This window comes from Amblyomma mixtum, chromosome 5, assembly GCF_055824585.1.
Source record: "Amblyomma mixtum isolate Tamu chromosome 5, ASM5582458v1, whole genome shotgun sequence".
Taxonomy (NCBI): domain Eukaryota; kingdom Metazoa; phylum Arthropoda; class Arachnida; order Ixodida; family Ixodidae; genus Amblyomma; species Amblyomma mixtum.
In genome coordinates, this window is record NC_143016.1 from 79,145,785 (window position 1) to 79,275,914 (window position 130,130).

A 130,130-nucleotide genomic window follows, 5' to 3' on the forward strand; every position below is an offset into this window, starting at 1 on the left:
CTTTCACCGAGAACTTCTCTTCCGAGCTGCAGCCGCTCGAGGGTAGAGAGAAAAACAGTACCGAGTAGATCGGCTTACGTGACCGATGGGCTCCGTGGCTACAATAGACATTTTTGCTGTCTGCAGCTTGACTGAGCGCGCGCGCGTGTTGGACTGTGCTGCGCATGCACAATACATGCCTGTATGAAATACGCAAATCATAACATTGGTGGCACAGCACTGTGGAAATATGGCTTCACCGAAGTAAGCAAACGTGAAAATGTCTATAGCGAGCGGAGGACGACCTCAATGCGTTCATCTCTTCTTTCAATCTCTGTGTCGGCAACAGCGCCTCTACATTTTCTCTCCCTAGTTTTTCTCTCCTATCTACCATCGCCACCCCTGCATTCATTACCTTATCTTTCTCTCCTGGACGCGTTGACCGATGACCTCGGACGGGCTTCATCCACGTGATGGCTCGAGGTGGGCTTTGTATAACAGCTCACGCCGTTAAAATTGCTGTTTCATTCTGTGGTACAGAATGTGGTACACTGGTACAATGGTACAGTGGTACAGCTTAACCGCCACCCAATGCACCAGGAGTAGTACGGGGACTCCCAGAGATGTATGAATATAAAGTAGGGAATTACCAATTATATGTGCATTAACCCATTAGCACAATCGCATCGTACCCTTGAGGCGGAGTTGAAGTGTCCCCTCCAATTTTTAGTTGAAGACAGAAAGGACCAAGGCGCTTAATCAAGGTTTGTCATATTAAGTGGCATGTAAGAGAACGCAGGAATGTGCTCTTTGGAACGCCTGATGAAATACTTGGCATATTAATCTTTCTTTAGTTTTATGAGGTTTTACGTCCCAAAGCGACTGAGGCTATGAGAGGCGCCGTAGTGGAGGGCTCCGGTAATTTCCACCATATGGGGTTCTTTAACGTGCACTGACATCGCACAGTACACGGACCTCTAGTGTTTCGCCTCCATCGAAATGCGACAGCCGCGGCTGAGATCTAATCCGCGTCTTTGGGGTGAGCAGCCGAACGCAATAACCACTGAGCCACCGCGGCAGTTTATATTAGTAATTGAGAAAAACTGTGCATTGGTGAGACTACTGATGTCACGCCATGGTTTCTGCGCGTACACTTTAAGCATTTCATGCGTACTCCTGCGTATTGTATTTCATGCGTATTGTTTGTCCTTGGTCCTCACACTTGCAGTTGTCATCGAGATATAGACAAAGTAATTTAAGGCAAGTTATCACGTGACCCATAGCAAGAACTCAATTAAGGATAGCTCACAACTTCCCGTTCTCCCGTCTTGTGTTGTGGCCCAACAAGTTTTCTTATCATGTGAGTTTAATGTTTTTTTGGTGTATGGAACAAATCCCTATTCAGAAGCATTTGTTTTACACAAAAAGTATAAACCGCATGGCCGCAAGCGGAAGTTATTAGTTTCCATTTCGCTATACTACCGTGAGCCCACCTGGCAGAGCAGAATTCCACTGACCAAGGATATCGGTCTTTCTCGTGGGCACTGAACGCTCTAGTTACCTGCCATAAAAATAGGTTTCTGAAAATTATTTAGCTGATCAAGCTGATTTCACGGGCACCTAGCCATCATAATACAGCTAACTGCCCATTCATTCTGTAGCAACTTTACCGAGCTTGGCCTAGATCCCAAGCTAATCTCGATGAACTAATTTCGCGCTGGTAATTTGACCGACTCTGCCTTTTTCGTCCATTTAATCGTGCACTGCAGATCTTGACGTCTGCTACTACGCCATCAGATCGTTCTTAGGCCGCACCAATCGTCAAAAAGCTGTGTACCCTCCTTCGGCCCAAGTACGCTCTTCGCCCGTGTTGTTTTTCGTTAGGAACAGGAAAATACGGGAACAACTTGCCTATCAACGTCGAGCTTCACTCCACCCTATTCTAGTTCAAGTACAACTAACCAAGTTGCTTTTTCGATAACCATCCCGCCCCTCATTATTCGTCGTTAACTCAACACGCCATATCAAACCTGAGAATATGTGAAGAATACATGTTTTAATAAATAAATATTCGAGAATAACTACGAGCGATGTCGCCTTGCTGTAACGCTCTTTGTCGAGGCGTGTGCGTCCTATAGAGCTCAAAAATAGACTTATTCCTGTCGTAAACATAATTTTCCTATTTTGATGCATGGTTTTGGTTTCCTTTGATGCATGGTTTGCTTTAAATGTTCTGCATACCATGCCTTTGAGTTAACCTTTTTCCGGCGTTCCTAGCGTGCCCTTTGCCATTCCATTTTCCTCATGCGATTACTGACTTTTGACTTTTGCCCACGCTGACATTTTTCAACCACATGCTCTCGGCCCGCTGCGCGCCGTCGGCAAGTGTTCATAACAATATCATAGACTGAGTGAGCCAATATACTGCTTGTTTAATTTTGATATTTAGCCACCCCTTTATCACAGCTCCTTTACGTGTCAACATCAATACCGCAACGGCGGCTTTTGTATGTACAAGGCTTTTGTGGAAAGATTTGGTAGGAAGCATGTCTTTTAATTAGAAGATATCGGGAAGTTCCTCGTATATTGAAATGATCTGTGGCCCTTAATCGAAGGTCTCCGGGGTGTGAACGCAAGTCCGGAAGAGGACGTAGGCAAAGATGCAGGCGACCATTATGATTCAACAAAATGCAGCACGAAATTCTTATGCCTTATCAGTGTGAAGGTATCTGCGGGCTTCGACAATAAATCATCATTATGAGAACTTGCGCAATATTCAAAAAGGGAAATACAATGTTTTTTTATGATCCCTTGAACATACTTTTTTTTTTGGAGACGACAAAAAATACACTATCTCTCTATTGTGGTCATAGTCTCCGCAATGCTCACCAACTTTTAGCAAATAATATGTACCCACAATCCACTTGTCACGCCGTAGACAGTGGTAAGAATTGCGGTAACAACTGTCTAATTTTCTGCTTGGACCTGAGCCGGTTGGAGAAGTTTCCAACATGGCCCGGGTGTCCAATTCAAACTGGCCATGCCCGGCTTGACGAGTGTCGTATACATAATGCACAAATGCACATAGCGTGCATGTTTTGTACAAGTCAGTAACTTTCCAGCGTGAAAAAATATTTCGAGTATCCGAGCGCATGTGAATCACACACGGTATTGCACAAACCGCAATCCCTAGCGCGCACTCCCAAGCAAGGACACAACGTCAGATGTCAGCGGTACAGAACGCCCTCTCATTGAGAACTCGCAGCAAACTCAACCCACGGACTTGCATCAAAGACTAACTCTGCCGGCAGAAAAACATTTCGACGAGCGTACTGCCGCTTAAGTTGGAGAAGCTATAATCTTAAATCTTGTTATTTATTCTATTTTTTATTTGTTATATTTGAGTATCTGCAAGCCATTCTGTTTTTCAAATACGTGTAAACATTCATGATATTGTCACATTGTAGTGGCGGCAGTCCAGCGGTCACGAAAACACGAACAAGACTTGGAAACGAAGCTGTTTATTTGGGCTGACTTGCGCCCGCAAAAGAACTGAATGACTCGGCGGCGGCGTAAGCAACAAATGTGCTCGTCAGTCGTCGAACTACGAATGCCCGCTTCTCACGGCATCGTTAAATTTAAAGCCGGCAAGGAAACTTCAAGATAACAGGTCGAGATCATCTAGAGTAATCTGGAAACACGTAGATGAAGCTGTTCATGGCTGCGAACAATCGAGATTAGACGGGTCGCTTCTCGCGTCACGAACAAAAATTATAACACCCCTTTTCTGCGGCCTTGCGCGAACGAACGGACGCTAGAAAGATACGTGGCATTACCCCCCTCCCAAAGAAGCATCGTCTCGATGCTTTAAAATGAAAATAAACACGGATAATGCAAACTTAGAGTCCTTTAGCGTTCATAATATGGCTTCAGGCGTACGACATGTACGACTTCCGGGCGTGTGCGGCGTCGCTGAGATGCTGTCGTGCTGTCGAGGATGACTTCATAGTCGAGGTCACCGATGCGACGGAGAACCCTGTACGGGCCAAAGTAGCGTCGCAGTAACTTTTCACTCAATCCACAGCGGCGAACTGGCTTCCATATCCAAACACGATCACCCGGCTTGTAATGCGTGTCTCGTCGGCGCAGATTCTAGCGTCGGGCGTCGGTGTGCTGCTGGTCTTGAATGCGAAGCCGCGCAAGTCTTCGGGCTTCCTCGGCGCGATGAAGGTAGGCGGCGACGTCGAGGTTGTCTTCGTCGGAAACGTGCAGGAGCATTGCGTCGAGTGTTGTCGTGGGCTTCCTGCCGTATACCAGCTGGAATGGGGTAAACCTGGTTGTCTCCTGGACGGCAGTATTATAGGCGAAGATCACGTAGGGCAGAATGGAGTCCCACGTCTTGTGTTCGGCGTCGATGTACATGGAGAGCATGTCTGCGATGGTCTTGTTCAGACGCTCTGTGAGTCCGTTGGTTTGTGGATGATAGGCAGTTGTCCTCCGATGGCTTGTCTGGCTGTAGTTTAAAATGGCTTGCGTCAGTTCCGCTGTAAATGCTGTTCCTCTGTCTGTGATGAGCACTTCGGGGGCGCCGTGTCGCAGGAGAATTTGTTCGACAAAAAATTACGAAACTTCTGTTGCGGTACCACTAGGCAACGCTTTTGCTTCAGCGTAGCGGGTCATGTAGTCGGTGGCCACGGTGATCCACTTGTTACCTGATGATGAAGTCGGAAAGAGGCCGAGGAGGTCCATCCCCATTTGCTGAAAGGGCGTAGTTGGCGGTGGTATGGGGTTCAGGAGTCCGGCTGGTCTAGTCGGAGGCGTTTTGCGTCTCTGACACTCACGGCACGTTTTCACATAATGGGAAACGTCGGTAGCTAGCCGCGGCCAATAGTACTTCTCCTGGATACGGTGCAACGTGCGAGCAATCCCGAGATGTCCTGCAGTCGGCTTATCATGATATGCCTGCATAATTTCTTGCCTGAGATTTTTGGGCACGACAAGAAGATGCACTGTCCTGTTGGGCGCGAAGTTCTTCTTCAGGAGGACATTATTGTGAAAGACGAAGGACGACAGTTGGTGCTTGAACCCTCGGGGAGGCGATGCGGTCTTGCCTTTCAGATAATCAACTAGGCTTTGCAACTCAGGATCCGAACGCTGCTGCTGCGCGAAACTGCTTGCGCCTAATGGTCCTAAGAAAGCGTCACCGTCTTCCTATTCCGGTGCTGCGTCGACGGGGGCTCGTGACAAGCAGTCTGCGTCGGAATGCTTGCGGCCAGATTTGTAGGCTACAGTTATGTCGAATTCTTGAAGGCGCAGGCTCCAACGAGCAAGGCGGCTGGAGGGATCTTTCAAATTGGCTAGCCAGCACAGAGCATGGTGATCGCTCACAACCTTGAATGGTCGTCCGTACAGGTAGGGGCGAAATTTCGATGTGGTCCAAATAATGGCGAGACATTCTTTCTCGGTGGTTGAATAGTTGGCTTCGGCTTTCGACAGTGAACGGCTAGCGTACGCGATAACTTTCTCCTGTCTTCCATTTTTCTGAACGAGGACCGCTCCTAAGCCCACACTGCTTGCGTCGGTATGGATTTCGGTTTCGGCGTTTTCATCAAAGTGCCCGAGCACAGGAGGGGACTGTAAGCGGCGCTTCAGCTCTTTGAAAGCTTCCGCTAGCGGCGTTTCCCATTTAAAAGGCACGTCAGCTTTGGTATGTTGGGTCAAAGGTTCAGCGATGCGCGAGAAGTTCTTCACGAATCGCCGGTAATAAGCGCACAATCCAAGGAATCTGCGTACAGCTTTCTTGTCATTAGGCTGTGGAAACTCTGCGATCGCAGCCGTCTTCTAAGGGTCTGGGCGAACTCCATCCTTGCTTACGACGTGACCAAGGAACAGCAGCTCCTCGTAGGCGAAGTGGCACTTCTCTGGTTTCAGTGTTAGTCCTGAAGACTTGATTGTTTCCAGCACTATCTGAAGCCTTCTGAGATGGTCTTCAAAGCTTGAGGAGAAGACAACAACGTCATCTAAGTAGACTAGACAAATCTGCCACTTCAAGCCTACGAGCACCGTATCCATTACTCGCTGGAACGTTGCTGGGGCAGAGCAGAGGCCGAATGGCATCACCTTGAACTCGAAGAGTCCGTCTGGTGTAATGAACGCAGTCTTCTCGCGATCTCTTTCGTCGACTTCAATTTGCCAGTAGCCGCTCTTCAGGTCCATCGATGAGAAGTATTTAGCATTACACAGCCGGTCCAATTTATCGTCGATGCGGGGGAGGGGGTAGACATCCTTCTTCGTAATGCTGTTCAGGCGGCTGTAATCGACGCAAAAGCGAAGGGTGCCGTCTTTCTTTTCCACTAGGACGACTGGTGCTGCCCAGGGGCTCCTCGATGGCTGGATGACGTCGTCACGAAGCATTTCCTCAACTTGCTTGCGGATAGCTTGGCGTTCTAGCGGCGATACGCGGTAGGGGCTCTGTCGCAGTGGTCGGGCGTGTTCGTCTGTGACAATGCGGTGCTTAGCAAGCCGGGTTCGTCGCACATTCGATGCTGATGAGAAGCAATCGCTGTACTTTTGAAGAAGACTGCGTATTTGGTCTTGTCTGCTCCGGGTTAATGCTGGGTTGATATCAAACGTGGGTTGATGGCCTTGGTCAGATGGTTCTACGGGTTGGTCGGGTAGGGCAAATATGTCTCTGATGTCGACCAGCTCGTCGAGAAAAGCAATCGTCGTACCTTTGTTTAGATGCCGGTATTTTTCAGTGAAGTTGGTTAGCAGCACCTGGGCTTGGCCATTTCGGATTTGGGCGACTCCCCTTGCGACGCCCATTCCTCGATCCAGGAGTAACTGGGTGTTCCCCTCGACGACGCCTTCGGCATTTTCGATGTCTTCAGTACCTATGAAGGCAAGGACACTTGATCGGGGCGGCACGCTCAATGCTTCGTCGAGGACGTTTAAGGCAACGTGATGAGTCGCGCTCGTCGCAACAGGTATGGCTTTGTCCGTGGAAAGCTTGATCGACTTAGATCGAAGGTCATTGATAGCCCGATGTTCATTCAGGAAGTCCATTCCCAAAATCACGTCTCGTGAGCATTGCTGTAGGATCAGGAAGGTTATAGAATAGGTTCTCCCATTTACAGTAACTCTCGCGGTGCAGCGTCCTGACGGCGTAATAAGGTTACCACCTGCGGTGCGGATCAGTGGGCCATCCCAAGTTGTTGTCACTTTCCTGAGTTGGACAGCGAGTGGCCCACTCATGACAGAGTAGTCAGCTCCGGTGTCCACCAAGGCGGTAACCGCGTGACCGTCGACCATAACTTCAAGGTCACTTGTTCGCGTTTTCGTATTGCACGTTGTCTTCGGCGTACGATCTCGGCTTCGTCGGGCAGTGAGACTGCGGTGGGCGTACTCCGACGTTACTTCTCTTGGCGGTGGTATAAGGTTCAAGTCTGGCCGCGTCGTCGTCGTCGGTGTAGTCGTCGTAGTTGAGGTATGGTCTTGCGTTTTCGTCGATGGAGGATATTTGTCCTTGCGCTTAGAAGCAACCTCACCTCCAGAGGCTGCTTTATTCAGTTTAACCTTCGGGGGCAGGGGGAGCGTCCACGCATCGCGGAACCTCGGCTAGGAGATACAAAGCGCGGTGAAGATGGCGACGGGGAACGTGATAGGCGGCTCGGCAATGAGCATCCTTCCCGACGCAAAAACTCCTCGATTTCGGCTGGTCGCTGGCCGGGTCGGGGTCGTGGAGCGTCGTAAGAGAACCCTCGGATGCCCAGTCTTCTGTATGGGCAGTGACGGAGGACGTGACCGGCTTCGGCACAGTGGAAGCATAGTGGGCGGCGCTGGTCGGGAGTTCTCCACTCGTCGCATTTCCTCGGCTGTGTGCGACGCTCGTAGGACGGGAGGGTTGGGGCGAGAGGGCGGCGGTCCAACGCAGCTGGCTGAGGGCGATAGGGGCTTGGGTCCCGTCGTCGAGGTGCAGGACGGCGCACAGCTGCGGCGTAAGTCATGGCTGTGGGCTGCAGAGGCTGCGTGGTTGTCGGCGTCACACCCAAAGACAGTTGAACCTCATCCCGGATGACGTCAGTGAGCGATGAAAGTTGCGGCTGCGTTGCCGTTGGCAGCATTCGTCGGAGCTCCTCTCGCACAACTTGACGTATAACCTCCCGCAGGTCATTGTTGTTAGCGGTGTCCAAGCAGCTTGCTGAGAAAACGCGCTGCTGGCGGTCATACTGGAGGGCTCGGGCATCAAGAGTTTTTTCCATCGTGGATGCCTCTTCTACAAATTCCGCGACAGTTTTCGGTGGGTTGCGGACGAGGCCGGCAAAGAGTTGCTCATTAACTCCTCGCATGAGCAGCTTTACTTTTTCTTCTTCTTTCATGTTTGCGTCGGCACGCCGGAAGAGACGCTTCATTTCCTCAGTGTACACTGAAGCGGTCTCGTTTGGGTGTTGTATGCAAGACTGTAGCAGCTGCTGGGCTCTCTCCTTTCGCACGACGTTCGTGAAGGTCTTTAGAAGCTGCTCCTTGAAGGTTTCCCAGTTCGTGAGGCTAGCTTCCTCATTCTCAAACCAGATCCTTGCTGGTCCCTCCAAGGCGAAGAAGACGTACCTAAGTTTCGTGGCATCGTCCCAGTTGTTGAAGGTAGCCGCACGGTCGAACTGTTCCAGCCATTCTTCGGGGTCGGCGCCAGGCGAAGCGTCGAAGGTCGGTGGCACCCGGGGCTGCTGAAGAATGATTGGAGTCATCGTCTGGGGCAAGCTCATGGTTGACGTTGCTGCTGGCTTTCGCTTTCGGGTAGGGTCCAGCAGAATCCCGAACTCAGGTGCGTCCCCTTGCAGGCGTCGGCTTGCGCGGTGTACTGGACTCAGGTCCTGCGGTAGATGACTCAGAGGGCTGGCGTCACGACTTGTAGGGGGTGTCCGGAACATGAGAGGCTACCCAGCACCTCCACCAGATGTCACGTTGTAGTGACGGCAGTCCAGCGGTCACGAAAACACCAACAAGACTTGGAAACGAAGCTCTTTATTTGGGCTGATTGCGCCCGCAAAAGAACTGAATCACTCGGCGGTGGCGTAAGCAACAAACGTGCTCGTCAGTCGTCGAACTACGAATGCCCGCTGCTCACGGCATCGTTCAATTTAAAGCCGGCAAGGAAACTTCGAGATAACAGGTCGAGATCATCTAGAGTAATCTGGAAACACGTAGATGCAGGTGTTCATGGCTGCGAACAATCGAGATTAGACCGGTCGCTTCTCGCGTCACGAACAAAAATGATAACACCCCTTTTCTGCGGCCTTGCGCGAACGAACGGATGCTAGAAAGATACGTGGCAATATGCTAATTTTAATTGTACTGTAATCGTCTCTTTCGTAACTAATTTACAAAATATTTATTGTCCGCAACGTAGAACTGCGAGGGACTGCTTGATGTTGATGACTTCCCTCGACATTGTTTTTGGCTCAGAATTAGAGGTTTAAGACGCCCTCTTGTAGTTCTCCGTGTGGCCGCTAGCGTGTAAACCGGGGCTGATACAGATGGGATCATGCTAAGCAAAACTGTACGCAGCTGGAGGAAACAAAGCCTCGTATATGTCCAGTTTACTGAAGGCTCATTCCTTCGTGTTCAATGCCATTTCTTGGTGCCAGTGACCTGTGTCTTTCTGACTTCTGCTATAATCAAATGATATGAAAGTACCTTTCCGAAACTACTGAGGGTGTCTGAATCCCGCCTTCTTGACCGAATACATTTTTCAGCGCTAAAGACCACTGTCCGTAAAACTGGCAGTGTAGTGTAGCTGTACACAGTTGCGGTTTAAAACCAGTTAAAACACGCTTGGTTTTTTTTTTTCGTTTGCCCGGATTGCTAAACTACAGCAAAGTGCTGTTTTTGTGAGCGCTTTCTAATGTGTCAAAACGGCGTGCACTTTCAGAAAAAAAAAAGAAACCATTCAGTGAATCTAGTGATGCATGGAATTGGCAAAGCAGTGTAGCTGTTCACATAATTACTGTTTACAATCGTTTCAAACGCGTTCGGTTGTCTTCCATTTGCTCTGACTCCGAAACTATAGCGAAGTGCTGTTTTTCGTCAAGTGTTGTTTTGTTGTACGTCAACGCACAAGACGAGACGAAGATAGCTGGTGTTAAAATCCCTATTGATTTGTTTCACTGAAAGAGAAATAAATTAATGTGTGTTTAAACTTTAGGGCTTCCGAATTTCATCTCCTCGAAGTCGCAGTTTTTACTGATTACATGATACTTTCATTTGTTTAGCATTTCCGGTGGCCGTGTAGAACTTGGGACAACGGCTGTGGAACTAATTCTGACGTGAATCAGTGAGATCCATTTAAAGCCCGTTTGTCAGCCAACATAAAGTGATCCGGCTAAAGCGATTCAGCGCGCTGGGGACTTTGAAGGCAAGCAAATCCCAATTATTGCAAAAGTATTGCACTTATTAAAAATTATTGCAAATTCGAGTTAGCTACCGGTTTCTAATGCTTATTCTTGAGGGATTCTCGTAATATATGCATGGAAGAAAGTGTTAGCATAGTAAATAGAGCCTGCTAAACCAATTAATGTTTCTATCCTGAATTTTTCATGGTAACATAAATGCTACGTAACGCCCTCGAAGGAATAGAGCAGAACTTTCATTGTTGTGACTACAGGAAGATGAAAAATAAGCAAGGCGGCTAAGGAATGCTGGCCTAGGCTCGCCTGGGTAGAAGGCAGAAAGCCTATAAAGAAAAACTGCTGTTTCACCGAAAAATGTTTGAATGCTTTAATCGCCAAACAGTCACCATAATCTGTGCAAAAATCACATAAATCGTCGGTCATGTGACAGAGTGGCCTATGTCGGAAAGTGTGAAGTCGACTTCCTTGGTTCTTATAGGAGTACCCACGGATGTTTTTTTTTTATAAACAATATTATAAAAGAAAGAAACGTGTTGCGGAAGTGAAGGAGCACTGCCGTGTCCTGGGCCTGAAAAATAAAACGATTCGTTCCAATTCTATTCGCCTGCAGATTCAACTTCAGGAGGCGCTGCGAAGTCTGTCTACATTGGTCAAGATGGCTAAACGGTGGAGGTCCGCGCACATCTCGTCGCTTATGAATGTATTGTCGTTTCTTGCTTGTGCTGAAATTCATTCTGTTCTCGTTTTTTTCTGGGAGTTGGGGGAGGGGGGGGGGGAGTTATCACTTCTTCGACGCTGATCACTTCACCTTGGCATGCTCTAAGGGCACCAGAGATTTTCTCACCGAAGTTGAGGCGCCGGCGTGGTATGCGATCCTCAAGAAATCGCGCTAGCTGACGAACGTCTTTACGGAATCTACCGTGGTGGAGGAACAAACTTCAATTTTTCACGTAGCAAAAGAGGGTAGAGGTAGGGGTTAGGGACCTCTTAAGTCTTAAAGGTGGCTCAAAGTCCTTGCTTCTTGGCAACCTCAAAGTCGAAGTGTTCCTGCGTTGGCGATATCTCTGACGAACGGAAGCATGTTGGCACTGTGTTTATGCATTACTACAGGTAAGGACCTTGGCGAGTTTGCCATTATTGAGCGTGAAAGCAGTGCCACGTTCGCCGGAGGTGCCTCCGGTCGTCGTGCTTTCTTATTTGTCGCGTTTGTTGCCGTTAACTTTTTAGTTGCAATCATCAACAGAACTAATTCTCGAGTCCACGGCCTGTTGTGTTCTTAGTAGAGAATATGTAGCTATGAAGGGGCAGCAAAATAAGTCGGGAAGCGAATATGTGCAACGCGACCACAGAAAAATAAATGTTCTTTCGAAGAGAGACTACGGCACCTCTTTCTCTCTCTTTTTTTTTCACTCCCACTCTCCTCCCTTCGCTTACGGCGTGGTTCAGGTGTCCATAGAGATGTGAGATAGATACTGCGCCATTTCCATTCCTCAATAACCAATTATTGTTATTTCAAAGAGATTCGGTCAATTGTTCTTGGATAGAGCGTTTTAATTCGCAGTGCATTTTCGCCGAAATAGTCGGGAAAATTTTTGTGCGAGCAGTCGTGTCGGTTATCTTTCTCGGTGTCCGGAGTTTGCGCGCGTTAACGCTAACGACTCTTCAGAGGAACACAAAGAAAGTGGAGGTGTCGGAGGTCAAAGCACATTGCATCGAGCATGTAAGTGGGCGCCTACCGTGAAAACGTGACCCTGATAAGTGATACTAAATGTCCACGTGCTGCGTAGCCCCCTTTTTAATTAGCGCGAAAGCGTTATGGCCTCCTAACCTGGCAAATTCCGGCCTGTGGTGAAGCCTCTGAAGTTAGTTAAATGATGCAGAAAATGGTCAGAAATAAATGACTCTTCGAATGAGGGCGACCTTGACCAACCTGGAGAAATAAAATAATTATTGCCGCGACTGGGTTTTGAACTTGCAGCGGCGGGAATAGATCAATTTTTCTGGCCACTACATGAGAACACTATTCTATCGCCATAGCTGATCACGCCGCATGTTAAACTACACCATGCCCTCGCCCTGTCCATTGCACGTAGTCGTCTTGATCAACTTCCATCTGTGCGCAAGTCACGAAAGATCGCTTTCAATCGAGCTTTCAGGTACGTGGCATTGGTGTGCACCTAAAAAAAACCTGCTTTCGCGCAATATTTCGCGGTTAGCAATGCTAAATCAACAACAATCCTCTTTATCTTCGAGTCCATCACACCACAAACTCGCTCCAGAGCGAAGCCCTCAGCCGGTGTCGCTTACGCAGCCATTCTGGTAAAAAACCGCGAAAAAACAGGAGTTCACCTGCAACTCAGCCCGCCTGGGCCGTCTTTAAATTTTGACGACATACGTCGAAACACATGCCGAGAAAACCTTAGAGAAGCAGACGTCAATTGTCTTCATCGTAGGCTTGAGTGCACATAGCCTGTTGGTTTACACTTCTGAAACGTCACATGTTTGGTGAAGAAACTGAAGTAATTCTCTCACTGATTCAACTTACCAACCCCTTTGTGCAGCTGTTGGATTTGTATGCACTTTTAATTTTTATTGACCATAAAAGCAGACAGGTTAGGCACCTTCATTCTTTGCTGGGGCTTTGTTCACCGATAATTTTTTAAAAGCAATTTCTGCGATTCCTAGCGCTTTTTCGTTCGCGACTAACAGTTTACACTGTTCTGATTTTTTTTCAACAATGCAGCAAAAACAGGCCTGCCATGCATGCCCACTTACTTCGCTTGGGAGGACTTGAGACATGCAAGACAGGCACCACTTCACTTGTGCGCTATGATGCTACTACATTCCAGGCACTCAAAGATGTGATTGCAGAAATTTTCAAGGCACAAGTAATGTCAGAGTTCCTTCAGAAAGTACGGTGTTGGCATTCCTAGTGGTATTGGCTTTCACAAAGGTAGTTGTAAACTATGAAATCGCCACTAACCTCTCTGCTGCTTAGCATAGTGTGTACCCCAACTAGTAAACACTACTTAAATTGTATATTAGGGCCACTCACCACGTAAGTGTTAAACCTGTACAACATACACATACACCACGTAAGTGTTAAACCTGTACAACATACACATACACTTCAGCCGCCGCGGTGGCTCAGCTGTTATGGTGCTCGGCTGCTGACCCAAAAGACGCGGGTTCGATCCCGGCCGCGGCGGCTAGAATTTCTTTGGAGGAGAAATTCTAGAGGCCCGTGTACTGTGCGATGTCAGTGCACGTTAAAGAACCCCAGGTGGTCGAAATTTCCGGAGCCCTCCACTACGGCGTCTCTCATAGCCTTAGTCGCTTTGGGACGTTAAACCCCATTAACCAAACCAAACCATACACATACACTTCAATACCATCAGAATGAAGAAGCGAAGCCACTACGCGAATGGCTGAAATGCACTCCACCCGTTAGTTTACCCTTCTTACCGTTTGCAGCAAGTTAAAAAAAAATTACGAGGAACTTTAGCGGCTAAAGTGGTGAAAGGCGAAAGCCTGAGTCCTGCATTCTGCTACCCGATTGTTCACTTCCCATTTTGTTGGTGCATTAATTAACTGCTCATTAATGACGCTTAAGCTTCGCCTTTAGGAGTGGAACGCGACAGCGTGTTGCAGCGCTGCTATAAACGTTGGCGCTGCCAGGGAGTCCACGGAACGCCACCATCCGTTCGGCGCGATGCCTTGCCCTTTGAACGCAACGCTTTTTGAGGAAAGGAAATGGCGCTGTAATTCCCTGTCATCTCGGTGGACACCTGAGCCGCACTGTACAGGAAGGGAGGAAGTGTGAGTGAAAGAAGAAAGAGGGGCCGTAGTGAAGAAAATGAAAATTGTATTTGAGGCAAGGAAATTACGCATTCACTGTCTCACATATCTCAGTAGACACTAGACGAAAATTGTATTTGAGGAAAGGAAGTTGCGGAGTAACTGTCTCACATATTTCGGTGGACACCCGTCAAAATTCGCGCATGGTGACGTCACGACAATTTGGACCAATCAGAAACGCGGACAAATACGACTTGCTCGTCGGTAAATTGGTTTTTGAGGAAAGGAAATGTGTCTCGCATATCTCGGTGGACACCTAAACCTCGCCGTAACGGGAAGGGAGGAAGATGGGAGTGAACGAAGATACCGTATTCACTAGACGCACCTTTGTTCATTCCAAACCATCGAGTTGGCATGGCGGAGTGGTAGCGTGCTCGACTCGCACTGCGGAGACCGGGGTTCGATTCCCAAGCTCGCCCAATTTCTTACTCAGTTTTATTTATTTATCTGGTCTGACTAGAAAGGTTAATTGGACTAATTGGTTAAGTAAGCAATTAACTAAACTCAGTCAAAGTTACTTGGAGCATCACTATACGATCCCTTTAATTGGTTGCATGGTTAGTAGCCGAAGTACAATTGGCCCCGTTTGAAATTCGCGCACTGTGTCGTCACGACCGTTTCGACCAACTGAAAAGCGTGACATTTTCTGTCGACAGCTCCTGCTTACAACGATGAGGCATTAAAGGCTTCCGCCTTAAAAAGTCTGGGAACGAGATGTTTAATTCAATTTAAATTACGGAAATCGGCCGCAAAGGACAATAATTCGAGATTTCTAAGAATGCTCGGAACGTATGGATCGATTTCCTGCCGTAAAAAGACAGTTCAGATTCCTCTTCAGTGTACCTTTAAGGACATCAAGTACAGGAGGCACATAAAAATAAAACAAAATAAAATATTAAGTTTGACATTTAGTCTGGCCAGATGGTAGGTTCCTGTCGAAAGAAAAAGGAACTCCGACTAAAGGTTGTTAAGGTTTGACGACACCTCTTCAGCTGGGGTAGAAGGTTCATGTCGAAAGAAAAAACCTCTGGCCGGCGTTCCCTTTTTCTTTCGACATGCATATAGAGAATAGTGCTTTTGCTAGCGGATTGGTACGTGCGTCTAAGTTTGTATTTAACAGCGAAAGAAAAGGGTTCAGCTTAAGTTAAGTACATCTCAGCTAGCTATGGAAAGAAAAATGATTGGTGTCAGGTTAAGAGATCGCAAGCGGGCGGAGTGGATGAGGGAACAAACGCGGGTTAATGACATCCTAGTCAAAATCAATAGTAAAAAATGGGCTTAGGCAGGGCATGTAGTGCGAAGGCAAGATAACCGCTGGTGAATACAAGGGGGGTACTGCGCACAAAAAGACAAGGACAAGAAGATAACACAACAAGGAACCTATTGCCTGCAGGGCGCCTTGTATAAGTCTTGCGCTCACCTGGTGCACGAGAGCCTCAATAATCAGGTAATTAGGATGACGAAGGCTGGTTTTCCTGCTTCAATCATTGTTGCAGTGGCAGAGAAGCTTCTGCGCAAACTGAAAAATAGGACGTGCCGGGATAGTGGCCGTTCTAAGGAAATGAGGCCAGCGGTTCTACCGTATATTCACAGAATTTCTCACAACTTGAAGAACGTGGCGAAACGGTACGGCGTGCCGGTAGTTTTTACCGCCCCATGCAAGTTGGCCTCATTGTGCCCTCAGGTCATGTCCGGAGGGAAGAGGAGAGCGGACTGCGAGAAGCGTCATGCCACTCGTTTTGTCAGGTGCCAGACGGGTGTCGTTTACCAGATTCCCCTCACCTGTGGCAGGGTATACATCGGTCAGACAGGCCGATGTCTGAATGAGCGCTTAAGAGAACACCAGCTTTCCATGAAATCAGGGACAGGGTCGAATTTACCCCTGCATTGTGGCGCATGCCCGGATGCTACGCGCAATAACCCTTGCCTGCCTTTGCTGACAGATACAAAAGTTTTGAGGAGGAGCCGTGACCAGGTGGCGCGTGAGTTGGCGGAGGCGTTTTGCATCAAACAGAAGGATAAAGATTGCGTAAGTGACCCTTCTATCAAACTGTATCACAATGAAGACAGGTTTTTGGTTTCATCATGTGTGTGATGTGACAGTTTTGAAACTACAAAAGGAGTGTCGTGTTTTCAAATAAAGTTAGCCGCGAGTCTGCGCTTGTTGTGTTATCTTCTTGTCCTTGTCTTTTTGTGCGCAGTACCCCCCTTGTATTCACCATGATTGACCGACTAGCCCAACAACGTACGCTTTTATAACCGCTGGTCCTTAAGGGTAATGGAGTGGATTTCAACTGAAGGCAAGCGTAGTAAGGGGCGGCGGAAAGTTAGGTGGGCGGAGGAGATTAAGGACTCCGCGGGATACGGTGGCCGCAGCTGGCAAAGGACAGGGTGGATTGAAGAGTCATGGGAGAGGCCTTTGCCCTGCAGTGGGCCTAGTCAGGCTAATGATGTTGATGATGACGCACATAAACAGCACTATCACACACTGGACATACCAAACAACTTGGACAAGGTACGGGTTTCATTAAAAGTAGCTCCTATGCAAAATGATATTGCCTTCAGTCATGTTCCGTGAAACACAATAAAACTGATGCATGTGTCGGATTTCTTGTGTAGCTGTTGGGCCTCGTCCATTCGACTCCATGTTACAGCTGTGTTCTGGTTCAATGGCATGTAGTGCAGCTGCAAATAATCCTTTACATTTGATTTCCAGATATCAAGGAAAGCGTGCACAACTGATTTCTGTGGTATGGTACACAAGGAAGGCCATGTGCATAAGTTTTCTATGACAGATCTGCCTGCTGTATCACTTCGCAGAGGTCTTCACGCTGCCATATGATGGCAGCTGACAGTGTATATATCCGCATATATATATCCGCAGTGTATATATCCATTCGCAGTGTATATATCCGCATAGTGCGTATCGCTAACATTCCCGCTACCTCTTACTGTGCCCGCCACTGGACATCCGCCGATTGGCCCCGACGCTGCAGACGGGCGCGCTTTGATGGACGGATGGAAGATAGAAGAGTCCTTTTGAAGCGGGGTGGTGGTAATTGCCACCATGCATGGCTTTATCCCTTTATTTTTGTTTAACTGTTTAATTCGTCATTTTGTTTCACTATGGTTTCCTACACTTTTAACCTTATGTCACGTCTCTGCTTTTCGGTCACCAGTCTTCCAATGGTTTTTTGCTAACTTCCAGCGCAGATTTCTTTACATGACCATTGTTATCTCTAAACTCCAGGGCCTCAGGAAGAGTGCCTGTGCCCATAGAGTTAATATAACCAACCCTAGAAGGAAAGGTACCCATTGAGCCCATGCATGATCCAACGCCATGATCCCGCCATGATCCAACGGTTTGTGTGTGTTGCCAGCTGTTTAGACACTTGCTAAATCTGGACAAAGAACGGAGTTGGAACCTGGCAATGTAGCCTCATGGGAAGATGGCGGTATGCAGATTAGCTCTCGATTGCTCTAAACTGCTGTAAACGACGCGAAAATCGTCGCGTTTGGATCATTTCCAATGGTATGCAGTGTCGCATACCGAATGTAATTTCATATAGGTGGCTTGTGTCTTCTGAATTGTTATTTGAAGGCAAGTACCGCGATTGTGAAGCGCTTGGAGTGTATTTCGTCCAAAGAGCGCGCGGGATTTTGCATGTCTTCTGTTGCCGAGTGCAAATACGCGTCAGAAATATGCATATGAAATATGCTCGAAGGAAACGAATGCTCAAGATAAATGGAGCAACTGCTCAGCCTCGTTTGTTGTGAATGTTCAGCGTTTTGTTATATTAAATGTCGAAGGTTTGTTAAACTACCACGAGTATCACATTTTTTATCTTTCTCCTTCGCCGAGGAAGACGGTGCCGTGCCCTTTCTGGCGCGGGATGAGCTCATAATGGGATTTTTCGTACGCAGAAACGCTCAGAGCTTCATCATGAACGACTGAGACAAAGTGGAGGCAGAAATGCATTAAAGAGCATGTACCGCTCGAGAAAACTTCGTTTTATGTCTAGCATTGTGCGCACTAAATTGTGGGTGCTTGGTTGGTTGTTTTTTTTCTTATTTGCTTTTGTGTTGGTTTTTTTTTAGGTTTCTGACTGATTTTGCTTCTAATCTATGACACTGCTGTTTCGCTGAGATTTTTTTTATTCCTCTATTTGGTTTCAAAACTCATTTATGAGAAGCTAGTACCGCTAGTACTTTATACGCAAGGGATAAAATGGGTCCTGCGATTACATGTGTGCTGTCTTGTTTTCATGCCGATTTCCTGTCACTGGCTGTGTTCGCAGCGATAATGTGCTGTCAAATGCTTGAGCTGAGTATCACAAGTGTGCCTCTTTTCCGTCTAATAAACAGTTGGTAGAGTGCGCATGTGTTGCTCTTTTTCTTGTGCCGTTGTTGTTGCGCGGCCGTTCATTTCAACAGCGTTGCCTTTAAGTACAGCATGCATTAGTGCTGAAAAACGTAATAAAACCCCATTTAAGCAAGAGGACCTACATCCTTTATAAGTAGCACCAATGTGTACTCTGTCAAGCAGATTGAGACAATGGCGCTCAGAAAGCCGAATTCCGTGAAAAAGTAAACGGCAGCAAGGTTCGATCGCTTGGTGTCATTCGCCCTTAAAGATATTTCTGAGAACGGGAGATTTTCGATAACACGCTTTGCAGTACATAGCTGTCGCGAAATGTGCATATTTATCACTTCCCACGTTTATTCACAAATGATGCGAAAGCCCGATCTTTTTGGAGCTTTTGCCATGCATCAACGAACGAAGGTGGCATCGCGGTGCACGAGAGCGCGAGTGACTCCTTGTCGTATGCAGCTCCTTGCATTGAGTGCCTTGATCCCAGAGCTTAAGCAACCTGAAATCAGGTTCGAAAGAAGAAGTTCAAAAATAAAACTCCGAGAGGGTTTACTCAGTTTACTCGTGAACATGTTCACAATCGTCCGATATTAAATGAAATGACCACATTCAGTATGCTAAAGATCACAAAATGTGTTCAAAAGATTGAAAATACGCGTAAGAGTTGCATATAATTATTTTCTCTGCCGCAGTTTTCCGAATTCAAGTTCAAACTTCACCCATCCTTGACTTTGCGAGAAAAAAGTGTGCTGGCCACTATAGTGTGTTGTTAGATGGCGTTCAAGATGGCGACTTACATGCGTGGACCGCTTTGCTAGCTCAGCTTTAGCCCCCTGCCTGTGCCTGCATCGTCATCCGGATGGATACCATCACATTTGAGTAGGAGGTGTTCAATTGTTTCTACAGATCTACCACTTTTCTTTTAACCTTTTGACGGGAACGTGGAGCCATCTGGCGCCTGCAAGGCGTTCTGCGCGTGCGCAGTAGCCGAGCGCTGTACGCTGTAAGCGGTAGCGGTAACGCACGGTAGCGGTACGAGCTATGCTAAATATATCTATATGATACCAGGAAAGAGGAAATCGTAAAACCGGAATTGGCGAAAATAGTATTGTCGGAGTCACTTTCATCCCGATCCGCTGAAATTCGACATGCATCAAATTTTCCGGCACCGATTATTTCAGCAGGAAGGAAATCAATGAAATGATTCGCCACTGTGTTGACATGCACTGCAGAACTCTGCAGAATTGGTTTCTTGTTCATTAACGGTTTTTCATTAGCTGGCGAGGGCCTCGTTTGTTACTTGGACTTCCGAACTATGTTTCTTGCTCTCGCCGCCAGGTACCACACGGACTGCTCAATTCACGAATTGTTTTCCGTCCTTCGCCACAGGCTGATGCACACACACCCAGTTTTCACTGGGCCAACAGTTTTCCATGGGTCAGCAACAGTTATGTTAAATTCAGAGATTTCCGCTTTCAGTTATTTTTTTATGTCTTAAATTGGGCCTGAAGGGAATATGCACGAGTTTGTAGGGTATTTTAAGAATTATAAAAGAAAATGAGAAATTGTTTCTGTTAAAGATGTTGTGAACTGGGCCGATCAATTGCGGCGTTAGCGTACGACATCGGTGACGCGGTGATATTTAGGATATATTCTGAAATATAGCGAAACAAATGTGATTCCTGCTCGCTCTTTGTCTCATCTTTGCACCGGGCGCAAATGCAGCGCTGTATCCGATGACGCATTTCAGTCCTCGCCGTTGCATTAGAGACATCTGTGCTATACTTTATCACACGTCATCGAGCGACCTATGAGGCATTCCTACTTCAACTTTGTGTTTTTTTGTTCGCTTCCAAAGTTCGGGCGTTGACCTATACGACTGATCAACTAGGGTAAATGTAGCAGCCATACTGAGCTGTAAATAGCCTCAGTTGTAAAATTCATGTACGTGATGCGAGTTCATGCTAGTCACTTGCGAGCTTGTTTCCTTTACTTCGATTGAAAAGCGTATTTTGATGAATTAAAGCTTGACACTGCATCCTTAATACTTTTCCTTTAACGCGAACACTCCAAGAACTGCTACTCTTTCTATAAGAGTAAAATAGCTGCTGTGCTTCTTCTAGCAGCTGTTTATTCCGCCTTAATTGCTTTCTTCGGCAGAGAGAACTGCCTGCGCTGCGGCTAAAAGGAGTTGGAGGATTGATGCTTTCGTCGCTTGTATAGAGCAGCAGAGCTATACGGTCCTCCTAGATCGCTCGCAAAATACGTGACTCGCTGATTACGCGGAACTTAAACAAAGAGATCTTCATTTTAGCGGTAGGAAGAAAGTGGTATACTCGAGTAAAAGCTTTCAATAAGTACCACTCAGAGAGGGCATGCGCTTGCGTACACAAGTATGGCAAGAAATTATCTTATGACTGTTGTAGGTATAAAACTATAACTCTGTGGTGAAGAAAAAATATTTTAAACCCTTCAATAGCGCCACTAACGTTATTGTACACATGTTTCAAATCAGCCACGTTCCGACGAAAAATACTTCGCAGAAATAGGGACGCTCCTGCTGAAGTAAAACACTTGTGCCAAAATCCCCGTAATTCGTCGCGATTCAGCGCGGAACATCAGTCCGCGGGCTTTATATCGTAGTGCTACTACGGTGTGAATGCTTGAAGTGAGTGTAAATGAACCTAAACTGACTTTTTAATGTAATGATTTGTGCCACAGGACGCGAGTTATCTATGTTCATGAAAGGGCAACCTTCAACATACCGCACTCCGCTCAGTAATTTTTCAGTAATGATTTACAGCGACGTGAAGCTATTGTCTAAAATGTTTCATCATTTACTTAGCTAAACTCGCTCTAACGTGCCAGCGATCTGTGAATTACTGGGGCAGTGGGAACACTGCAGTTCTCAAAATATGTGTAGGCGGAATCGGCGAGGTTCAGAGTGCAGCATATACATATGGGCTTAATAGTAAGGGGGTTTGTCCTAGTGTTGATGAAAGGCGCGCGTCCTGCTATCGGCTAAAAGTTTAGTGGTCCGATTCCTCGTTGGTTACAGCAACCCTCCCTCCCCAACGCGCCTAAACGTTTGCAGTAAACAGAGTATACTCACTCCTGCAGAGGGTGTGCGCTGCACTCTGAATACAAATGTGGAAATTCTGGGAACAGAAGTGAAATATTGAACAAGCGAACACTCCAATCGAAAGACGTTCTCTACTGTAGTTCACTTCCAAGGGTGGAGCCTAAGATGGGGATGATGGCCAACTTTTCTCACAGGTCACCGTTGCCTGAAAGAAGTGTCGGAGCTTGGAAAAGAAAACATGAACACGCCCAACGAGTAGTACTTGGCAAAGTACTACGCTTTAACCTTAATCTCGACAGACGGCGAGTAGCAATGAAATAAGTTGTATAAAATAACGAAGGAAAAAATATTGGTATTTTCGAAACTGGTTCAGGAAAAAGGAGCCCAAAATAGGAATTTAATGGGTCTAAGGAGGGGAATTTTCCTTTATGACATGAAACAGCACTAGTAAGCCACTTGGAGATGCGAAGAGAAATATTAGAACTGAATAACAAATAAGATCCCTTCTATTGTTGAACTAACATGGTTTATACCAAACCGTCAACAAGTAGACGCCTGTCCAGCTGCCCGTCCGCAAAGAGTATCACGCCCATGGCTTTGCATGTCACGTTTATCGTAAAATATAAATATGCGCAGGGATTAAGAGATTAAGTGTACTGGGCGAAAAAGATGATCTCATCATAGAAGAAAGTCAGCACTAAACAGAAGCGCGCACAAGAAAACTACAGAAAGAAAGCGCTGGAATCGAACTATTTCTGCGAGTTTTAACCGTTCTAATAAATATCCAGAATCCATCACACATCAGTCACCCAGACTATAGCAGCTGTCAACAAGTGGCGTAGACACAATGACAAGCCCAAGAAGGCTTTGAGGGCAAACCGTGTATTGGAAGAATGAGGCAGCTTCTGCCCTCTAACCGACGACAACTCGGCGGCGGAGATCGCAGGCAAATGCTCTCGCCGTGGTCGTCAGGTTAATGCCCATTTCTCTCGCGGGCACACAGAATTTAAACGTGACCCTGAACTTTCGAGACAACGGCACTGTAGATAACACCGAAAACCATTTGAAACTTCTTAGAAACAGCCGTGTATGATGACTGTTCCAGACCGCTCCTGGAGCAGCAAAATTAAAGGAATACGGGAACTTTGAAACTTAGCATGAGCGTAAAAGATGAGGACAGAAAAAAAAAAGCACACAGGACAACTGCTGGCAGCCTGTGTTGTGTGAATAAGGACGTGTCCTGGTGGCGCTAAACAATCGACATAGAAACACAAGTAAGGGTTGCAGTAGTGCTGCAGTAGTGTAGGCAGTTTCGATTGCAAGACCAAGACGGTAACAAGAAGTCGTTTTATTCCAGGTACCCGTCCGTCGTCTCAGGTTCCTCTTTATTGTCGTGATTTATTCCGTGCAGTACGACTCGCCCTTCAATTCCTGTTTTGATTGGAGACATCTGCTTCACGTAATCTACGAGGAGCTCGTACTCGACTGGACCTTTAAGAAAGAGAAAAGACGCGTAAAAGACTCAGCTTAGCCTGCTGGTTCCTCATAGCTGAGGGTGTAACATAGTCACCAATACAAGGACATCAGAAATGTCTTTTCTTCATTCGAGCATCATCCACATCTGCGTGCACTCTGGCGCGGTAAACACCTGTAGCCGTTAACCGAAACATGCCACTATTACGGATCACGTCTTAAGGGTAAACCTTATGTAGAAGAAGGACTTCGGGGACGGCGTCGAGGTCGGCGATGGAGCGGGGCGACCAAGACCAACACGATCTGCGCGATGGCAATCCCACAACCGCTTCTTCTTTATCGGCGTCCAGCTAAGGGGTCCATCTTCTTCTTCACAATGCCCCCCAGAGAAAACGGAGCCATCCTGGCGACTTAAGGGGACGAAGATACGATGGGGTCGTAGAACGGCTTAAGGCGCTGCACATGTACAGTTTCACGGCCACGGCGCCGAAGATCAGAAGGTGGTGTAAGAGGCTCAACAATGTAATTGACTGGCGAAGTGCGCTCGACGACACGGTAGGGCCCATGGTACTTGGAGAGCAGTTTTGTTGAGAGGCCGGGACTGCTGGATGGAACCCATAGCCACACGAGCGACCCGGGCTCGAAGTGTAGTGCATTCTTCTGAGTGGTGTCATGGTGATGTTTTTGGCGCCATTGAGAGTCGGTCGTGAACGATCGGGCAATCTGGCGGCATTCTTCGGCGTGCCGTGCAGCTTCGGTAACGGTGGTACATTCAGAGGCATCAGGTTTGTAGGGGAGCACTGTATCAAGGGGAGCAGATGGATGCCGACCGTAAAGCAAAAAGAACGGAGAGAAACCCGTGCTGGATTGCGTAGCAGTGTTGTATGCATAGGTGATATAAGGAAGCACAATGTCCCAGTCGGTGTGATCGGATCCAACGTACTTCGCGAACATGTCACCGAGGGTGCGAATAAATCGTTCAGTAAGACCGTTTGTTTGCGGATGGTAGGCGGTGCAAGTGCGGTGAATGACTGCACTGAGCGAGCAGGGCTTGAACGACGTCAGATAAGAAAGCACGGCCTCTGTCGCTGAGCAATTCGCGAGGAGCACCGTGACGGAGAATGAAGTGCGTCAATAAGAATCCGGCCACATCACGGGCTGTTGCAGCTGGGAGCGCGGCGGTTTCGGCATATCTCGTCAGATGGTCGACCGCGACAATGACCCAGCGATTGCCGGCAGCTGTGTACGGAAGAGGGCCGTAGACGTCAATGCCAATGCGGTCGAAGGGTCTAAGCGGACATATGAGAGGCTGTAACTCACCAGCCGAACGGTGAGAGGCAGGTTTGCGGCGTTGGCAAGCCAGGCACGATCGAACGTACCGAAGAACCGAGTTGTACATACCGCGCCAATAGTAGCGAAGACGGATTCGAGTGTACGTCTTGAAAACTCCGGCGTGACCGCACTGCGGTTCGGCGTGGAAAGCTGTACATACTTCGGTCCGTAGATGGCGCGGGATCACGAGGAGCCATTTCCGTCCAGTTGAATTGTAGTTGCGCCGGTAAAGGAGGTGATCCCGAATCTCGTAGTGGGAAGCTTGGCGGCGAACGGCGCGTGAAGGGGTAACTTGCGAATGGTTGGAGAGGTAGTCAATAAGAGAGGCGATCCATGGGTCCTTTCGTTGTTGGGCGGGCATGTCACTGACGTCGAGCGTAAATGCCACGGGGTCCAAGGCAGAGAGGCTGGCAAGGTTGGCTGGAAGCGGCGAGCGAGACAAAGCGTCGGCGTCTGTATGCTTGCGACCAGATCGGTAAACGACACGGATATTATATTCTTGGAGACGAAGAGCCCATCGTGCCAACCGGCCGGAGGGATCTTTGAGCGATGAAAGCCAGCAGAGGGCATGATGGTCAGTGACTACATCAAAAGGACGGCCGTAAAGGTAAGGTCGAAACTTTGTGAGTGCCCAGATAACGGCCAAGCACTCCTTTTCCGTTACTGAGTAGTTAGTTTCGGCTTTCGTGAGAGTACGGCTGGCATAAGCGACCACGTATTCGCCGAATCCAGAGGGGCGCTGAGCAAGCACAGCGCCGAGGCCGACACCACTGGCGTCTGCGTGCACTTCGGTGGGCGCCTGGGGGTCAAAATGGCGCAGGATGGGCGGAGCTGTGAGGAGGCGGCGCAAGGTATTGTAGGCGGCGTCGCATGCTGGTGACCACAGGGAAAAGTCTGAGTTATGGCCAAGGAGCTGAGTCAGCGGGGCGACAATGGATGCAAAGTTCCGTATAAAACGCCGAAAGTATGAGCACAAGCCCAAGAAGCTTCTGAGTTGCTTAATGGTAGTAGGTTTCGGGAAGGCAGTCACAGCTCGAAGTTTGGCGGGATCAGGGCGGATACCCTCCTTGGACACAACGTGGCCTAAAATAGTGAGCTCACGAGCAGCGAAACGACACTTCTTCAAGTTGAGCTGCAGACCGGCATTCGCAAGACATGTCAAGACCTGCTTCAGGCGAGAGAGGTGGGTCGCCAAGTCCGGCGAGAACACCACGATGTCGTCAAGGTAACACAGGCACGTCTTCCACTTCAGGCCACGCAGAATAGTGTCCATCATACGCTCGAATGTAGCAGGAGCATTACACAGACCGAAAGGCATGACGGTAAATTCAAAGAGGCCATCGGGGGTGACGAATGCGGTTTTAGGGCGATCTTCCGCAGCCATGGGTACCTGCCAGTAACCGGAGCGTAAATCGAGCGAAGAAAAGAGTTCAGCGCCTTGTAAACAGTCCAATGCATCATCTATACGCGGTAGAGGGTACACATCTTTCCGCATGATTTTATTTAGGCGACGGTAGTCAACGCAGAAGCGAATAGAACCGTCTCTCTTCTTCACGAGGACTACAGGAGAGGCCCACGGACTGTTAGAAGGCTCTATCACGCCATTCTGAAGCATAGTGTCAACTTGGGCTTCAATAACTCGGCGCTCGGTGGCAGAGACACGATAGGGGCGCTGACGCAGAGGAGCATGAGAACCGGTGTCAATGTGGTGGGCGACAGTTGATGTGCGGCTCAAAGCAGGCTGGTGAAAGTCGAATGAAGAACGGAATTGATGAAGCAGTGCGAGAAGTTCAGTGCGTAGCGGGCCAGGAAGATCGGCGTCGATGGAGCGGAGGAAAACGTCAGGAGACGACTGGTCCGGTGCAAGAACAGGTGGTGTGAGTGCAGCCAAGTCACCAGGCAGCGAAGCGGTGGTTGCGTCAGCGGTGAGAATGGAATCAATGAGCTGTACGGTGCCGAGGCATTCGCCACGACGCAGGGAGACGGGAAAGGAGAACGGATTAGAAATCCAGAGCGCGGTGAGGCCAGCTGATATAGAAAGTACGGCATAAGGCAGGGGAAGACTTTTGCGGTTTAGAAAGATGGGCGAGGGTGTGAAAAGGACATCGGTACTGCGGGGAAAAGGACAAGCGGTGGGCACAAGGACGAAAGAGCACGCAGGAAGGTCAATATCTTCGGCCACGACGACTTTCGGAGGAGGAACGTTCGGCAACGGTACGTCAAGCGCAAAAAACTGCAGTTCGGCACGAGCACAGTTGATCACCGCATTATTGCGCGGCAGAAAATCCCAGCCCAAGATAAGATCATGAGAGCAGGAAGGCAAAACGACGAACTCTATGGCGTACACAACTTCCTGAATGACGACTCGTGCTGTGCACACCGCTATAGGGTTGACAGGCTGGGCACTTGCCGTGCAAAGTGAGAATCCTGAAATAGGTGTCGTTACTTTGCGCAATGAACGGCAAACTCTGGGACGAGTCCCAGGAGGCGGCGGCTGCTGCGGTGTACGGGCGTGCAGACAAGCGGTAGCTGGTCGGGACTCGATGAGCGGCTGTCTGAAGAGGTGTTGGACATGGGACGTCGAGCCCGCAACCTCCACCAGTGTCACGTAGCAGTGGTACAGGTAGCGCCGCGTCCAGACGGCAGAGGAACGCGAACACCGAGACGATGCCAGCGCACACCGAGACGGCCAGAATGGAACGTCCAGTTTCGTCTTCTTCAGCAGCGAACAGCGTGGCGCACGAGCTGCGTGCCGAACAGCCGCCGAGCGGCTATTGTTGGAGACGCGGCATGGACCCCTTCGCTGGACGCCGATAAAGAAGAAGCGGTTGTGGGATTGCCATCGCGCAGATCGTGTTGGTCTTGGTCGCCCCGCTCCATCGCCGACCTCGACGCCGTCCCCGAAGTCCTTCTTCTACACTTAGTACAAAAGGAATACTCAAGTAGCCTAAGCATTGCTCCAAATGCCGTGCCGGAGTATATGAGTATTCCTTCAGTGAGCGACTTGTATGACCGACTAATATAATACAGGATCCTGGAACAGATACCGGGAAGAATAACGATGTCGTCCCTTTCCGAGCTAACCTATCGTGAAAAAGGTCGGGTTATTGCACTGAAGGGAATAGGGAATTCCTCAAAATGAACTAGACGTCAAATGAAGCAACAATGACTTATTTACTCATAGTCTCGACGTAGGCGCAGCCATGTGTCGAGAAACTTGTATATAAATGAAACACTTGTTTGCCCTCCCTGAACAAAAGCCAAGATACAAAACCTTTTATACGAAAGAATAGAATATTATCTGTTAGCGTCTCCGTTATCCGGTTATTGGTTATAGTTCCTGGCGAAATCAGTGGAATCATTTTAATAAAAAAGCCTATCGAATTCAGCCTGAAAAGTTAAGCTCACCAAGGGCAATACACGCGACAAAAACAGATACTCGTCCCCATTGAATCTCTCACCTCCCTCGCTGACATTGGAGCACGCGTCGAATCCGTCTCCGCCCTTGGCCAGGAAGTCTGTCGTCGCGATGTTGTACACGTTGTCGTCCTTAACATCCTCGTACACGGGCACGTAGCATTTCGTGCAGAGAATTTTGAGGCGGGTGAGCCGTTCACTCGGCGGTTTGGTCATGTCAAACTCTACTCGCATGCCTGAGTGAAGAGGGGCAGTGCGAAGAAATGGTTAGAGCGCTGCTTGTTGAGGCAACGCAACATGCGGGTACCAGTATTCGAGCTGCTGAGGCGACCTGCATCCAACTTCCCTGTTTAGCGTCTTCCTGCCATGACCTACCATGGCCTTTAGCGGCATTGCTTTGTCACTGCCGTTAAGTACGATGGGCCGAACTTTATGCAAGCGGGAAAAGAAATGTGGCTGTGGACCCTGATTTCAAAATTATAATATTACTGGGTCAATCAGGAAAAGGGTTTGCATTCTGTCTTTAGGAGCCTGTCTCACACGTGTAAACGACATCATACTTCGATTTCGACAGGTTTCCACGCATCCCTTGTTCTTCGGCTGTAAAGTGCCCATAAAAGAATACACAAAAAATGTTAAGCAAAATTATTAGTATAAGTAAAAGCGGATAAGCATACAGGACAATATAAATCCGAACAAACTACTGCGCTGTATTAATTCGCGGTACGTCGCAGCTAGCTCTAATCTAACCACATCATAAGAACCACAGAAAAATATACATAGCCCTCTTCGAAACTGGGCTCCCTACGTGCCCTGAGCAAATAATCTGTTCTCAAGAAGATGGTATGTAACGGGGCCCTGTCTTAACAATTATTACTAGCCAGGTTAGGTCTATATCATTAATCTCCAATTAGTATTGTCCTGCGTCTGCCGCGGGTTCCCTATCCCAGTTGACATCACAATCTCATTTTCCCACCTAACTAGACAGGTGGGAAAATCCTGGCAAGGCCTGGCTACGTGTTCCTGCCATATTTCTTTTATCTATTCTCTTACCCTAAGACCAATCTGTTTTTCCTGCATTGCAGCTAATTTCATCTTTATTTTGGCCAGGACACCATGTACAGCTTGTGTTTTGTTATCTGGGTCTCTTAACGTTACTTCTAGCATTTTTCACTCAAAGGCATGATTTGTTACCGTTAATGCAACTCAAAATATTATTAGGCTTTGTGAATCGGCCCCGCCGGTGACTACTAGCAGGTGACTATTAAAGATGTACATTAATGCTAAGCTTTCATATACATCCCTTGTGATGCACCCCAGGAAGCTGCGCATTGCTTCAGAGGGCCAGCCAAATGCACTCTAACCCGCATTGATCGGACTCTGAATTTCATCCTTGTGACCTTGATCTATAGTCACTTTTGTTCCTGGGTAAATGTACTCTCTACTCTCCTACTCTCCTAAATGTTCTACACCCCTGGGCGCATTTCATCAAAACTCTTTCCCATTCCATTCTTTAGCCGCTTTTTGATCGGTGAGCAACTGTCTTTGATACCAGAGCCTGTGAACGAGGTCGTCGCTTGTTGAGAGGGATAAAGAAGCAAAAGAATGAATTAGATGATGAATCGCTACAAAATGGGCCCCACTATATCACTGCCTCTTATAATCTGTAGTCCTCTTCCTGTGGAATAAACGTGGTTTCAATCAATCAGGACTACTGAGCAGAACTTCAAGTTTCTGCATTTTAAGGTTACAGTTTTTCTGTATTATTGTTCTAACAACAATAATAAGCAGCAGAAAGAATCTGCACACTTCATAAACGCTTTCGAGGGGGACATGCAAGAGATATGGTGCAGGAAACTTCTACGAAGTGCATGGAATTAGCATTAGTAAAGCATTTCATTGTTTGTCTTTAATGACTTGAAAGAGCGGTGCCTGGTGCTTGACTTCAATAGAGAGCGATGCACTGCTCTTAGTCACAATTGGCTTTCTTTGCCCAGTCGGCCATTTATCTTCGTAAGAAAAAGAAAATGAAACGCTATTGCTTTCAAATTCTGCGAAGTAAATTCATAAAGCCGCTTGACACCGTAATGAAAAAAATGTGAACTAATAGCTTGTAAGAGTTAGCTCTTGTAATTTCATTGTATTTGCTATGAACACATCAGTCATTATGAAGGTATAAAGAGCTAGTTAAGCTTAAACAGTGCTTCGTGCACGGCTAAATAATCAAATTGTCCAAATGGACAATTCTCATAATGATTTCAATGCGTAGTAATGAGGTTGCTTTGTTGTGCTTGTTGTTTTTTGCGTTTACGTCCCAGTAAGTACACAGCAACTGAACGAGCTCTTTTAAAGAAATGTATGTTGTGGCAGGTTTGGGTACGGCAGCAGTGCATAGTGCAATGCATTTTCTGAAAACAAAGATTACCGAATTATTTTCTACGTCAAGTTAGGAAGAGAAAACATAAAATTCACTACAACCTTCTGAGTTGCGCTAAGGAAACAGGGGAATATTTGGTGAAGGAATATCATCAGCTTAAAGAATAGGTTAATGCTTGAAAAAACAAAGGAATAAAAAATTTTCATGTGGACAAGATCCTCACCCGATACATGAAGAAAGCAGCCTGCTGGTGACGACTGATTGTAGTTAGACACAGAAAATGTCATCATCTTCTTGAGGCTGGTTCCATTCATAGTTGCGACGATGATGGTCTGGCCGAAAGGTAAGCTTGTCAGAACGTCTCCCATCGTGACGCTGTCTGTGAAGTAAAGCAGGAAATAATTTGTGAATATGGTAATCCTAAATGTGTTCATCTGCAGTATACACAGTTTTGTCGAACGCTTTTTGTTCTGGCAACACTGTGGTTTACTCCCAGAAAACTTCGTGTTTTAAGATAAGCATCGAAAGCTGGGGTGTCACCTGTACCGGCTTCTTATCAAAGAGCACGGGGTGCTTCGCTTGCCTCCGTTCCTTATCAAGATAACTGCAAGATCAAGAGCAGATATATTGGCATGAATAGCGGGGCAAGTGCAGCATGTGCTCGAAGTGGGTGGATTTGTTCTGGGCTCACGCAAGTACCGAATGTTTTAACGCGATAGAGTTATAAAGGCCCCTTACCCAAAAATCCGGCGTAGGCGCTGTGAGCGATAAATAGGGCGGCGTAGGGTGCCCCAGGCAGCCACCCCCAGAGAAGCCCTAGGTAGGTAACCTAGGCCAAGTGACCTTGTGGGGTCATCACAACGTACCCACCAGATTGTGAGCAAACGAACCACCCTGGCAGGGGGCAGTTAAATTAATGATTGATCGCGAGAGGTTGCTCGGGAAGAGCAACTTGGGTTGCAGAAGACCCACCGGTGACTTGCCATCGGATATGGCAGTGGCGCATTTCTTAACTGCTGCACCATTGCGCAGGAGTGGTCCGAGGACTCCCAGGTGTCTATGATTGCAAAGTAGAGAGTGACCAATTCCGCATATGTGGGCATTAACTCATTAACACTATCCCTTCATGCTATTAAGGCGGAGCTTAAGCGTCCCGTACAATGTTTTAAGCCCGGGGTAGCCTAATTTTTTGAAGTGGGTTTAGTTTGTTGAGTATTAGAACTGCCAGAACTCCTTTATTCGTCATTTTTCCGAACCATTAAGTTATCCCCCGTTTTAAAGATCATTTTTCGTGATGAAATCTTGCAGAGAAGCAAAAAAACAGGATATTTTTGGAATTTTTTGTGCCAGAACCGGAACTAAAGTTATACTCCCATCTTTAATGTACAATTTCCTTAAGCACAGCTTGAATAACTCCAATCTTTTTTCGCAAGAAGATCGCGTCCCGGTCGCTGCGTTGCAGCGGTTTATGTGGCTGCAATGATCGAAGACGCGCACCCACTGAGGATCTCTAGGAAGGTCTTTTTCAAACCGGATAGCAGAAGCACAGATCCATCAGAAGAAAAAATTCAGGACCTTTATAATCTTGTCCTTTCTAGCTACTTCTATTTCTATTTATGCACAGTGAACTTCCTAGCATAACCCCCCCCCCCCCCCCCCCCTTTCTTCCTATGCCCTCTCATATCCCAGTTACCTTCATTTGTAAGTTGGCAAGCCAAATATACAGGTGGCATGGCACACTCACGTGTCCTGGGGATGGGCGCGCGTAAGCTCCCGCCGTTGACGACAGCCGCGTTCACATTGGACCAGAGGCCGGAAGAGCGCGGCTTCTTGTTGGCGTAGTAGTTGAAGTAGGAGTCGGCCACCAGGTTTCCCAGGTTGCACTCGCGCAGGCGACACACGTCCCTGGCGTGCTCCAGGGACACCTGGGAACTGCCCACGCGAAGGCGCATCGCGTTGTACACCGTCTCGCGGTGCGGCTCGATCACGCTCAACATATGCGGGTCTGTGGGAACGAACAAAAAAAAGAAAGAAACGCAACAGGCCTGCTGGTGGGCTCAAATCGCTGTCTTTCACAAGAAAACTTGAGCTCATCCGCAGACACAAGTCATCATCGAACTCGAAGCACTGTTACTTAAGGTACTTCCCTGAAGCTTTCAAGCTCAGTATCCTAATTAAGAAGTCTTTATTTTTTTCAAGTTTGCACAGCATGCTCAGGACAATAAAAAAAGATTGTCAATCAATGTTTTTAATGTGAGTGCTTTTACTAAGGTCCTGTACAACATTCTCGGAAAACAGTTCTGAATACTGAAAAATTGCAAGGTACTGTTACGGAAATATTGAAGGTAGTGGTCCATTCTTTTGATATGTAGCAAAATCGTTCTTTTAAAGTGTTTCCATCGCTCAAATCTTGCAGTTAAGACTGCCATAGAAATCCAATGGGGAACGCTTTTGGCGATAGCAAAAATATCATTAGCAAAAAAAAAAAAATTGCAAGCTTGTCGACAGGAGATCTACGGAGATACTGATTATCATCGTGAAATCTCACAATGTATGTAAAAATTGTCTTTCTAAACTCTTTCTCATTCAAAAGGGTTTTGTCCTTAATTTTTGGGCATGCTATTAGTATTTGTCGCTTTTAATCTTTTTTATCTTAGTACTGCGTCGTAATCTTCAGCTCTTTTGCTCAGTTGAGCTTTTGACGACCGCGGGGACCTATATTCGGTCCACCACCTGGCGTAAATTACGGGGGTTTCGACAAAAGTCCGTCCGCAGTTTTCTGCGGCAGATGATGAGTCCCAGGTCAGGAACGCGTAATATCACAAAAAAGCGCACGATGAGACAATTGGTTTGGTATAAGCGGCGTATCTATACGATGATGCAAGGTTATGTAGTTGTAGTTGCAAGCTTACAAAGAGTACAATATAATGGATTTTCGTTTAATAATGAATCAATTATTATAAATTATGTAAATTAATTATAATAATATATTAAATTATAAGTATGCTGTCATACAAAAAGCTGTACATGCACGCATGATTATTGTATGATGTATTACAAGGACGCCAGTACTTAGAACACGTTATTCCTCGGAATTTTAGGAAAACTGACCAGTACGTTATGGTAATTTCGATATTTTAAGGAGACATTTGCGTAATTTTCACTCAAATGACTATTTGCGAAAGGGCGGTAACAAGAATGCCTGAATCTCTGGATGGAATTGACAGCGCCTGTGTTAGTGAAAAGCGTTATTCCTAATGATCCGCAGTATCTGTGGCGTGCTAATAACGAGAATATTTGAATATTTTACGGGTAGAATGGCTGTCCACACGAGTGGGTCATGTGCCGCGTGGCTTTGCTGTGTAGGACAACAATGCGGGCAACTCATCGTATGCAAACATGCACCTAGAGGAGAAGCTTAGTTGTTACCTGTTAGCGTAGTTAGTGCAATATTGCAAATGGGTGCTTCACTCTGGTCCTTTGAAGTCGAGAGTTCGACGAAAGCTCGTCTGGTCGGGGACAAACATATTGACGAAGAAGATGGCTAAAAGAACATAGTAACGATGTACGTAATAAAAAAAGTGGATTCCAACGCTATCGCCGAGCACGCTGTATCTACAGGCCATGACATCGACTGGGGTCGGGCACACGTGCTTTCAACGGAAAAGAAGCTACGCCCTCGCCTGCACTTGGAATCATTAATCATACAAACTACTAGTCACACCCTCAACGGCAACGATGGAAATCTTAACCCAATCTACGCACGCTCCCTGCGCCCTCTTTTCAAGCATATTTAATGCCACTCAGCTGCTTGTTTCATTTTGAGTGAGAACAAGGCTCCCGTACGGGAGCCGAAACGTCTGTTTTTGTTTTTTCTTTGGTCGGCGTTCCATCTTCTTCGTCAACTCTGGTCCTTCGTATGATCAGCCTTTGCCAATACGTTTCCAATATTGGGCCGATTGCTTGTGCTACTTGAGGCCAGACAAAACTGTGGTGAAGCTTTTCGCGTGCATCAATCCTATGTGCGCATCACTGACAAGGAAACTCCTGAACACGTGCATACCTTCTGCGATCGATGAATTCATCAAGATTGGATTTCCTGACCAGGACTTCACCTTCCCGTCGTCTCCGAACGTAACTCTGAGGAAGCCGAGGAATTTTCCAAACCAGAAAGCTTGAGCGACCAGACCCGTGCTTCCGTCGCTCCTGGTGACTTCCGTGGGATAGGGCGCCACAGGTTCATTCTCTGGCGGGTGGTCTTTACCTAAGAAAAATTGCTTTTGGTGTTATCGGTTCACTGGAACCAGTTGTCATACAGTGTGCGATGGCAGCGAGAACAAATTAGGCAATCAAGCCTCTAAATCAAATCTTGTGGTTGGTTGTGGGATGTAAGAATGGCCACTGATGCCAATAAAGAAAAGGTGAAAGTGGCAGTGAAAGGGAACTGCGGTCTTCCACTTCCTTCTTGCCCACCTCAATCAAGTTTAATCATAGTTTAATCAGCAACGAAGTTAACCAGGAACTATAAAGAAGAAGCAACTTCCGTTATTTAAAATATTGGTGAGCTTCAATGATCATCTCTATACCACTGTAATAAGGCTTTGATTTCATGAAGAAACGGGCCACCCTAAGAGAAAAAATGATTTTGTAAAAAAATAGCGCTCTGAGCCCTAAACACTGTCTCACGAAAATCCTTGAGAAATGTAGAAATTTGCGTTAGTTGGCAGAAGTCTAAAATTGAACACAAACCAAAAAGCAACATTACGTAAAATGCAGGAAGATGCGCAATGTGTGGGCTGTTCCCCAACAAGTGCGCAATTCTCGCCGTTTGCACCTTTATCCTGTTCTCTTGCCAGCGTTTTTCAGCGGGTGTTCACTTTAATTCAAGTGTCTGACCGGTTTTTCTTGCACTGCCAATATTGCAAGCCTATTTCACCGATCAGTTCACCGATATGCATGTAATCGCTGCTGTTAATAAAAAATAAAGAAAGCCAGACATGTTTAGAACACATGCAGCCATGTAGCCTCCAAAGGAAGCGCCTGGAACTGCGTGTTATTGTTAAAAGTAAATCCTATTGCTTAATTATAGATCCTCTGTTGGCCTTAAATCAAGAGAGAGGGTGGAAATAAAGCAGTCTTGCTTCGCCAAATTTAACCACCGAAGAGTTTCTCTTTAGTTATTTGAATTGGTAAGCCTGGTCCGAAACTTGTGACAATGTTGCAGAGACCCACAAACCGCAGGTGGGAACACATACCGTTGTAGAGGAAGGTATTTGAATGGCCGCCAATGATCAAGCTGACATCGGTGAGATTCCGCATGAGTTCGATATCTTTCATGTAGCCCACATGTGTGATTGCAATTATAATATTCACGCCCATTTTCTTCAACAGCGCTGCTTCCCTTTGAATGGACTTCATGGCATCCAGAAACCTGACGGGCCCTGCAAAGTGGTATTCAAAGTTACTCAGTACGTGTCCGATTCAAAAGCACAGATACACGCATTTATTAAAATGCACTTTCAAACCCAGCTAAAATTTTTTTTTGCTGTTTTCCGCTTTGCGGCGTCTTTCGACCAATGCCTTAGAAGCATTTCGATAGGAATACCATGTTAACATTATGTACTTTAAAGTCACATGGACAAGTATGACTAGAGTATGGTACTGTTCGTGTTTGAATACATGTCACCTCTTAGAAATTATTCAACGCTGAAGAGGGTTAAAGCTTAGACTTCCTTTTGCGGCTGATATAGTTAGACTTTCTGCAAATCAAAAAAACAAAACGCGCAGTAAAATTCCCTGCTCGTAACTTTTCTGTACCAACCTTGTTCTAGTTTTCGGACACCATGTTCAGCCCCCGCCGAAGTATACAGCCCAAGGGGCTTCCTTCTAACCTCTTTAGCGGGGTTCCCTAGAACCTCTAGCGGTCCAAAGCTTGGGAGCATTGAGAAAGCGAAGCCATTCCTCCTTCGAGAGATTACAATAGTTGAGGTTGTGTAACGAGACATGCAGCCGGCCTCGCAAGCAAACCCTTTGATACGTATACGTCTGACGGGGGCTGTATGTATATTTAATCAAAGTTGCAATGTAGGCACCGTGTAAACAAAATTGTTTCAAGCGGAAGTTTCGGGTCACGACAAAACCAGCCTGCACTATCAGCAACGAATGATACGCGAACAAGAAAACTGAAGGGGCTACACAAAAATATCTCTATATTAGCTTCTGGAGAAAAATACAAGCGAGGTTGATTAACACTTCTCAACAGGAGTCTTTGCGCCTTCGAAGTGAAATTACTCTCCGCTAGTATTGAGCTTCCACTGGCTGAGAGCTTCTTATGTCCTGTTCGCGTTTCATTCCTTGCTGATAGTACGTCACAATAGTGTGTAGTAGGGCAAGTTGGTGCAGATTCGAGAACAAGATAAAAATGCAGCGCATTGCCACGGGGCACATTTAATCGCGAACACGTTGAGAAAACAGCCCGGTAATGGTAATCACAGGAGGAGGCGACACGACGTATGCAGTCACTTCATGTGGTCCGTTACAGCTCACTCCTTCCTCATCGTTTTCATAAATGTTCGCGTCTCGTGCCAATGCGCAGTGCTAATATCCCTTTATATGTGTATGGCACTTGCACTTCTGCTTCAATATTCATCGGTATGAACGAGACTCCTCACAAATGATTGCCCATATTAAGAATGCTCTTTCCAGCACACGATTACCAACAAAAATAGGTAAGCATGAATGGCGACACTAAGGCGCGGTAATAAAATGCGCCACTAAAATGCACCAGGAGCGCAGCAGCACACCAACTGTCAACTAGTACACTTTATTGCAATTACTGTGCTTAGTTATGGGCAAATAATGTTACGTTCTGCCGTTTGATTCATGCAATTTTGCACTCCGGGAGCTGCTGAAACAGATTTTAGGATTATCATGCAGCTATCCGAAGGCATCGTATAGGTGAGGTGCGTTTCCGAAGTGAACGCAAAGAACCATGGGAAAATCGTCTGCTAGCTACTTCTGGTTCCAAATTTCTCCCACGCACTGCCTTTGCTGTGCATTCGTGGATTGTTTATTCGCTAATCTATTTGTGCTGCGACGTTGCATATTGCACAGCATCACCGTAAGATAAGCGCGTGCTGCGTATGAACGCGTCCTGAGCGCAGAAAATGAAAATAACTAAAGGTAGGAGTATTTTTTCGTGGTTATAATACGCCAGCGTAGGCTGGCTGTTTTGCGTATGTCCGGCAGTCGGTTGTGTGTGCGGTTTAACTATAGTTTAACGCGTTGCTCATTATTAGCTTTTTTTTTCGCTGCACTACGCAGGCAATGAAGGGCTGAGCTTGCGCAGTTTAACAAACAATAGACCTATTTTCCTCACAGCGTGTAAAAGCTGCCAGCGGGCAAGCTAGCAGACTATCCATACATGCAGCTGTGCGCACAAGGCGTATCAACACATCGCACTGCATACGCCTACAAAGCCTCCTACCGTTCACATAATTTTGGTTGTACTTCATACGAGGCCACGCTATGAAGCAGAGCAGAGTCGACTTCGAGTTGGTCTTGCGATGATGCAATGCAATCAGCAGTGAAAATAAATTAGTGTAAGAAGCGAATTAACACAGCGACTGCCGTGAAGCAAGCGAGTAGGGGGAGAAATTTGGTGCCGGAAGTAGCTGTAGCAGACGACTTTCCCATGAGCCTCGGCGCTGAATCTGGAAACGCACCTAACCCATTATAGGATTTCTGTACACATACATGGGTAAGTAGGAGGGCGTGCTATATTACGGGCGCTTTCCCAGGTCCTCAGTACCGCTAAGGTAGCGCCATCTGTTAGCGGCTCCGAAAGCTATCTATTTTTGTTTGACACTCCAACGTTTGAAGGCGCCATCACTGCTCTCTCCGCACGGCGCGGGTACTTCAAATAGGAGCCCCCTATCACGCATTAATTATTGAGGTCCTGTATCCAAAGAAATAACTAGTATAAATATTTATGAATTACAAGCGAAAAAAAATGTGACATCGATCTTTATAGCTGTCGCAGCTATCACAGCTGAACGACAAAGTACGATTTGCTGTGCTCCTCCATTAGTTAAGAAACTTCATTTGGAGCTTTTTACCCGTTACAATTGGTCTTATGAAGTGCTAACAACGTATACGGCGTGTATGCATAAGTACATGTATATGTGTGTATGCATATGTGTATATATGTATACATGTATATGTGTATATATGCATGTATATATGTATATGTACACATATATGTATATGTAAACATATATGTATACAGCAGCTAATCTCATTGCCATTATTTCTAACAATGGCAAAGCATTATTCAGTATATTTATCTCCTGTTCAGCTATGGTTGCATTTAAAAAATGCGCTTGAAGAAATGTCAACCCTACTACGGTGTTCTTCACAGCAACGGTGAGCCTGCCCTAAATTCCGGCTAATTTTTCAATACCGGGAGCTTTTAAAAAATAATGCGCCATTAACAAAACAGATGATCGAAAATGTGCCGAAAAAGAGGCGCGTGTTTTTTTTTTCCTACTCTCTGAGCTGAATGCTCAGGGCTAATATAATTCCCAGAACGTTGTCTTCACGAGTAGAAAGCTGAAGTGGACAACTTTCACTTCTTGCCAGAAATGCCATGACACTAGCAACTCTAACAGCGTCGTTCTTCTCAACATAGCAAAAGTTCGTACAACTAAGTAGTACCACAAACTTGCTGCCTCTAACGCCTATTGCTGCACAGGCAGTATATACGAAAAAAGAAGAAAAACGACATCTAACGAAGGAAGGGTGGTTGCTTTTATCTGCAACTAAACAAGACATTTCTTGACAGCACGTTTACTGCAACGTAGAAAACGTATAATGCGATGGAGGAAAGGAATAGCTGTGGGAATAGCACAAGTCTGTGCTCACTCACGAAGGAAAATAACACACCACGACAAAAATGGTGACCTTACAGTTTCCATTAGCGTGAAAGAGGCAACACGAGCGAGTTGCCTGGTGTAACAACATTATATGGCCAGAATTCTCATCTATTCAGAAGGGTTTTCCCTTGTGAGTTCCCCACCTGGGTTCGAGAGGAATTTGGTGTCTTCAGTGACAGCGCCAATGATTCCGATCTTCGTGCCTTGCAGCCTTGTGATCACCGACCTTGGCAGCTTGATGTGACGCAACTTACTCGAGGGAGAGAAGTCAGTATTGCAGCTGACTATCTTCATGCGTGATCGAGAGACTTTCTCGAGAAACGGAGCCAGTCCAGAGGGTCCGTTGTCGAACTCGTGGTTCCCAAGGCACTGCAGATGGGACAGGAGAACGCTCAAATTTCACGAGGAGACTCCTGAACTTAACAGTGCCCATCTGCACAATCACTGCTTCCATGAAGCAGGTTTGTTATCGCGGACGGGGTTTTAAAACACAGTTTTGCATAGCATGAAGCTTGACGAAGAGCAAAAGCGAACGATTACAGGACGCTTCGAGGAAATATAAGGACAAATCTCACTGTCTTGCTGCTAGGTTAAGCAAAGAAGCGCTTTTGATTAAGCAGTATCTACCGGGGATTATAATAGATACTAATCCTTCATGCTCCTCACATGTTTTTTTTTTCTGATGACAGACCGAAAGACATTCCCGTGCGCCTCATATTGCGCAGAGGCTGTGAGAGAGGTGATACTCAACTCTGAATAGGTTTATGCGCGTGAATGTCCGATATATTACGAGGTGTTGCTTGATCAGCGGAGCAATGCCGTCTAGTTCTTAAATATAGCTCGCGAAACGTAGAAATCAAACTGCAATTTTTTTTCTATGTGTGACATTTTATGACTCGCGGGTTTCTACAGAGGTAAGTGGAGATAAGACGACAAAGCAAAAATCTCGTACATCATTTGTTCGTCACGAACATGACACAGTATTCGGGCGAAAGCGAGTTGGTCGCATAGTGAGCGGCTCATGTTCCGACGAGCATCGTCATAATTACGTGTGCGTTGTTGCTTCGGCTATAATTTCGGATGCAGGTCGTGAGCAAGCGGATTACTGAACGGGCGCCCATTTGTTTCGGCGCATGCGCACTTGCAAACTGCTATTTTCGTGGGTCGTAAATGTGAGTGAATTCCTTATACTAAAGGGAATTTGTGCAACTGAATAGTCTTCCCTCTATAAGTAAAAGTCGTGCTACCTGGGCTCTCATGCCCCGAACGCGGCTCACAATGCGCCCATACGAGTGGAACGTAAAGAGCGGCCGTGCTCTTTACTACGTAGGCCAATGAAACCTTCTATCAGGTTGCAACAACACTGTCATTTTACGACTAGTTTCTAAATTCTCAGCCTCTTGTGCAGCAAAACAAGCAGTCTGTGATTATTAAGTAAAGTGACGATAGTTCAGCCTGTCTTACTAAGGTAAGCAAGGTGTTAAGCTTGACAATAGGTTTTGGTTTTTGAGGAAAAGAAATGGCGCAGTATCTGTCTCACATGTCTTGGTGGACACCCGAACCGCGCCGTAAGAAAAGGGAGGAAGGTGGGAGTGAAAGAAGAGAGAAAGCGGTCGCTTGAGAATCTGCATAATAAAAAATTCATAATATCGAAGCTTGATTGTACTGTCTCTCCAAGTTATGGTTTGAAACGGGTACGAAAAGGCGGAGTGCTTCAAGCGCGTAGTTAGCTCCTTAGTTGCGACAAAGCTTGCGTGCAAATCGCGACAAAAGCACTTGCGACTCATTAGTGCTGAAGGCCGAATAGTTAGTCGCATGAGCTAAAAGCAGTGAATCAGCAATGCATTTGGAACATAGGATCCACGTACCGCGTAGTCGTATCCCATTGCTATCATCATTTCCGAAACCATTGCTGATTTGAGCACAGTGTACCACGCTGTACCTTGATAAAAATCCCCTGCGTTTACGAATATAGCGTCTGGGTAAATTTTCTTGATCTCTTTTACCTGAAAGCATAAAATGAAGCCCGTTAGGAACAAAAGCGCATTTTTATGCGATATAAATAAGGAGTAGGCAGCGATTGTGGGCAAGGCAGTAATCGGTAATCCCTTCGGCAGTAATCCCTTCTGGCATCCCATCAGATGCCAGAAGGGACCTCTAGAAATTTTGTTTCTGCAAACGTTCACCTAATATCAGAGCTATATAGCTTGAGCATAAAATGCTTTTAATTCCGATTAACAGCAAAGCCAGAATCGCCCGGATATAGCAGCGAACTTGAGGTCGAACGTTAAGCTGAACTTTTCTCCAACATTCCAAAAGTTTCCGTCCGGGTGGCATCAAGCAGAGGAATATTTGTACCTTGCGCTGCACTCGAGTGAGGTTCAAACTCTCTTCGTTTCTCCAGTTACGTTCGAAGAAAACATAGCAGATTCGTTCCCCGATGCCTTAGGCCACTTGGCCATCACCGAAGCCTCTAGAGGTAGGAGTTAATTCAGCATCATTGTCTCCCTCACCCTTCATTCGTTCGTCCTGATCCTCAGCGTGTTCGGCGGCAATAGTGCTGAGAGCTTGCTGGCGGTTAAATTGTCATCGCCGTCATTTTTAACCGGTTCCATCCGCGCTTCTGAACACTCGCACGCGGTAGCGCCGCCGCCGAGGCTGTGCAACTGAACCGGATACGTCAAGAGATAGAGAGGATCGATCATGCAGCCAACGGCACCTTTACGTAGCTGCACACGAAGGTAAGAGGGCGGACAAGGCTAACCGAACTCGTCGCTAAGGGCGTTGCTGTGGAGCGAACGGGCGAGTGCTATGGAGCGCTTAACGGTGAGAGCAGTGAGGGATGCTAGGCGGGCTTTCCAGCATGAAAGATTGCGGAAGTAGGCTTTACGTAACGCACGGCACGAAAAAAGCGGCTCATGGCGGAGACTGCTAAAAAAAAAATTGGCAGTGGTTCAGCTCTGGTTAAACCTGGAGAATTGCGAAAGCAACGATGAGAGAGAGAGGCGATGGAGAGCGCGCGGCAGCGGCGGCGGCACCGGCACGCTAGCTATGCGCCGCTACTGCGCATGCGCAACTGGCGAGCGCGGCGACGACACCTCTGAGTCACCCGCGCAGCGACGGCGGACTGCTCCTCGCGCATGCGCAGTATGGCCTTTCATCAGCTCCGCGAAATGACTCAGCGACTCGCGTAGTGTTGCTTTCGCAACAAAAGCGAAAGCAGCCAGGAGACCACGCGCGCTGCCCGGCTCGCAGAGCAGAAGCGGGCGGAAGCGGCTGCACTGGTAAGCAGGCAAAGGCCAAGGCCAGTGCCCATGCGTGGCTAGCTACCGTCCCTAGAATGGGCTTCACCTTTTCTAACGTGTTTTTCATTTTTGCGTCGCACTTACTTAACGTAGCTCTGAGAAGCAGGAAAATCACTGCCTGAAAATAGCGTATAACAGGAAGCACTCGCCAGCCAGAGCAAAGAAAACGGGATGTCTTCATACGCGGAAATGCTGGACAAGCGCATTTTTTTTTTCAGGAGAAGTTGTTTATGAAAGCAAGTCTCTTTTTTTTTTTTATCGCTAGGTTGAACCATAACAATCGATATATTTACTAATCCCTCCTCGGGACGCTTCTAGTTTGGTGATATTTATTGTAAAAAAAAAAACAAACCCATTGCGCTTCTATGGCAGTCTTCATTACCCGGCGCGAGGGCTGGAGAAACTTTTAAAGGAACGTTTTGATACGCTTCGGAACATTAGACTATTCCCATATCAATATGTCCATAACAGTATCTTAAAATATTCCCCAGCAGCCTCACCAATAAAGCCAGCAAACGCACCCCATTGGTTTTCTATGACAACTCGGTGCGAACGCAAGAAAAACTTTGAAAGGAAGATTTTGCTGCACATCCGAAGGTTGGACCTAACTGTAGCTTAGGCTATTCCAGTTTCTTCACGATTAAAAGTGATGTACAACAAAATTGGAGTACACACTTCAGCTCCACCTTAACTGTATGACGCGATAAAGTATGGGTTAACCATCCTATATGCAGAAGGTCATTCTCTACTCTACATTCATAGACCCCTGGGAGTCCTCATACTCCCTCTGGCGCAGTGACGCAGCGCTTAAGCGATGTGCGCCATTGCCCTGCGCTGGAAGCTCCTCCCAGCGGTGGGCCCTGTGCGCCCCCGGTTCCTCTTCCCGAGCGACCAATCGTTAATTTAACTGGCACCTTCTACGGTGGACAGTTCGCTCACTATCCGGTGGACAGGTTGTGACAACGCAACAAGGTCACGTGACCTTGGAGGCCCACCTGCCTCTAAAGTTGCTTTCTGGGGTCCACCTGCGATAGTCATGATTTTTCGCTCACAAAGTCGACGCCGGCAACGCCGACACCGGATTTTCCGCACAACGGGGCCTTTAACGCTATCGCGTTAAAAATTGGACTTCAACATGTAATTTGCATATTTAAACAATGACACAAAAAAGAGCAACGAAGAACTGACCTTGGTCACTATCCTGGCGACACCGCCAACGCAATTATCGCGGTCTCCGGTGCAAATGCCGCCGTATTTACTGCTCTCATCGATGTGCGAGTGCACATCGTTCGTGTGCAGCACGGTGAGAGTGTAGTCGGCACACACGCGGTGACTAGCGGGCAGACACGCCAGAAAGACGCAGTGCAGAAACCTGGCGAAGCGCATAGCTGTTCACAATGCTGCTGCTCCTGCTGGTAAGGCTCCGATGCGGCCGACATCAAACTGCGCCTGTAGCTCGTTTCTTTTTGCAGGGCAGACGAAGAAGCTGCAGGCCAGCCACACGTCCTCGTCGGGATTTTTCTCACCACTGCACGTCAACGGGATTCCGGACGCTCGGGCAGTTCGGCGTCCTGGCACGACCATGGGCACCCAATTTCTGACGAATCGTGGACCTCTGCCCGGAGCAGCGAGTTCATGGGAAGTACCAAAAAACTTGCCATTGCTCTCATGCCGTCCAAGTGAAGACTTAAGCCCAAACAAAGAGCAAATTTTGTTGCGACGCCCGATTCATGTCTGTTGACTTCTTCGTTTTTCTCGTCTTCTCTGCAGATGCTATTAAGAAGAATGGCTTGGCGGGTTTTGTGAAAATGAGGAGCGAATGGATGCCGTACATAAAGCAACATTTGGAAGTACAAAAAAATGTTAAATGCGCATACAGAAAAAAAGGTGCGCAAATGTTTTTTTTTAGAAATAAGGAGGGATTCACAAGATCGTCTTCCTTGCCAGTAACTTGTACACCTTAGCGCGCGTGTTTCAGCGGCAAAACTAGTCGGGGAGAGAGAGGGTGAGAAAACTTTTAATTAGCATAGATTAATTCGCAGGAGCCGGGTGCTCGGGGCCCCTCGTCCAGGGCTCCGCTGGCGGCAGCTGCCTTGCGGACTAGCTGGGTGTTCCAGGCTTGCTAGTCCAGGCTGTCGCTGGTCAAAAAATGAAGTGCCTATTACAAGGTGGAAGCGCAAAATTAAAGGCTGCGCTGCTTGTTAGTATGCCGGATGCATAAAGTGTACGTACGGTCTGCAAGGTAACGAAATCTGGTACCCATTCCTTGTTTCTCGCGGCTGTCTGAAGCGTCAGTAACCTTCGAGCCATTTTTTCAAAAGCAATAAACACATAGCATGAAGCGAATGGGGAACAGTTTACAAGCTTGTGCAAACGAAACGTTCTTCTGCCACCTGTGACCGCCAAGCTTTGTTTGAAGTCAATAAAACCAGTGTTTGCTCTGTGTGAGTCTACGAAAGCACCTCTCTGAATCAATCACATATGCTAAATAGCAAGATTTATACGTTCAAGTAGACTATCTGAAAAGCCTTTTGAAATGGTATGACCACTAAGATTGAGTATTGCATAATTAATGATTGCCGAGGCAGGGAGTGCTTCCATGAATGGAGCCGTAGTGTATGACTCGTGATTAATTTCTACCACGAGAGTTTTATTAACACGCGCCAAAACATGTGCTTTTCGCATGTTCACTTTCTATTCCATTAAAATGGCGCCGCCATTGACGAGTTCTAACTCGCTACCTGGATCTTATTGACGGAACGCCTGTTGCGACCGAGCCGCCACGAATAGCATTATCTATGAACGGATTGGCCTTTTCAGATCACGTTTATGGGTTACATGCGATAATTCTTTAATGATGCAATGTGCTGTACAAAACTTTTCCGGAGAAGTGATGCATGCCACATACCCGTAATAGCTTGGTGGCTTGCTAGTTGCCTTATGCATTGTGGCTCTGCACTTTGCTAGGGTTTTAGCCAAAGTTTTCTCGGCTTGAGTGTATTACGACAAGAAATTAGAGTTATTTGGGAACTACTGTTGAACAACGTGAGCCACGCCGGTAAAGCTAGGTTGCTACGTTGTGTACGAAGTAAAAGAATGCATTTGCAGAACATGTGATCTGCATTTCCAAGCTGCAAGGGCTCAGCGGTGGCCGATGCAGCAAAGTTGATAGGCATGCTGAAGTTCTACTCTAACATGCATCGCTTGAAGACGAGGGAAACTAAGGATCTACTGAAGATATGTTTGACAATGAGGGTAATTTGTAGGTAGTAAGTTAGAGCAACGGAAGACGACTACACAGGCAGAAACACGGAAGCGTAACACATTGTTCCATGCATTCCCTTGTGCTCGTTGTTTGTTACAGTAACACATTACAAAGGTATATGCACCAACTATCGCAGCAAGATGTAAACGCTACTGAAGCCTTACTTTCTTTTTTTTCTTTGCATACACGTCTGTGGAAGTATGCTCGGTGTACATTCAAAATGAAATGGCTGTTGGAAAGAAAAAGATGCTTGCTCAGTGATCACAGCCACTTTATTCTTCACGAAAAGCCTTTGAAAAAAAAAATTGACACGGGGGGAATTCTTCAATAAAAAGTGAATTGTGAATTCATTTTTTCATGTGTCAGACGAGCCGATATTGTGCCATGCAAAGTAGTAACTTTACAAAACAAGGAAAGAAGCGCAGTAAATATTTTATGGCGTACATCACGAAGATGTGTTAAAGTTAACGTGATGCTATAGCGGCCACTCCGGGGGCTTCGAGATGCTTCATCAGATTAGCAGCGTTTCAGTCCAGATGTGCCTACTTGAGTATCTATCCTACAGCACACAGTAGCACTTCTAGCTAACCTACTACATTTTTCGCAGACTCTTGCATGGTTGCGCACTTACATCCTGTCCGCGTAACTATCTGTTATGTGAACCTTTTTACCAACAATTCCAACGCAATCCCCTCCCAGCCTCGCTTACCCCATACCCCGCCACTGCTCGAGCATACTGTTACAGGAAGCGGCGTCATGGAGTCAGCGCTCGCCGGTCACATTTCGCGCACAAACAGCGTCACGTACGTCCGTAACCTCCTGCACAGTCTGGCTGTCGACTGCGTGGAGGAGCAGCAACGAAACGACGACGCGTTCAGGGGCAGACCGCTGCGCCAACTGGTTTTGTGCCGCTGACGACACCGTCCAGCCGCTCTATCTAAACGGGCAACTCGAGACGGCCGCCAAAGAAGGCCAGGGAAGGGCTGGCTGCTCGCACGAGGAAAAGGCTGCACGAGACGCCTGGAGCGTACAACATTCGGAACACATACGACGGCAAAGGTGCGTACGCTGCCCCAACCCCTTATTCTCTTCCAACTCTCATGAGTTTCATCATGTCTGCTTGCAGTGAGATAGAAAGCCTATTACGGTGTGCTAGGAACAAGGAAGTTAATTTATGAGAGCCATACATATGCAAGACAAAAACAAAGAAGATTGGCTCTTTGTAGCGTGTGGCTTTATTGGTTCGTGAACGCTTACTTTGTGACCTGAAATCTCAGTGTATCTTGAAAGAAGGTGATATAGAACTCAACACTGAATTACTAGTCTAGTTCTTTTTTTTTAATTTCTGTGTTCTTACCTCGGCCTGAGGGTAGCCGTCTCACGATCTTGGAATGCTCCTGATGCTTTCTTGAACGCTGGATGTTCTTTTACTTGATGAACACGTAGGGATGAACACTGGGGCATCGCTTCTGTAATCATTGAATAGCTCTCAAATGGGGCAGCCTTAAAACAAACGGTTTAACAAATGGTTATGTCTAGCATGTACGCTGGATGACGGCGCACTAAAATGTGATATGAAATACTCATTGATCGTAATGATAATCGCAAAGTAGTCCATCGAATGTTTAAGTACTGTGCACAAGGCCGAATAAATAATATCGAAAGAGAACTGCGTGGGCATAGACGGGACCTTGTTACCCTGAATGCGACCTTAGTGTGCCGTGATTCTTTCTTCGCTATGTGCATTCGTTCCTGCAAGTTCCACTGCTTTTTCGCTATATGTTCGTGGTAGGTGAAAAATAAAAATAGTGTAGATTAGCAGTATTGATTAGGCTGTTGAATTACAGCGGGGCGTTAAAAAGAATTGAAGAGGCGATACTTTGGTGTGAAAGTACGTGTCGATTGTCGTCCTGTCATGAAGTAACGCCGCCTTTCCTGTTTTACGCTCTGATCTCTTTCAGCACACTGCACTAAACCATGGCTGGCTTTCGACAGCTCCTCCTCTTGGCCGCTGTCTTCGGCGGTAAGAATTTGTTGTAGATCAAGTACGACTAATTAGCGTGTATTTAACACCGACGAATGCAAAAACTGAAACAATTTATCGTGCCGTACCCATTGCCGATCCGTCTGTGGAATATATTTTGTTGATACCTGCACGTGGTTGCAGTATTTTCTCTACTGATAGCACCCTTGTCATGCTTCATTCAAACGCCCCCCCCCCCCCCCCCCCCCGCCTCTCATCATGCCCCCAACTGCTCAAAACAAATGGATGTATTAGGTTTCAAGCTTCTTTGAGTTCAAGTACCGTCCACACCCCCTCCCGTTCTTTGGTATAACATTGAGTAATAGTAATGACTGTGAAAAAAAAGAGAACTGGCTCCGAGATTTGAGAAACTGTTGTACAGATAATAGGCCGTGCCAGGGTCGACAGCACATCAGACAAATTATTACATCACGAAAGGAGGCGGTTTAACAAAACAAATTCTTCTTCTTATTTGCAGTTGCGTGGGCGGGAAGCGCAAAGGATTCCAATGCCTTCATGGACCAAATACTCCTTCAGAAGATGCCACAGCTGGTGCGGTCCAACTCCAGGCTGTATCCGAACGTTACCATTCCAGAATTCAAGTTCAAGGTGAGATTACAAGTTATCCTATGTGCATGTGGGGAGTGTTGCCATAGGTGCCATGACTTGTCCACGGCCAGCTTTATTGACCCCGAGAAGTCTGAGGACTTCTGACTTTCACTGGAAAATTTAGTGCACTGCACTATGTTTTTAACAAATGATTTAATCAAGGCACTACATATTGGTGCACATATTTTTGCACGCATGGTGTAGTGGAAAAGGAATGGGCCAGGATTTCCGCTAGTGGCAGAGAATTAGTGAACAAGCTATAGCAGAAAGGTATTGTTCAGTGCAAAAAGTGAAGAACTCATTTGTAGCCATTCCATTGTCATAACAGAAGATCAGCACTTATACTTACATTATGTAATGTGTTATATGACAGACAAACCTTTGATAATTTACACGTGTCTTGAAAGTTAGAGAGAAAACTACTACAATGCCATTTTACTCGCGTTTTATGGGATATATATATATATGCTTGTTTTGTGTATTTCAATTGAAAAAATTTGAGGGGACACTTAAGCTCCTCCTTAAGGGTATGACGAGACAGTATTAATGGATTAACGCCCATTTATGCGGAATTAGAAAAGCGACCAGAGTGCGACCCTGGTTGCTTTTCCCGAGCAACAACTGCCAACTGCTACGGTGGTCCGTTTCCTGACAATCCAGTGGGCAGGCTGTGATGACGCCACAACATCACGTGACCTAGGTGGCTAACCTAGGTTGCTTGTCTAGGGATTTTTTGCTCACAAAGTCGACGACGCTTGATTTTCTACAGAACGGGAGCCTTAACGCTATCGCGTTCATAGCGCCTTTAACGTTTCAGAATTCGATGCTTTACCAGAAGGCTAGAAGGGAAGCTAAGAAAGGACGTTGTTCAGCGTTTAGCCAGAAAGCTTTCGTCTATCTTCGCTTTGTTCACAGGTGGAGAGCACGCGAGGTCTTAACCGTGACCTCAAGGTCAAGATGAAGGAGGGAGCCGTGAAGGGCTTCGACACGGGCATTCACCGTACAACGGACTGCAACCCACCGGCCCCAGTGGCGTTCAACATAAGCGTCTCCTGCGTGCTGGACTTCAACGGAATCTACACAACATTTTTGGCCAAGGTACCCGTGCCGCCATGTTTCTTTTTAGCATAACTAAAAATAACGCTAATACACCCGAACAAAGGTTTGGTGGACTTACTTATATTATAGGTCAACAGACTGAATACAAAATGCAAAGGAGAACTTGTTTCCCGGGTACCGTCATGTGAAGTTGAGGACACATACTCGTGTATATTAAGGCGCATCGTCTTAGGGAGCTTTAGTTTATTCATAAACTAGCGGCTTGACTAGCCACTGTGAGCACATGGCCAATTGCTTCCTCGATTCGTGCAATCGTCAAGTGCATCGTGGTCTCTAAGATAACGCTGCGTACGTCGTATTTACTTAAAGGCAGTTAAAAGCGTGCCCAGCGGGTATCAAATACTGTGATGTACATGCGATGGCCATGTGTAGTTAGCATTGACCCTCTTCGCTTTTACGGCCCCGGTGAGAGAGGCAGAGAGCATGAGACAACCGGACATTGCTAGGCACGGCACGCAACCACAAACACATTCTTGCTCTTGCGACCGGTTACAGCCCTTCTACAAAATTAGACCGCTTCACGACATCGTTTCTACTCTGTAAATTTTAAAACAGAAAATTTTTATGTTCTCGTAGTTTGTTACGCGCCAAAAAAATTCTTAGTGGTATCATCTATGCATGAACTGCTGCACTGGGTATATCCGATCATCTGTTATCTAACTTTTAAAAACTCTGTTAAAAACTGAACTTCAACTTCATTAGATCCTGAGACTGCCTCATAGCCAATAGTTGTACGCCGGTTATGTCAATCAATGCAGTGGTGGTTCAGTTATTAAAATTTGAGTATCAATTTCTGTTTTATTTATGCAGGTTACTCCAACCTTATGCTTATCAGAGCTAACTGCTCAGGGCCACTATAACAGGACTATTTGATATTCGCAAACTATATCTACCTTCCTTTGCAGGCATAAAAAAGATCTTGATTAATCGGCAGTTCCTGTGTGCATCGTAATGACCATAATGGTGTCGTTGGTCATAATATTCGCCAGTTGGCTGAGGGAGAGGTAACGTCACCAGGGCAGATAATTGTCATTGGCAGAAGGAAAGGGGGCGTCACCAGATCGGAAGTGACGTCAATTCCGCCAAAAGACATCAACAGCTTCTAATGCTAATGCTAAGACTTAAGATAATCAGGTGTTCCTATGAATTTTTCCGCTTTGCTTTCAGACGTCACTGTGCATTAGTTAGCCATGACCAAGCTGTTGCAGCAAATCAGGAAGAGTTTGTTTTAACGTCTCTACCTTTTACTCCTCTGATCGGCAGACTGAAGGAGACAATCTGCTGGGCACAGAGAAGCGGGTTCCAGTCAACGTCACCGTCGTCGACACCACCGGACGTTTCGAGGCTACCTCGGCCACCGGCAGGTCCGGAATCGTGCGCACCTTCCACATTGACAAGATCCGGCTGCGCACCGTCTATGGAAACAACCTGAGCCTGAACGACGCCCGCAAGACAGAGTTCATTCGCCAGATCGAGGAGAAAGTGAACGCAGTGTTGTACGATGCACTCTACAACGAGTACATGCACCTCCTGAACCGCGCTGTTGAAGGCCTTCGATTCCCCAACCCCTGAACTGGCGACACCTGCGCTTCCTGTGTGGAACGGGAAATGAAGCACCTAGTTGGCTCAAGGCACGGGTGCTGAACCGGCGAAAAGAAACAAAAAAAGATTATAAGTGAGGACAGGGAAGAAATGCAATTTGTGCAAGCTAAATTGGAGCTGCACGACTCAAGTCGCTTCCAGCGGTGAGACAGAGGGAATCAAAGATAATGCAGAATAATCAACAAACCTGAAATTCCAAGAGACACGTTCATCTACATCGAGTGCCTCCGAGTGATAGCATTTTCATTAGAAAAGAAATGCACCTTTAATTAAAGCGTTCCATTGGAAGATACATGGCTGTCATTTCTTTACAACAATTTCATTGTCGCACATAGCCTTGAAAATTATTTAAAAAATGAAAAAGGGACACAGGAAGAAGCCGGAGCAGCGATCCCAGACGAGAGTCCTGCCCCACAGCAATCTTAAAGAGAACGAGATAGATCTCTTAGTTCAAAAATGAGAACATCAACAAATTTATTGCTTTGCCAAAACTTCTAGCTCTACCACTTTATATCTATTTATACGGCAGAAAATCACTGGAGAGTCGGTCCTCGAACGGAAATAGATTTTGTGACATGCTTTTCGATTTCCTGGAAAAGGTAAGAAAACTGCAGCAACAGCAAGCCAAACAAACGCATTTTGCAATCTGCTCCAAAACATATTATTATTTCGTTTTCTATAAATATAGATTATTCTTATGTAAACAACGTGTTCGTTTCAAGAGTTATGCTGTCATAATTATTAACACTTAAGCAAACCATTTTATTGCACAGCGTAGTGGTCAGACTTAACTTCCACTCCACTGCAACTGAACGGTCTCAACGGTCAACGTACAGTCTTTGTCAAAAGTTTAGAGCCCAGGGGGTTCACTTCGAAGCTTTATATTGGGACTCCAGGAGCATTCATGGAAATCCTACCTATTGCAGGAGGCAGTACCGGAAATCTTCTCATGTCCAGGAAATTCGGAGTGCTAGAGATCCATTAAGAACGACACAGTGTGGCCTAAAAGAAAACCCCTTGGGCCCCAAACTTTTGACAAAGGTACTACAACTTTCTTATACTACTTCGGTTTCAACCTTTTTTTTTTTTTTAAAAAAGACCTTTAGTAATATGGCAGGCCTTTACATTCCCGAAATTAACTTATCAGGACGTATTACGTAGTTACTAATTTGCTGGCAAGTTGTGTTAAAAAAAGTTTCAATAGCGGCTCTCCTCGGTCCCCGCTACGCTTCCGGAATAACGCAAAGGAGCACCACTCAGGATTGACCGATATTGGCAAAAAAAAAAAAAAAAGAATTATTGCTGCGTATAACCAGTTTTTTTTTTCTAGAGAAGACAAGGTGCCAGGTACCGCTGAGTTCGCTTAGACCTCCTTAATATTTTAATTACTGTAGCTTTCGTCGTCTTACTTGTATACCTGTACGTTGTATGGATTTCCCACGAAAACACCTACGAGTATACGCGGCGATAGCTTGTCTTGGCAATGAAGGGAAGACTGCAGAGGGTGAGTGTATGTAGCTGACAATCCACCAAATAGCTCGGCCACACAATGGTGCTCCTGACTGCCTGGCGCGTTACTCTGTGAACACTTTGCTTCACTTCGTTGTTGATATAACTTGCGCCATCTATGGAAGCTTATTCTGACATGTGCCTAGCAAATTTGATGTAATCAAGAAAATTTTGTTCTTGGCTCTGAAACGTTGAAATTTGGCAAATTGCGTTATAAATATGCTTTAAATAACGAATGTTGACAGTATATACTGTGTCAAGCGAAAACTAAAAGCTGCAAGCGGGGAATATATTCCGCTGCGTATAAAAAGAGGGCGTGTTTCGGCGCCGATTCTGCTCCATTGCCAGCAAAAGTCTCGCAGTATAGATAATGCTTCTTTATAGACAATGTAAGCTCGACCAGACAACACACTTGTAGCTCAAGAGCTTGACACAATTTGCAAAATCTTACTTCTTCAAAGTATACTATTAATAATAAGCTGGAAGGCTAGAGACATTCTATAGCTCATAATAAATATGCGCTGAAACACTTCGCACAGAGGTATGACATGCATTTTATGTTGAAGGACTCTTTTTTAAGAATCTCTTGCAGCAAGAATGTTTCGACTGCATTTTGAGGAAGCGGAGTTGCCAGAAATATAAACTTACTCTCCCCCTCTTCGCATCTCTCCTCCTCTCGTAATGCCCAGAACGTTTAAAATTAGGCGCCTATCCACTCGCCCCAGCAAGGCAAAGTCATCGTTGATTCAAACAACTCATCGCTAGTTTTTTCAGCGCTAGCTGTTCCTAGCTCTTTCCTCAGAAATGTGGCTGCGGTGGCGCCGTCCGCACAGCCCAATGCCAGGTATCCATCGCCCCCCCAGCGCCTTCCACATCACCAGCACCTTCCGCATGCGAGGCAGATGCACTAAATCCCCGGTTTCATTGCGGTGGGCTAGTGGGTACAGTGTTAGTTGTTCATAGCCCTCTGCTTAATCCTGCACCCTCGGAGTCCGCAAGCATACCACCTAGCACCCGCGGCTAAAACTGCCCCTCCGTGCACCTACCGGGGGAAATGCGCCTCCGACATACAAAGTCAGCACCTTAAACACAGCACCTCCTTCAACACCGCTGCTGCGGCATAGTGTTCACAGCCTCCACTCTAATATGTCTCAGTTTGGCAATCAAAAGCCAGATTAAGCTGCATCATTAGAAGTAACAAACTCGTAACCATTCTGTGATTGTTTCTTCGCTTTTCTATTTATCTCAAGCGGTAGCTGCTTGCAGTCATGATGCCCATATGTGGTTGAGAAGGCGATGGTGCACGGCTGACCTTTGTCTGCTAACTTTTTTTTTACTTTCGTTTCAGTGTAGCAGCTGCGTTGTGCTATTGAGACACCACTAGCTAGCCTGAGCGAATCGGACGAATAGTCTTTTTGAATCCCCTGCACGTAGACGGGCAAAGGGCGCCAGTTTAAAAAAAGTTGAAGGAAGCGCGAGTAAATATGTGTAATATTTAGGTGAGATGCTCATGGCAACACGACCTAACAACTGGACAAGTTTGCTTATGTTGTTCGAAAAGGGTTGCAGGTCTTCTTCAAAACTTCAAAAACGAATATCCACTACATCTACACTGAGACTTCATGAGGCTATAAATCTTATAGTATTACAAAAGCGAAAGTAATGTGTGTTATTTTACGAAACAGGTTAGGAGCTGTGAAAGTAGCTGCCGGACTGAAACGCGTAATTTCTAGTTCAATGTAATTAATATTGTGGACGTGTCAACTTTATTAGATAAAGGATTTTTCCTCGTCTCTTAAAATTTAGCACGCGCAGTTTCTGACGCGATGAATTTTCTGATGGACGGACAAGGCTGATCAGTGTGTGCTTCATACAGCTTCGCGTATCGGCCGGACTTCGGCGACACATCTACGGTGAGGAGCGGAATTTGCCCAAGATCGACTTGGCAAGAACAATGGATGAACAGGAGAACAGTACTAGGCGACACATGTGCGGTCCTGGTGGTTTTTCCTTTCAGTCTAGCGGAAAGCTCTGGGCAGGACAGGACGTGCGGTGAGTACGGGGTGTACGCCATATTCGTACGCTACGTATAAATGTAACAATAATGTGCTATTTAAAGCGCAGTTTGATTGCTAAAGTATAGTTCCGCAGTGAAAATACTTGTCTTTCAAGTGGGTGTTTTTTTTTTAAAGCTTATGCTGCATCGCGTTTAGATTGAGAGAAGCTTGAGAAAAGGTAGCCTTAGAGACGGCAATAATTGCAGCCAAAATCCGTGCTGTGTGCTAATGCTGTATTATGCGCACATAATGATCTGTGACCATTGCACTCAATAAGCACATTTGCTTAACGCACTTTATGCTTTCTTACAAGAACCTCACTAGAGATAAATTTTTGCCACGCTTTCAGCAATGAAGCTATCATTCATACTTCATTCACAAAACAATTCCGGTTGAGAACAGCTATATTGCTTCTGGACATGTGTCAAGCTGCCCCTGGTACTTCAGTGAAGACAAGTTAGCTTTAGTTGAGAGACTGTCTGACAAAACTAGTCGAAAAAAAATGGTGCGAATAAAATAGTAATCTGTGTATAAATGCGAATATTTTGTTTCCATTCTTTCAGTTACATTGCCAAGCTTCGCCATGATCGGACAAATAATCCTCTTGGCGTCGTTGGTGGTCCTTGGTGAGCGCATAATAATTTTACCCTCTATCACTGAATGCACTGTGTTAAATGGCCTTGAACAAATCTTATTTTTCTTTATTGCAAAGCGAAAGACGTAATTTGCATGCAGACGTGTGATAGCATGTCTAAAACAAACGTAGCCATGATATCGCATTAATCTGTTTGATTTCCATGGTACCGCAGTGCACGTTTCGACAGTGAGAGACTCCAACCGGTTTCTCGACATCATTCTCGAAGATAAGATTCCAACGCAGATCAGAAGTCTTAAAAATGTTTACCCATTTGCGTCTGTTCCCGAGTTCAAATTCAAGGTAAGCTGACAACACCTCCTACCCTCATGTCTTTGCGCCGCTCGTGGCTTGCTGAAGGTCAACTGGTGAGACGAGCACACAAAAAGAATCGAGGTCAGGAAATAGATGAAACGAGATCGCAAGAAAGACAAGACTGTAGTCAACGTTTCAGAAGCGCTTGCTATAAAACTGATGAAATTAAGTTGCACTTGTAATACGTAATAAAATATATTTTCCCACAGATTAAACGTACTGGAATCACGAACAGAGATCTTAAGGTGAAGGTAAAAGGAGGAATGCTGCGTGGATTCGACACTGGCGTCCGTCGCGTTGGAGAGTGTCATCCGCCCGTTCTGATTAGCGGGAACATCACCATATCCTGCATGCTGGAGTTCAACGGTATCAACGCTTCATTCCTAGTGGAGGTGAGACACTGAAGAAGTTATCTTGAAATAGCTTTTGATTAATTCCTATGTTTCTCTGACTGGCTTGATACTCCATGTATCCATGCATTCCGGATAGGTGGATTATAGGATTACACAGATGACGCGAAGCTGCTGGACACAAAAGTCGGAACTCAAGAACAAAGCGCAAGATTACGCCGGGTTAATCTGATTAAGCTGTGTTTAATCCCCTTCCATGTGCCACCTCCCTGCAGTCTCACGCTAGCAGGTACAAGGAGATTATCCAAGATGTCATAAAAACCGGTCGACGGCATTGGCTGGAGGGCCTCTCTCGAGGGGCATTTGCTGCTCCATTCTTTTGCTGTCCCCATTGCAGTATTGTAGGTGAGACTATCGAAAGAGTACGATCCACGTCAAGTGTCTCGTCAGTACGCGTTGGCTCTTGCGAGCCTCATAGGTTAAGCTTGACGTCCCAGGACTGTGATTTCTGTTCGTGTTAACACATCATCCAGTGAAGTGGCGATTTCGTAAATGCAAGTTTGTAGTGGCTCCGAACTGTACGACTGTAAGTCCTGGGATATGGGACATTTGTGCATAAACTATCGCTTCAATCCGCGAGGTTACTCTGATTAGAGAATTAGTATTTGCTTCAGGTATTACCCGCGGCACTGCGCAAGTTTAAAGAGGCACTAGCCCAGTAACGTCCGTCTTACTCCTGTTGCCGTGTTTGTGTTCTTGAGACTCCGGGACCTTTCCATTATGACGCGCCTTGCATGTGTGGTTCTTTTGTTGGGGGCATTCATTTTATCGTGCCGAAAGGTGCTCACTGTGATCATACTAACATATCACAGCCACCGCCTTTTAACCTCCTACGCTCTATGGAACTCTATCTCGTGCGCTGTTTCCTGCCATGCAGGTCAAGGGGGACACGCTGGTGCGCAAGGAGAAGACGGTACCTGTGAACGTCACCGTGGTGGACACCGTGGGACGCTTTGAGGCTACCGCGTACCCCGGCCGTCCGGGTACGCTGCGTACCTTCCACATCGAGAAGGTACGCATGCACACCGTCTGCGACCGGCGGCTCAGCCTGAACGCCGAGCGACAGCGCAGCTTCAGCGACGAGATGGAGCGCAGCCTGCACTCAGTCATATACGACTTCCTCTACACCGACTACAAGCGAGCCCTGGAGAAGGCTGTCGAATCCATGCCCTTCCCCAATGCCTGAGGGCACTGCTGAATTGCTCCTTATGCTGCATTTGCATTGCGTGCAAAGATGTATCCGTTCTTTGATACGTGAGAGCAAGTGCTTTTTGTTTAGATGTGAGCAGAGATTAAAACCAGTTACTGATGGCTCGTGAGTGTCGGCGTCATTGACTTAATAAAAAAAATTCTTTGCCAATACTGCCTCATTGTTCGACATAAGAGCGTTACGAGGGGTTGAAAGTCTTTACATCGGTGTGCTCAGCAAACGTGGAGAAGACCAAATCCAAACATCCGAACGTCCCTTCTAAGACACAAGCAGCGCCTCTACTTCATGGATTTTGCACTACTATTGCGATTTACAGCCCCCTTCGCTATTCCTCGTTATATCAGTTAATAAATTGTAGAAATGTGTGCATCACAACATGACGAATCGTTTGACACCATCCGGAACCCCCTGCGACAGACGGCTCGGTCGTAATGGCTGTATGAACGTCCTCGGAATGCACGATTTGGGGGCGGAAAGGTAGTCATTGCGAATCCTACACATATTGCGGGCTTCATCTTAATGAGTAATTGTATCCTCAGGAACATTCTTCGTAACATTCTTCGAACATTCTTCGTAAAACGGGTAACCCTAAGTTTTATGCAAATGGCGGTCCCGGCGGGGGGGGGGGGGGGGGGGGTTTCTACTTCGATCGCCGCTATACCGCAAACACATGACGAATCGAAAGGGTAGGTATCAATTTAGGCACTACGCGCCCACTGTTGCTACGGTACATGTGGTTACTGCTGTGGTCAATTTTCCCTTCATTGCAGACAGACGCATCCTTGACGAATGTAAGTAGCTAACGCTCTTAAATTATTTTAAGGAGCCGATTGTGTGTTGCAATCTAGGAGGCTGAGCTGTTAATGCTGAGACTGCTTTGAATGTTTCGCCCAATGCGTTGTGTTTAGAGACAGGCTGTAAACACAAGAACAATCCTAGAGATCTTTGTGTTTCAGGAGTTCATTAACATGTCGTTACGACATGCAGGCATGACAGTGTTTCAGTTTCATGAGCATAGCGTTCAAAATGATCCTGTTCATTTGCCATTAAAAACATTTTTCGTTACACGGCGGAACGCACTCGCAAACTTCATCTCTCTGGATAATTTTTAACAAACGAAGCCGCTTTCTTACGTCTGAAGAATGAGTAAAGCCTTGTAGTGTTTCCAGATAAAAAAATTAATTCCGCGTTAACGAATTTCGGTTATGTGACAGCACCCTGAACACAGAGTGACGTACAAAGCATCGCGGGGAAAGGCAGGTATAGCCCGAACTGGAGCAAAGACGGATGACCCCCCACCCCCCTTCCCCTCAACGACAAAACTGGCATCGTTCTCTTGCGAGCGATGTTCACCCTTGACACAGGTCCAACGCCGCCTGTTCTTTTTTTCTAATTCATGAACCCTTTAAGCCACACAAACCTTTTGTTGTTGAAGTGCAATGTCACGTAATGGGAGGAGATCATGAAAATTAACAGCTGTGAAGAAGAAGATGGACCCCTTCGCTGGACGCCGATAAAGAAGAAGCGGTTGTGGGATTGCCATCGCGCAGATCGTGTTGGTCTTGGTCGCCTCGCTCCATCGCCGACCTCGACGCCGTCCCCGAAGTCCTTCTTCTACACAGCCATTATCTCTGTTATATGTGCACTGTGCAGCAAGCGCTCACGTAATGTGTGCCTGAAATATGTAGCGTTGCCTCGCGACGTAGTAGCCCGGAATTGATGCTTGATGATTGCCGATGGACCATACTCGTCCACCAGTCATTTGCAGGCATTCCAGCCGACTGGTTTGTGCTATGACGCCGGAAAAATTTTTTTCCGCACACCCGAATTCTGTCTTTCTGCCGACTCTAGAACCCTGCCAACATATCTATTCTATCTTTTACTAAAACCCACTGGCGTTGTAGAGGCAGCAATTGGCGTGAGCTCCTCAGAGGATAGGTTCGAAGACAGACCTATCGTATGATGAACTAACGCCAATTCCTGCTCTACAACGCCGGTGGGTAGCACAAACCTGTTCGAGCGTAGCCTTTGTATTGATTTACAGGTGATCTGGCTACAGTTAGTCTTCCTAAATTAGCCTACGCGAAAGCCGTACGGATATCAGGAACTGTTATCAGATGGGTACAGTTTTGCATAATCAGCTCGTGAGCTCCGGACGTCAGTTTAGCTCGCGCAATGTCATATCTCTTTGATGAAACCGAGCCCACTGCCTTGGAGGAGGTAAATTACCTGTTTACGTTTCTGTAGCGAAGACAGCTTGGTTGCACATTAAGAGCCTTTGTCGCTACACGCTGAAAACCTTCCTTTAGTTTAAAATGGCTTCTACTGCAAGGCAAAAAGTAAGTATACATGTTAAGCAGAAAGAGGAAAAAAATTACAGCAGTAGGTAGCGTAAAACAGTTACAAATCATATCGAATATCAGCATCCGCTGTGATCGTGCACTAGCTGCTTACCGCCATTTTTTAGTCTTCCTCCTAATTACGTACTCTTTGTCTTTCCAAGTGAACCACGACGTTCCCCAGTACCGAGCTCCACTGCATTACCAGCATGATGTCGGCTCAGAAACGGAGACGTCAAGGTTTCAATTTACCGCTCGGCCACCAATGCACGGCTTTCTTTGTTCTATTTCCTTTGAGCCCGCGGCGCGCGACAAACTTTCTTAAGTTCAGTGCAACACTTTGTGAGAATTTGTATGACATCAGGTTGTCATCGATTGTGAACATTTGATGCCTAAGATATGGTCCGCTTCAGAAGAATATCATATGTAACGATGACAAAAAGAAAACTTGACACAGGCGCATAAATGCAAATTGAACGAAATTATCCGTGAAGCCCGACCACGAGGGTATACCCAGCATAGCCTCTCGAGCAAGGCCGAGGGGAGCAATTATCACGGCATAATTTCCATTATCCACCGCTGCTCGGCAGTATAAACAGTAATTTGCCTGGGCCGCAGGGAGTTTGTCCGGTTTGTGCAGCTGTTGCGAGGAGTCAATGGCGGACCTGAGCACACGTATCTGCTGCCTTTTAAAAGCTCGCTGCCTGGATCTCCGCTCATCAGGACTGGTTGCACCTCTGAACTGCAACAAGTTATGCTGCACCCAAAGTTTTTCATCCTCCTCGTGTCTGCCATGATCGCCAGGTACGGCGCGATGGCAAACCCGAAAACACTTAAGGATGTTTTCAATCCACTAAAGGTAAGGAGGCCAGTACCAGCAGTGATGTTCTAGTGAATTTTGGCGGGAAAATCGAGAGACCTAAAGAAGTGATGATGGAATGGCCACAGTTTCTCTGTCGATGTTCAATTGCATTGACATGCACTAACTTCCATTGGTTAGCACTCGAAGGCCACTCATTTGAACATTTCGTGAAGATAGGCTGATTGCTGCCGTGCTGTTGAGGCTTAATATGATATTCAGCCGTTGAGGACCTGGATGACCTTGACAATACAATGACGCACGCTGCACTGAAGTATGCAGCACGTACTTCAGTCCACTCCGTATCTCTGCCGTAACAGCCATGTAGTGCTACGCTTTCCTCAAGTGGAAGTGTCTTGAGCTTTTAGCTTTATTTGTTCGCAGAACAGCAACTCGCTGAAAGAGACTTTTCGCGCTTATTATATTTTCATTTCTTGCGTTGTTCCATCAAAGGTGTCCCTTTTCTACATCTGCAAAACAACAGTGGTGTATGGCTTGGAAGCTTAAGCTAGAACAACAGCTAATTCGCTCTTGCACGCGAACATTTAGGCAGCTTCATATTTGTTTTAGTTTCTGCAACTTTAGCGCCATTCATCGCTTCATGCATGCTGCTAGGGTAAACGCAGACATTAGCGCTAATAGCCTCAGCCTGTCTTCTTACTTAAAACGCATTAAGCAGAGATGCACTAGCTTGGCGCAGTCCATTCCATTTCTTATCCTCATGCACAAACACTTGATGATACGAGCCAAATGCTTACGTGTTGGTTATAGTATTCTTTCTGTTCTAACTGGACGGAATAGTAGTAGTTTTCTTCTTGACTGCGCTCGCACAGCTCGCACTAAATGGTCAGATGAACTATTCCTGCATATTCATGCATATTTGCGCAATAAAAACAAAAACTGGAAGGAATGACGCCAAAATTAATCCGGATGACTTCTTTTTGTTTCCTAACAAAGATGTAGTTGTTAAGAAGAAACGTGACTTTCAACATAAACGTTTTCGTTTTGCCAAGGAGTTCGATCAAATTTTAACTTAAGCGCAGAACAATTCAGCATTATATGAAGAAAGCTTTTTGCACCAATGTTTTCTCCTCTATACCTGGTGAAAAGCCTGTAGACTTCACAAAATGTGGTAGAAAACTTCAGCATTCACTGGATTTCTGAACATACGCTGCACGTCATGAAATTATATTTTTCCCATAAGAAATATCTGGTTGCCTTTTTTTTTGTGGTGAAGAACATGTGTAAACTGCGAGCAAAAATATTCTACCAAGAATTCACGATTCATCAATCTAAAAAAAATAATAGTCATGGCGTTTAATGTAGTTCAGAGAGTGCAATAGAAAAAGGGGGTTGAAACAGTCGCGAAGAAATTAGTTCCCCAAGGTGAGCAACCACCCAGAAAAGCAGTTTCGATAAACAAGCACTTAAAGTTTAGCGCGTCTCCAGAGGACACCAGACTTGCAGTCCTCGTGCCATTTTGACTGCTGCGTTGCCTAGCTATCTGGCCTTCCCCTTGATGCGCTTTTGATGACTCCTCTCTCCACGTGGCTACTTTTCAGCTGCTTGTAGTAGATTGTCGCTCTTTAGCAACGGCACCCTAAGAGCTCGGCTGCGCCTTTATGATTATATGACGTCAACCGCGCGGTTTCCATCGCTGATCAAGACACTTCCCACAGACGCGCTACCAGCAAAGCCTGAATCGCCCGTATACCCGTCTTTGTAGCCCTCCGCAATAAATTCCCTCATAGCAGCCCACAGCCCATTCATGGTCGTTGGAGGCTTTCACATGCGGATGCTGTAAAAAGGCGCTATTTCGTATTTCTTTTCGAATTGGGTTTCAATAACCGAAGTCCCGGAGTGTCGCTGAAGTCCTACCCCGAAACAATAAAACACCACTGGTGCAAGTGTAGCAAACCGAGCGCAAGATAACACGCAGTGCCATTGGCTCCGCGCAAACTCTTCCCGTTGGTTGCTAAGGGCAACCGCTGAAGAGGCCAATGCCAACGCGGGCAGTCTCATAGTGAGACCTTGAAACTTTTGCTAATCGCGTGTTTGCTTCTGTGCGCTTAATGGTGCTGAAGCGGCCGTTTTGAATATGAGGATACACACTTTCCTCGAGCAAGCGATAGCGTCTCCTGGTTGCGGCTCCACAAGGTACCGGAGTTAAACATTTTTTTTTCTGCAACAGTTTCAAGGCATTAAGGCTGTTGAGGAAGCAACTTCTTCGGAGCATTTACCTTCAAACTTTGAGCATTGAAACTACGAGATAGCATAGAAAAGAAGTCATAAGATCTTTAAAAAATTATTATTTCGCGATTTGAAAGCCGCCCCCCCCCCCCACCCCCTGCTTACACACACACTTAAACATAAAATTAACCAAAGAGCCACTGCACGTGGTCTTAGGAATAAAATTATTTAATTCGAGTCAACTGTGTTAGTGACTCTAGTACTGAGCATAGATGATATGCTAGAACGAATTTGCTGATGAAAATAACTTTCTTAGCAACCATAACCTTTTTGCGTGGTGAAGTAACAGGTCGTAACAACTTCCGATGGTTCGAGGAGGCGTCTGACAATGGGCTTCTTATGAGGACCCTAGCATCCGCTTCTGATAATAGTACAGGTATATGCTACAGTGATCCGCCATGGTGGCTCAGTGACTTTGACATTCGGCTGCTTATCCCAAGGCTGCGGGATCGAATCCTGGCGCTGGCGGCATCATTATTATGGAGAAAATATGCGAAAACTTTCGCGTACTAAGCTAGTTCAGCGTTCGTTAAAGAGCCTTAGGCGCTCTAAATAAATCAGGAGCCCTCAGCGACGGCATCCCCCATAGTCCATGTGTAGCTTCGAGAGGTTGAACCTCCTGTACCACCGCAAATGTTAGTCTAGACATCATCATCATCATCACCATCATCATCATCAGCCTGAGTACGCCCACTGCAGGGCAAAGGCCTCTCCCGTGTCTCTCCAGCTAATCCTGTCCTTCGCCAGTTGCGGCTACCATAGTCCCACAAATTTCTTAATCTCATCCGCCCACCTAACTTTCTGCCGTCCCCTGCTACGCTTGCCTTCTCTTGGTATCCACTCCGTTACCCTTAAGGACCAGCGGTTATCTTGCCTCTTGATTTCAACTAGGATGTTATCAATCCGCATTTGTTCTCTCACCTAATCCGCCCGCTTCCGATCTCTTAACGTTACATCTACAATAAAAACGAAACTTGCAGGGAAAAAAAAAACCAACTAATCGCCCAATTTTACTGCGTTTCCAGTTCAAAGGCAAGTGGTGGGTGGACAGCTTCAGCCAAGCCATCTATGGTGACGCGGATCGCTGCGCACACTTCACGATTCAAAAAGACCATGACAACGTCTTCAGAGTCAAGACAGAATACGTCAGCACCGAGTAAGGTTCAAATAAAGCAGCAACTTAAGAAAAAGAAATAACGTAGCCACACGGACACCCTGGCTATTCGATTAAGTGGTCTTTTGGTGACAACTTATTTAGAAAAAGTCGTGAAGAGAACAAGGTAACAGAATGAAAATAGCACTATGAGAATACAGATTAAAAAAAAAAGGAATGCCGGCAAGTCACCCGTAGTAGATGCAGGAAAAAAATTTACGGTCGAGTTGCGTGTAGCAGCGGTTAAGGGATGCACCACTGCCCTGCGATGGCATTTGCTGCCATCGGTGGCGATAGTGAGTCAGGTTGCTCTGCCCGAGCAACTTCTCGCAACCAGTCATAGATTAAATTGCTACTATATATATATACCGGGACAGCCTCCTCAAAGGAGGCTTCAGACGGAAAAACAAACAGAAAGACAGACAAACCACAGCTAAATGCGGGGAATGCCCACTATATATGCTATAACTTTAAAACAAAACTCACAGGGGCAACTAATTCTATCATGCTTTCGCAATGCGAGAGCCGACATATTGTTACGTGACGGCAAGCTGATGAAAACAGGAGTACATGGCAGTTGGCGATGGAATCATTTAATGGCGGCTGGACTAGCGCGAGCGCTCTGTGCCGCGCCACTGCCCACTTTGTCGCTTTCTAGTCCGTAACAGTATTATGAAATTCCGGGCACTGGACCGGGAGTGGCGTCACTTCCGGTTTCATGACGTCACTGATCCCCAGCTAATCAGCTAATCGAAATGCTCCGTTCTGGTGACGTCAGCTGTTCCACCTGATGAGTGATTTTAGCATTTCACGGCAGATTTTCTTCACGAAGAGGCTTCTAATTTTATCGGATTGAAATTCGCCTCCAAGCGCTTACAGCCAAAGCTGAGTCGTTGCACAGAAACTAGAAAGGCTGCTATTGTTCGCTACTCAAATTCTTACTGTATTTTACGAACTGAGCAAGGTTTGCCTAGCTGTGACAACCATTGCTTTTTTTTACGTCTCAGAGCGGAGTGCATCTCGCTTAAAGCACTTTGCAATGCCATTGACTCTGCTTTTTCTCTTTTTTAACAATGCAGCAACGAACTTGTGGAAATGAGCGTTGACGTGGTTGAGGACGAGCGGCATCCCTCGAGATTCCTCCTGAAGCTCGGAGGTAAAATTGACATTTTGCAGTACTATTTGTTATCCGCTGCAAAGAGACACTCGCATACTCGCATGCAGTATGTCGCGAATAGCATGACTTGCCCGACCTATTTTGGCCACATAGAGAGTGTCCAAGCTGTGAAAGTTTACGGTGTGTACTTGCCAATGGTATTCCGGCTGACATCGGTTCGCAGTTGTCATTTTAAGTCTCTGCGTAGCCGCCATTCACAGCGCCATTCATATCTACTCACCTGCTTTTATTTTTGGTGGACACTGCAACGAAAAGATGTAATAGAACATGTTCAGTTTAGTCTCGCTCGATTCCCATTGGCCTCTCTACTACTCAGGGAGAGGGAAGTGCAGAACTAGTTGGATTAAATAATGGGGCCTTAAAACTTTCCTTGGTCGAAAAGTCTTTTAATTTTGCTATTTGTGCAGTTCCATCTTTGGAAATTTGCTCATACATCTGCATTGAAGCAGGACGTAAACCACAAATAACTAGTTTAAAGGGGAAAATGACTAGCACGCGAAAAGGCAATATGCGAATACACTGTAAATGCCGCCTATGGCTAGCGACCACGCTCTTAAAAGGGCACATCTTTTTCACAATATTTTTTACTTCACACGATTACGGAGAATGTTTTCGTCTCTTGAAATAGCCGCATATTTGTTGTCGATTATTGTAAAAGCTTCGACTCAAACTCGTTGCTATTTCACCTTTTCAATGTTTTTGTTCATTCCAAGAAGAATTCGGCTGCTATGATAGTTAATTTTTGCAGCACTGCTGCTTCTCCACTCATCTTTTCAGTAATTTATTTCTACAGCTGGCTAAATCCTATTAACTTCTAGTTTCTCTCATTCTGCTGTACTGTTGCTCGTGCTCATTCTTTTGTTGCTTTCCAAAGAAAATAATATTTCCATGTCTTGCATTTATCTTAAACGCAGCAGATTTATCGCGACATTATTTCTTCGTTTATTGTACTCTTACTGCGCGAAGTGTTCCAAAAGCACCTGAACTGAAGCGCTGTGACAATCGTTTAGATGAAATCATTTTGGAGACAGCCATTGTCGACACTGACTACGACAATTGGGCAGTTGTGTGGGCCAAGAGCGGGACGGTTGGTAAGTGCATCAATGGGTTGCCTAAAGTCATTTTTTATTAAACTATGCCTCTTTCGCTTCAACTCTTTCACTTTCTCCTCTAACGTTTCCTGATCTCCCCTGCAAAGAACTGAGCTATGATGCTTACTATATTTGTTGTTTACGGATTTCAGCTGCATACCACGTCGTGACACGGAAACCGAACGCAGAAGATCAGTTTCTTTCAGCTATACAGGCGGCTTTAGACAAAGAAGGACTCAAAAAAGCCGACTTCAAGAAAGTGCCCAACATGGATTGCTCCAAGAAGGACACGATATAATTCGCGCGACGGAAAAATAAATGTTCGAACGGATATTTATCTTGGGCTTGCTTTGGAGGCTCTTGCAGAAGTGTTTGAGATAACCCTTTTAGACGAGCATTATGTTCTATTACAGAGCAAAATGCCAAACTTTGTGTATATGTATGCTTAGAACCACCACATTTCACAAAAGCAGCATGAAGGTAGGAAGTTCACGGATGCCACACACTTACACGCTCAATGATTTGCAGCCTTTTTCTTCCATCAAAGACATTTATGCTCATTTATTTTCCGCATTATCCGAAGCTGTTTCTGCAACAAAAGCTTAGTTACGGTGACCTTTAGTAGAACATTTCATGACTTCGCAGAAGAGATAATTGAAAGCCCCAGACAGCACTTCCAAGGCGCGCTGTACAACTTCGCGACGTTCACCTCCATTTCTTGTTTTGCAAAAGCTATTCTTTTTTCTAGGCACTAAATGGATCTGCGATTGTGTCTACCAGGTATTTCAAATGTAGCTGAAATCACTGACCTCGTGAAAACAGCGCTCGACGCAAGGGGAAAAAATTTGAGAGGTTGCCTGCTCAATCACAGACGCCGTGCCGGAAAGAGATAAATCCGACCTTTTGCACCTAATCATTACGTACCGTCTTTGCCGGAAGTATAAGGCTGTCGTAGCCGCGGGAAAAGCGTGTTGGTGGCTGGGCTGCGAATATGCGGTAGCCAGCCCACGTCGGGTGCGATGATAGCCTGCTGGACGCGTACCTGAGCTATCGTTATCCTCCTCTAGACAACAATAACTATCCTCAAAGCACAAAAACCTGTAAGAGCCACCTGAGTACTTTTTGGGCAAAATCGCTAAATAGTATTTCTGCGCAAGGGAAATCAAATTTCTGCCGTTTTCGTGATTTGTTTATCACAGTGCGAAGCCCCCAGACTTATGCTATACTTCAATGATCCTTACGGGATGCAGGAAGGTTCCGCGGTGTTTCCACAGGAATGCGCACCAGACACATCTGCAGAAACGGCATGAATACAGCATCGTGATTTGTCTCCATACGAGTAAGCGCTGGAGCCCTAACACCACGAGAAACGACAGATAGCTGCTGCTATATTCGAAACCACTGGAACTAGCTTGAAATATGTATACATGAGGGGTAAAACGAAAGATATTTTAAAACTGTTATTCTTAAGGCGATTTCTGAGTGAGTAATACTGCGCACAATGGTCAGTGACAAACATAGAGCAGGACCACGCATTGGCTAGTCCCTCACATTGGAAGTGATGGGAGATGCTTTTCACATTCTGGTTTTGACTTCAGTTTTCTACATACAGTGCACAGTATACCCTGTCACTTGAAAGGGGTAGGAGGCAGGAGGAGAAGGCTAAAACCGGTTACAGGTGCCAAGTACATCACGAATGTGGCGGCATGTGTAAGAAAGATCGGTCAGGTGATGGTTAGACGGGGAGAGAGTGGTGAGCAAGGCAGCCGTAGCGCTACCGAAACGTCATACGAGTTTGACCATAGCCAGCGACCAAAGAATCTCATCAAGTGTGGTGAATACAACCAGTCTGAAAAAAAAGTAAAAGATCAAAGTAGGCCGCGTGGCCTCGAGATTTTTCATAAACCCTGCACTTCCACCATATTTTAAAATTCTGCGGTATAAATATGGTATGCGCAGAAATTTATATGTAAGAATAGAAACCACACAGCACCAATTTCAGATTCATTACTAGTGCAGTGAGCCGGTTTTCAAATGTAGAAGCGTACCATGTTCAACATTTAGCTCATTTTAGTGGCAGTTGTATATTGTATTAGTTTCATTAAAAAAACGAAAAAGTGTACACTGGCTTCGTACCGTGACCAGTGTGCATGTACTTAAACTGAAAACAAAAAATCGGAGTACTGCAAAAATATACACATAGAATTCAAACTAATTCATCGTATAGGCAAGAAAAAACTGGTAGCCATAGACCTGTCATTATGCACTTTTTCGACTCTAGAGAAAGAGAGTTGGTATTTAAGAATTGCGGGAAGTTGAAAGGCGGCCCGATAAGTGTAAGCCCAGACTATGCGAAGGAAACAGTAGCAGTAAGAAAAAAACTGTGGCAAAGTAGTAAAGCCGAAAGAGATAACGGAACAAAGGTCAAACTGATACATGATAAACTTAAGATTAACAACACCATTTACGCATGGGATCATGAACGACAAGAGCGTTGTCTGTACCGAACCCAGCCAGATAAGATAGGACGACCCAAAGTTAACGATGAGTCTGCTGGTCATAGTTCGCTATCCCCGGCCAAATCAACTGCAGATTCTGATGATCATAGCGATTGGTCGCAAATATAGCTCAGAATTATTCTGTTAAACGCCCGCAGTGTAGCAAACAAAACAACTGATTTAGAACATTTGCTAATTTTCGAGAACCCTGACTTATTGTTAATAACCGAGACCTGGTTACATGAGGGAATTAGTAACGATAGCATTTTCCCACCAGGCTACCATGTTTTTAGATGGGATAGAAATTCTAAAGGAGGGGGGGTGGCTATTGTTATGAAAAGCACAGTATCTGCAGTCGCTCTTAACTGCAGCCTTTCTGAAATGGTGTGGTGCAAGGTTTCTTGTGGGAACCTTGTACATTTAGTAGGTGTTATGTACAGGCCGCCTTCTACATCTCCTGAATTTTTGGATGAATTGCTTTTGTTCCTTAACTCTCATGTAAATAAGAACACCAGACTGATAATGGCTGGCGACTTCAATTTGCCACATATTAATTGGAAAACTTTGTCAACAGGTAATGTAGAAATAAGCAGTGCGAATAAAGTAATGGAAATTATGTTTACTCATAACCTTAAGCAAATAGTAAAGGATTTTACAAGGGTTACATCAAGGTCCCAGTCATTGTTGGACTTGGTTTTCTTATCCCCTAAAGTGGCAGACCACACTATATCTGTCAAGCCGGGTTTATCTGACCACAAGATGATCTGTTTGAATGTGCGCTTGAACACACAAGTCCGCAAAAAATCGCATGTTTTAATACGGGTCAAAGACTACAGCCGGACAGACGATACGTCTATCTTAGACGTCTTAGAAGAAAACTTGAATCAGTTTGCAACATCATCACACCATGAAAGTGTCGAGGAATTGTGGCAACGTTTTAAGGGCACACTAAAATATTGCATTGATAAGTTTGTTCCCACTCGCTCAAAGAAATCGAAGCAGCTCAATCCCTGGATCACTAGAGAGATCATTCAGTTAAAGCACAAGGTAAAAAGGCTACGAAAGCAAAAAAATAGAGCGACAGAACTTTCAAACATCAAAAAGAAGCTCAAAACAGTGTTATTGGATTCGAAAGAAACTTTCTTCAATACAACACTGACTAATTTTCTCACAAGCTCACCACAAAAGTTCTGGCGATATTTTTCAGCGAAAAAGAACTCAATCACACAGGTAATGGATGGGAACGATGAGGTGACTGATAAAACCGATATTGCAAATCTGTTTAATGATTTCTTCCAGTCGGTCTTTAGTAGGGATGATAATGACATTGAGAGTGATCATACAACAATTTACACGTTGCCATACTCAATGCACGAGATTCGCATCAATAGGGAGGGCATCTGTCAGCAGCTGCTGTCTCTGGACCCGAAGAAATCGAGCGGTCCCGATGAAATACCGACGGAATTCCTTAAACGGTATGCTGAGTGGTTATCATATTATTTGCAAATTTTATTTGAAAAGTCATTGCGGGATCATTCTTTACCTCGTGACTGGCGCAGCGCAATAGTAGTTCCGGTATTTAAAGGCGGTAATCGACTTCTTGTAAAAACCTACAGGCCAGTTTCACTCACTTCCGTATGTTGCAAGGTTTTTGAACACATAATAGCTAAACACATCCTTCATTTTTTGGAAATAAATGACCTATTGTGTCCATTTCAGCATGGTTTTCGGACCAGCCTTTCGACAGTGACGCAGTTAATTGAAACAGTGAACGACTTTTGCAAGGCTATAGATGAACGTCAGCAGGTAGATGTGGTCTGTGTAGACTTCTCGAAGGCTTTCGATAAAGTTCCGCATCATAAGCTTCTTTTTAAACTACGCAGATTAGGAATCGCTGAAAATATAGTACTATGGATTCAGGCCTATCTAAGTAACCGCTGTCAAGTCGTCAAAGTAGAAAGTGCAGTATCGAATAGGCGTGAAGTTCTGTCGGGGGTGCCACAGGGCTCCGTTTTAGGTCCGCTTTTGTTTTTATTGTATATAAATGATATTTCTGCTATCGTCGAATCGCCTGTCAGAATGAAACTTTTTGACGATGATTGTTTAATTTACTCTCCTGTGGCTTCCCCGGCAGATCAGATGAACATAAATAGATGTCTTCAGTCGTTAAACTCGTGGTGCCTGAGATGGGGTATGGAAATAAACTACCAAAAATCTAATTACATGCAAGTAACAAGGAAGCAGAATGTTATGATGTTTCGATACAATATCGGTGAAAATTCCTTAGATCAAGTAAAGTGTCTCAAGTACTTGGGAGTGACATTAACAAATAATCTTGACTGGCGCACCCATATTGAAAATGTCTATTTAAAAGCCTACCAGAAGGTCTGTTTCCTGAGGAGGAAGTTGCCTAATGCGACTAGAGAAATTAAATTGATTGCGTACAAGACGTTCGTGCGGCCAATAATAGAGTACGCAAGTGCAGTGTGGAGTCCTCATCAAAAGGGTTTAAAACGGAAACTGGAAAGATTGCAAAGGATGTCAGCACGTTTTATATGCTCTAAATACCGCCGCACTGATTCAGTCACAGCAATGCTAAAAGAGTGTCAGCTAGAATCACTAGAAGTAAGAAGACTAAAGCAGAAATTGAAACTTTTTTTTGTGATAATGAATGATAAAGTCAAAGTTAATAAACATCACTATGTTGCACCTCCCCTGAAGCGTTGCCCTCGGAAAAATCACAGTAAGGTATTACAGCCTATAATTACACGTACTGATGTCTATCGCTACTCCTTTTTTCCCGATGCTGTAGAAATTTGGAATCAACTACCAAGTGACGTTGTGGACCAAACAGATGTAGACAAATTTGTGATAGGTGTGAACGCGTTCCTGGAAGATTGCTGTGCAAATCTGTAATTCTGTGCATTTGAGTGTTTCTTTTTTTAGCGAAGAGAATTGCACTTGTGTCTGTATATGTTTCCCTCCCTGTAATGACCCTCATGAAGAGGGTTAACAGTATGAATAAATAATAATAATCACTAAAACATGTTCAGCGATGTTGAACCGCATTTCGTTCATTGTATTAATGTAACTCGCTCTTAATACCGGCAGGTCATGTCGGTTATTCCCTCCCCCCCCCCCTCTCCCCTCATACAGTAGCGTATGCTTCGGGAATTAATCAGGCTACGAAGGTCTTGTTCAGTTCCCATTGTAGTTTCCCAGGAAGGATTGGTTGCAGGCATTTGCAGAAAGCTTGCAAGGGACAAATATCTGAAGGATAAACAGGAACTGTTCTAATGGGAACCTTAAGTTGCATACAAAGAATTGTACAAAAACTGAAGTATCAGTTTCTTGTTCTTTAGAGCCGAAAGGGAAGGTTACAAATGCGGCGTGTTGACGCTGTCATTGCAGAGTCCGGGAGATGGAGCCCCGACACTGTTAACTCGTAACAACTGTGGTTAATTTTGCTACCACTCAGTTCTCCTGCGCAACGAGTTTTAAAAACTCGAACGAACTCAGCATGTGGCGGAAATTAGCACTGTAATGAGTACAGAAAGGCAGCCGAATTACGCAAGGGGTGTTTGACACTGCTTTGCTGTTGAGCGTGTGCCATAGTCGCTCTGGTTCTCTAAGAGCTGCCAACGATGAAGATTGTCCCTAAGGCCACCGCAACGTGACACCGCGACACAGAGCGCGTGCGGTGAATGCCCCGTTTTGTGGGTCAGATAGGATAACCCGAACCCGCGGATTAAGGGACTGAGTCTGCTCTTAGGTTGTCGGCAAGGGCCATGCACTTGGAAAAACAAGCGGAGTTCATCAAAGATAACAGCATATTTTGTGCAGGACAGGAGAGAAGAGGTAAGTAGTTGCATTTAGAAGCAAAAGCATGAAAGCGACAGCCAATGGAGAGATTGAGGGGCAGCGGGAGAGGGGGGGGGAAGGGGGGAGGATACGTAACGTCGACGTTGATAGTGCGGCCATGGCACGCCTCTCTCTCAACTCGGTCAATCTGACCCGTGCCAGTTTTTTTTTTCAGCTCATCTTTTTGTGCAGAAATGCTGCGGACACAGGTCAGATTGGCCATAAAAGAAAAAAAGCAATGTAACATTCTGTCTGCTCACTTCTTCTTTATGCTTTGACCATCCCAATTAATTGGAGAGAATTTCTTCAAACCCGGGGCAACTACAGCGTACTGCTTAACGACTCCCTATACCTCGGTTTCGCGCGTCTACTCGGGGCACATCACTTCATGTGATGTCGTGATTGATTCATAAGTAGTTTTAATGCGGCCGACGGGAAAAGCATTCCATCGGAACTACGACCGCCAGAACAGGCTAACGATTCTCCCTCTCCTCAATATGCACTGCGCTAGTCGCAGCGGCATCTCTGTCTTGATGCTGTCCTGAAAATCACCGAATTATCGCGTTGGAGCTATGAGAGTTCTTATAGTTGCAACTGTGCGGTAGCCAGCGCAGGCAATCCCAGTTAAATGGCCCTGTTGCTCACTTAGGAGACAGTAAGCGATAAAGTAGAGAAAGCCCGGAGGCATTCAAAACCACACGAAGGGGGAGATAGCCGTAGTTCACCTAGCGCTTCATTACTTTTTATTACTCATTACGATTCATTTTATGCCGGTGCTGGTTAAGTAATATGCAACATATATGGCTGATAAACTAATATTTTTCACTCAGTCTAGCCTATTAGCATTTTAATCACCCTACGCCACGTTCCTATGCCTTTCGTGTCAGAAATGATTCCGCGTGGCGCCCCACCTCTCGGGAATTAACCTTGTGTACATGGACTATTTTTGCGTTTCATATAGGTCCGAAATGGGCAGCGTGCGAATACACCTTGTCTTCTTGGTTCCAAATAAATTTTCGCACTGGCCTTGCTAAATATCTAACCAATCGTACTTGTTTATACACCCCGTATCACACCCCAGTTAATTTGGAGGTCACCACTAAGGCGTTCTTCATAGCTGATGTGCCGCTTTAAAACATTTAACTTTACTTACCGAAACACATACAAGCTACACAACTATGCCATTCAAGGAAATACTCAAGCATGACCGATTTTTCGTCAGTTTGGCTTCATGCAGAATGACGTTTAATGCTATTCACAAGTGCCTTACTGGCCATTACATAAACGCATCAAGTTCAGTTACTTAATTTATTCGTTCACAGCCGCTGCCAACGGTGGAATTCACGTTCTGTTTTAAAGTTTCGATTTAGAATGTTTCAAGAACTTTGTCAAAGACACGACATTGTCAGAGAGAACAGCAAACACGTTAAAATGCAGACACTTCAAACTATTTCAGTAAGTACTGAATTTTTGAGTAAATTAAACATACCTTGCACCCATCGTGGTGGTTCAGTGACTGAGGCTTGGCCGATGAGCATAGGTTTAAGGGCTCGATCTGTGCCGCTGCGTCCTCCCTTCTGCGAAGGTGAAATGCAAAAAAAGCAAGTGTAGTGGGACTTAAAAAAATGTTAAAGAAACACAGATGGTCAGAATTAATCCAGAGTCCTCCACTACCAAATACTCTTCATAACACACAGTGTTTCTTTGGGACGTCAGATGCTTCACCCATTTATAATTTGTCTCGAAATGTCGCTTCCTGCCAAATATTTTGAGAACATGAACATAACCACTTGGGTTGATTGCGCGTTCAACGAGGAAGAAAAAACTAAGATTCGACTTGTTCACTGCACACGCCGCGGCGTACGCACGCTACGTAGAGGTGGGAAGACTGGTACTTACTGCTAACAGAGAAGTACTGAAAAGTAGGGATAATTCATCGATAGTGCACTTAAGTGCGGAGAAAGTTTGACTTTCCAGTAATACAGGAGAAATGAACCCTTTATTTAAATGCCGACTGAATCGCTGCCATTAATTCTTCTATTCAGCTCCACAAGGTCTTGAGGCCGCAATAACCGCCCGACGATATCCATTAGGCGTCGGGCGCTAGTGCAAATATTGACTTTATTGAGCACCAGCAATGTATAGGCAGCTGCCGTAAGCCAGACGGAAATGTAGGTGCAGCTCACAGCTGCCCTTTAAAAACTCGCTCATATGGTCCACGCATGCTTGGAGGAGATAGCGCGCTAGACCACTATGCTGCAACTAAGTTTGATCGCGCTGATAGCCTGCGCTCTCACCACAAGGAACGGCGTGCAGGCAAGCCCCAAGACACTTATGGATAACTTCATTCCTTCGAAAGTAAGTTGCGTGAACTTTCCTTGCAGCAGTGACCTTTTCGTAATGGACCGTCTCGAAAATTGGTGGAATTTATTAGTGATGGCCAATACCTGCATCCTTATCGGTGCAGTTTTTACCTGCCGAAACACAGACATGGTCCCCAAAATACAAAACCCGAGTGCGGAGCAATGGGAGACTCTGCTGTACAGCGACCGCTGTGAAGACCGACGAGGTCTGGTACAGCGAGCTCAACGGGCGGCAGTGGCCAGCGGAGCTCTGGACTGAGGGCAACCGACCATTGATTAGAGGCGGACTACTTCGACAGAGAAGGCTCTTGGGGATAGAACTAAGGAGAGAACGTCTCTGAAGATGCCCCCAAACCGCAGAAAAAAGCACTAGAGTAAAAGACAGTTTTCCCTTCCCTTCCTTACTTGGAGCCTAAGGGGTTAGCGAGCAAGTAAGAAAGCATGGGGTTCTCAAATAAGTCACCATTCTAGAAGAAAATTATAAAAGGAGCATATAGATGCAAGAATTTCTGGGAGACATTCGTTTAAATCTTGTGGGCTGTGCCCTTCACTATTGGCTCCGTACACTCCATTACTTGTGCATAAGAATCGCATGTACTCAGAAGAAAAGGATTTGAACGGGCTTTTGTAAATGAGTTAAAGATACGACCGACAGAGATATACAGTCATTACAAACGGTTCAATGCTACGTGTTCCCATTTTAATGGTGCCTTGAACCTCCAGCCGATCATAGGGGGTATACTGACTGGTCTTTTAGAGCGCACTGCCTTAGCCAAGATGCTATTCTACAGGGCACGTAGAACGCGCGAATGAAACAGGCAGTCACGGTCTCCTTTGTTTTCTGCAGGGATACAGACATCTCTGATGCTGAAAGTGCAGCAAACACGAAATGCTGCGAACTGATGGGCCACTGCGAATTGACACCAGAGTGTTGGTGCTCATCTAAACCTGTCATTGATCGATCGTCAACCCACTCCCGGCTGAGAACCTACCTATACCATGAACAAAACACAAAAAAAAGACATCTGATTGCACAGAAGGCTCTCACTAACAGACATAAAAAAAGATATTTTTTGTTTGCTAATGAAGGACAAAAGCAATTCAAATTCGGTTCAGAATAACGCATCTCAGTCAAGAGCTGTTTACATTCTCCAGAGCTTATACCGGGTGCTAAAGCGAACACTTTCAAGAATTTTCAGAAATAGCCTTCTTGGGGTAAGAATATGACTTTTGCGGCGTAGTGTTACCAGTGTTCACGGACACCATAATACCGGTGAATCGCCTTATGTAGTAAGCTAGTTAACAATTTTTAATAATTAACTTCAGAACTAGTAGGGTTAGGCGCCTAGTTGCAATTAAAGATTTGTAACGGGCAGTTAGTAACAGCCATGTCCGTTTCAGAATTTCGAAAACGGATTGCTCTGGCGCTGTGGCAAGACAAAATTTGGCCTTTTCGGCTAGTTACATGCAATGGAGGGATTGCTTTGCCTGCATGCTTTAGAAAGCGCCTGTATTTTCGCCCGATGCAGCCAAATTTTGTCGAACTGCAGCGGCGAAGGTAATCGTGTTTTCGAAATTCTAAAAACTGATATAGTAACGACCGGCTACAAATCTCTGATTGCAATTAGCGCCTGTCTCCACTGATCAAGAAGTTAATTATTAAAAAGTAGTTTATCAGCTTATTACGTAAGAAGATTCATCAGTATTCTGGTGTCCGCCAGCACACTGGTAATACTATGCCGCGAAGCCATATTTTTACCCCAAAAAGCCTGTTTTGAAAATTTTTGCAAGTGTTCGTTCAAACATCCGGTATATTTGTTCCTCCGTTCCTCTTCTTCAATCTTCACAAAGAGCCACTTCAGAACCTTTTCAAACTTCATAAGACGGTCAGGTTTAGTAGCGGTTTAACTTGAAGGCCACCTAACTGGTATGTTATTTCTATCTTCTCTGAAGTGCCTCAATCAAATTTTAGCGAAGCCTGTTAAAGGACGTTGGTTGAATATTTCAGTAAATTTATGCGTAGTTATGTAACTGGGGAACTTGTTTGTCGAGGAACTTCATTCTCATCGCCAACCTTTCTCCGCAGTTCGAAGGGAAGTGGTGGGTCGACAGCTTCAGCCAAGCCATCTACGGGGACGCGGATCGCTGCGCACACTTCACGATCAAGAAGAACCACGACAACGTCTACAAAATCCAAGCTGAATACATAGACAGCGAGTGAGTTGCGGAAAAGCTAGTCTTTATTATGCAATCAATAGCTCAAACAATAGTGCTACTGCAACAGAGTTCCGGTAAAACAGGAGAAACTGGTTGTGTTTCGTTCTACACGCTGAAATGTTTAGCGCATTGATTGATACTTTAGCTAATTGTATAGCATTCAACTGTCTGCCGTGCTGGTTACATAAGTTAGCTCAACATCGTGTTTATTAAACAGTTCTCATTGCAGTAATTCCACAGTTAACTGATACGATAAACGGTAGTGCTTGCATCATAAATAACAGGAGGTTCTTTCTTCGTATGCAGCAATGAACTCGTGGAAATGTCTGTCGATGTCAATGAAGATGATCGTCATCCGTCCAGGTTCATTCTCAAGATTGACGGTAAAGATCATATTTGTGGCTCTGCTGTTTGTTCGTTCGACTCGTGCATTTTAAACAGGTGATGTAGCTGGTTGATTGTGTCACATATGGTGGCGACCCAACACGATTTGTTTCCAGTGCTCTTCGTCGTCTACTTGACAAGTATGCTTTCTTGTATTCAATCTGGGTTTACCGTACTCTAAGTCGTCCGCAGTAACCTCAGCAGAAAAGTTCTAGGTTAACATAAAACTAGCTTTTCTTGCTCCAGTTCGTATAAAGCCATTTGCTATTTTCGTGATGGAACTTTAAAGGTCAGCGCAACTTAAAGCGCAAGACAGACAGGGCAGGCGTTGTTTGCTATCGTAAAAACGGTTTAGAGCCATGTGCGTGTTCGGATTCAGTAATTGCTGCGTACGTATTCCACGCATGTTCGTTTTGCACTGTGCCCCTGTAGTGAGGCTGGTAATAGACGTATACTGCGGCTTCAAACGTTTCCTCGGCTACTGGTGTGGTTAGCAGGGGATCATAACGGGTAAAACGTTCGCACAGGAGCCCGGCTAATCTCTTGTTTGGTAGAGAAAAAGTTGAGCTAAAACTCGTGCATTTTCAGCTGACAACATCTTCGAGACGGCGATCATCGACACAGACTACGATAACTGGGCTATAGTATGGGCCAAGTCAGGAACTGCAGGTAAAGAAATCCCATTTTTACAATGTTAGCTGCACAACGAATGTGGGCTCGTTTGACGCTCACGACGTTCGACATCCGCTCGTTCGACAGACGCTCGACATAGAAGATTGGTTTAGTTTGGTTTATTAGGGTTTGACGTCCCAAAGCGACTCAGGCTATGAGGGACGACGTAGTGAAGGACTCCGGAAATTTCGAACACCGGTTCTTTCACGCGCTCTGACATCGCACAGTACACGGGCCTCTAGAATTTCGCCTCCATCGAAATTCAGCCGCCGCGGCCGGGATCGAACCCGCGTCTTTCGGGCAAGCAGTCGAGCGCCATAACCACTGAGCCACTGCGGCGGGGTGCAAAGAGAAGAGGTAGATAAAAAATTTAACTTCCCGCAGAGCTCAGGGAATCGCGTAATCTAGCCCCACCCCAACACTGAATATAATCAACTTCTGCCGTGGCTCGTCAGCTGTCCGCAATGCGGCCGTTGAATATGCCAGCACACAGTCGCTTGTCACCGTGGCACAGAGGACGGGGGGGGGGGGGGGGGGGGGGGGGGGGAGACTCAGCTAATGATCACTTAGTAATTTCTTTTTCTATGAACTCTGCTAAATTCTTACGGAGCTCGGGCAGCTGTGTTTTCAGGGTTTGTGGAAAACAATGATATTGAGAAAGAGCGTTTGTAATTCTGCGTCTGCTTGCAGCTGCCTACCATGTTGTGACCCGGAAGCCCAACGCAGAAGACCAATTCCTCCCGGCCATTCAAAAAGCTCTAGACAAGGAAGGCTTGAAAAAGGACGCCTTCAGAAAAGTGCCCAATATGGACTGCACGAAGAAGGACACCATTTAGGAGTGGAAGAAATAAAAAAAAATGACACCAAAAAGAATTGAAACTGACTGTAATGCTGATCACCATGTCGACCTTGTAAACTGCAAGCAGTGCATTCTTGAAGATAACAGGGCATCATGCTCTGACACAAGATATTTCCTTTAGGTATTACAAAGTTATTTAGTTTTTTTACGGTAGTATACTTAAGAGAAAAAAAGAGTAAGGTGTGGAAGCGAGTATATTCTGATTTAGGAAAGGGCCGATATTTGCTACTATACAATTCTTTCCCGCAAATTCTTTGGGCCCGCCATGACAACGGTCGCTGGACTTCGAAACCCGGCATAGTGTGGTTTACAGAATGGAGGCGGTTGAGGCCTTAGAAGAAGCGTTTTATCAGAATCCTTTTGAAGTCTGTTATTGACTGTATTGGGTGGAATTAGTATCAGCTGCTGGCAAAAGAATTATCGGTGCTGCGGAGACCGCGTAACGTTCCAAGAACAGGATTTCAAATAAAAAAAATAGCGAAAAAGAACTTTTAACTGATAAGTAGAACAGTCCATTTGGCACCACAAATCTAAGTTGCGAGTCAGAGATTCGTTCAACCCTCATTAAGCGCTATTAGGCTAAATAATGGTGTCGCGTCTACGTTTCAACGTCGAGTCTCGTTCGAACGGAATCCCCGAGTCATTCGTTCTAATGCAAAACAAAAGAAAAAAATCACATGCATAGCCCACAATAATACAAGCCATGCGCAGCGGCTCATTTACATCGAGTAATAGTGAAGCAGGCTACTGCTTTTAAAACTAAAGGATCAGTACAATCGTGTGGCTGGATCCAACCTGTTTTTCGCGCCAATGCGTTCCGAACGTAAATGAGCGTAGTTATGCTATATAGGCTAGACTTGTCGCCTTCTCTCAATTTCTTGAGCGTAGTCATCCCGTGCACCTGCTGGACAGTAAGTGCAATGGCGGCAGCGTGGCATCGACTGAGACGGAAGAGATAGGTATTGAAAGTGTTTTATATGAAGCGCAGTGAATTTCCTAACGAGTCTAGCGCAGTCAGTATATTTACATCGATGTTTACCTTATCTTGAGTTTGTTAGGAGTTTGGTTAAAGGAAGATTTTTAAGGCTTCTACACCAGTGTACGATGCATCAGTTCTCTACGATACGCACGAGCAAGACTTCACTAGTCAACAAATAAGGTGTTCAAAGCATACACCACGTGTTCGTCACTTATAAACCTCATTGTCTGTCCTTCCAGTGCACAGGAAGACTGCACGGAATGATATAGGGCCACCGAAGAATAATGCATACTGAATGCAGGCGCTGATATATTGAAGTTTGTGAGAACGAACAGCCAATAGAGAAATATAGGCTTTGAGAGGCGGCACAGAAAATTGTTCTAAAGCACACACTGCACAAGTATTGAACTGGAAGGCCACGAAATACATGTCTTCGGTCACCCTGAAAGCAGAGGTGCATTCTGTGCAGGGCATTTTACGTATCGCTGCAGTCCACAAATGCGTTGAACGGAGGCATCCAGCATACGGTGCAAGTAGTTTTTTTTGTGCGGCTGATAGTTGCAGTCTTTAATCAAGAGGACGTCATCGCTTAGTGCAAGTGCTTGGGTAATGAAACACCGAGCAGGATATCTTGGGAGGATACATTTATTGAGGATGAGAAGAGCGAGAGCTAAAATACAGACGAACACAAGGTATCACAAGACAGATGACTCGGAGGCACTTGAGATCGTTTGTCCAGATGCTTAGAGAAGTGCGGATGAAGGAAAAAGAAATGGGAAACGCTTCAAACGAAGAACACGCTGTCCACCTCGTTGAGGCTCGTGGGTGGCGCGACTTCAGCAGGCGTGCAGTTGCCCTCCACTCCGTACCCAGCAGTTGCCTTGTACTCTGTTGTGGAAAAAAATATGAATTAAGGCATGAAGTGGGACATGCGTTTCTGCTCAGCCTGAAAGACTAAACGAGAGCGGTGGAGTTAATGCGATTAGGGATGTTTCCGCACCGACAACAATTGGCTAGAGTATCCGAAAGCGCCGATGAAGGGAATAAATAATGAGAGTAAAGCAATAATTTATTGACGGCGCTTCTAACGTTACACACTTTCTTCCAATATTAAATGGCGCGTAAGGCCGATGCTATGGAGCTCGCCTCAGGATAGAGAATCTACAGTGAGAAGCACCTGCACAGCTGAGAGTGTTGGAGAGTACCGTTGCGAAGTCAGAGAAGGAAAGTTTATAGATTGCACTGAAGCACTGCGTATAAAAATCCGTATGCTTACGGTACTGGTAGTAGTCGTACACCTCGACGACCGCATCCTGAAGGTTCGCTACTTGCAGGTACCTGCTTTCCGTCACGCGGAAGCACGTGGGCTGGATGGTCAACTGCAAAATGAGAAGACAGTAAGGACAAGGGTAACATACCAATCTCGGCTTTCGCTTTGTGCAAGGAGCATTTTAAAACAGACAATAAAATGAGGAACATCTTTCAAAGACCATTTAACGCATTTGCGCCGACAAAAGTGAAAAACAGTAGCAACTTCGAGCCGAGTTCCGTGTACAACGGACAGTAAGCCACAACCCTTTAGAGCTGCGCAGTGCTGAAGTAAGATTTCAAAAGGGACGATGCAGACTGCATAGAGTATGAGCTTTTCTTAAAAAAAAAAAAAACTGACGGCCTTAATCCAACATAGCGAATAGTTCTTACCGTCTGGATGATGAGTTGGATTTGGTTGCCGTTGACGACATACCGCTTGATGACGCCACTGCTCACCAGCTGTGGGAAAACAAATGGAGAGAGACTTGAGAATGTGCGAAATGGGAAACAGTCCGAAAGCTAGCGGCCCGCAGGGTGCCTGTTTAGGTACCGGTCTTTCTGTGCGATGTCACGGAACTCACGTTTTTGAGCGACTGGTCATCTGCAGAGTACCCAGAAAGCAGGGTGATCTGGACGATCGCGGAGCTGCGCAGGAAGCCTTCAGTGTACCTGCAGGAGGGAGGCGGACAGGTGAGAGTGATAGGTTTGAATTGATGAGAGTTCCACATGCGCTGAAAGGGACAGTATGGTTCGGACAGGGCAGCAAGTGCAGGCTGAAAGAGAGCTCGGTAATGTGTACTAAGACAGGGACGGCATGCAATGGTGATGGGAGCATAAAGGGAAAGCATGCTGCACAACATTTGCAGTCAGGATTGAAAGGCTTGTTCTGCCAGGCTTTAAAAAATTCCCCACCGAATATTGAGACAGATAAAACCAGTTTACGTCGACCGCAAAGCACGTGTACTGACCGTGTGCATATTTCCAGTTCAAGGGCGCTGCAATCTGGTCCAGATGTCGTGGACACGTTCACTTGTATTCCTCGCTGAACGGGGCTGTTCCTGGAGTTGTAGTAGTACTTGACCTGAAAGAACGACACAGAATCAGCGATCCTATCGGCGCAGAAGGAAATGTAAATTGCGGAGGACATTTAGAAAGACTGAACTGGTTAAAACCGGAGTTACTCGAACAGCTTTCATGACGCATGCATTGCTCTGTTTCCTTTAATGATCATTTACATCGTAGATAACTGGAAACAATGCATCTGCTTTTTTTTTGGAAACTAATGACGCGATCATTTAAACACCTTCGAAGACCAAATGCTAGCAACATTGTTTAAGGTAGCCTGAAGGAAGAGAGAGACCGCGTTGTAAAGTGCAAAGGCAACCACACAAGGTTCAGTAGAGGCGTTTCCTGGTTTGGTGGGGTATCTGCAGTACTCACCTGCAAGGCTGCGCAACCTGCACTGCCATCAGCAAGAGATGCCTTGAAGCTGTACGACTCGCTTCTGTTCAGAAGACGCTCCTGTAAGAAAAGAAGTCCCATTTGGATGAATGAACGTGTGCACACCGTAAGAAAGAAGTACTGTCTACTGGCGAACCCTGTATCCAGCCACATAAACATGGGCTTAATCTAATTTTGAACGTAACCGATACAAAAGGAAGTGCGAGGTACCTGGTACAGCAGCTTGTTCTGCTCGTTGATCGGGAAGGAGACAGTTTCGGGTGAAGTGCTGTCCACAGCGACGTTCAGAGTCAAGTTGGTGTCCTTTGAGAATGCCACGCTCGAGTACTGGGTCAGTGCTTGAATGGCGACGGTGTAGACCTGGAGAGCAGGCAGAAGGACAAAAAGAAAGAGGTATATAATATCGAGGCGGTGTGAAGCTTTGAAGCGAGAGCTGCTCTAGCAATCATGTTTGAGGGCAAAAAGGTCGCACAGCAAGGCGCACAGGGAACGGACGCTAGGAGAAATACCGCGAAAGAAAAACGCCACCAGTGAGAATTACTTGGGGCACGCAGCAACGCGCTTAACTGTACCACTAAAATCATGGAGCCCAGAGGATGTACCACACGACTGGTGGTTGTGCTACAACTCAGTGTCCGTAACGTTTGTACCGCTCAGTATTTGGAGCAACAGAAACGGTTCGCCTAGAGGTGATAATTTGTAGTATCATGAATACTATGTGCTGCAAGATCTACACCGCGCCCGTTTACCTCGGAATAGGAGAAGGTGTATCGAGCGTAGGTCTGCTGCATGAGCCAACGGACGATTGGCAGCGCTTCCCCCAGGTTGCGGTTCAGCAGCTTCAAAGTGAGAACTGCGTAACCGGCGGTGTCCGCCGAGCCGTAAGTCAGGCCATCGCCGCTCCACGACGTCAAGCCACCTGCAATGAAGAGGAAAATAAGAAATTTAACAAACTATGGCGAGGGTTGGCGAGACTAAGCGCGAAAAGCAAACTGAATATAAGCTGAAATAAATAGTGGCGCTCAAGAAGAAAGAGCACCATGCGCTTGAAGCCGAAACCGAACTGCCGGTATTCGCACGAGATTTTTCCCGTCACATAATTAGCCTGCAAGTCCGACATTTCGCGAAGCTGACTAAAACACGAGAGAAGCGCCTTCACGTTATGACCGAAAGCTGCTTCTTGGGCGCCGAGACTCTGCCATCTACCTTCTCTCCCCGTGTTTCCAAACCCTGTGTAGGGCTTGTGCGGAAAATGAAATTAAACACCAGAACTATTATGGTTCAGTAACTAGGAGCAATTCTGTACGAATAGCTCAATCACGTGGCTTAGAGTGTCGCCCTTTAGCGCAAAGTCGTGTGGTAAACTGAAACAGGTCAAACGAGAACGTTGGGTGATTGGAAGCATATGCTAAAGAGACCACGAACTGTACGAGAACAGTGCGGTGGGAGCGTACAAAACGGTCTGTAAATCACTAAAAGTACCGGCAGTAGGGAATGAATCTGATATACGAAATGTTTAGGGCTGTAGACTGTCACAGCTAGAGGCGCGTAAAACCAACCTTGGACAAAGACATGTAATCATTCCGCAATTCTAGGAGCTCAGAGGGATGAGTTCTGCGGAAGTGTACGGGTAATGTCTTACGACGTGTGTGTGATCGTTGGAGACATTGAGGGACTTCGGAAATGGGCACCACGGGACCTCAACTCCGAACAACGCAATTTAAAGGAGCTTCTTCGCAAACCTGCGCACCACATGCAGAAAAGTTCAGACTCCACTACGCAACGATCTTAGCGGATTGAAAAGCTATTGCACCGCTCAGTTGCGAGAGCGCATAAATTATTCGGTGATGTATGGAGTGGGCTTGCAAAAGAAGTTTCATCCTGTGGTGTGAATGTGTAGCTATAAGCGGTTGAACAGCCCGAGACCAGTTCCAAGACACCTGGTCAGCTGACTTCACCTTGTATGCGCAAACGCACTTACTGCTTTTCTCAGCTTCGCTCAGGAGCGTGTCCAAGGCGCTGTTAGCTCGTTCCGTGCGCCCAGCGAGTGCCGAAAAGTACGCGTTCAGTGCTGTCGTGTGGTTGGAAGGCAGGTTGCTGGCGTCAATGCATTGGAGGACACCGTCCGTGATGTTGGCGAAGTTGTAGCCGCTCTCAAGAAGCATGACACCAACGGCCGCGGTGAAGTCAGGCTGCAACCAAAAAGTTAGAAAACTAAGGATGTTATGACTGAAGGAAAAAAGCGGAAGGAAAGAGCGAACCAGTGTCCACCAAGAATCTGAGCTTACGGCTGTCTGGGGGCCGAAGGGTGACGAGCCGGGCTGGTTCTCAACGAAACAGCCGGTGGCAGCGTTCCAGTGCTGCAGGATGTAGCGCACGCTAGTCTCGATGTCAGCTTCGACGCTGGAACCCAGGTACTCCTTGGCAGCGCTGAGGGCTTTCACGGCAAAGGCGGTGAGGAACACACTTCTCGGGAACTCGCTAGAGCCAAACTGAGCGTAGGAGCCGTCGGAGGACCGGAAGCTGTTTTGAGCCTGGGACGCTGAAGAAAAAGCACATTCAGGTCATATCGTTATCGCTCTGGTGTAGTTTAACAGATATCGATGAATCTGTGGCTGGGTAAGAATGCGAGACAGCCGGCGCTGAGGCGCCTCTGAGGTGCAAAAAAAAAAAGAAAGAAAACTAATGCTGTCTCAGCAGGATTCCGCCTGGGAAAAGCCGGTGTTCAAGAGTTTCAAGTTTGTGCCGCAATTCACAAGCGCATATTGCGATTGACGAGTTATATGCAGTTGATGGCTCGCGACGTTTAAGAAATTAATCCAAGTTACGTACGACACTTAAAGAATTAGATCGAGGACTTTTATCTGCACTACTAGGACACAGAAGAGACTTGTTTGACAGTTAACGAATCTATCATTGCGAGGACACGCAGCAAGCGATATCCAATTGGTAAACCTTAACCATAAATAAGCCTACAGCACCACCGTGTTAAATTTTCACATACATGATGGCAGAACTCTGCCGTAAACCGCCTTCGGCGCACTAGTACATCCCGGCGTTGCCTAAATAATCGCAAAGCCGGTGTTTCAGTCTTCTCCGAAGCCAACATAATGCACTCAGTAAGAAATGAGTGGTGCAGCTACGTCGGCATGCAGCCGCTGGCAATGTTTCAGCGGACCCGGTCATGGCTTATACGAACCTTGGCGAATGCGGGACCGGAGGCCAGAGTCCACCGTGTCAGTCAGAGTGCCCGTTTGCTGAAGGTATTTGTGGAGGTAGACGCTGGAGGCAAGCACAGACAGTGTCCCCTCAGCATTGGAATAGGTGATGGTGGGAACAGACAGGTCCTTCAGGCTGAGAGCGAGGATGTCTCCTGCACGCACGAGAGGTTCGCATCAGTGAAGGACGGGCAGATCGTACAAGAGTGCGAAGAGTGGAATATTTGGTTAACAGTGAAAGGAAGGGAAGAGGTCCGTGTAGAATGAGATAGTTGAGGATGCGGGGTGCCACCGGGTATACATTTCAAACAAAACAACTTATCGGCGTAATTATGCCATTGTCTTAAATTCACCTCTGCGACTCTCCGCCTTCTACGTTATGCTGCTGTCGTGGAGATGGCGAGTTTTATGGGCTCAAGAGTAGTTTTTCCAACAGAGTCATCGCACAAGACATTGCCGTCTGCACAAGGTAGGATCAAAGACCGAATTTAAAGCTTTTTTGCCCCCTGAGTAGCCGAGCATCAGGCCGACAGATGGCCTGTGCTCACTATGAACGGTGGGAATCGAACATCTAAACAGTCAGAACTTTAAAGGAGTCAAATTTTAATAGTAAGTCATCGAAGGAAGGCTGTGTCACATAAGAGGATGGGTGAAATTGCGCGAGAACAGGGCTGGGCCACTGGTTAGGGGTCCGTTAATAAAGACTTGAAAGGAGCTGCGCATAAGGCACCGCGAGTATGCTGAAGCTTACCTGTGCCTACTAATACAACTTGCTGGGAGCCTTCAACAAGAGCCACAGGGGTCGGAAGGTTGACTTCCAGGGTGTCCGGAGCGCTGTCGGCGTCACCTGAATTCAGAGCAACGAGAGTTTTCTTGGCGACAGGAAATGTACAGCATGCGCAAATGCCGGCAAAGGCACTGTCCGCAAGGAAACTGCGGAGAGCAGGGGCAAGTTCCCATACCTGAAGCACACAGGAGGAACGTGTCGATTTCCCTGATGGGGAAGCCTTCAGGCTGCAAGGTGAAATGAAGGGATTAGAAAAATGGGAATGGAAAGAAATGGGACTGCTAGTTCCCACAAGGAGAGAAGTAGCGTGCGAGTGCTGAAGCCAGATAAGTGCTTTAAGAGCCTAGTTATTCCTGCGACTTGAAGCCGAATACACGAGGGCAAGGACTGTGGCACTGGAGAAGCAGGAGCCAATATGTACGAACATGCTTTGAAGGTTCGGCGCAGCGGATACGAATAACTGGTACTTATGCTTGTAGCGCTGTCTTATAGCAGACTTCGTTCCGCAGACCTTTAGTCTTAGGAAGGCGGACACCAAGTATTCGGAACAACGAGTGCCATTGATTTTGAAACAATGGATATGTAACGATTTATGCGCTCCTACGTGCAAGCACATTCGTAAATGGAAATTGGTGGCAGGACTGGTAAGCGAGCTCTACAACCGTCAGACTGCGTTTGTGCAGAGCGCATAATTCGCCCATGTGAAAACCGCAGTCAAGTAGCGCATACGAATGAGCTGCAATTAACCACACTGCATAGCAAGCTGCACAGAAATGAGCTCGAGGTACTGAACAGTGCAGAGCACTTACAACGCACGTGTTGAAATGTCCGTACTTACCCTAACATCGATGGTCTGGATGACAGTATCACTCGAGTTGACGTTGGAGAGCTTGACGTCCGGATACTGTGCCTGCGCCTCGGGTCTCGTCTGGACGCGGGCTTCGAGACGGGACTTCTCAAGCGTGGTAGCGCGCACGTCGAACGGGAAGGACGCGGATGTGCTAGAGTTGGGGCAGAGTAGTGCATCCGTGCTGTTGGGACCCGCGACCACCTCGAGATTCTCCAGGGACCTCAGACTGACTCGGACCTGGAAGCGATGATCATGTGGACAATTAGTTCTGAATGAGGAAGGGACGATTTTCACGTGGCGAAACGATGTGTGCTATGCAAGTGTTAAATATTACAGCAGATAGAAGTCATTTGTCCTATTAGCTGGTAAATGATACTGGTTACAAACTGGTAACCATTGCCACTGTAAGGAATACAAGGAAAGCAAAGGTAAATCCATGGCATAGTGTAGAGCTTCCATGCTCTGAATGTGCAGTGCTAAGTGAAAGCAGTTCAGGACAGTAGAGTCATCACTGTAAACAAAGTTATCGAGCAGGCCCGATCAGAGGTAGATACTCCTCAATTACGCTCTGCTATCTACCCACACGCTTTCTGCACGGTGTCAGCTGAAGGTGGCGTCACTTACCGCTACGCACTCTTCGCCGTAGTTGAAAGCGGTGAGAATGACCGTGGCCACTTCTTTGCGCTGCATATATGCCGGCAACGTGAGCGATACGAACAACGGCTGGAACCCGGTGACGTTCGCCACTTGGGAGACGCCGAGGCCGTTTCGCGGGTGCAGGCATACGGCTGTGCCCTGCCATGTGGTGATGGTGTCTGGGAGTGTCTCGGAGTAAACCAAAGATCCGTCGGGGCTGCGAGATGGAGGATTGAACGTTACACAAACAATTCAACGCTTCTGTCGTGCCCTTGGCGTGTATGTTAGACAAGCTCAGCTAAAAGGAATGGAACAGGTTAACACCACTCGACGCGCGCGTCCCCCAATATCTGGCCCGATGGTTCTGATGTGGGCAAAAATTGAGTGGCGTGCTTTAATCATCCAGGTTCCACAAGGTGTTGAAGAGAACCTACGACGCGTCAAGCCCTGAGATTCTGGAGAACGAATTGTCAAGGTTACGCCAATACTGTCCTGAAGCAAAGCCAATGGAAAATGTGACGACGAGTCAGAAAGCTGAAGATTCTGATGACGGGTGAGCACCAAGTAGAGAGGGGGGGGGGGGGGAGAGATACTTCTCAGGTACCGGTTTTATCGGCAAAAGGCCAATGGAGGTATATGCACCAGTGAACCGAGAGGCTTCAAGATGCTTACCTCACTTTCTTGATCTGCCAGAGCCATGTTTCAGGGAAGAGTGTGCGGACGGAGTTCGACCCCTGGACGACGGGTGAGAAGTCTGCCTGCGCAGATTCGGCGATGGGTGCTGGTCCAGCAAAGCCAGGGGAGGCACTCGGAGCAAATGCCACCTTGTTCACAGCTGCAGCAAGATAGAATGGAATCAGAACGTGGGTTCATAGACTTTACACACTGGCGCGCTTAGAGTCGGGTAAGGGAAGCACGGCGTTCGCTTATTCTGGCAGCCGCTATTCACACAGGCGAACTGAACTACCACGTTAACAGCAGCAATCACGCTTAACGAAAACCGCGCTAGCTTAAACGCGGTGAACCGCGCCAATGCGACTAGCATAGCAGTGCCTCTGTATGCGCAACAAACAACAACAGAGTGCTCAAAATAGCTACGAATGCGTGGCGTTCGTGGCGCACGGCTCTTGCAGTGAATATACACCGAGCCTCTGGATGCTTCCAGGAGTCTGCTGTTTAACGCCGGACCCGAAAGCACTGCGCCTCTAGCTTCGGCACGCTACTGCTCACGATGCAAGCCTTTTATACAGCTTAATAAAAACTGGCGTAGCGAGTCTAGTCGAGCAGTTAACGAGAGCAGACTGGTAGGCGTACACATGCGCAGCGCACTCGTCATATCATGGAGTTCTGTCTTCGCTGCTGCAGACACCTCGGCAGCAATGAGTCCGTGTGCAAATGGATAAACAGGTCGCTTCTAATGAGTTAAGTGCGCAGAACAGTTTTACACAGGGACCTTCTTCGACCGGAGCTCATTTAACTGGGGAACAGGTAAGAAGCTGAAATGTGGTTATCTTAATTCCTGCACTTGCCTCCGAAACCTGCTCCGCCAAAACTGGGATAGTAGCGATTGGTCGATCCCAGGACTTGATTGTTGGGATAGCCAGGGAAAGCGCGGTTTGGACATGGCCTCGTCTGGATTGGCAGGTTGGTGAAGACGACAAGACCAGTGTTCTGCGAAAGGGGAGAAGGACAGTACAAAAATGAGGCCTATTAATACAGGGTACATAAGGAACAGCTGAATGCGGAATCCATGGCGTGCATGTAAGGAGAGATTTGAGGAAGCAAGACAACTATAGTCTCGTTTCGCCCGAGACATTACCGCCAATTATTCGGTTAAAGCTGTGAAACAAGAGAAAACCGGCTACTCTGTACAGAGCCGATCACACCTGTCTAGAGCACTCGAGCGGTGCCGTCCAGTGGAAATAAAGCGAAATGCGAGATTAGGCATTGACTTGCACTGAGCACACTTGTGCTGGTGAGAAGCCTAATAGACAGGTGCACCACGCACGCACCAGCGCCTTCACCCCAGCAAAGCAGCTGCGATAATATTTAACTCAATTCGCTCTCCAGCACACCGCTCGTACGCTCTAGAAAAGTGGGATCGACTCTGTACCATCTGTACTGTATCGAGACGCATTGCCGATGATCTTAAAAAAAATTGCTGGGTTGCCCGAGAAGGCAGGCACTCGACATTATATCTAGCAGATGAAGCACGGATATCGCCGAATGCTTCTATAGATGTCTTCGATCTGTGCCCGTACGCTTTGAAATAAGCTTTCTGTGAATCCGCATCGGACCGATTTGCTCAGGACTACGCAGTCTAACGAAAGACTCACGAGACTTGGTTGGCAAGGATTTTACCGTATATTTACAACTACACTTTGCGTAAACGGGCAAACTTACCTCGAACGAGCTCAGGGAGTCGTAGCTGAAGGAGACTGAAGGAGACACTGCCTGCCTCCTCCTCCGCACCTTAAGTTGGGAGTCGCCCGACTTCTCGTAGGGTTCGTTGTAGAGATAACCGTCTGCGAACAAAACAGTCGCCAGAGAAATCCAACGCTTAATACACAAGAGAGAATCTAAGAGGAGCAGCATTGCGATTGTACGTCGGAGCGTGATATTGTGGTATTAGGATGGGAATGAAGTTTATCGCAGTGATCGCGCCTATTAGTAGTGTAATGCTGTTCGAACCAAGCACCATCAGCTGCACGAAATACCTTCCATAGGCATGTTGCAGTTTACTGTCAAACTATGCATATGGTACTATGCACTTTTTTTTGGACGTAAACTGTGCTCTGAACTGTGGCGATTATTGCTACAGCGCGGCATGTTTTCAGAACTAAGGTTAGCGTTAGTCAATGGCTGAGCACATGCACGTAAGAGTGGCTTCAATGGGCGACGCCTACTCAGTGAAGTCATGTCAGCCGACACCGCGAGAGACGAGTTTTCCGAGAAACTGACTGCCGTTACATGCGAAAATCGATAGCTACTGAGCGGCCAAATATGACTGGTGGGAAGAGCTCAGGTCCTCGATCACAGCGACCCCAAGCGTAACGGGGGTTTGAGCCACACAAGCACGCACTGTCACAAGCAGTCTGCGCAAAAGGAGGGGTTCTTTGTTTCCGCAACTGATTCCGCTAGCTGTAGGCAGCAGCGCAAGTTGCTAAGGAGTCTGAGAAACTTTGTTCAGGACGCTTACTTACCCACGTAGCAGTAGCTCTGGTTGACGAGAGAAGTGCGGGTGTACCTGTAGTTGAAGTAGCTGATCTGATTGAGGAGCTGGAATGAGAAGAAATATGGGAGCATTCACCAGAAAATCGGATATGGAAGTAGCCTTATTGTAGACAGTCTGCAAGTGCTAGGTAATGGAATTTAGCAACGTCATGAAGGCTAGAATCTGTTGATTCAGAGATGCCTAATTAGATACAGTCGCAAGATTTTGGTGCGTTAAGAAAGCCAATTTTTTTCGTACAGAGATCTTCCCGTACGGTTAATAAACGACCATCGGACGAGTTTGGAGTCAGACTGTGTGGAATCACAACTTGCGGAAATCCGTTAACAGTAAAGTCCACCTTATACTAGCGAGATTACGTTAGTTGTTGAGCATTCTGGAGAGCAAAGGGTACTTTTATCCTTGCGAGCAATGGCCGGCATTCCAAGGAGTGGCGTTTCGAATGGCTAACGGCTGAAAGGTAAGAGCAAAACGAGAAACCAGGTAGGGGGAAAACGTACTAGCAATGCTATGGTTTGTCAAGCAGCAAAGGGAAATATAATGGCCGGTTCTACCTCGGCCGTGTTGTGCTGTTCTTCGCACCTATCCAAGATAACCTCAACGCAAACCTTCCCGAGCTGAAATAGAGAACCATGTGCAAAAGCGCAGGAATCGGACCTCGAACTGAAACGAAGGATAGCCAGCGGCTCCGGTCAACTTACGGCGTCCCTCGAATTGCGTTGACTGTAACCATCCAGGAGGGTGACGCTGCTGTCAACGGCTCCGACACCGCACAGGGAGTCTCCGGCAGCAGCAAGCGAGAGGGACACGTTCGAGCCGGGCAGAGCTTTCTTGGGGTCAAACTCCAGCGACACCTGGGGAGAAAGGCGAAGAAGGAGAGCTCGTTGCAGCTAGTCAGGAACAATAAATGCTAGATGCTTGGAGGAAAAGGAAAGCCAACGGTAAGCAAATTTAGAACTGGTACTCGTAACGGACACTGCAAGTTTGCTAGGCCCCGACCTCTCGCGTGTATTTACTCCGTTGTGGTTGCAACGTACATGGAAACTATTCCGCGCCGAAATTAACCGCACTGTAAACATGGACTAGAACTGTGGCGTAAAAAGTTTAAGAGGCACTGTAAATTTTAGAATTGCACATTGTCGATGAGAAACAGTTTAGCAAGAGGCAGAACACCCCATGATATATATATATATATATATACATATTACATGTCGGAAGGACTGCTACGGGAAAGACGAAAACACGACATGCTAACAGCGAGAAATAGATGTATGCTTACGTTGTTCTCCAGGCACTTTTGGACGCTGAACTCGGCAGAGTCTGAGACGACTTCGATGGGCCTGCCATTGGAGTCTCTGTGCACGTAGTACACCAGGAGTTGCACCTTGGGGCTGGCGTCCGCGGGGAGCCTCGACTTGAACTCTAAGCTGCCCACCGACCGCACGGTCTCTGGGTCTACCACCTGGGGCTCGGAGCTGCCTGCTGGAGGGTCGCTGTTTTTGATCTCGGTGCCATCGGTCTGGTCCATGGTGAGCTCGGCTTCGGTGAAATGCTTCGTGAAGTTGTGCGTCTCTAGGATGCGGCCGCTGGAAGTGAGCTGCGGTTGTGACAGGCCAGAAACCGGGCATCAGTGTTTGAGAGGAACGACGAGCATGAGCATTTGCTGCGGTATTATCCCCGTGCATGAATGAAAAGAACGTAGAACATCGATAGTGTAGCTACGTGAAAAGCGACGGTAGGCATCCCAGCGCGGGGAGGGTCGGGTTGAAAGGACTGGTGAAATAAAGAGTTACAGGCAGCAAACAACCAGAAGGAAATAACGCATACAGACGCCGCCATTGTGGAGAGAAGGAAAGCAACATTTTGGCCTCTGCCGATGTATGTGGAGCGGGTGGCCTCCTCACGTAGATGCACAGTCATCGAAACATATCGCTATTAATATCGAATTTGTTTGGATAGCTGATTAAGCGCATTTAGTTTCGACAATGCTCGATGCAGTCGAAACTACAGAAATTCAATACCAGGATGAAGCAAACTTTCGGAAAGCGCAATATTGAGCACGGGCTTAGCGAGCTTGGGCTTAGAGTTGATATTTTTGCAAGTTTGCTCCGTCATAAGCTACAGGAGCACAGAAAACGCGGCCGTCGCGCACGCTAGCTAAAGATTTGGCCGGCTGTACGAGCATCAGAATGCAATTAAGCAGCAACTAAAGCAACCGCTCCGATTTGAGAAGCAAGATGGCACAAAATAAGAATAAGCGCTCTGGAGAGCCAGTTTTATATTAGCAGACAAGCCGAGCATGTTACGACTACAAGGGGCAAACCCGGGTGTTCGCTAAAAGGTGACGCAGTTTTGCGAGTGATACATTGGCACACAACCTGATCGCGGCCCACGAGCGAATGCAATTTAAGGCATAGCAAATGCAGCTGGTATCGTTTGTTGGACAACTTCCTTTCGCTATGTAGCGCTAGGACAATCTGCTCTCTGCGTGAAAGAATGAAGCCGTTGGTGATAGAAGGCTTATGACTGGCAAAGCTCACCGTGAGGAAGATATGGTAGTCAACGTTGGCATCGGCAGTCATCACGATGGGGCGCGTGAATTGGGCCTGGCATGTGTACACGCTTCCGTCTCCTCGGTCGATGCGGATCGAGCTCGCCGTGGGTGAGTAGAAGGGGACAAGGCTGAGCTGTGTAGAGGGCTTCTCGAGGGTGGGCCCATTCTTGACCACGATGCGCGGGAAATTGACAGCGATGGCCTGCGAACGAACCAAATGCATGTGAAGACAAATGGCAGGTGGCACAGGCAAGCGACGACGAGAACTCCAAGGACAATGGCACGAAAGCAGAAAACAAACGTCGACTAGTTCTCAAAGTAAACAGCACCCAGTAGGAGTCCTTGTAGTTCTCCATTAGCTTTAGCTGCGGGACATCTGATTTAATCACAGCATGGGACTTCTGAAGGAATACGTGGGGATGTGATCGGCTGTCACACAAGGGCATGCGCATGCTCTAGACGTACCTGAACAATGACGCCCGTGACCCTCTGATTGAAGGGTGGCAAGCTGAAGCCAATGAGACCGTCGGCATCGGAGGTGTAGTTTCGGCAGGCGAGCACGTTGTCCGTCTCCCATGAACGCCACTTGAACGTGTTGCGCTCCACGAACATGCAGAGCTGCACGACCTCGTTCGGGCGCGGAGTTCCATCCAACTCTTGCACGTAAAGCTGAAAGAGTGAAACACATCGGAAGGTGTCGCTTGCAAGTTCTACAGCGGCAAACGCGTTGTGTACCGTGCAGCCACTTTAAACGTTGAGAACAATGCTGCCCTCTACATGGAGCAGTAGGCCAGAAGTGAAGTGGCAACTGCATGGAACCAGGTGTCTCAAGCTAACTGCAAGTGAATACCTTTTCAGTCGCGAAGAAAGAAACTGGGAAAACTACGATAGCATTTGTCGGTCTAAAGACGCGAGTACGGGTGAGAATGGGGCGGAAAATAAGGAGGGAAATAAAGCGCGATTGTGATCAGTGTAGGGCAACGCCTTGCGTGTGGGGGCTAGAGCAGGGCAGAAGGATGCCAGCGCGTTCAGGCCGAATGCATCTGTGTGAAGTAATAGCGAAAAGCAGTTCGGTATACGACATGAGGGAGATCTACAGCCACGAGCAGAGATGGGGCCAAAGCCAGTCATGTGGGCTGGAGACGACTGCGCGGTGCAAGACCGGGAATCTCTACTAAACTAACCTAGCAAAGCGCCGTCCATGTCGCTGAAGTGGGAGCGTATTCAACAGTGATTGCGGACTGCTCCACAGGTACGGACAACACAAATACATACAGATACATTCAATATGCGTCCAATAAGTATAAAGTGATCAGGCGTGCGCATGGTCCACCAGGCAACTATACCTAGGAAAGGTCAGTTATACCACCTGGAATTGGAACGAACATCAACCGGGTTTTCGCCGAGATGTTGAAAGATGACCAATAAGGGAGTCATTCATTTACAGAAGAATGACAGACTGCTTACATTTCCCTTGTAGAGGAGGTTGAGCTTGAAGGTGTTGTCGGTGCTGCTAGAGTATTGGTTGTTGGAATCGTACTTTTGTCCGAAGGTCAGCCTCAGCCGAGTGGTACCACGGCTGTGCAGCTCGGTGGCAGTTTGAGAGACACCTGTACAGAAATGTGGCTCTAGTCTCATTCAAAGCAGCGATGAAATGAAGCAGCCTTTATTTGTTTAGCCGACTTGAAAAGTCAGCCAGCAAAGACGGTGCCTTCACCGGTGTTGTAGTAATGGGCAAAGCTGGAATTATGGGACAATTATGATGTCTGGAAACATTGAAATCTGAGTTTTAAGCTAACAGCCTCGGTGCGTCTACGATCTGTGTGCTTGGAACGGGCACTAGTGCGCGGTGGGGGAAGGAAACATTTACGGGGCCTGTTACATGTATAGCTCACCTGTGCCGTCTTCAATGACCTTGGCAGTGACGTTGATGGAAGGGTACGTGGGGTAGGTGTAGTTCACAGTGTTGAGCAGGGATACGTTGAAGACGTAGTCGTAGCAGCCGTTGATCTAACGAATAGAAGAGAAATCATAAGCAATCTAGGAAGCAAGGGTCCAGGACAAAAGAGTTCGTAGTGCCTAAACGAATAGCAGTTATCCCCGACACTGAGCCAATGAAGAGTGTTTGATAGCGTGCCTGACACTCCGCTTTTATGGAAGGGGGGATATGCTGCCGAAGATTGTTCTGTGGCAGCACCTTGTGCCGGCCGAACGCTAGCCATGCTGCTCTTCATGGCAAGTTACGCTACTGATAGGAAGTCATTAGCAAGCATGCGAAAGTGCCGGCCCAACTGGCCTCTAGCATTCAGGGTGGAGGTGCCGTGAACGAACACAAGCTATTCAGTATCGTAGACTAGACCAATCCGACATTTGCATATTCGTGTGAGCAAAGTATAGACTAGAGGTCGGTCGGTCGGTCGCGTGCAGCGTCCGGGGAGTGGTGCGCGCGTCGCGCATTTGCTAAAAGAATAAAAAGAAAAGATTCGGTACCTCAGCGACGCGAAGGATGACTGGCTTCTGGCGCACTGGGTAGTAGTAGTTGAATGGGGATGTGTAGATCTGCACAGTGCCTTTAACATCTTCGCCATAGGTATACCTGCAAGAAGGAAACGCAAGAGGGAATTATGTGGTTATGCAGTTGGGAGTGTGCATGAGGTGAAGCCTAGAGTCGCGAAGTGGAGTCTTAGCACCGAAGTGGTGGGTACAGGGCCACGAAGGTGAGGTCATGGAGCGACAAGACCGCATTGAACTGGCTGGGAGGAGTCCCATTTATTAGGAGAATGGAGCAATACCAGCACTGGCCTCGCGTAGCTGGTATTAAAATTGTATACCGGTGAACGCTGCTGGAATGAAGGTTGGACTGTAAAAAACTGCCACATTATGAAGGCAGCGAAAAGTAGAGAAAAACAGCAACGGAAGCTGCGATCGTAAGAAGGAAAGCATGATTAGCCCGTAAGCGTAGGGCGGGCTGCAATTTGGAATAGCGGGAATATGAGCTATTGAACACGACAGGGGGGAAAAGATGGATTTGTGAATGTGAAGCTATTAGGGAGTGCACTGGGGCGCATGAGAAATGGCCTACACGAGTCTAGTTGCAAATCTGAATAATCGCGGCGAGGGTAGCAAGATAAAAGTTCGCTTACTTAGCGCAGATAGTGTACAGCACAGTGGGGTTCGTGACGACGTCGTTGGTGTCAGGAGTGATGGTAACTGAGAACTTCGGGAGCACTGGAAAGAAACATGCAAATGACGTTCAGAAGTGCAAGATGCCGGGCTAGTTTGTATTGCATAATGAAATAAAACAGCACAAGGAACGGGACGAAACCCGGGGGAGCAAAATAGCGCCCGTGTCTGTTTTGCTCCTCCGTGTTTCGTCCCGTCCCTTGCGCTGTTTTATTTCATTATGCAAATGACATCGTTATTAGGCACCCGTCTTTAGCAGCCTGAAATTGGAAGTTGGAAGAGGCGTGGAATTTCAACGAAACATCAGTATTTGCATAGTGTCAAGGGGATAGCCAAGTGGGACATGTCGTTAAGCAAGGCAGATTACAAAAAGGTGTACTGCGTGACTTAATTCATGCGCATCCTGCCGACAACTGGGCTCACCATAGTCTTGAACCTGGAACGATGCCGACCCGGAGTTTGTGCCTGCCGACACGCTGATAGTCCACGTTCCTTCGTCGGTAATGGCAAGGAGGTCATAGGAGCCTTGCAAGAGGCCTGCGAAATGGAGATACAAGTTAGTATACACGTGCGCAAACCAGAGTTTGCGAGACTGGCCAACAACTTGCGTACCATCGGTGAAGTTGACAAACTGCTGCTGGAACAAGAGCTGGCCGTAGGGGTTCGTGATGGTGATGTTAGCCTGCGGGAGCAGAAAAGGTACGGATGGTGAATGGAAGGTTACGAACGTAGGAGAAATGCGTAGCGCGTTCTGCAGATGAGGCTGCTGAATACGAGCATGAGAACAAGATGCGCGAAAGAACGTCCGTTAAACATCAATCGCCGGGCTAGTTTGAGCATACTGAACTGAAGGAAGACTTCACTGAGCCAAAATAGACGAGCACACAGAAGACAAGAATAGGACAGGCATTGAAGTCCGGCAGGTCAATGAAAGTGAAACATGCTGATCGTAATATTGGATGGCGTAGAACAGCTTGCTGAATGAACTCACCAACTGATTCGTCACAGGCAGGAGGTTGTTGTCAAGCAGCAGTACTCGATAGTTCACTGCAAAGAACGGGTTGCAGTAACAGTGAAACGAATGTGCGGGCTGTGACAAAAAAAGGACCGCAACGAAACACTGTTGAATTAGCAACCACTCTATTCAACGCAAGACAAAGGCCGTGATGTATACGCACGAGCGTAGAACGTCTGAAGGGGCAAATGTAGTGTTTTTGCTGCCCAAAAAGAACTAGCGGGAGAGTGCGAGAAGAACTCGAGGTGGGAATCTGAATCGCGGGGAATGAATTGTATCGCACACTTTAAGGGCTTCGCGAGTAACCCACTAATGAGTATGAAGTGCAGAAGGGAATGAACCACGCTGGCCTCAAGAGCGAGACTTTGGTCTGTAACGCATGTTTAGTATAATCTGGTATAATAATTAGTATAATAATTAGTATAATCAAGAAGGAAGCTCAAAAACGACCCTTAAAGTAACCCCTCCTGTCAAAAGTCGATCGATTCTCGACGCGGCTGATCCCTTTGGGCTGGCAAGCGCGAAAACCGGTCAATCTGAATAAACGTAGCGTCATGAAAATCGCTCCACACCATCGACCGAGGGGAATCCGCCGCTTTGTTCAGGAGCCGGTTTTGATCACAGCAAGCTTACTTCAAGTTAGACTCCAGACCAAAAGGGGAGTTCAGCCATTTCGCATTCCCAATACTTAGTCAGGGCAACGTGTGCCTGGCTTCTCTGCCCGCGCTTACCAGGGCTAGTTTTAAACAAAGCCACTCTGCCCAACACCTAAAGCTAGCGCAGCGTCTGGATACTGAAATGCAGCTTAACTTATGGGGAAACCACCACGCGCCATTCCAGCGATAGAGGACTCTTGAGAAAAAAAAAAGAGAGTGGAGAGAATGAAAAAGTAGTACTATGGCAAGTATTTCAACAAAGTTTGAAAGAAGGCAGCCATTAAAAACATGTTTACCTAATGGAGGTGAGACCCCAGGCTGTCTGCGTTCAAAAGAGAACACGGGCCGAGAAGGAACACGCCAAGGTTGGCTATGACTTCGAAAGGGACATCAGGGGCAGTAAGAATGAAAGTAATGGTCACAGAGCTGCAAGGCCAGTGCTAGGAAAGTTGAAGGGTTGCAATGTAATGGCGCGCTGAAAAGGCTGAGGGGGCAAGCTGCGTACAGAGCTAGAGACAGGGCCCGGAGTGGGACCGAGAGAAAGTGAGTGAATACCTGTGCTGCCTTGACGGTACATGGGCTTATCCGTCTGAACAACGACGTTGATGTTATTGACGTATTCCAATTGAACGGACGACCTGTTGTGGAATTGGTCAGCGCCGAATTGTCCGTTCACATCGAGGTACAGGTTGTAGAAGACGCTGGGGCTCAGGTCGGGAACGTGGAACAGCAGCTCGGCGTCGATGCCTGCGGAAAATGAGAAATGCACTTTGGTAGGCGAAGCTGTTGCAAACCTCTCAGCAGTAACGATGGAAACAAGGCAGTACAAGCACAGTGAGCGCCCTGAAGCAAGTTCTGTCTGTACGGCAAGGCATCTGGGAGCGCCTCACTGAGACTAGCAGAGTCGCAAAAATACAATCTGGCCTACTCGAGTCTAAAAAGTTCAAGAATCGAGCACAAGTGAAGGACAAAACAATGCTCCCTTGGGAGTGTAGGTAAAATGTCGGTGGGGGCAGAAGTTTAAAGCGAATAAGGAAGATAGTGGAGTGCTCACCGTCTGCACCAACGTCATACGTCCGACTTGCCAGCACTGTGCTGTTCTCGTTGATTCCTACTCGAGTGCCCCATAGGTCTACTTTGAGCTGTCCCGCAGACGCCGGGTTGTTCACCACAGCGGTGATCTTGATGTCGGAATTGGGAGTCAAGAATCCGGGTGCAGTCACAAGGTACTCACTGCACGAGACAAGTGGAGACTTATGATTATGAAAGCGCAGAGGAAAGCAGGCTGTAAGTCATATCGCAGAAACACTGACATGTGAATCACGTTTATCGGTAAGATGTTTGCACGCAGTAAAAATTTCTCGGGGCTGCACTGCTCCCTACAAAACCTGGACACGTGGACACAGTACGCAACTGTAACTTATTGCGCGCGTGTTAATGAATGGCTTGAGAACGACGATGACACCTCGGGCTGAACTGGCTGGTCGCTGCAGTGCAATTAACGAGTAGGGAATGCCATGCAACTTATTTTCGCTTCCAGATATCTTGTAAGGAAAACAGGGGACGCTGTTAACGGCGTTTGTGTTGACCGGGCCTGGCAGGAGAAGTCAGCAGACCTTTGTGCCTATCTATGCTGCCGACAGCCGCCTCTCGATGTTTACAGCGCACGAATTGGGAACCAGTTGTCAGCGCACCTACTTGAAACAAGTTCAGTGAGAACAGGCAGGGTTGGAACCAGCGAAGAGGGCAAATCTTTTGAAACTGAATTTCGACATTGTGCACGTGTTCCCGACAGCGACGGTATTGGCACCATGACGTTAAAGCATGCGCTGCTTGCTTCCAGCCAGCGAATTCAGTTTAGCGGCAAGGCAATTACGGCTGTTGAGTATGATGTGCTTACCGTAGGAAAAATGTGCTTTAAAGGCTTTGCAGGAATGTCTAAAAGTCACGTGCACTATACATGAACATTCGCGTGTTGACCGCGAAACGCGCACGCTGGGGTTGGCAAGAAGGAAGCAACGAGGGCAGGTGCTTACATAGAGGCGGCGGTGGGCGTTGTTCCCAGCGCGACCACAGCTGCCAGCAGTAGCAGCTGGCGCGTCCAACCAGACGCCATGGCGGGGACTTATGGCACCTGCGGTAAATAGAAGGAGACGGGGGGGGGGGGGGGGGGGATGAAAGCCGGGTCGCAACAGTGCTCAAGCCTTCAATGAAACAAACCGCGGAACATGGGTCGCACGCACTAGAAGGAAAGCATAAATGGATCGAAGGTCGCGAGGAAAAAAAAAAAGGGGGGGTTTGGTTTATGGGGTTTAACGTCCCAAAGCGACTAAGGCTATGAGAGACGCCGTAGTGAAGGGCTCCGGAAATTTCGACCACCTGGGGTTCTTTAACGTGCACTGACATCGCACAGTACACGGGCCTCTAGAATTTCTCCTCCAAAGAAATTCCAGCCGCTGCGGCCGGGATCGAACCCGCGTCTTTTGGGTCAGCAGCCGAGTGCCATAACCACTGAGCCACCGCGGCGGCGGCAAAAAAAAAAAAAAAAGGCCGAGGCAACTAGTTTCAACAGTACGAAAGCAATAAGGTTGGCCCAAAGCAAAAGTTCGGGCTCGCTGTAAACACGAAATCAGCACGGTTGCGAAAAAAAAAAGCTGCACAATACCAATAAAAAAAAGAACGGTAGGCAATGCAACTGGCTCGGAAAATGCAAGACATTTAAATGCCAGCACTTGACAACCGTAGGGAACTAGAAAACACTGCAAGGTGAAACAAAAGCTGTCGAAAAAGGGAATACGCTTTAAAATGAAATAAATTGAGTAGCTCTTGTGGAAATGAAAAGCGCAGTAACTGACTTCCCGGTGGGCACCTCGACCGCGCAGTGATTGAAGTGTTCACCGATGCACCGCCCTTCCTATACACACTTTTCTGTCAGCTAGAATCAGCCCCGCGGATGCTTACCGTTTCCCCTTGCAGCGGTCGATCACCGTAGCAGAGCCAACGGCCTACGCAAGCACCGATCCCAACAGAGCGCGACGCGCACAGAGCCGCGCTACAATCCTCAGAGGCGCGGGCCACAGTGTGAAGGGGATAGCCCGATGCTCGCCTATTTGTACACGGTCGAGCGCTTATCGCTCGTACATCTGATCCTTTCCGTATCCGGGCGAAAGAACTGCCATCGCCCCTTGCGCAATGCTCTGTGCGCAGTCGGCCGAGATCCAGCGCACGGCGCTGTTACAGGCCGCCAGAAAACACAGCCGACAGTAACCACGTGTGGCGGGTTGCAGTCGGTACAAGGGTGACTCGTCGTCGCGTATCGAGGAAAAAAACGGCCTCGGAGCGCGGTTCATCTGTTTGTCGCCACTCCGGGAAATGGTAGCGCGCGCTTAGTTTCGCAACCCGGCTCGTGTGGCTTCATGTTACCCACCCTGCTCCCGCGCGTCATATTGAGCCTGTTTTTGTTTCACTCCCTCCGTCATCACGCATTTGCTTCTTTCTTTGGGATACCATTTATTTTTGCTGGCGCATATGAAGCGGTGTTAGTAATGGGCTTCACCATTGAGGATCCGGAACAGCCGTTGGTTTCGCCCTCCCGGTGCAACCTTTGCGTGCGCGAGAAAAACTCACTCCGAGAAGAGATACTAGTTTTTACAAGCAAACACCGCTTCTACGTACGCGTCGCTTGGCAGCCGAAGAAGCAGGTGCAAGAATAGCAACCAAAAGTCTATATGAAGTCAAGCGTTTGCTTTACATAGCGTAGCTTGCCAGCTTCTCACTTAACCTTGCCCCCTCCGTTCAAGGACGATGGATTCAGAACTTGCTTCGCTCGGGTGACTTCCGGCGTGGATGTTCATATAATCACTGTTTTTTTGGGTGGTACAGCAAGCACAGAAACACTTAGAGCACGGTCGTCCACGGTCGGCGTGAATAATAAAACAGTTTGGCAGAAGCCCACTGCGTTGAGCACAAACGGGCTTGGGAAGTGAGCGTGTTACTAATGCGTGCTCGTCCGCTAGAATCCGTAAGACATAATGGTGGTCATGTTGTGGCGGCCTCCGGGGCTAGAGGGCCCACTAATGTAGCAAATTAGTGGTTGCCAATGAGCTGATCACGGAACTTTGAAGTCCTGTCTCATCCCGCTAGGCATAATGATGATTGGCCTTGTGCCAAGCGTCGTCTTCTAGAGTTGTTTCCCCGTGTCAAGGCAATTGCGGGACATCTCACGGAGAAGGCACCTGTTATGACAGGGCCACCACATCCAGAAAGGTTCCGAACGTGTAGACTATCTTTTTCTTTTTTGCAGCCTCCATAAGGAATATAATTGCACGAATAACATCTACAAGAATTACTTTCAAGCTAGCTGCCGCTACTCTTATCAGGACGTAACGTTGATGCTAAGTCGAGGAGGCATTCGATAGCACTGTGCTGAAAAATAAAGCAGTGGTTGTGCTACTCCGGATGTGGTTATTTGCTTTTTATAAATTGTGCGAAGCTAACCAAGTTCTTTTTCGCACAGTCCTTTATTGTTTTCATTTTCATCACTTTAAGCGAAAGAAAGAAAAAAAGTACGAGAAGTTTTAGTAAAGAATAATTCCATTCTGCGAAATAAACAGACCAAATGAACAGTACACCGCTCTATGTCACTAATTTAGTTAAGCCTGTCCCCCTGTCAATGACCCACTTTGCATACGACCTCGCAACTGACACTACTCCTGTCGGCGCGCGCTTGGTTTCCTAGAAGATTCGCCGATCCTGTTGCGGTCGAGACACTGGATATCCGGCGTCAGCGTCTGCACGGGAAACCCGCGGGTGCGAAGTTCCTTATCGCCGGCGCGCCCACCCCACGCGTGGGCCCCTATGCCGTCCGCCACCTGAAACGGCAAAGATTAGCCCATCCGCGGCATTCGCCGTGTTGTGTCTGCGATATTAGGCGCCGGCGCTGGCGGCGTCCCTACTACACACACTCCCCCTCCGCTGCGCCGAAAGCACGCTTGCTTCGCGAAGGTCGCAACGACAGCACGTGCGAACAATCTACGCCGGAAACCTGCTTGCTATACTCTACTACACGGCTTTCAAGCGCCGTCAATGCTGCGGCCCGTCATAAGAGCATAAAGATCGCGAACGCTGCGCGAAGCGAGCTGTGCGTGGTTGTTTACGGTCCGCATTACCCACGTATGGAACGGCCTTTTTTTATATGGTATACGAAGGGTGTTTCAATAAGTTTAGCCGCTTGAGCTGTACCGGTTTGATTTTTTTTTATTTTAGAGTAAGGCAGTTCTGTTTGTAACTGGTAACTATGAAAGGCGGGTAGGTATGACTAATATTAAAAGGGCACTTAGGAGGCTAGATCTTTTCCTCAAGTTCTTCACAACTACTTCACGTATCACTCGGGGTAAATATTGCAGACATGTAAAAGAACAAAAGTTTACTAAGCACTGCTACTAGCATTCCTTCTTCCTGTCCACAGCGAGAGAATGGAACAGACTGCCAGAGAATGTGGTGCTCGTATCGGGTGTGGATGTATTCTCTGCTGGAGTTCGTGATTTGTAGGTATAGTGCCTGATATAATGCGCCTTCCATTTGTGTTGGGCATGGTGTTTTACATTGTTTTCTGTTTCGTTGCAGCGAGATTTATGCGCATGTTTATTTGTTGCTTAGAGGTCAGTTCCATTTTTGAAATGTTAAAACTTGGCACCGACTGGATGGTGCTGGTGTTTTGTTTGTCGTGTTTCGCCTTTGTAATCTATACTACCCTTGTACCACTCCTATCTTGGTCCAGACCGGACTGATAGTATCTCTAATAAATAAATAAATAAATAAATAAATAAATAAATAAATAAATAGATAAATAAATAAATAAATAAATAAATAAATGAATGAATGAATGAATGAATGAATAAATAAATAAATAAATAAATAAATAAATAAATAAATAAATAAATAAATAAATAAATAAATAAATAAATAAAATTTCTAAACCTTTTAGATCGACATCAGGATGTTAAACCACTGCCATATATGTCACTGGAGGAAAAACCATGTCTTTAAAGCCAAGGAGTTTCCATTTAGGAGTGATACTTTTCATCATTCTGTTCCTGCTTGAATAATTTGTCAGTGGAATGCTTTATCGCCTGACAACGTTTGAACCTCATCAAGCATTGGATTTTTCCACGCGTTGAGTGCTTAATTTAGCAATGTGCGCACGAATGTTTTTTGTTGGTGTATTATGTACATTGTATTTATTTATTATACAGTATTTATTATTATAAAGTATTTATTATTATTATTATTATTATTACACTTGAAGTGTTTTTGCCATCAGGACGATGCGGGCATAAATAAATACAAAGATTTCATTCAATCCTATTATCATATATTACAGATGAAAAATTCTGCACCGTCCTTTTCTCCACGAGCAGACCTTTTTTTCTACACAGCACCCCCCCCCCCCCCCCCCCCCCCCCCCGCGATGATGTTACAGTCTATGTATACTGCCTAGTCTATGCACTATAGTCTACGTATGCCGACGTAGGAGAGTAAATTCGGCTGTCGGCGGCACCAACATAGCAGTGCTTTGGTGACTTTTTCACAGGGGGCAGAAGTGCGTACCCTTCAAATGCTTTGTTATCTTGGGAAGTAATTTGATATCTGATGGCGCTAAGTCGGGGTTGTAAGTTTTATCAGGCATGCACGCAAGGATAGTGAGTGCACTGGTGTGAAAAGTGCATTGAGGTTGGTGGTGACTGTGTCGGTAGAAGGAGGGTGTTCAAGAATTTTATTTAAATTTTTAGTTTATTGGTTTTTTGGGATTTAACATTCAAAAGTGACTCACGCTATGAGGGACGCCGTAGTGAAGGGCTCCGGAAATTTCGACCACCTAGGGTTCTTTAACGTGCACCAACATCGCACAGTACACGGGCCTCTAGAATTTCGCCTCCATGGAAATGCGACCGCCGCGTCCGAGACTCAAACCCGCGTCTTTCGACATTTAAATTTAACATCTCTATTAAAAAACGGTGCAGCCGAGTACGAACCACTGTTTCCCAGGCCACGCATGCGTAGCGGGGAACGAAAGAGCAGACAGCCTAGCTCGAGGGCTTACATACCGAGCAGGCATGTCAGATGTTCTGGAGCTTCAGCTACTAGCATGCGAGGGGGGATACACAGAGACATTACAACTATACAGGGGGACTAGATTCAAGTACCCACCACCACACAAAGCCCTCACGAGGGAGGAAGCAGTCGGCTGGCGTAGGCTACAAACAAACTCCTTCCCCAACTTGTACATCTATAACAAGATGTCACCAACACAATACAGAGCAAACTGCCCCTGGTGCGGCGACACACCCACACTATACCACATCACATGGGAGTGCGAACGAAATAAAGCATTCCACCAACACGAATTCCCGAGTGCGGAGCAATGGGAGAGCCGGCTCACCAGCAGCGAGCTCGCGGCCCAAAGGGCCTTAGTGCGGCACGCTACTGATGCAGCGCGACTCAGTGGAGCCCTGGACTAGGGGCCCAACCTTGCTGAAGAGAAGCCTCAAGTCGCCGGCGCCACGAAAGACGACGGAGGCTTCGAATCCGCGAATCTCTTAAAAGATCTCAATAAAAGTTTTCTACTACTACTACTACTTGAACGCCTTTTGTTAAAATGCAGGATATTAAAAGTTTGACGTGATGAATTCTTAAAAAAAAAGAAACGACGAGCAGTACACGAAATAATTTTTTTTTAACGTACGTTGCGCGGCCAGGTGGACGGTAAGTAATAAGCTTATTCTTATATCTGCCAATCTCCTAGTGCACAAAAAGCAGGTAATAAACTTTTTAGTCTAGTCACTCGAGTTCCCGCGCATTTTTATGCTACAAGCGTGAAAGTGGTTTGTAGATGTCGGCCTAGAAATTTCAGACGCAATCCCCGTGATTATGCAGGCTGGATGGTGGCTATTGGCGCCTGGCTTCTCTGCCGTGGGACGCAGCTGTTGCGCAGAGCGTTTTTTTTCTTCAATTTCGCTAGCCAACAATCAAAGGGGAACAGTAACCAGCTTCAACGGCTGCTTTAATAAGCCGTTGACGAACAGCCACTAGCGAAAGCTGCGTCATTGCAAGGAGGAGCCTCCCCATTGTCTTGTGCGCGCTCGAATAGTCTAGGAATACGGGCGATTCTAATGTAAAAATGAAAACTAATGGCAGTAACTTACAGGTTAGGATATCGATTTTGTTTAGCTGAGAAAGAGACGGCGATGATTACCCCCGGCTTTGTAGTCGCCTTGTCTCATAACCTACTGAAAACAGGCAACGCGCATTACTTGTTCTTAGTCTAATGTATTTAGGGCTAAGACTTAGGCGAATAATGATTTCGTTATTAAAAGCTGTTAGTTTGGAACAATGTGCAATAGCCTAATTTGCAACACTCCGCTTAACTATAAGTCGGTACGGCCTATCTGCCTGAAATTAATTCAGCCAGAAGCGCGAATGGCTCGACATGCTCACGGAATAAAAAGGAATACAACTCTCTTTCTAGTCTCTAAAAATTGGACGGCCATGTTGTGTTCAAAGAATTAGGTGACGGCATGCCAGTGAGGCTGCAGTTATAACGCGGAATAGGTGGTACAAAAGACGGAGTACCGAAATCCTGGACAGGCGGCACGCACTTCACAGGCAACGAGTCCAACAGACAAAGGGCGATAGAAAGGAATGGACACATACGACGACTGCACTATCTGTTTAATTTGCTGCAATAAGGCACAGTTGATAGCCTAGTCGTCGTATGTGCGCCTTCCTTTTCTCATTCTTCATCAATCCGACTGGTTTGCTCTTAAGTATAAAACAAACAGAGAGCTTCTAGAATTACACTCTTCTTTCCGCAACTCCTCTTTTTGTACGTGGTTCGATTTCCAGTGCTGTGATACAACGGGTGCAAGCTTTCTCCTGCCTGACGATCGGCTTATTTAGGGTGAAATGCTTGGGAAATGGACCTTTGACCCCACCTAGAGTAAAAAAAAAAAAAAAAAACCCTGGTGCCAGGGCGTTCTTTGGCCATAGATGCCCCTGCAGCAGAAAAATTCACCATCATCATCTTTTTGTACGTATTGCAATTTGCTGCCCTCCTGTGGCCAGAAACAAAGAGTGTTGCAAAGAAAACAAGAACAGAAATGATGTATCTCGCAGGCTGTCAGGTATGTTAATTTGTATTCTCCTTGTTTCCGCCAGTTCGCACATGTCATGTGATTTGTTTGACTATCCAGGGACTCGAAAAAGAGGCTCTGTAACCTCGCTACAATGTCATTAGTTATATTTTCAATTCTAGAGGCCCGTGTGCTGTGCGATGTCAGTGCACGGGACGTTAAACCCGATAAACCAAACCAAACCAAACCATTATTTCTTCCTTTCTGTACAAACCCAGCATGCGTCGGATGTTTACTTTTTTTCTACGTCTCTCCAATTCTTTCCTCGTCCTGCTCTACTTATGAAGCGAACACGTGCTGTTACTCTGCAAGGATTGCTGTATGTTTGGAGAACAGATGTGCGAATGGGAATCGACCCAGCTTCCTTCTTCGGCGGCCTCTGCTCGCGTGTGTCGTACGGAGCAGCATTCAACGGCTTCGACACGTGTCTTTCTGATTTTTATCCCACAGCTGCGCCAGTGTTTCACGGAAAACAAGGTACTCGCCATACGTCCATGTCACACACAGTGACAGGAGTTTGAAGGACGCCTGCGTTTGCATGAACCTGGACAGAAACAATGCAGGATTCTCGTTCACAACTATTTGTATTGTTAAACAAGGCTGCTTTGCAAAACGTCTGGTTTATCTGAACTGCCGCTATGGACGGACAGTAAAGGTTAAGGAGAAAGAGGGGGCAATTAACACCGAGCGTTCAGAGTTTTTTCGTCAGATATTAAGTTATCCTATATATGCATTTGTGCATGCGTTTTTTTTTTTTACTGGGGGGGGGGGGGGGGTTGTTAATTAGTGGTTTTTGAGGGACGAAATGGCGCAGTAATTGTATCAATTCTCGGTGGACCCCTCAACGGCGTCGCGAGCGAAGGGAGGAAGATGAGAGGGAAAGAAGAAAGAGAAAAAGGTGCCATAGTGAAGGTCTCCGAAATAGTTTCGACCGCCTGCGGATCTCTAACTTGCAATGACACCGCACAACACATAGGCGCCCTTTGCGTTTCGCCCTCATCTCAACGCGGCCGCCGCGGTCGGTTTCGAACCCGGGTACTCCGGCTCGGTCGCCGAGAGCTCCAACCATTGAGCCACTGCGGCGTGTTTGGGGTTGTTTCTGCACCCTATAGTAGCACTGAGCTGTGTGAAGTATGCTACAGTAGTAAAGTATTAACGCCAATCATCTCCAGACTGCTCGTAAGGCCTAAGCAAAACAGAAATAATCTAATTGATGGGATAATCGTTTTAAAATGCGACATTTCGCAAAGGCACGAAAAAGATGCCCTTAGGTTCTTGACTGCAAGGTTCATTTTAAAGTAACCAATGTTGTTGCACTGAACCGTAGTATACTTTTGTAGGCGTATGCGACACGACCTAATGATTTATGGCCAGCTACTTGCACAGCTGTCGAAGTCAGCGGAAACCTCTGCCATACGTTGACCATAAAATTGCCTCTTTCCAAAGACACGTGCCTCACAAATACACTAAAAATCAACGTAAGGTCAATGACAGTAGCTCAGTAGGAATGTGTCGCAGATTTGTGGAGATTTCATGTTTCCGGGGAAAATGGGATTAAACAAAAAAAGAAATGTATGTAGTGAACGTGGAACCGACGCTCCTACCGTAATAATTCCAGTGTTTCGCTTCCTGACACATTGGTATAACATTTATTTCTTTAAACGGAAGCTGATATCGCCGCAAAACGCATGCGATTCATCAGTTTTGCTCGTTTCTTTTTTTTGTTTTCAAAGGTAGAACGAGGCTTTAACCGGGCTTCTTCACAGGAAAAATTGTTCTTCCGTGCTGAGGAAAGCATTACTCATACAGCTGGCAACACTTAAAAAAAACAAATGGCAAAAATAAAACGCTGTAAGCTTTGCGTACAACGGCGTAATTTGGTGACAGCGAGTCCTGTGGGAAGGGGATGCCCTTCGAGGCTTTACTTTTCAAGCATACAAGCAAACCTCGGAGGCTGGCTGCCGCAGTATAGTACAAGGACATCTTGACGGAAGTGCAACGTTTCCACATTAGGTGTGAACTCCGACAACGATCGAAACAAAGACATTCCCCCACACGACTGAATAAAATGCACGCAACCGGTACATGTAGAATAAACAAAATCCGGGACTTAGAGCTGCAAATAATCGCTCTAAGGACTTTCAATGAACAAATAAAATGCCAATAAGTAAAGTAAACGACAAGCAAAAGTAAAAAAAAACACTAAGAATATGCACCCTCAGCATTTACAGAGGTTGAGGCAAAGTAGAAAAAAGTGAAACATGTATAACCTTGAAACAGCGACAACAACAGTGTGGCTTTTGTAGGTTCGCACAGACCTTTTTTTGCCGGGAGTGTGGTTGACTGGGGGCAAACCACGAAGCGCAGACAGACAGGGAGTTGTTGGCTGTACCGGGTTCCGACCTCGCCGCAAGCCGTCAGGTGAATCCGCGCGTGCTCGAGTACACACGCGCCGAGCTCCTTCGCGACTGGACAGTTCGCGCTTGAACAAAAGCGAACAGCTCCGGTGGCTTTTTGAACGCCGGTCGCTTTGCGTCTCCCGTTCGCCCGGCGGCCAATCAGGTGCGAGCGTTCCGCGGAAACGAGGGAAAGGAGAAGGAAAACAAAGATAAATCCCGAGTCCGTCCCGGCTCAGACAGGATGAGTTGCTGCTGCTGCCGCTTCTCTTTTCATCTTTTTTTCACCCTTCTCTTTCCCATCCTTTTTCTCTTCTTTGATTCCTCGGCTCGCCGCAGTCAGCACAAACATTACGCGCCGCCGTGAAAGTGAAGTACCGGCAACGGGACCTTGATGGAGCAATGGCTGTTGGGCCACTGAGTGAAAGAGGGGTGGTGAAAGAGAAAGAAGGGGGAGTGGGAAAGTAGAGGCGTCATGGACTGGTATGGAAACGAAGAGGAAAAAGAAATAAGAAAAAACAAAAAAAAAGGCGACGGCTTCGGTTACAGCGATTCCTTATACTCGCGCTGCGTGCGACACAGCTTCTACGAGGTCTTCGGCGCTCTCAAAACAGGGAGTGAGGGCAAAATCAGTATTCGCAAGACAATGAGCATGGTCTGCTCGTTGTGCGTTTGCGCTGTCCCACATACTCATGTGGACACTGACTGCACGAGCGGATTGTTATTTTTTTAATTTCGGCGCCCGTACCGAGAAAACAATTCGTCAACAAACAGGTTCTGTATCCGCGTTGGAGGAGGGCGCTCGGCGGCTCCATCATCGATAAAACGTGTCTTGAGCGACCGGATGAAAACAGCTAGGGGGGAGCAATCCTTGACGTTTCCGTATTTATCTCAGCTCTGTTCTCAGACGTCAAGACCTTCCGTATGAGGAAATGAATGCTTAAAAGAAGGAAGTCCTTGGTGGCGCCCAATGATGCAAAGTGGGATGAAAATAAACATTTCAGAGTTTAAATAGTGTGAAGGGGGTGATACGGAGGCATCCTTTGTTTCTTACCTTTGGAGGTTGCCAGAATGAAACTTTAGCTAGGAAGCTAGTTTGGGTATTTACATCAATTCAAAGGAAGAGTTCGAAGAGACAGTCACGGTATCTGACAAGTGCAAATATTCCTTCAACCAAATCAACTTCTGCGTTTTTCTTTTGCAGTACGATATTGCTATCTTCTCCTCCTTAAACATTTACGTATGCGTCACTAGTATTACTAGGCAGGAAAACTAGCAGCACGCTGTAGTCACTCCGCCAGTTCTTGGCATTAAGACTCGTGACAGAAGCAGCGTCTGAGGGTCACGGGTTATTGAGGCAGCCACGTCTAAAAGGCAGCCACGTCTATAAATGTGGCAGCCACGTCTATAAATGTGATGCTTCAGGAGAATAAAATTTGTTGGAAGTTAGCGCTCGTGTTGTTCGTCTCTCGTCTCTTGTGTCCTCGTGTTTTGCTGCGCTACAGTATATTGAAACTATGTACCAACAAGCCCAAAAAGCCACGCTACTGGTCTAAAAGGAAACTTATAATGCAGATGGCGAAGTGTCTTTCCCCTCCCCATCTTGCCCCCTGTCTTCTGAGGAAGAAGAGGCGACGCTTGACAGAAAGCGCTAAGAAAGCATATGGACAAATCTATAGACGACCGACAAACTAGCCCAAACCGACGCCTTACAAAGCGGAACTCCTGTTTCCGTGTGCGGGGATCCGATTCTTTGAACTAAAAGTTTCTAGGGTACACACATGCAAGCACTCTCGGTTTTCTTTCCTCGCAAAAAAAATCATCAATTGCTTTTGGACGTAAGCGCGTATTGAGGTTTGATTTCCCATTTCGCAGCAATACTTCCACGAAGCGTAAACGGTATTGGCAGCTGTTTTACAGACTCTCTTCATTTACACGAAACTTCATGCCTCATTCAGATAACCGGTGTATAGGAACGGTATTTCGTCCCCCCCCCCCCCACTTCCCACAAACGTGTATCTACATATGCTCGCCTGGCTGTTCTGAGGCTGGATGTACTGTAAGCGGTCGTGCAACGTTTTACTGCTCAGATAAAAGAACGTACGTCAGTGCTCGTACAGTTTCGCAGAGGCTTGAGCTGCAGCTGCCGTCGAGTCGCAGGGATGAAGCTTAGTTAGAGCTCGGTTTGCGTAGTTAACTCGCGGATGACTGAGGGAAAAGATGAAAAAAATTTTTTTTTTTTCCAGGACGGCCCAAGAACCCCAAGTACGGCGAAGTATTACAACGCGTGCGAAAGCGCTTATTCTTCTTTCGCATCCTATTGCTTTACCGTAATATTTCATGCCCTAACCTAAAACTCCCTTAATTAGACCTCGAAAATCCTTTTCCTGGAACTTTCTTTCCTACGTAGGTTGTTGAATTGAGTGACTTAAAAAAAAATGAGAAAAACCTTTGCTCTTAATACACCTACAAAGCCATATAAGATTCTTTCTTCGCGAAATTTTACTCCGTAAACGAGAAAAGTTACCCTGAACGGAAGATCACAACGCCCTTGAAGTTATGTGAGAAGTATAGAGTGCAAGGTGTTTGCTTCTCGGCTAAACTGTGTGACTCGTTATGCATTGTCAGCGTTGCAAATCTCTTGAAGGATCGAGGAACTCTAGCCTCAGTCCTCCGAAAGTCTGAACTCTCACCAATGCTACAAAAGCACCACCTTGTGGCTTACAATAAAACTCCTTGCGGTCTTTAGCTTTGTCTGAGACTGTAGATAGAATGTTTTTTTTGTTTTCCTATATAAATGGTGTATATATCGTAAGAAAAAGTAAAATTTCAGCGAATGTAAACACACAGTCGTGTTTTGTAGGAAGGATGTGTCGCTATGTGCCAAATAAACGTATTGTAAGACGGGGGTTTATTGAAGGCACTGGGACCTCTAGAACAGGGCAGCAACAGTCCGTGGCCAGTCAAGGGGAGCACACACCACGCTCAGCGATGGCAACGCCGCCGCTAAACAGAACGGTCGTCTTCGTGTTTACAGTATTTTTATTCTAATGATTTCAGAGTTCTCGCTGAGAACATTTTGCTATAGTCGCCATACTGCTACATATACACGCGGTGGTGAACCCCTACCACCAATCTAGCAACAAACCATAAGTATGATATGTGGTGTAAAATATTCAAGAATTGTTTTGTCGGCCTGTTGACGAAAAAAAAAGGCTACAAAGACAAACCAGGGAAGAGAATCCCCCGCCATGGGTAGCTGCCATTAAGCCTGAGGACATCATCATCATCATCATGTCGGCTCCCGTATCAGCAAATGCGTGTCAGGCTTTCCTCTTCAACTCATCAGCAGCCTCTCGATGTCGAAGGAGACTGAAATGTCTACGTTATCTTCAGCACGCAGATATTTCGGTGACGGAGAAGGCGAGAAGCAAGGAGCAGCGGGGGTTTCCCTGAACGTTTTTCTCCCCGCTTGGTCAATCAGCGCAATGCGCACAAAACTCGACCACGTCGCTTGACGCGTGACTGCAATATCAGTACACTGTGCTGAAGCAAGCGTCTCCACGGTTTTTACGGCGTGACGGAACTCTTTAAAGCACTTGCCCGCTTGACTTTCGTGTTAAGTTTGGAAGGTGCCCAGATAGATATATCTCGCTGGCCACGATTCTCGATCATAAAGACGTGGTACATACTCAGGCACGGGTCTTGATTTTGCAAGAATGGATTTGAAAAAATTGTCGACAGAGTCACTGTTCGTATTGCCATAGGGCATGTGATTTCGATTTTCTTACAAAACGTCACCCTAAAAAATCAATGGGCTGCTTCTCGCTCCCCCCAACCTTATGGTTTAGCCGCCGCGGTGGCTCAGTGGTTATGGTGATCGGCTGCTCACCCGAAAGACGCGGGCTCGATCCAGGTCGCGGCAGCTGAATTTCGATGGAGGCGAAATTCTAGAGGCCCGTGTATTGTGGGATGTCAGTGCACGTTAAAGAATCCCAGGTGGTCGAAATTTCCGGAACCCTCCACTACGGCGTCTCTCATAGCCTTAGTCGCTTTGGGACGTTAAACTCCATCAACCAAACCAAACCAACCTTATGGTTTAAGAACAGACTTGCATGGAAACCAGAAGAAATGGAAATTGTCTTCTATTCCAATGATGATGCATCAAAATACCTCCAGCGCTCACTATAACCGACAACTGTCTTTATGTTGTTAAACAGATACGGCTGGCAGCACTCAAACCAACCTATAAATCGGAGGATATCCCGTGTTTTGTGTAATTCATCCTAGAAGACAGGGCACCAATCACTAAGGCGCCGGCTGTCATCCAAATGGCACCGGATGCTGGTTACTGACATGTGTCCAAGGTTGCTGGCTCCTGCTTGTCCTCCGTACGTAACAAGAAGATGGTTTTGTTTTGTGGGGTACATCTTCACAGGGCGACCCGGGCTATGAGAGACGCCGTAGTGGAGGGCTCCAGATAATTTCGACCACCTGGGGTGTTTTAATGTGCACCGACATCGCACAGCACACGGTCCTCTAGAATTTCGCCTCCATCGAAATGTGACCGCTGCGGCCGGGATCGGGCCCGCGTCTTTCGTGTCACCCGCCGGGTGCCATAGCAACCGAGCCGCTGCAGCTCCTCACAATAAGACGAGCGTGCATTGCTTTAACTTTTCGCTTTACAGGGGAAGCATTGTGCAAAAAAGGCTGTATATACAGTCGTAAGAAATATTAGAGAGAAGACTCTTTTTGCACGCAACCGCGGATTTTCTAGTTATTTCTCCGCCGAATTTGAGACTGACTTCTGAATATTATTTTCCAAGACGAAAACTAGTTAAAACACAAAAAACTGTGCTTGTCGCGCATAATTATAGAGTAATCAGCAAGTGAAAGCGGAAAATTTCCCCCATACTGACCACAACTGTACGATGAGAATTTACTAGGGCAAGAACAGATTTACAGCACGGTGCGCCCACAGTGTCGAACTTTGGGAAAAATGGCTGAAAGCTTCGCTATGACCGATGCATCAAGACGGCTATAATTTACCATCTGACGAGAAGAACATTGTAGGAAAGCAAGCGGACGATTACACGATACATTGCACATTGGCGCCGTCGTTGCGAAAAAGCCTGACTCATGAAGCACCCCAAGTCGCGCGCTCGCTTCGAAAAGCGGCCCGACAAACCTGCTTGTGGCAACATTGACGCGACTACACGTTCGCGACACGTGCGTTTGAACGAAAGCGAGAGTTACCTTCGTTTCCTTAGAGGGTTTTTTCTGCGGGTGGCTTGTCGCGGGCTCGGCACAATTGGAAGGCGCTGATCGCTCGTCTCGCAGGCAGGCGCCGTCGCAAATGTCCCCCGTCGTCAAGAAGGACGCGTTTGCAGCGGCCGCGTGGTGGAGGCAGAACAGGTGGGACGGCAACAGAGAGTGCAGAGGCGCCGGCAAGGGTCCCACGATAGTCGCTTTCGCCTATGACATAACCGAGGCAAAACACGCTTTTCCTTTCGTGGAGGGGAAGGGAGCTCAACCGCAACTTCTCTCGGCGTAGTCGCCGTCTCTTAGTCGCGACATCCAGCTGTCAAGCTGAGATAGCTCCGAGAAGGAGCCATTCTTCAGCCGCCGGCGGCACAGGTCCTCGCCTCTTGGCACCGAACCGCGAGAGGCTCAAGATCCGGAGAAGAAGCGGAGATGGACGGGGGGCAGCTTGGAACCACGGAATGGGAGGACGCTTATCGAAAGGATTAACTCACTCTCTTTGCGTGGCTCCAGAGGCGGCTGCGAGGAAGCTGGGAGACGCCAGACGAGAACATCAACAAGAACGGGAAAAACAGAAAGAAGGCGAAGAGAGGGAGAGTGGTTCCAGCAGGGCCTCCGTTCCTTCACAAAGGTGGCACCGCCCAGGAATAAATGTAATGGTACGCAAAGCGGCGTGAAAGCGAGCTTGCTTTTTAGTATTCCACGTCTGAGCCGCCGTCGCCGACGGCGTCTGGTGGCATCGAACCCGACAGAGACCTGCTTGCGCGGCTAGCTTGGGTACGACGTGGCCTTCACCCTTCGCGCGCGATGTCACTGCGTCGCGCCGCCGCCGCCTACCTCGGCGTAGTGGTCCGGGCAGGCTCCCCATTTTCATCTCGCTTTGCAGACCGGTCCGCGGGTCCCACTCGCTTCGAGTCGTCTGGCTGTCGGAGTTCTTCCGCGAACTCACTTTCACATTACTCCGTTCGTAATAGTGTGAGTATCGGCAATGAGCAAAAACCGGCAGCTGAGATAAACCAGGTAGGAAATGACTGAAGGTAGAATAAAGGCCGGTCAGGGTCGATGAACGAAATAATGGTATTAAGAGAGCTGTTTAAGTGGTCTTGCAATACCATTGATGGTGGCTTTAAAAGAGGTGGACTTGCAAGATAGAACAGAGGATAGTCCGGCGACTATCCCGGGACTCAACTTTTCTGATACCGGCTTTGCTTGTTGTTGAGAAACTAATGTTCGTGAACAATAAAAAGATGGATTCCTGGTTGGCTCCGGCCATTGCACTTAAACTGTTCTCGCTAGGTTAACCACTGGAAATTTTAGACTCTGTATTCGTAACAAGGATATCGTAACGTTTCTCACACTGGTTGATTACAGGAAATGACCCTTACCGTTGTTTGCACTCAGTTACCTACTACAATAAGACACAATTCTTCTGTCACTCTCGAATAATTTTGAGGGTGGCTGTTTTGTTATAATTAATGAGTCAGGAGAAACGTTTCGTTTCCGTTCGAAAGGCCTAGATGTACAACAGAATGATGTGCGCTTGCGCATTACCTTCATTTTACGTTCTTATAGAATAATCATTTCGCTAATTTATTAATTTACTGCACGCAATGAAGGCGCTTATTCTACAACCAGGAGACATGAATTAGAGAAATAGTGTCTCCCAATGATTATAGAATGTTTTTGTTGTGTCGCAAATAATTAAATAGTCTCGCTTTTGTAGTCTTTCCTTGAAAGGGGCTGCGTTGAAATAATATGGTAGAATGCTGGTGTCAGAGTAGCGTGAAGAACTGTCCCCATTATCTGTCAAAAGTAGCCAGGAAACGGGCTTTGCTTGTCACCTTTGTAGCGGTGCTCTTATGAAACCCCTAAAGGCTAAATGATTCAACAGGTGAGGACAACAGTTCTACATAGTTTATGCAGATTTAGAGCTTCAGGGGTGCCATACGTGGTTCTCTACACGGCTAAGAAACACACCTCTATACCAAGGTACTTGGTATAGAGGTGTGTTGGTATAGAGGTGTGTACTTGGTATAGAGGGGTGACGGTATCGCCTGACGAAGGCGATACCTGCAAGATTCAACAATCATGAGAACTAGTTTAAGTATACTCTTGCCAAACCAAAGGATGAAATAAAAATAACACCAAACCATAAACCAAAGGATGAAATGCAAATAACACCTAGGATCTGCTCTCATCAATGCAAAACAAAATATTCATAAGGTCAGCAGAACACCAGAATTGAGGACAAATTTTGCTGTTGCTGCGCTGGGGGAATGGTGCTGCCGTCAAAAAAAGAGAACGTAAGCCCCTTTGACACGAGTTAATCGCACTTTTAAAATGATTTCTCCGAAGTTAGGGTACCCCTTTAATCGTAAGAAAAAAAAAAATCGCAATGGCTGGGCAAGCTACAAGCTATGTGCCGTTGTACAGACATACATTGCCTTACCAGGAAACGAAGGCCATCTAGTCAGTCCTAATTTTGTTTCGTATTTTGATTTGAGATGTTCAGGTCCGTTAGACTTAATTTTGGGTAGGCTGTTGCCCTTGACGTCGTCGACGAAAAACAGAGCAAGGAACGTCAAAATGGACGTTTTGTGCGAACATCCAACCGTAGCCTTACAACTTTTTAGTTGTTATGTTATCCGGCTTTCCGGTCTCAGAAATACGTTCTTTTGCACCCCTATCCTTTCTTCTATTCTCACCCCCCCCCCCCCCCCCCCCGCTCTTTCCCTCCCCCTGTTCTTTCATTCCCGCTAGCCGCAGCTCAGGCGCTTCAGGTTTCGGTGGCAGATGCCGCGGCTAGCAATATAGTTTCCTTCCATTTTTATTTTTATTAATAATAAATATCCACTAACAACAACAACAAGCACACCTAGCGCTATATAGAGACGGAGTTCCTGCGTGTCATGCGTGCACCTGCTCCATCCTCTGCTGAGCCCTTCAACCCTACACAGGAAACGTGACCAACTAAAGAGGCAGCACGATGCATGCCTCCTTGATGCGATAGCGAGCTCGTCTGTTGGCGTCCCTGGAACAAAGCGTTGCCTGCTCCCCGTGTCGAACATGATGAAAACGGGACATCCTGGCTGCTGTTCCGCCTTTCAAATGACATACGTATCCGGTTCGTCATAGCGATAAGTCCATAAATTGTGCACTCCGTATAATATCAACTGGCATTGGAATTCAAACTTTTTTCATCTGACTTCAACTTTATATTTCTTCCCATTGATTAGGGTAGCTATCTGAATGACAATAGAGGCTGAAAGATCTGGAGTGCTAGAAGGCTCCAGCACGGCTGCCCTATGGTTGCTTGCAGCTATGCCCGGAACACGGGCGGAGACTTCGCTCTTTTTCCAGCATGCTGCCTCATCAGGTGGTACTTACCCGTTCTCCAGCCGCGGCCACTGTCCGGAGATCGCAGCGGAAGCAATAAACAACTTGACTCGTGAAGCTTCTGGGCCTCAAACGTCGCTGAGAAAATGGCGCTCCCCCCCCACCCCCCCTCTCCCATCTGGCATTGGGCCGGCTTCAGTGGACCCACTGCGATTTCTTCCAGGAGACCCCATATTAACAGTGAGAGTTACTGTTCACGCTGTAAAAGAGAACAGAGGAGAGGGAAATAACGGAGCAGAGAGGCGTGCTTTACGTTACAGAACAGCTGACTAGAGGACTGAGCCTTCCCCTCGACCCTTATTCATTTTCTTTTGTGTTTCCGTTGACTTGAAATTTCCCACGTACACATATTAGTGTTTGCTCTATCTCGGGCTTGATTTAATCGACAGTGTCCTTCCTTAGAATCATCGAATTAAGACGGTTTTTATTGCGAAAGCAATACTGCTTGCACTTTTCTGCCATCAATGGAGGTTCAACCTTAGCTCCGGCGCAGCTGCGGCGCGCTACCATGTGACCGCGTGACGTCACGACAAGAGGATAGCTGGGGGCCCAACTCGTCTCATTGATGGAGGCTCATTCTTCGCTCCGGCGCCGGTGTGGCGCGCTACCACGTGACCACGTGACGTCACAGTGCGCGAATTTCAAACGGGGCCAATTGTACTGACCACGTGACGTCACAGTGCGCGAATTTCAAACGGGGCCAATTGTACTTTGGCTAGTAACCAAGCAACCAAGTAAAGGGATCGTATAGTGATGCTCCAAGTAAGTGGGACTGAGTTTAGTTAATTGCTTAATTACCCAATTACCCCAATTAGCCCTTCTAGTCAGGCCAGATAAATAAATAAAATCGAGTAGGAACTTGGTCGAGTTCAGGAATCGAATCCCGGTCTCCGGAGTGCGAGACGAGCATGCTATCCACTCCGCCATGCCAGCTCGATGGTTGGGAATGAACAAAGGCGCGTCTAGTGAATACGGTGTCTTCGTTCACTCCCATCTTCCTCTCTTCCCGTTACGGTGAGGTTCAGGTGTCCACCGAGATATGCGTGACAGATACATTTCCTTTCCTCAAAAGCCAATTTACCGACGAGCAAGGCGTAGAACCGAACGGGCGATGGCGTTCTATGGACTTCTGGCAGCGTTGCAAGACGCTGTCGCGTTTCACTCTTACAGGCGAAGCGTAACATTAACGCATCAGTGACACAAGCAGAAACACTGCGCTTAAGGCTTTCGCCTCACCGCACTTTAGGTCAACAAAGTGCCCCCGTAAATTTTTTGTGTCTTCAGTGGAAAACAAGAGCTTTACCCTTTGACGCCAGAACGGTTAATCGTTTAGTTTAGTTTAGTTTATGGGGTTTAACGTCCCAAAGCGACTAAGGCTATGAGAGACGCCGTAGTGGAGGGCTCCGGAAATTTCGACCACCTGGGGTTCTTTAACGTGCACTGACATCGCACAGTACACGGGCCTCTAGAATTTCTCCTCCAAAGAAATTCTAGCCGCCGCGGCCGGGATCGAACCCGCGTCTTTTGGGTCAGCAGCCGAGCACCATAACCGCTGAGCCACCGCGGCGGCAGAACGGTTAATCGTGACTTGTAAGAGTAAAATGAAATGCTAATTATTTTTCGTTATGAAGATTTGTTGTTGTCCATATAGCTGGCTTCAGACGAGTAATAGCTCATGCTCACTGTGGAGAATTGGCTACATTTGGGTGGTGACAAAATGCTCAAAAAGAAAAGGCAAGGATATTGCTGATAAAATTGAGTTTTGTGCCATGATAGAGTAATTGGATGAGGTTACGGGGCCTTTAGGTGCAGAGAGTATAACAAGGAGGGGAACAAACAGACGGCTACATTTAGCCCCAGCTTATCTACTTCGTCACTGTCGTTAGCTCCACTTCAATTTCCGTCCACTATCTGTCCTCTGCATGCAGCAGATCTGCACAGAGTCCAACGCCTGCACTACGGTGCAGTGCGCTCGCGCTTGGATACACAGGTCGTTTGTTAGATTCTGCTTCAAGAAGCGGTGCATTTCTTGATTACCTGGCTTCTATCTATATTGTCTCCCCAGTTCCAACACCCTGTATACAGTGAGGTCCTCGAGGCGTTACATTCACCAGCTAATCTGGCCAACATTCCTCAGCGCTTTTTTACAGTTTTGGGAAGTGGCTATAGCACCATCTGCTTATTACATACATTAAACATCGAGTTATATAAAAAAATCACCAGGTTTCCTGCGGCGGACACTGAACAGATGAGACGCTTCGATGGTCACAGACTGTGTTTCCAAGTAATGAACCCTGCTTGATTTAGATTCACCGGCAAAATTTGGGAGCGGCTAGACACTGTGAAACAATGTAACACTGTCGGTGGAACAACGCTGATTCCGTCTGTAAGCGTTTCCATTTACGCAGTGACCTCTAGATGGCAACAGCGAAACGATCGTTAAGGAGGGTCCCCCAGGAAGCCCCTTATTTCTGCTGCAAGGTTTTGGCCTATTGAATGTAGAGAATAAAGACGTAATAAAAAAAACTGTTGGGGACAACTATGCTCCGCCTTACGGGTATGACGCGATAGAGTAGTGGGTTAATGCCTGCCTCCAACGTTGCTTCTCAGGCTATTTTGGGAAGACTTTTCGGTCACGGTCAACGATGCCGACGCCAACGTCGACAACGGTTAATTTTATGCAACACATTAACGTTTTCGCATTGATTTCGTGCTTTTCTGATGTCTAAACCAAACTTCCCCTTCTTACTCTTTCTTTATTCACTCTCCAATGGTCATAGTACTGTCACGCAGTAGGACAAGCGGAGATCATGAAACAATTATTTGATATTTTGTTGTTATTGATGGAAGGATGAAAAGAAAATTTCACTGGCTCGAGCGGAGCCACAAGCGTTGCCACGTGCATATCGAGGAGAGTTGAAAGATACGAGAGGAAACAGTAAAAGAACAAACGCGCGTTGCAACAACCTCGTCCGCCGAAGCGAAGAAGCTGGCTCTAACTCATAAACCACCCTTATTCATATTTTACGACCGTCCCTGAAATATTGTTACGAACGGAAAGAAAAAGGCCAGTCAGAGACCAAGAGAAGGACCCCAGAGCGGTCAGGTTTAATCGCAAAAGCCTAGAGTAGCTCGACCTCTCCTCAGGCGACGGTGTCCTGTTCGTCATCTTCGTGGTACAGCGTGGGGGGTCGCGCGGGTCAGGCACGTGGAATTAGTACTCCTGTGAAGGAAAAACATCCTCCCGATGTGAAGCAAAATATGCACGAAGGAAATACAAGTGAAGTATAGAGAGGAAAGCTGAGACATACAGTCCTTGAGGGTGGGAAGCTGAGAAAAATAGGTCAAGATAACATGATAGTGCGAAAGCAGACTAAAAAGCACTGCAGTGAAGAGAAGAAAAACATGGCTTCAAGCGGATCGCATGCACAAGATTTAGGTCGTGTGTCACCGTCGGCCGACTGGCACAGTTCTCTCTGGAACGACCTTATAACTGAAGTTGCCGACGTAGCGGGGGACTTTATACGGTCTAAAATAGCCGGGAAACAGTTTCTCAGACAGTCCTTTTTTGGCGAACGGGAGTCCACACCCATACGTGAGCACCTGGGTTATAAGCCACTTTCTTGTGGTGGAGCCTGCCGTGTAAGGAGTCCGTGCTTTGCTGCTGCTTGATGTGCGAGTGAGCCAGCTGACGGGCTTGTTCGGTGGCGGAGCCTGCGTCCGGGGAGACGCTGTCATCGCCGCACGAGAGGATCTCATCCGATTCCATTCGCACTTTTATTCCGTAGACAAGAGCAGAACGGGGTAAAGGGGGTCGTTTCTTGTCCCCCCGCCCCGGTGTAAATTATGAGGGAATTATAGAATATGATGGCCATGGAGGTGTACAATAGTGCGCATCATAATGTGTGCAAAGTCGAAGGCTGCGCTCTGAGCGAAAGCCAACGTTTCGGCGTAAAGCTTCAAGTATTTCGTAGCGAATACTATCCGCTTTTTTCCCGCCGAAGATAAGAGAAATAGTGCGAGAATATCCGTGCCCATTTGTTCAGATAGGGTTTGGCGGGCTGATGGACTGCAATATATCTGGCGGTTTCAGTGGCAATGTCTTCCTGTGCTGGCATTTGCGACAGGTCCTGAGGTAGCGATTTATGCCAGCAATTTTGGGTTCGCTATAATTTTGCCGTACTTTAGACAGAGTTCGCGTAAATCCAGTGTTCTCGCAAATCTAAATTCAAATCCAGTCACCTAAATCAAATCGCGCCCGACAAGCACTACTTCCGCATCGGTCAGATGCGTGGCAGTACAGCCATTTTATGCGCGTAAATATCTAAAAAAATATGTATGCTTGTTGTTTAGGTGATTTCCTTTAACGTTTACAAATTGTCATTTTTATGTGTGTAAAAAATGCGTCGGCGCGGTCCGGGTATACGTGGATTTTAGAGCAAGACGCACGTTATTTCTCTGATATGAATAATAAGGTGATTAATTCGCAAAAATAAACAATAAACTTTTTTATTTTAGATTTTTGGAGGCAAGGTTACACTGAGAAATTTAACACTGTTAGCATTGAAGGGGAGTGCTGTTTCTAAATTTTATTGATTGGCGATGTGGTTAGGAATATCGAAAGTCAGAAATAAAACTTATTTTTGGGCTAGTTGGTGCATTTTGAATCTAAAGAGCAACGCCAAAGCATGCAACCATAGACGAAGAAAGGAGAAGACACAAGCGCTGGCCATCAACTTACTATCAACTATCAACTGATTATCAACTGACTGTCAACTGACTATCAACTGAACTATCAACTAAAAGTTAAAGGTTCCCTGAGTTGGCTTTCGCGCATTGCATATTTGTAAAATTGCATCGCTTGCATTTCTTACACATAAAGTACGGACGCAGTTTTTGCATTTGAAGCTGTAGAAGTCGTTGAGTTCATTTCGGTGACGATCCCACGTACAGCTGCACCATTTCATAAATATGCAATGCAGAAAAGCAAACTCATCGAGCTTTATAATACGTATTTTTTACATTCAATAGCTTTAACCACATAGCTGACTAAGAATATTGAGAAACAGGACGTTACTTTGACATTGACGGCGTTGAATATCGCAGCGTAACCTGCCCCACCCACAAATTAGAATAATTGTTTTCTTAGTTTTAATTAATCGCCTAATTTATGACCCGTAATAGGTACAATTCATCTGCACAGATCACGCCGACCTATTGTTCACAGTTTTTAAAATCTGTAAAAGGTAAAAAAATTCACCCTCTATATTGGAGGCACACTGTGGCATTTGCCCTGCAGTGGGCGTAGTCAGGCTGATGATGATGATGATGATGATGATGGCACTGTCATTTTATTGTAAGAAAGCACGGAGGTTATTCTTCCGCACACTTTGATTTGAGGGTTTGCATTAGCTTTAACAAACAATAAAGCTCATGGCGCCTAGAAAGATACCTAAACTGCTGTAACATAAAAAAAAATGGCCAGAACATTGCTGCACTTTTTCACTGTCGTGTTCAGAGAAACTCTATGTTGAAATATTTAATTTCGCATGAATTTTCTACCCGCTAGGTGCACATCAGGATTGCTGCCCGTCGATGTGCTCCATTCTTCCCCGAGGTAGGCAAAAGGTGATAAACGTTTGAGAAGTCGTTTGAATAAGCGGACGTTCAAAAAGTTTTCTTTAGAAGTCGTTTCAAGTTTAAACATTTCAATAATTTATTGACTGCATGTACGAAGAATTTTTTCCCTTTCTTAGCGGCCAAATAGTGTGGAGTTTTTATCGTTCGCCTTGGTGAAAACTCACTTTCTTCAGGATGCTTTTGCTCTTTTGGTTGCCCCTTGTTCCGCCTTCATTTCTACCATCTTTACCATTTTTACCATCTGTTGTTTTTGTTTTTCGTTAAGTGGAACTTTGTCTCTGAAATGGGTTTTGCAGCCAAGTAGGCACACTGCTCTTCAAGCGTTTAGTGCTGAGAAAGAATGTCAGTAATTCTATCTTGCCCGGAGCACATAAAGAAAAGGTTATCGTATTTATATTATCGCAATTATCATTATTATGCATGCAGTTGTGATCATCATGACAGCGCTAACAGTTTTTCGGAGACGTCTGTGGACGTTAATGAAAGAAAGTTACTACAAAAGGTAGAATAGTACTAATTAAAACGTGCAAATGTGAAACTTGCTGGCAGAGACTGCAGAACTGTTTTCACTTTGTAGCAATCCATGGCCCCTTGATACAACACATCGAATATAAAGGTGCGCTTTGAGACTGCTGAAAAGGTTGTTTTCACTTACACCTATATTCGTGTTTTCAATACTGCACGGCTTGCAAAGCTTAGACTGCAGTGCCTACCAAATGCTGAGTGTTGACATCACAGTATGCGCAATTGCATGCGACGAAGCAATGGTAAATGGAACCCTACTGCCATCGTTTCATTGCCCAAGCCCCAAGAATTTCAACAACGTGCTTCAATCAGCGCAGGTGAAGTGAATTGTCGGCACAGCATGTCAAGCATCTACAGATGACGATGCTTCTTTCTTTCGCGTTACTTGTTTCCGAAGCACTTCCTCAATCGCCTTTGCGTTCAAGGAGAGCAATTTTCGTCACTTGTGCATGGCGAGAACATTGTACACGAGAAATACGAATGCCAGCCATGTCGTTGGTTAAGCGCAAAAGAAGGATGCCATGTGCATAAACTCCCGGATATCCCAGGCGATGGATTTGTTCCTTTTTTTCTCTTGGCACTTCGTTTTACTTTTTAAAGGCGGAGGCTTAACACACGTGCGTTCTTTGAATCTGCTTCTGCACTACGCGTGTCATTGACGGTGCGTTTGATTGCAGTCTTCGACCTCGGAGCCTGTCAGTTTACGTACGTCACTAGTCTGCAGCTGTTTTATTCAACCTAAACCTTGGTGAAACATTTCGAAACGCCGTGGCCTGTTTTTACTTTCAGAGGAACTCAAGGAGCAAAATAGAGACAAGAGCATGACAAAGGGGAGAGTATTAAAAATACACTTAAGCAGGACAAGGCATTTGGACCCGGCTGATGATGATGATGATGAATGATGATGATGATGATGGTATACAGCATTCGGGCATAACTGCAACGACGCACCAGAGACAAAGCACAGGCAGCAAAAATACGTGTCATGGGGTCGTATTCTGTAACGGTTCATTTCATTTGGTCTTGAAATCAATGTGACGAAAACAACAGGAGGTAGCAAAACGAACGAATAATCCAACACAGCTGGTCTAGTCCCGGCGCCGCCGCTTGCTAGCCTCATGCCGCCGCATCCAGTCCTGCCGTCACAAGGACTATGCTGGGCCAACAGCTTTGCGAGACTGGATTAGCGGCGAGAAACTCGCCTGGCGTGTCAAACATGTCATTGTGCTGCGCCACTCGTGGGCGTCGGCGTCGGTCAACCAGTGAGACATGGGCTCGAGACGCATGTGTGCAAGCGACGTTGTTGGCATGTTCCTGCCAGGACCAGCGTGACGTCTGCTCCAACGCCATACGGCAATGGGAGCAGCGGCTAGTGACAGAGGACCAAGCGGAATAGACAGGAAATGGATCGTTACAGAACCCTTGGTGCTGCACTACCGTAACACCTAACACTACAACAAACAGCCCAAAAGTCAATCCCGTTGTGACTTTTGTACCTTCTTGTCTACTGTGAATGCTTATGGAAAATGTTCGCGAGGGGCTTCATTCCAACGCTTAAAGAAAAGGGAAATGGAAAGGAGAAAAAAAAGATGTGTGCGCGACGAAATACGAGCGGATATTGCGATGGCGAAGTTTAAAGCATAACGTGGCTACAAGATACCGAAACTCATAGCGAGGAAACTACTGCGTGGGTGCTTAAGTTTGGTTGACATCAAGCCATCTTTGCTCACGATTTTGCAACCTCTGGGGTTTCTAATGGAGCAAATGCCGTGAATAGCTGTCCTGGATATAAACATTATTCTGGAGAATAAAAATAACGGAAATTTTTATGAGAGACGTCACAACGTTAAGCCCATGTTCGGCCCGGGTTAACGAATAAAGAATAGCGTGCCTCGGATGCTCTGGCAAATGGTGCTGATAACCATAATGCTGCACGATAGTAACGAGACAAGATCCTGGCAGCGATATTTTATAGCATGGCCCATTCGGGCTGAAAATTGAGGATGGCGAGAATCTTCCAGCTCACATCGTTATCGCTGGGAGCATAGCAAGCTGATTTGGTCAGTTACTCCCACATTGATAAGCAACGTATACTCAACTTGTTTACACCACACATATGATAAGGACGTGTAGAAAAGATAAGGCTCTACACCGACATTTCTGTACTCGACTGGATAGCTGGGCAGTTTTCTGAGCATCTTGGGGTGCAGAAGTGTGTGAAACATCACTGTGAGGCAGAAATTAGAACGGTGTTTTTTATGCCATTATTTCCACCTGCGGGGTTTGTGGCGCTTTAAAAAAATATAAAAAAAAACGAAACTGTATAGTGCGGCGGGAAATTATAAATCAGTTTCTTCTTGAGATTGTCGGTTTCCGTTTTCCGCAGCTGAACAAGGAAATATCGTCTATGTACTCTCGGCAGGTGAATGGTGGATGCCATGTAAGCTTTGGTCAGACCGCGCCACTATTCGGCAGAGCCTGGTGTTGAGACAGGAGATGACTGCTGTTAGGTTCAGGCATGTCAATATGTTCGTCTTAATCCGTGTCCATCCTACTTGTCGAAAATGCTGAAACATATCGCAAGGTCAGTGAGCCATGCAAGAGCGTGGGGTATGAACCAATTTGGGTATACCGACATTAGGTGTTAATTTAAGGTACGCTGGAAAATGCGAAGACGGAAACATTAAATCTTACACCTTCATAAGGGCGCTGGCCGCTAACAATAAAATTACATCGATTTATTTCTTTTTATAAAATAAAGAGCATCACGTGTAGAAAAGAATACTGCTTTGCCTTAAAGGTACTGGCCTTTTAGAACTGGGCTCCGAACTTTGCCACAAAAGTTGATCACAACACAGACAGAGAAAAAAAAAATAAAAAACTTGTGAGCAGAGGTTGGAGAGATGCCACTCGAAGGTGAAGCCCTTAGTCCAGGGCCCGATTTGCCTTAGCTATTTGAATGGCCCGGGCTGACAGTTCAGGCTGCTCGCTCAGGGCTGTGCTGACCACGACGTGTAGTTTTCATCATTTCAGTTTCGACTGCCCAATTCTTGCTTTCAGAGTTAACTTAGACCTTTTCCTAGCTTGTCACAACTGTGTGCAATACAGCTGAGTTAGAGCACGCCTGTGTTACCTGTATGTTTTCTCTCACCGATATGACAGAATGAGTTCTCTTGGGTGGGGGGACGACCCAAACCAACATATCTTCCTCGCTTGAGCGCTTGCTACATTGTGCGAAGTCAACACCTAGACAATATGCTAGGCTATCTGAACAACAGTTGGTACAGAGCCAACTTCACTGTTGTCCCTCTGTTGTCTCGCATCGATGGAAGCGATTCTAACTTGATACCCAGGAGTGCGCTGGATTGCCAGCTGCGGCGCTGCCTGCTTCATTAGGCCTATCCGGCATGGTATATCGTAAATTCTTCAATACAAGGCTTTAGCGCAGTTGAAAGAACCCACAAGATTGCAGGTACTTTCTTAATGCTGTATGCACGAAGAAGTAAGTTTTCAAACGATGGAGCTATGATGTTTGCTCAGAAAGCCTGTCACTCAGGTCCTGAATGCAGCCGGAACCTTTCTTGGGGAAGTTGTCATGTGCATGGCGTTGCTAGAAAGGTGGAAAGGGCACAAAGAAACTATCTTTCTAGGTAGACTGCAACTGGGGCTATACCACTTGGAAAACAAGCGACCACTTCATTTTGACATGTGTGATGGGCCGACGTCTTTGACTAAGCAAGGAAGTAGTCGAAGTGTTTGAATAAAGGACTCATTGCCTCGAAAACATGTAATTTTTAAAATCCAGTCGGGTTTTCAGGACATGAAGCTACCGTGGTTTCCAGTGTGTAACTTTCCTGTGGTCTTTTTCAGAAATTTTATCAAGGCAACTAATGCAAACGTATGTTTAATACGGATGCTTGCTCTTCAGCGTTTTAACCACTATCTTCGTTCTACTCTGTCTGAGTGTTTTACGAAGGCCTGTTACGAAGTTTAAGAGAAGCTCAATGACAACACATGTTATCAGAGACAAAATGAATTTTATGCTGCATTTGTTTCAAATCTATTACAAGCAAGAGCAAGGCTTTGCTCTCGTATATTTGGAGATGACAGTGCAGTGATATCTTGATAATTCGTAGTCGTTTACAGTGAGGAAAACTAAATCCTGAAAAAGGAACCCGTTTCGGACTTTGAATCTGAAATTTTCTTATGCATTCTTTGTATACTTCTATATTTTATTGGTGAATATAAATTATAAACCGAAACAACCTCAGGTCTCATTCAAGAAGCCTGCACTGGAATCTTAAAATATTGAGGTTAATTTAAGCTTTTTCACATGCGAAATGGTCAATTCGAACAAGCCTGCAGAAGGCTCGTTTTTCGGCTAATAAAGAATTCTTCGAACCTTCATCGATGCGCTAGTAGTCAACATGCTGACGTTCTGCATATAGGCTTCAAGAGTGCAAGTAACACTGCAGAGGCCAAAAAGGACGCTGACTGCGCAAAACCCAGGGCTCAGCACTAATATGCAGGCAAGTTTTTTTATGAATATTGAGCGTGCAACAGAGCTCCGACAAAGGCAATTCTATTACAACTAAGGTTACGAAATATACAAGGGGTGACGCGCCAATACGCCAAAAGTTATGCCAACGTGGGAAAGAATGTTGAGATCTGCTACACATTACAGCTTAAGCATTGCGACCGAGATTGTACAACGACGTATGGAAAGCCGGAACTGTAGGCTGTGGTTTAGTGGCTACGGTGTTGGGCTTCTGTGCCCGGGTCTTACTATCCAATAACCGCATAACTGTGAAGGCGACATGAAGAAAAC

The 130,130-nt window shown here is 46.6% G+C and overlaps 6 protein-coding genes across 8 annotated transcripts; 4 read left to right on the top strand and 2 right to left on the bottom strand.

Annotated features, from left to right (window-relative positions):
* Window positions 1–23,045: 23,045 nt before the first annotated feature.
* Window positions 23,046–43,935, bottom strand: LOC149342757 (snake venom 5'-nucleotidase-like). The gene is made up of 9 exons (XM_089545228.1): window positions 43,723–43,935; window positions 41,098–41,235; window positions 39,373–39,598; window positions 35,552–35,737; window positions 34,360–34,560; window positions 32,041–32,301; window positions 30,520–30,675; window positions 27,964–28,155; window positions 23,046–23,188 (listed from the first exon to the last, which is right to left on the bottom strand). The coding sequence occupies exons 1-9, from the start codon at window positions 43,918–43,920 to the stop codon at window positions 23,046–23,048; spliced, it is 1,701 nt and encodes a 566-aa protein (XP_089401354.1). The 5' UTR covers window positions 43,921–43,935.
* A 2,692-nt stretch (window positions 43,936–46,627) lies between these two features.
* On the top strand, window positions 46,628–51,444 carry LOC149342758 (salivary anticoagulant protein P23-like). Its single transcript, XM_089545230.1, has 5 exons — window positions 46,628–46,858; window positions 47,761–47,822; window positions 48,301–48,431; window positions 49,347–49,529; window positions 50,814–51,444. Exons 2-5 carry the CDS (start codon window positions 47,777–47,779, stop codon window positions 51,120–51,122), a joined length of 669 nt encoding a protein of 222 aa, XP_089401356.1. The 5' UTR covers window positions 46,628–46,858; window positions 47,761–47,776; the 3' UTR covers window positions 51,123–51,444.
* Window positions 51,445–55,286: 3,842 nt separating this feature from the next.
* Window positions 55,287–57,317, top strand: LOC149342759 (salivary anticoagulant protein P23-like). Its single transcript, XM_089542222.1, has 4 exons — window positions 55,287–55,344; window positions 55,528–55,655; window positions 55,877–56,059; window positions 56,955–57,317. The coding sequence occupies exons 1-4, from the start codon at window positions 55,302–55,304 to the stop codon at window positions 57,261–57,263; spliced, it is 663 nt and encodes a 220-aa protein (XP_089398348.1). The 5' UTR covers window positions 55,287–55,301; the 3' UTR covers window positions 57,264–57,317.
* A 3,046-nt stretch (window positions 57,318–60,363) lies between these two features.
* On the top strand, window positions 60,364–66,487 carry LOC149342760 (uncharacterized). 2 transcript variants are annotated; one of them, XM_089542223.1, is made up of 5 exons: window positions 60,364–60,485; window positions 63,761–63,891; window positions 64,968–65,044; window positions 66,076–66,156; window positions 66,309–66,487. In XM_089542223.1, the coding sequence occupies exons 1-5, from the start codon at window positions 60,381–60,383 to the stop codon at window positions 66,452–66,454; spliced, it is 540 nt and encodes a 179-aa protein (XP_089398349.1). In that variant the 5' UTR covers window positions 60,364–60,380; the 3' UTR covers window positions 66,455–66,487. The 2 variants fall into 2 exon arrangements, with proteins under 2 accessions (XP_089398349.1, XP_089398350.1); XM_089542224.1 differs by lacking the exon at window positions 66,076–66,156.
* Window positions 66,488–74,734: 8,247 nt separating this feature from the next.
* LOC149342761 (uncharacterized) lies at window positions 74,735–78,999 on the top strand. The gene is made up of 5 exons (XM_089542225.1): window positions 74,735–74,873; window positions 76,965–77,095; window positions 77,402–77,478; window positions 78,068–78,148; window positions 78,842–78,999. The coding sequence occupies exons 1-5, from the start codon at window positions 74,769–74,771 to the stop codon at window positions 78,985–78,987; spliced, it is 540 nt and encodes a 179-aa protein (XP_089398351.1). The 5' UTR covers window positions 74,735–74,768; the 3' UTR covers window positions 78,988–78,999.
* A 1,619-nt stretch (window positions 79,000–80,618) lies between these two features.
* Window positions 80,619–110,585, bottom strand: LOC149342762 (alpha-2-macroglobulin-like protein 1). 2 transcript variants are annotated; one of them, XM_089545232.1, is made up of 34 exons: window positions 110,402–110,585; window positions 100,929–101,026; window positions 99,947–100,125; window positions 99,448–99,639; window positions 98,213–98,268; window positions 97,834–97,903; window positions 97,645–97,758; window positions 97,182–97,266; window positions 96,529–96,634; window positions 95,934–96,048; window positions 95,506–95,648; window positions 94,504–94,707; window positions 94,025–94,240; window positions 92,764–93,081; window positions 92,186–92,338; window positions 91,456–91,531; window positions 90,656–90,777; window positions 89,782–89,923; window positions 88,925–89,087; window positions 88,241–88,469; window positions 87,605–87,853; window positions 86,942–86,993; window positions 86,731–86,826; window positions 85,961–86,134; window positions 85,050–85,303; window positions 84,743–84,953; window positions 83,511–83,680; window positions 82,972–83,121; window positions 82,741–82,821; window positions 82,269–82,381; window positions 81,882–81,969; window positions 81,691–81,759; window positions 81,266–81,368; window positions 80,619–80,877 (listed from the first exon to the last, which is right to left on the bottom strand). In XM_089545232.1, exons 2-34 carry the CDS (start codon window positions 101,006–101,008, stop codon window positions 80,774–80,776), a joined length of 4,677 nt encoding a protein of 1,558 aa, XP_089401358.1. In that variant the 5' UTR covers window positions 101,009–101,026; window positions 110,402–110,585; the 3' UTR covers window positions 80,619–80,773. The 2 variants fall into 2 exon arrangements, with proteins under 2 accessions (XP_089401358.1, XP_089401357.1); XM_089545231.1 differs by lacking the exon at window positions 110,402–110,585 and adding an exon at window positions 101,854–102,208.
* Window positions 110,586–130,130: the final 19,545 nt, after the last annotated feature.

Excerpts from the sequence above, each read along its gene's own strand:
- LOC149342757 (XM_089545228.1), bottom strand. The coding sequence starts at position 43,920 with ATGCGCTTCGCCAGGTTTCTGCACTGCGTCTTTCTGGCGTGTCTGCCC. Across the intron at positions 41,236-43,722 it reads TCGCCAGGATAGTGACCAAG|GTAAAAGAGATCAAGAAAAT; the intron begins GTCAGTTCTTCG and ends TTATGCTTTCAG. Across the intron at positions 28,156-30,519 it reads CTGCTTTCTTCATGTATCGG|GCATGCGAGTAGAGTTTGAC; the intron begins GTGAGGATCTTG and ends CTCTTCACTCAG.
- LOC149342758 (XM_089545230.1), top strand. The coding sequence starts at position 47,777 with ATGGCTGGCTTTCGACAGCTCCTCCTCTTGGCCGCTGTCTTCGGCG. Across the intron at positions 48,432-49,346 it reads TTCCAGAATTCAAGTTCAAG|GTGGAGAGCACGCGAGGTCT; the intron begins GTGAGATTACAA and ends CTTTGTTCACAG. Across the intron at positions 49,530-50,813 it reads ACACAACATTTTTGGCCAAG|ACTGAAGGAGACAATCTGCT; the intron begins GTACCCGTGCCG and ends TCTGATCGGCAG.
- LOC149342759 (XM_089542222.1), top strand. The coding sequence starts at position 55,302 with ATGATCGGACAAATAATCCTCTTGGCGTCGTTGGTGGTCCTTG. Across the intron at positions 55,656-55,876 it reads TTCCCGAGTTCAAATTCAAG|ATTAAACGTACTGGAATCAC; the intron begins GTAAGCTGACAA and ends ATTTTCCCACAG. Across the intron at positions 56,060-56,954 it reads ACGCTTCATTCCTAGTGGAG|GTCAAGGGGGACACGCTGGT; the intron begins GTGAGACACTGA and ends CCTGCCATGCAG.
- LOC149342760 (XM_089542223.1), top strand. The coding sequence starts at position 60,381 with ATGCTGCACCCAAAGTTTTTCATCCTCCTCGTGTCTGCCATGATCGCC. Across the intron at positions 63,892-64,967 it reads ACAGAATACGTCAGCACCGA|CAACGAACTTGTGGAAATGA; the intron begins GTAAGGTTCAAA and ends TTAACAATGCAG. Across the intron at positions 65,045-66,075 it reads ATTCCTCCTGAAGCTCGGAG|ATGAAATCATTTTGGAGACA; the intron begins GTAAAATTGACA and ends ACAATCGTTTAG.
- LOC149342761 (XM_089542225.1), top strand. The coding sequence starts at position 74,769 with ATGCTGCAACTAAGTTTGATCGCGCTGATAGCCTGCGCTCTCACCACA. Across the intron at positions 77,096-77,401 it reads GCTGAATACATAGACAGCGA|CAATGAACTCGTGGAAATGT; the intron begins GTGAGTTGCGGA and ends CTTCGTATGCAG. Across the intron at positions 78,149-78,841 it reads GGCCAAGTCAGGAACTGCAG|CTGCCTACCATGTTGTGACC; the intron begins GTAAAGAAATCC and ends GTCTGCTTGCAG.
- LOC149342762 (XM_089545232.1), bottom strand. The coding sequence starts at position 101,008 with ATGGCGTCTGGTTGGACGCGCCAGCTGCTACTGCTGGCAGCTGTGGTC. Across the intron at positions 100,126-100,928 it reads ACGCCCACCGCCGCCTCTAT|TGAGTACCTTGTGACTGCAC; the intron begins GTAAGCACCTGC and ends TGTCTCGTGCAG. Across the intron at positions 82,822-82,971 it reads AGAACAAGCTGCTGTACCAG|GAGCGTCTTCTGAACAGAAG; the intron begins GTACCTCGCACT and ends CTTTTCTTACAG.